This window comes from Podarcis pityusensis, assembly GCF_964106645.2.
Source record: "Podarcis pityusensis genome assembly, chromosome: 6".
Lineage (NCBI taxonomy): Eukaryota > Metazoa > Chordata > Lepidosauria > Squamata > Lacertidae > Podarcis > Podarcis pityusensis.
In genome coordinates, this window is record NC_138030.1 from 76,381,456 (window position 1) to 76,499,325 (window position 117,870).

The following is a 117,870-nucleotide window of genomic DNA, read 5'->3' on the forward strand; positions in this document are numbered from 1 at the left end:
CTCCTTTCCCTTCCTCCTCCACAACAAACACTCTGTGAGGTGAGTGGGGCTGAGAGACTTCAAAGAAGTGTGACTAGCCCAAGGTCACCCAGCAGCTGCATGTGGACACCAGATTACGAGTTTACCGCTCTTAACCACTACACCACACTGGCTGGGAGACCCCCAAAGGTTACCCAAGAAATCTTCTAAGCTCTTTGACCTTTGTCCTGATCTTTTCTTCAGATACTGGTTTTAAAAATGTAAGGGCTTAGGTTGTTCTCTTTCTTGAGAACAGACAGAGGGCAAAAATATGAATCATTACACCAGCTTTCAGGCTCCTTCACAAAGGTAGTCGCTGAGCTAAAAACCATCAGTTAGCACAGGGACGTGTCCAGGCAAAGTTCTTGCCAAACCGATTCCTGCACTCTTCCTAACCCTGAACCTTTCATGCTCAAAATCTCTGGCTTACAAGACATCCTGAAAGGCCACTCAGACCCACCCTCAAACCCAGAGCAATAGTTTGAATCCAAACCAGAATTGCAAATTCACTTCAAACAGCAGCTTGGATGTAAACTGTAGCATGTGGAAACTATAGTTTGCCCAATCTGGATGTAACAGCAAACTATGGTTAGCACAAACTAGGCAGTGAGAGGGGGAATTGGAGCAGGGAAGAGAAAGAGGTTGGAAGGAAGAAGCAGGCAAGTCCAAAGCAGATTCATAACAGCAGGTTGAAATCCCCCTCCACCACGCATAATATAAGCTATGGCATTTATTCCATAAATGGGACTGAATTACACAATATTTCCATATTTTTTCTGGGGGGCATAATTTGAGTCTTGAAGTATGATGAAAGGATGCACACAATTAGGCAGAGGGAGGTAGCCACTTCAGGCAGATTTTTGGTATCATGAAAAGGTAGCTAAAAAGAATATTTATTCATTTCAAAAAATTCACACTACTTGATTGTTAAAAGAAAACCTCAAAGTGGTTTACAAAAAGGATACCAACAACAACTGTCAGTAAGGAGGAAAGGTCCTTGTGGCCATATCTAGAATCATAGAATCATAGAATCATAATCTGCCTCAGATGTCAAAACAACTTGACTAGTCTTGGGTGCTGTGCATATTTTCAACTAAGTTTTCCTCAGAGTAGATCCATTAAAATGAATGGACCCAACTTAGGCTTTGTACACATTCCCATTTACATACTACTGATGTCTGAAGTACACATGATGTTAGCCAGAATTCATCTGTATCCTTTGGCTTCTTGAGTAACACTCCTGCTGGATGCACTTTCCCTCAAACCAGCTTCAGTCCATCTGATTAGAAAACAGAAGCTGCAGTATTCAGCGCAGGGATGAAATAATGCGTATCAGGCGAAGACAGCCCTGCACCCTGGTTTGCATAGGAACATAAGAAAGCAACTTGAAATGCAGTTGAGGGAAACGACCTCACTGTATTTCAAGCCACTAACGTGTACATAGTGTTAGTTTTCTGTCACATAACTCTCTGTTCCAGTTCAGAGAAGGTTACACAGCGAACCCAAAGAGGCAACATATCTGCAGCATCTTCTTCTCTCAACGCCTAACCTTTCTCCTATTTTTGCTTGCCCCAAGGATCCCCAGCCAGGCTCCTGACTGTGAGTATTACCTCATCCCTAGTATATGTCTGCTTAGTCTGCTTAGGTAGGATAACTCTTTCTCTACAAATTCCTATTTCCCTTTTTCAAGGGTAGTTTTCCATTAGGGAGAGGAAGCCCTAGCTGTGCAAAACTGGTTAGGAAACAGAACTTTTGAACCTCTATTTTGCTTGATTATTTGTCCTTACACCCCCTTTTCAAAGGAAAATCCCGGGCTATGTGTGTTTTAGGCCTGGTAACCTTGACACACACAGCAAGGTTGTTGTTTTAAAGTTAACAATCCCAGTTCCAATCCAGCAGCACAACTGATTTCCAAGACAGGAAAATGGCTCGGGTTTTGGGATGGGGGGGGGGCTTTCACCACCAGCATCTGCCACTTGAAGCAGTTGCCTCACTCTGCCTGACAGGCCCTGACACAAACCGCTAGCAGGCCATTTCCAGCATGCTACAAATACTCATCTGAGCATGAAGAACAATGGTGAGTCTTCTAGCAGATTTCCTGCCCAACAGGAGACACCAAAGTTCCAGCTGGGGGTGAGATGAGATGACTTAACTGTGTTGTTTTAATGATAGAGCTTTGAGAATATCACCAGGAAACCAAAATGTGTAGCAGCAAAGAGTCATGTTCGTACATGACTGAGGGGGGAGTTCGCCCGGTGGAGGGGCGAACGGGCAACTTCTAACACAATACCTTCGTAAGAAGCACCTCTTTATAATAATTGCAGCCTTAATTTTAATTCTGAAGTGGACTTGCTGATCCAAAGGGTGTTTGAAATGCTGAGGCAGTTGCTTGTGAGAGGGTATCATTACCAAAACATGGTCCTGAGTTGTGTTTCACCCTCAAGCTTCTCTGCAGTATATGATCCAGTGAAACCGTGGGCATGAGCTGCATATTCAAGTCTGAGAGCAGAGTCTGCTCACCACAGACCATGTGAATAGTATCTTTTCAAGTGGCCAGAGTTTTTGTGTGGCAAACAATTTGTCAGGATCGTGGCTAATGGCCCCTGGTTATGGCAGCTCCGCACAATGATTTGAACAAAGTAAGTTTGGGGATTATAAAGTATGAATGGGGTTATTGATGGGCTGTTCGGTGAGTTATTTGATATGGCCTCTGCCTACTTGTAAGCAGAAGCTAAAGTACTCGTTCAGGCTGATCTGGGCTATTGTTGAGGAGGAGCGGGGAACCTCTTGTCTCATTTCAGACTGAAGAGTATGCGTAATGTCTGTGACAGTTTGAGCCCTCAGAGAAGCAACTGGTTAAACAGAGTAGTCTATTCAGATAAAGCGGAGAGATTCATTCAGATGGAAATAGCTTCTGCAAGCTGAATGGTTATGAAGTATAAGTGGAAAGAGCAAACAAAAGGGGAAGCTGCCTCAGATGGATGCAAATTTTCAGCGCCTCAGCTAATGCAGACAGGCAAGTCTCTTTCGCTTTGAGCAGCACTTTGCTGGTTTGTACCTGCCGAGATCTGACCCAGAGGTGTGTTTTTTCCCTGCATCATGACACTACAATTCCACTGGGGTAAGGCTCGGTGCTTCAGGAAGGCATTTTTTAAAGGAGGCAATTAAACAATTGCAAGGCCCTGTTGTGGAGAAAATGAAACTGCCTGCAGTTGAAATTAAGGTGTGCTATTGCTACGAAGGTTGTGCGCCACCCCCAATCTCTGTTGAGTTGTAGCAAAATTCCAGGGAGTTCCAGGCTGTGTATCCATTGGGAATCAAGACGAGCAGGGCAGCATCTAATTCCAAGGCATCTCTGTATCTCTGTCCCAGCCTGCCTTCAGCCAGCCTGCGAAGATGGTTCAGACCTTCAGCTGTCCCATGAAATTCTCCCTACTTTCTCCTTCTTATTCCCAGAACACCTTGCCTTTCTGTCTGCTTGCCCTGCCCCTTTGCTATTCCAAGTCTAGATTTAAAAGGTGACCATTTTCCTGTAACCGTACATCTTCACTCTGCATAACCTTGGCAACCTCCATTGCCACAGACTCAAGGATTTTCCTGTGATGGGATATCAACACTGTTTGTTATGCTTAACAGCTACTATCCCCAAGTGAGACCCTGGACTGAAAAGGGAGTTTAGCCTGTATTTTTCCACTGGCCTGCATCTTCCTTTCAATACACCAAATATTATCTAAATTCTACCATTTTAATAAGTTTTAACACTCACTAACTTTAGCAATTATGGTTGCCCTTGCATCCCCAAACTCTGTTACCCCAAATCTGTAACAATATTGTTAAACTCCACCCCCAGTCTCCACAGCAGTGCAAGATTCCAGACAGTTTCAGGTGCTTACCAAGTTTCCTTTTGGAAAATAATGAGGCACAAAGGAGACTCTGATGTCTTTATAATATATGGTTTATTTACACATATATACAACCTGAGCCTATAATGGAGGGGTTCAGAGCATCAGCCTTCCAATAGGATCTCGAAAGCATGAGATCTTCAAACTTTCTACTGTCAGGGTCCACCTGAGATAGCTGAAGATTACCGACGCCCACCACTTACAAAATGGTGGTGCTGGGGCAAATCTGTCACAAAATGGTGGCACATGGATGTAGTTTGGTATAATCAGCTGGCGATTACTGACATCACTTTCTGCTGATGTCTAATTCATCTTTGAAAACTTTGAAATTATTTGCCATGGCATGTTCCTTGTGGCAAGGAGTTCCATACCTCGGCTTTCCTCAAGCCAAGTACAGATATTTGCATTCCAAGTACAGTGGTGCCCCGCAAGACGAATGCCTCGCAAGACGGAAAACCCGCTAGACGAAAGGGTTTTCCGTTTTTGAGTTGCTTCGCAGGACGAATTTCCCTATGGGCTTGCTTCGCAAGACGAAAATGTCTTGCGAGTCTTGAGATTTTTTTTCGCTTCCCCCCCCCTTTTTCTAAGTGCTAAGCCGCTAATAGCCTTTTAGCAGCTAAGCTGCTAAGCCTTTAATAGCCGCTAAACCGCTAATAGCGCTAATCCGCTAATAGGGTTGCTTCGCAAGGCGAAAAAACCGCTAGACGAAGACACTCGCGGAACGGATTAATTTTGTCTTGCAAGGCACCACTGTATTATGATTCAGCCTCCTAGTTTTAGGCAGAATTTGCTGATCCAAAGGTTCTAAGTAGAGAAGACTTTTTCATTTATATATTTTTCCCCTTCCTACCCCCACATGCTTCTTAAACTATTTTCACCCATCTCCTGTAATTTCTTCTCCCATTCTCCTTTCACATTCAATTTCTACCTTAATCTCAGTTTGACTGTGATTGTGGATGCCCTGCACTTTCTTCTGAGGGAGGCCAAGAAGTGTCTAAACTGATCTTGGGATAAGATAGTGAAGTGTACCAAAGAGGGCACAATCTGCACCTACACGTTGCACTGGAACTTGAAATACAGATCCAGATTCAGTGCAGTTATTGCATCCAGCACATCTGCAGTATGGACAAAGGCATTTTCACAGTTCACCAGACACAAGGAAAGGTCTCAATAATGAACCAAACCCTCCGAGTGCCTTTCACTTCTCTTTGTGGATATAACAACCTGAATGACTAACTCTGCTCCAGGGTCCTTGATTATTCCATTGAAGTTTAAGTTTCAGAAGCCAATTTTTCTCCTTCCATTTTTGGAAGTGCTTCTAATTTAGGGATTTGGCTTCATTACAGCTCTTTTCCCCATTTATAATTATTGTTCCTGCCTAATCAAATCTCTTGTGGAGGGAAGCGGTGCTTTATTTAGAATCTAAAACGTTTCTCACACTGCAGCCTAAAATCTGCTGTCTTTTGCCAAATGTTTCCAAGGCAATTTCTGTAGTGCATTTCGAACAAATTTATAGTCTGGTGTGACGTGTAGGAAGAAAATGCATTGCATGCCTTTGGGTTTATCCATTTGGCAGCAAATGCTGAGCTCTGATGAGTATGATGCTGTCTCAGCTTCAGGGCGTACAGAAACACTTGAAAAATGTCTGTCTAAATCCACTTAGCATGCTTTGCTACTTTATGGCCAGCTTTTGTTTTTTAAAAAAGCTTTTTGGTATGCATGTCCAGGACTAAGGGCATGAAGATATTTTATCCATTTTTCAAATACTTTTTGTATAGAAGAGATATTGAATCTTATTGAATTATATCACGGGCAATATTCTACTCCAGTGATTCTGAAATGTTTTATATTCAGGCACAATTTTATTTTTTTACACTAAAAAATGTGTACATTCTTTCAAGCAGTGTTGTGCCACCACATTTTGAAGAAGTACACATTTTGGAAAGCACATTGCCATCTAAATAATCCCCCCTATTACCTAACTGCATCACTGATCTCAGTCAGCTCTTAGAACTACCATTGCAACTGTGTGATAAACAAGTTATAATTGGGCCAGTTCAGATACAGGGATACTGGTTTCATATGAAGCTGGGAATGACTGTTAGCCTTTCAAGTTCATTTCTCACGCCTTCCCTCTCTCCTTCCTCATATGCTGGTTTTAGCACTTTGATCTCAGTTAAAGCAAATCCATTTCCTAATAAATCCAACACTGGAAACTCTGCCCAGTGGTGGATCTTGGGGTCTCAAATTTCAGCGGTGCCCTGTACAACGCCAAAACCCGGCACCCCTCCACCTCTTGCAAAACTATTGTAAATCATATTTGTGGGGTTCCTGGCATTGCCCCCAAGACTCAGTGCCCAGTGTGACTGCACCAGTCGTGCTCCCCCAAATCCTCTTCTGCTGTGGCTAACCAGGATCTGAAACCAGGATTAAAATGTGATTTCAGACCCTGGTTAGTAAACTGAAAGTAATGCTACAGTTTCTCATTTCAGGCATAACAGGGAAACCGTGGTTTTTTAAAAATATAATAATAATAATAATAATAATAATAATAATAATAATAATTTATTTATACCTCGCCCATTTATTTATACCTCGCAGCCACTCTGGGCGGCTTCCAACAAAACACTAAAATACAATAACCTATTAAACAGGGCTGCCTTCAGATGTCTTCTAAAAGTTTGGTAGGTATTTTTCTCTTTGACATCTGGTGGGAGGGCGTTCCAAAGGGCGGGTGCCACTACCGAGAAGGCCCTCTGCCTGGTTCCCTGCAACTTGGCTTCTCGCAGCGAGGGAACCGCCAGAAGGCCCTCGGCGCTGGACCTCAGTGTCCAGGCGGAACGATGGAGGTGGAGACGCTCCTTCAGGTATGCTGGACTGAGGCCGTTTAGGGCTTTAAAGGTCAGCACCAACACTTTGAATTGTGCTTGGAAACGTACCAGCGTTGAAGCCCTGGAGCCAGTGCATGATGGGTAAAAGTGCATCGGCTCATTGTCTCTTAGTGTTCCACCTTCCCCTTTGCCCAGTGAGTCAAAGCTTGGGTGTTGGTATTGTGCTTTCTCCCCAAGGCTGAGGCTTCTGCATCTCCTCTTATGTGAGCCTGCTGTTGTACAGGTAGCACTAGGGAGTCTGGTGCATTCCTATTCGCTTTCCTTGGATAATATCACTGTCCATACTGGCAGAGGGAATAGGGGCATCCATGGTACCAAGGGCTTAATGGCATGCTTCAGCCCCTCTTCTGGAATGCTGCAGTCTACTGACTGCCAGCAGCTCTTCATGGTCTCCATTAGCAGATCCATCCCTGCATGGCAGGGACTGAGCCTCAGGCCCATGAATGGCAACACATTATTCTGTTATTTAACTGCCTCTCTGCTGGTTATTGGCGCTTAAATGATGCTCATCAATTACAGTGAAAATAACGATCCTTGTGGCAGTTTCTCCCATGAGCTCCCATAAAAAAATGCCTTATCCTATCAGCTGTTGCTCAAAGGCAGAAGCTACAGTATAGCACAGAAGTCAGCAAACTTTTTCAGCAGGGGGCCAGTCCACTGTCTCTCAGACCTTGTGGGGGGCTGGACTATATTGGGGGGAGGGGATGAACGAATTCCTATGCCCCACAAATAATCCAGAGATGCATTTTAAATAAAAGCACACATTCTACTCATGTAAAAACAACAGGCAGGCACCACAAATAACCCAGAGATGCATTTTAAATAAAAGGACACATTCTACTCATGTAAAAACAGGCTGATTCCCAGACCGTCCATGGGCCAGATTTAGAAGGCGACTGGCCTGGATCCGGCCCCCGGGCCTTAGTTTGCCTACCTGTGGTATAGCACAACCAGTTGCTGCTGGAGGTTACCAGTGGAAGAAGGAAAGAGGAATAGGATTGGCTGGATGCTATAAAAACAAAGGAATAAAGTGATCTGTTGTTTATAGTTCACTTAAACAGTATCTTCTCTGCCTTTGGCCCTGAAGATTTTCGGCAATTTGGGTTCTGTCCGCACAACAAATTTAGTGTGACTTCATGGTCACACATGTCAAAGCCTAATGTGGACAGTTTGAATTCCTTTCGGGTGTTTGGGAGAATCAACTGCATAACCTACTTCGTGTTTCTTTTCTTTTAAAGAAATGTCCATGCTGTCTTCACAGCTGAAGCATAGTTATTCAAAACTGCATAAACTGAACTGTGGGCCAAAACGGACATGATGTGGGTGCTCATGTGAACAGGGTCTACCACATTAAAACAAACAAACAAACAAACAAACAATCATAGCAGCAGTGGGCAACGCTGATTCAGACTGAGAGTGTGGCAGTGTGAAGGAAGTTGACCCTATTGGGGTGTCGTGAACCCCTCCACATCATAGCAACAGCAACGACACCCTAATAGGGTCTTGTTTCTCCCATAGCCACAGCTTAGGATTCAACCAGACATCAGACGTCATGTTCTGACCCTCTCTCCAGCTTGCTGCCTTTACCAGACTGCAACCCTTTACCCCTCCAACTCAAACTCTAAACCCTGGCTTTTGTTCTTCTAACCATCTCTCTCACCTTAAGGAGGAGCCCTACCCAACTGCCTTCTGGCACAAAGGCCCCACTCATTCTGCCTTCCTAATGGCTGATTGCCTTCTTTTTGTCTTCCTAATGGCCTCTCACCCAAGGCAAGTTCCTGGTCAGGAAACTGGCCTGGCTTATATTTAAACATTTGTTTTGATTAGATTCTAACACCTACTGGAGCCAGGGAATTTAGGGTGTATAGCACCCACAAACTCATAACAGTTAAATGTGGTTACCCATGTGCTTTGCTTAGCTGAGCTAATAGCAACTCAGAAAATAGAGTGCAGGTGAAGGGGTTAACACATTACCCCATGCTGGTGGGGTCGCATGGTTGCTATTATTTATTTATTCCCCAGGCCACACGTCCTTCTAAGCCACACCCACTCTCTCTAGGCCACATGTGTCCCCAACCTTGAAGTATGATGACATCCTTGAAAATCTGGTAACGCCTCTTGCTTGACTGCATGGAGGATAGAGAGGAGTACATGTGTAGAAACTATCCTACTGTACAAATATAAAATTTATATTCATTTCTCTATCCACAGTTGTCTCTGGTTCACCTCAGAATGAAAAACATTTCCCATTCCCAAAACAGAGGATGCCTTCAATTAGAGGTTTGTTCTCTTACTGCTCTTGAAGTGGAGGATTGTTGTCTGTGAAGTGCAACGAACATGGCCATCCAAATGCATGGAACAGACTGCAAAATGTGAACAGCTAGATCAGCTTGTTTAGTTATAGATAGAAAGAACCTTTATCTGCTCTGGGTATGGAAAGCTGCAAGTGTGGGAAGAAATGCTCCACAGAGCATTGACACGAAACAGTTAAGTATATATAGAAAGCAGAGTTTTGTGAGGCCTAGCCATAGAGCTCTTGTATTTATTAGATTTGCTTTGGGGTTTTCTTTAGCACATTAATAGCAGAGCAAATGCAGCTGGCCCTGGGAGATTAGATAGCTATTGTTTATTATTTCATTCATTGTTCAGTATGTGCTCTTTTCTGTAAATCCTCCAATTCCTTTGGCATTTCTCTTTGTCCCGAGGTTAAAAGTGCAGCAAATCTTTATACAAACTGCAGCAGATCTGCATTGCAAGTGTTTGTCAAGCGTGAGGGTTGCAATCCTCAACACACTAAGAAGGGCAGGTCTCATACTGAATGCCACATACTTAAAAAAAAAAAGCTTTACATTAATAAACCTAAAATACAGTAAAATTCGTTGAATCCAATTGATCTGTACAGGACATTAACATCTTTGGATAAAACAGGAGTGTGTGGGCGGCGGGTAAAATAGTCAGGAGAGGAGGCACAAAACATGTTAATAATTAGGAGCTTTGGAAAACCAAGGTTTTTGGATCAGACACCACATAAGCATTGCAACTGCCTTGCTGGAAGAAACCAAAGTCCACCTAGCCTGGCTTTGCAATTGCAACCAGCAAAATGCTTCTGGAACCTCACAAAGCATCAAGGCATGAGGTCAGGAGAGGGAGGGAGGGGGGGGAGAGAGAGAGAGAGAGAGAGAGAGAGAGAGAGAGAGAGAGAGAGAAAGCGCTGTGGGATATACAGTGCTCAAACAAAATTCATCTGGGCCTGGAGCAACTTTGTAAATACAAGACCCCGTCCCAAAATCCTTTGTCTGCCCTTGAGCTTCTTTGGGTCCTTATTTTTTGTTAAAGCTTCTTACATCTTTGGCAAATAAGGTCAAATGACATTTAGCTGCTCTTCCCTTGCCCCTGGATCAAGGGTCGATTCTCCTATAAACTTAGGAAACTACAGGCCCCAACTCACACATATTCTGGGGAGCTGTAAATGTTATCTCAGTGCCCCTAAATTACTGATGGTGCTGCCTACTGCTGTGTTCTGATGTGGCCTCTACCTGCCCATGCACAGAAAAGACCAGCAGGAACTAAGGAAGTCTGGGACTTGTAGTTCTTGGAGAGCGTGTTGCATATGGAGAGGCACAATAACTCTGTGTAGAGCTTGATGGGTTAATTGCTCACTCTTCAGAATATTGCTTTATTTTGTTCTGAGAATGGGCAAAATGTGATGGGGGGTGCTGAGGATCATTTGGATGGACTTGAACTGCGAATTGAACATGGACTGAACTAGTTTGTTTTGTAAAGGGACGAATCTGAACTGGAATTAGTTCATTTTTGGACACCTTGAACTTGAACTAGAGCTTGTTCCTTTTTGAAATGAGCTCTGCAAGCTCTGGTGATGCCTATCTGTTGGTGCTGCCCTTAGATTCATGCATCTACTACCTCTTTCATTTCATTTTATTTTATTTTACTTGCCTCTTTGCGAACAACTGAGTCAGCAGTACCCCATATACGCACTTGATGAACTTCAAGCATGTCTATAAATGTCTCGCTGGATCAAGGCCCAAATGCTTTAATGATTGAGGTAAAGGTAGACTTTGCAACATGCCTGGAAGGTTTAACTTTTCTGAACTTGGATGAAGCAAAAGGATAAGAGAATTGCAGGGCTTAGTGTGGGTTTCACTGCATAGTAATTTATTTTCAAAATTTGTTTTAATTAAGAGGCTTAAGGGAAGTGATATTTAACGGCTGTGATTTTGACATCATCGTACACCCCTGGCGGGGCAGGCGAGATATATAGATTTGGTTAGGAAGCGTTGGTTAGGACTTCCTTAAGTCCTCCCAGTGAGAAAGATGAATGTGAACTGCTAGAAATTGTTAAATGCAAATGGAAGGGGAGATGAGAAAACAGGGGGAATCAATTGTGCTTGCATCCTAGGACTTCCCTGCTAAATTTTCTTTATGTTATAGGTATATCAGAAGTTGCCTTATTTCAAGTCAGACCAGTGGTCTATTGTAGGTCTGGTTGTAATCCTTGGTGGCTTCCAAAATATTGCTAACAGAGCTGTCATTTTTCTTGCTTGAATGCTTGTTCAACATTTCCAGTAATAAAGGAACCATGTACTTGGAGTAATCTTGAAACTGCTTTATGTCATGCCTTCCTTGAGCTTCCTCCAGCCCTCAAGTCTGTTTAAAAATTGTGATCTCAGCAGTGTGGGCTGTAACGATGTTTTTGACACGTTGCTGACCATATGACATCAGCCTGTGGGCAAATGTGTGTGTAACATATTTAGCATGTAAGCAGGCTAGAACAAGTGGTTTTGATGCCAAGAAGCCATAATTTCCTTAGTTTTCTCTTTTTGCATAACAGGCAGAAAGATTTTTGCTTGGGTAATGGACAAAAGAGGCAAATCTCGAGGCATGAAGCAGAGCAGAATACATTTTCTGTAAGTGGAAGCATGTTTCTTAAAGCCCAGCAGCTCAAGCAACCAGGTTGTGTAAGGAAAATCAAACATTATTCACATGTAAATAGTGGTCAATTCTAGAGTAGGCATTTAAATCAGGATCAGTACATACCGTTATTTCCCCCCAACACCAGATATAATGTAATTCAAATCCTGTAACCCTCCCGTTTGTTTCCCATAAGAAAATCTCTAAACTTTATTAGTGAGTAAATCCAGCTACTGTAGTGTGATGTCTGCCAATGTGCTTGTCCTAGCCATGACACTATTTTTGTGTTTTAGGGCTTGATCTTTTTGCTGTTTGCAGGGAGGGTGTGCTCTCATGCCACTTTCCCTGAGTTCTGGTGGCCCTGCAGCTGATTCAGATGCAATTTGCCGTCTTTAAAATCACAGGAAAGAAGGATTGATTTGAGCAAGAGAGATTTTATCTGCTTTAATCTGTTAAATGGAGTTGATTTATTAACAGCGCTATCTGCCCTGTCCTGTAGAACAGGGACAAGGAGCTTCTGGTTCTCCAGATGTTGCTGGACTCAGCTAGCATAGTCAGTGGTCAGGAATGATGAGACAACATCTGTAGGGACTCAGGTTCCCCACCCCAGCTGTAGAACCTTCCCAGACAGAGAGACAATGGATAGTGCCCATCTGGTGCTGTACATAAACTGGGGATATTTTTATTTGCTTATTTATGTAGCATCATGTATGTACATAAACCTTAGAAAATAATGAGAGGAAGAAGACAGATCCTAACCCCAAGGAGTTTACAATCTAAGAATAGACACAAGGGAAGCAACAGTTGGAGGGGAATGGAAGCAGGTGTAAACAGACGAAGAATATGTGATTGCAATGAAAATAATCACACATTCTTCCCCTGTTTACACCTACTTCCATTCCCCTCTGACTGCTGCTTCCCTTGTGTCTCTGTTCAGATTGCCAACGACTTCTTGGGGAAATGTAGTCTGATAATCTAGACTGATGATTAAAGACAAAATGATTTCAGAGATAGCCTTGAGTCAGTACTAGCTTCTGAAGGGTGGGACACACACACTCTTCTTCTTCTTCTTCTTCTTCTTCTTCTTCTTCTTCGATTACTCATAGGCGAGTAAGATTGTCTTCCATAAACATGGTTTTAACAATGAGTCCATAAGTGACTGTGGAGGCCAATTCTGGAACCACATGTCCTTCCGTGTGCCTTCCTCTTAGCACATTTCTCCCTTGCGTCCTGGGTTCGAGTGTCTTCAAAGCCCATGACACCTTTGGTAAAGGCTGTTCTCCAACTGGATCACTCGCAGGCCAGTGTTTCTCAGTTGTTGGTGTTTATACTACATTTTTAAAGATTTGCCTTGAGACAGTCTTTAAACCTCTTTTGTTGACCACCAGCATTACGCTTTCCATTTTTAAGTTCGGAATAGAGTAGTTGCTTTGGAAGACGGTAATCAGGCATCTGCACAACATGACCAGTCCAACGAAGTTGATGTTGAAGAGCCATTGCTTTAACACTGGTGATCTTTGCTTCTTCCAGTACACTGGTATTAGTTCGCCTGTCTTCCCAAGTGATCCCTCCACACCAGAGAGTTCCATTCTTCAATAGGTAGGCAGTCAACATTGTGCAGCATTGGACTGGAGAATGTTTCTTTCTTTGAGATGCACACAAAAGGCTGCACTATACAATTGAAGAAGAGAAAGATTGAGTTCACACAGACAGCAAACTGGAAGATAATACAGTATGCACAACAGAAGTGCTTTCATAGTTAAATAGACCAGAACCTTTGCCTGAGGGGGTAGGAAGGTAGGAATTAACTGTTCCTCCTTGGTTGACTAGTGTGGCATCCTGGATACAATGGATTTGTTCAGTGCTTGAGGTCATTCTTCTATCTATGAACTATCTTACAGTTTTAGAAGCTGTTTCCTTACTGAGATTGCTCCCAACCCTGTGCCACACGAAGGTTTTATAGTAAAATATAATACTAAATGATTAGACATTTTCAAATGTGCAAGTCTACCATTATGTTCCAGCTTTTTACAGGTCATGGAGGTTAAGAAAATTAAGTGGAGGATGTTTCCTAAATGAATTGGCAGCTCCTTTGTCCAGTCCACCAACTTCTGGGTGGCTGGGTGGGAACAATTAGGTTTTTCAGATCATGGCACAATTTAAAATAGAAATTGCTTGCAGGTGGTTCTTTGCCATACACTGACAGTAATTAAATGGTGTGGTCTGTGTTTTATGGCCCTACAGCTTAGATGCCAGTTCTTGTAAACAAACAAACAAAAATTCTCCCCAATAGACCTGGATGTTAAGAACTCCTTCCTCAAAGTAAATTCCAAAGAATGTGTCTTTTAATGATCCTCAGAGACAAGGCACAGAGAGAGAGAGAAAAGTGAAAAGTGATAATGAACTAAAAGAGTTTCTCACAGTGATTTCAAATGGTTAGGAGGGTGGTACAAATAAGTAACAAGAATTAGCTATTGAAAAACAACCTTTCGATAACATTGTATTTTGGCAATACATTCATTTGTTAGGTGTTAATTCTTAGCAGTAACTATGGAAAAATGAGCAGTGTTTGTTATGTTCTGGGATTATGTTCTGGATGCTTTTAATTTATTGTCATAAAATGTTGGATCATTTTTTAAAAAGAATATTATTTCTTAAAAAATGAACAAAGTCAATATTTTCTCATCCATCTTCTTTTTTGTTGGGCTGGTTCCAGGATTTGCTCCACCTGACAAAAGCTGAACTGAAGAAAATGGGAGCTGAGGATCAAATCCTTTCTAACATCTTGCTCCTTAAGGAAACAGAAAGAAAATATGGTAAGAAGTAGGTTCTATCTAAAATTAATTTGTCAGTCTTATTGGTGAATTTAAAACGAACATTTCGTTACTGGCTGCCAATTCATTTGCGTGGTCAGTTCAAGGTACTCACATTTGAACACTAAATGACTCAGGCCCCAAATGTCTGAAAGATCATCTCCTTCCTTACAGACACTCTGGAAAATTAAGATTGGCAGATTGGGGCCTTCTTGGTAGTTCGTTCACCTTCAGAGGTTCAGGTAGGTAGTCGTGTTGGTCTGACGCAGGTGAAATTAAAAAATTGTCCAGTAGCACCTCAGAGACCGACTAAGTATCTGAAGAAGTGTGCATGCACACGAAAGCTTATATCCCAAACAAACTTAGTTGGTCTCTAAGGTGCTACTGGACATTTTTAAAATTTATTTCACCTTCAGAGATGTGTTTTAATGTTGTAACCTTCCCTGAAGAAGAACCAGGATAGATTCCGCAAGGGTAAATCCAGTTTCTCAGATAATCCAGTCATTTTATGGTATATTAACGGTACAATTGTTTTTTTTTTTTTTTTTATAAAAATTTTTATTAGGATTTTCTCATTTTTTAAGACAAACACACACAAAAGAACATCATAAACATCAACATTACACACAAAAAACACATATAATTTCAAAATCTTATTTTCCTAACCACTTTCCCAGACTTCCCCCGCCTCCCCTTCTTGCATCCCCATTCAAAATTTAGCCCAGCAAGTTCTTTATGCCCAAATTAATCCCTTATTAATATTTTATTTAAATCATCTTCATTAACCATTTTCAAACTTCTATACCTCATTTTAATACCCACATCCACCTTTTCTAAGATCGATCCACTTTCCCTTTCACGAAATTCCCAATTATATATATTTACAGAAAATCTTAACAAATAAGAGCATATACTTGTAACCCTTTGGATTCTAACGTTCCTCCCCCCCCTCCCCCGGTTTTGGTCCCCCCAAAAATTGTCTTTCTATCTGACAGTTCTCAGCCTGGATCTATCACGTCCGAGGCCTTTAAATCTCTTTCAGTCCCTTTCAGCCGGTTTTGTTGACAGTCCTTTATGTTGGACATCCAATCTCGGAGCATCTTCGACCCAAAAGGGTCCAAATTTTTTCCAACCAGTCCTTCGTGTTCAAAAGAAGAGTCCAGATCTTGCTTCTTGTTCTTTCCAAGTCCCAATATCCCAAATGCCTCAAACGGTCCGATTTTCACCTTCACCACATTTGTAATCCATAAGTCTTTTGGACTCTCCATGGGAAAAGATCCCCACTCTTCATTCTGAATTTCAATTTCAAACCAAATTTTTGACATACAAACTTTATCTTCCATGCATCCTGACCTTGAAGGCCTCTGGTTGTCCTTTTTCACTTGCATCATTTCTGCTCCTTCTTCACGTTCCTCCAAAACAGCACTTAAATCTTTCTTCCCAGCTGTAGATTCTTCTTGAGTCATGTCCACCACTTCAGCAGAGTTGTTTATTTTTAAATTCAAGATTGTCAGATTCGTAGCCATAACAGAACTCTGCTCTTGCAGCTTTCCCAGAAGTTCAAAGACCCTATTTAACTCTGCTTGTAATTTTCCATCTGCAGCCATTGTAATGTTCCAAATCCCCTCTAGAGGGATTTTTGTTACTAAGTATTCTTTTTCCAACAATCCGGATATTTTGTTATTGTTGCCACTCTAATTTTAAAAGCTTACAGTCCCAATGTTACAAAAGTAACCGACACAAATAACAAAAAAACAGAATTTCTTGACTTTGACAGCTCAGTTGACAGCTGTCAAACTCTGTAAATATCTTCACAGGCTCCCTCTCGGGTCACTCCCGGATCGGGGGGGGGGGTTGCACTTCAACTCCAAAGATCAGTTCAAATCCTCCAGCAATTAACTTATAGGTCCAAATCGTGAAATTAAGAATTGTATCTCAAAAAGAAAAAAACACAGTCTCTCGATCTTAGTTGTTTAATTCTTGCTTTAAATTGCCTGCAAGAGGGGGGGAGGCGGACTTCCTTTTGGCACCTCCCCCGGTCGTACCGAATTCAATTAGAAGAAATTTTTAGTTCCAATTACTCACGGGTTGTTGCATTTTAAGTCCAAATATTCAAGGAAAGAAGTCAGCGCTCTCCAGCCATGGCTTGCGGCTTCACTCCGTGGAGGAAGCGGTCTACTCACAGCACCACGCCGCTCCCCGTATCCTCTCCAAAGCCTTTAAAAAGGCTTCTTTGTGGGTCGGGGGGGCGCAAATGGTGCCCGCCGAGTCACCAGGTCCACAGGCATCCGCGCCTGTGGTTTCTGAGGGTCCCCGCGTCGCCGTCGCGGCAGGACCCCTCCTCCACCGAGCCGATTCCCTCCGGAGCTCGGAGGGAATCCGCCATTAGCTGGTCGCGCCAACCCGGAAGTCCTATTAACGGTACAATTGTTTATCTTTATTGCTTGTAGTTTACTTAGTCCACAGTCTGAAATTCCAACGATCAGCCCATCAGGGAGCATTTCAGAAGTGCTGCACACCTGCCTTCTGAAGCGCCAATGATCAGTTGATCATTGGGAGTTTAAAGCACAGAACAATGCTCTTATGTTCTTAAGGTAAACAGTTAGGATTAAATCACTTTAATCCTCTCTTGTGCTTTTAAAGTAAGTGTCTGACAGCTGATAGTGGGGAAGAGAGGCATTTGTAATGCACATGAACATTCTGATGCATAGGTTTCATATACACGTTACACACTTTATTTTGCATCCTGTTGGAAAGATGATTGTGATTCTGAAAGACACAGCAAATTCATCTCCTAATAGCATTTTGATTGTGCAAACTGTGGATTAACAGTCCCTACCAGCAAATCAGCCTTCTTTTTGCATTACTTCGTCCCTGCCTCTATTTTACTGAAAGGGGCGATTGAAGCTGAGCAGAGGAAAGCACAGAAAAGAGACTTATCATGCAAGAACTGTCCTGAACAAATGTGAATGTTGACATCCTCTGCAGATTCAGTGCCAGCTTAGGATCAACAAACTCAAGAGCTTTCCTCAGGAATGCAGAGGAGAACTTTTAAAAAACAAAACACATAATCACAGAGGAGTCCTGGGCGATAAGAGAAATATGAGAAAATGAATGCCTCTCTGCAATTAAAGCCATTATCAAAAGGGATAGTGTGTGCTTTGTAGGCACTATTTATCCATCAAATTCTTTTTCCATCGATCTGTGGTTTCATATTAATTTTTTTCTTGAAAACTTTGCATATATGTGTGTGTGTGTGAGAGAGAGAGAGAGAGAGAGAGAGAGAGAATGGGCCTCCCTGGTGAATTTTTTAATCCCCCTTCCAGCTTTCAGTAATGTGCTGCCATGCTGCTTTTGAAACTCTTCTTCAGAAGCAATTTGCCTTATATTTTAGTCTTACTAAAACTTTGCTTTGATCGAGTGGTGAGGGTTGGCAGCGTGTGTGGCCTAGATGGCACCATTCGGATTGTGGGCAGTTGCAGGAAGTGTGGCAGTGTGAATTATGTTGGCTTGTTACAGGATAAGGGGGTTAGACATCTGAGAGCTCTACCTCCTTCCAATCAGCTTCGGCCTTGTATACCTGAAGGAGCGTCTCCACCCCCATCATCCAGCCCGGACACTGAGATCCAGCTCTGAGTGCCTTCTGGTGGTTTCCTCATTGCGAGAAGTGAGGTTACAGGGAACCAGGCAGAGGGCCTTTTCAGTAGTCATGCCCACCCTGTGGAAGGCACTTTAGCTGATGTCAAACAGATAAACAGCCATGCGATTTTTTAAAAGACACCTGAAGGCACCCCTGTTTAGAGGAGTTTTTAGTGTGTGGTATTGTGTTTTTACTATTTTTTGTTGGGAGCTGCCCAGAGTGGCTGGGGCAACCCAGTCAGATGGGCATATAAATCAATTATCATCACCATCATCATTTTCCCAACAACATGTCAGTGGGTGCCAAGTGGGCTTCTCTGCAGGACCAGAATGGGAATGGCAAATTCAAGCATCCTTGCTGAGGCCCTCTCGTCTGTTGCAGATCAGGATTTCATGGTCTCCATGACAACAATATCTGTCTCGATTGATATCCGGCCTCTTTCATTTGGCTGGTCATACACTTGATTTGGTGTTATATTCTGAACAGGGTGGTGATCATGGGTGGAGAAGTTTGACATGGTTCCCTTGGCATGGATAGAGCCCTGCCTGGCAGGTTTTTGGCTTACTGAGTGGAGGGCTTATTAGAACAGTCTGCCCTAGAGAAAAATAGATCCAGTCCAGATTAAGTCCTGCTGGCTCTGGGGCAATGTAATGCTGGCAGTCCTATCAAAGCACTTGATAACATCTGGAATGGGGAAACTACATGAGCAGTTGCTATGTTCACTCCAGAGTGATCTCTCTGTTTGGTGAGCCCATGTGGCTCCCTAGTTTTCTGAGCAAAGAAACTTTTCCCTTCCAGCAAAGGAAAATGCATGATGAATTTGACTGAATTTGGGCTAAAGCTCATTTCAGAGCTCATCTCATGACAGCGATGGTGGAAAATAAATCTTGGTTTTCTGGCACCATTTTGTCCGTACAGAGTTGTCTGGCAGAATTGTTCCAAGTGGCTCCTGAGACGTGATGGTTACCTGGTGTGCCCTATTTGCCAAGCACTTTGTAGTCAACATCTCTGATAGACATTTCTGCCTTGACTCCAAATTGAGGGCAGCACCAGATGCAGCTGCTTCTCCTGTTTCTATGGATACTTCTTGGTTTGCATAGCCTGTGGATGTAGACGGAATTATTGAAGTTGGGCGCTTCATCACTTGGCATGCTCAATCCTTGCCCTTCCTGGTTGATTAAGGAAGCCAGCGCTGGGTAGGCTGATTCGGTTGGGGAGCAAAGGCCATCATTCCAACAGTATTGAAGGAAGTGGTGGTAAAACCAGTATGGAAAAAGATCTTCCTGCCCTTTATAATGTTCATCCAGCAGCATCAAACATCTCACTTTCGGGCAAGGCACTCAAGAATATGGTGAGAAATATGTGTGTGAAAAAGGAGGGGCTGGGGAGTTCACAATTCCACATCCTACTCCTCATCTCTTGATCACAGCTAGAGAATAGGATATTATGTCATTGCTGTGCATGCTGAGTCCCTTGTTTGTTGATAAATGTGTGGGAGTTTCCTTAATTGCACATCTTATGTCGCATGTGCAAATGAGAGTGCCTAGTGTTGACTGAGGGAACTCAGAAGCTGGAAGGGTTTCCACCTTGATGAAAAGCAGTAGAATCAATGGCAGGAACAATTTCTGCTCCTGTTTTTTAGACACAAACTGAATTACAGGTTGTAGAACTAAGATCCTGAACTACATCTTTGCCTTGTTTCACAGCATTGCTGGTGAAAGAATAGGTTCATCCTATTCAAAGGGCCTGGGAATCTTGCTTTTAAATAGATCTGTTGTGTCAGTTAACTGTGACTACAGGCTATTGTTTTCATAGTGGGGATGAGAAGCTGTTATCTGGTCTCCAGCCCATTGTGAAGAGTTTTTGTTTTGTGTCTGCTTTGGATAAAGTGCTGTGTCTAGGAGCAAGAGTGCATGATCAGATACTCTGGGAATGCTTGCTTTTAGCACTTGAACTACACTTGAGCATCAAATTATTGTTGCTTTTTATCCTTCTGTTTGCAAAATATATTTATTTAATTTTTTTCTACGTAAAGTTTTCCCAACACTGCAGGATAAAATGAATAGATTTTTAAAAAATCATACTGTTTCTGAACCCAGTTATTTCAGCAAATCCGTACCGAACTGAAATGTAAAATCTCTCAATAAATTTCAGGTAGCTATGCTGATTCATTTGAAACAAATCCAAGAGCAACAGCAACATGCTGCTACAATTGCAGCATTTCAAAAACAATCAAGTAAACATTCATAGCAAAGTAGTGATCACCGTCTGTTCTTCTGATAATGTTTAAAATCCTCACTATCACAGCAAGTGTGTGTTTGATTGGCTCTGATTTGCAGATTGCAGACTGGAGCCAAGCCCTCTAGTAGCTTTGCCAGCCAACAGAACATTCCACTTCAAACTCTTCCATATTATTATTCATCCAAATATTCTATCAGTACCTGTGTGGTCTTCTGAAGTCACCCTTCACAGCTATCAGAACTGGAGACTTCTAGACCATCTTGTTACCTTTTTTTTAGAAGAGCTGAATGCGTAGACCTAGTTGCCAAAAATGTAAACAAACAGATCTGGCTTTTGTATGTCGTTAAGGAAGTTCTATTTGGGGTGGGGTGGGGAGACAAATTACTATCCTATCCTTTGAAGATTCCAGCTGTATCCTTATTTTTTTCTGTTTAGAACCCTACTGAGCCACATCTTTGTGGACATCACAAACTGAGTCAAAAATATCACTGACATCTTCACACACAAAGATAAGCTATTGCTCATTTTGTATTACAGTGGTACCTCGGGTTACATACGCTTCAGGTTACATACGCTTCAGGTTACAGACTCTGCTAACCCAGAAATAGTACCTCAGGTTAAGAATTTTGCTTCAGGATGAGAACAGAAATTGTGCAGCAGCGGCAGCAGGAGGCCCCATTAGCTAAAGTGGTGCTTCAGGTTAAGAACAGTTTCAGGTTAAAAACGGAATGGACCTCCAGAAGGAATTAAGTATGTAACCAGAGGTACCACTGTATTGCTGGGAGAAACTGAAGCAATTTCTATCCTTGCAAGATATCATGTTTCTCATTCGAAGTTCCATACAGTGAGAGAGAGAGAGAGAGAGAGAGAGAGAGAGATATCCAGCCATCCTTCAAATAGTGGGAATATCTATAAGGTGGTCATTATGACACACTGAGCTTCAATCTTGAGTTGCCCTTTTGTGAATGGAAAGAAACTGTGACCCAGAGTCCAATTCCTTTTTTAGATGACGGGGACGGTAGCCCTGAGTTGAAAGCAATAGTCCCATTCTTAACTCTGGAAATGGTGCAAAGTCCTCCTGCATTTCATTATTTTCATTTGCAAGTACTAATCTGAAGAAATGGAAAACTAATAGGAAGTAATGCTGCATGATTTGAAGAATGATATGAGTGATACATGATCACATGACCCGAGTAATTGTCATCATTATGTTGCACTTGGTTGTTTCATGAGGAAGTGTGGTGTTTCTTTTGCTGTACTCATAGTAATGTGACCACTGAAAAATCATATGATATACCAATGTGTGCATTCAACGAACTGGTATTTTGTACCATTTATTAACTGCTTTTAACTAGTGTATTTTTAGACTGTGTTGATGTATTACATTTTCTGAGCCACAGTCTTATGGTCACCAGACCACAAATGCAGAAACACGGAAAGGTGCCTTATATCAGGTCAGATTGTTTGTCCAACTAGCACAATATTGTCTATTCTGGCTGGTAGTGGCCCCTGGAGTCTCAGGTGAGATCTTTTGGGCAAAAGATTCCTGCATTGCAGGGGGTTGGACTAGATGACCCTCGGGATACCTTCTAACTGTACAATTCTCTGTTTCTTTTTAAAGAAAGTTTCTTTTGCTCAATAAGTAAGTTAGCCATGACTCATTTTTTAATTGATGTCAATGGATTGTGGCCTCTGTCTTTTTATCATGTTTGCACCGCATATTAATATAGTTTATTGAATTAATAGAAATTTTCTGCTAAATGTATGTGTTCCACTACAGTTCTGAATTATACCAGCAACTTTCAAAAATGAACTTCTGTATAACAGCTACTGAGTGCCAGATGTCAGAATGTTATACGAACTTACTCTTCTATAAGTGTGCCAAAAACTGTTTTGAATTGAGACATAGGCTCCTGAATTCTTACACAACTCCAAATGTTATTTAAAGCAATTTATCCTAAAGAATCTCCTTTTGCTATGTTGGAACTTTGGAAAGGAGCCATTTCGCTGAGACAACATTAGATATTTCATTATATTAACTTGAATTAACTTTCAGAGTGAGTTTATAAATTGAGCCAGGCACAATTTATGTAAGAAAGTTTTTTTTGGTTGTTTGTTTTTTAAAATAAATGGTTGTTTTTCAGACATTTAAAAAATGAGAACTATTCCATCTTCTTTCTGGGTATCTTCAGATATGCTTCTAGTGAACTCTACCCTGCATGAAATCCACCCACTGGGCATTTCCTTTATATTTGGGGGCTTCTTGTAAGTGCAGATAGGAAAAATCTTGTTCACACAATATGTTCACAGAGATGAGAAACCTCTGCCCCTCCAGATGTTGGAGAACAGTTCCCATCATTGCTGACTATTGGTCATGCTGGCTGGGACTGATGGAAGTTGGAGTCTAACAACCCCCATAAATTCCCCATCCCTGACTATGTGGAACTCACCGTCATAAGATATAGTGAATGTCACTAGCACCGTTGGCTCTTTTAAAAAGGATGTCACAAATTCACACAAATAGGTCTATCAAAGGCTTTAACCATTATAACCAAATGGAGGGGGCCTCTGGGTACTATATGCTGGTAAGTAACCATGAAGGGCTGTTGCCTTCATGTACCAGCACACAACTTGGGACTGGTTTGGAGTCAATCAGACAAGGCTGGGTTTGGGGCCATTTACTTGTGACCCCGGTCTGAATGTTTGATTATTCAGTTTGGTGGGGGGGGGGTGGCACAAAATGTGGCTTTGAAGCACAAAGTGGCACAAAACGAGCACAAAACTTTGACGGAGAGTCACTGTGGTGTAGTGGTTAAGAGGGGTAGACTTGTAATCTGGTGAACCGGGTTCGCGTCCCCGCTCCTCCACATGCAGCTGCTGGGTGACCTTGGGCTAGTCACACTTCTTTGAAGTCTCTCACCCCCACTCACCTCACAGAGTGTTTGTTGTGGGGGAGGAAGGGAAAGGAGAATGTTAGCTGCTTTGAGACTCCTTCGGTTAGTGATAAAGCGGGATATCAAATCCAAACTCTTCTTCACCTGTTTGGAGACAATGGGACAAGGTTGCATTTGCTGTGTCAGTTACGGGGTCACAAATTAATGGAGGGCCTTCATGTCCTGATTCTGTTCTTCCTAGAGCAGTAGTTCTCAAACGTTTTTCCTCTGGGTCACCCTTTCAGAATAAAAATTTGCTCGCGCCCCTCCGGATTTCTTATTGATGAGAAATACATTGCAAAACAAGAAGAAAGAATTCCTAGCAGTGCCTAATTTATATACAGTGGTGCCCCGCAAGACGAATGCCTCGCAAGACGAAAAACCCGCTAGACGAAAGGGTTTTCCGTTTTTCGATGCGCTTCGCAGGATGAATTTCCCTATGGGCTTGCTTCGCAAGACGAAAATGTCTTGCGAGCCTTGAGATTTTTTTCGCTCCCCCCCCTTTTCCTAAGCCGCTAATAGCCTTTTAGCCGCTAAGCCGCTAAGCCTTTAATAGCCGCTAAACCGCTAATAGCGCTAATCCGCTAAGCCGCTAATAGGGTTGCTTCGGAAGACGAAAAAACCGCTAGACGAAGAGACTCGCGGAACGGATTAATTTCGTCTTGCGAGGCACCACTGTAACATAGAGCACAACTACTTTATAATATGATCATGGGACATGCAGAAACTATAAAACAATGCAGCTACATAAGAACACGAATCATTCCTCAAATATAATGTTGATTGTCCTCAAATCTTCCTGCCACACTTGCCACCCTCTCCTGCCACACCAGTGTGGCGCACCACACCCCTTGAGAACCACTGTGCTAGAGACAGCATGCTGACTACCGCTTGAAACAGATTTGGAGGTTGGGGGGGGGATCTCTTTTTTGTGATGTGTGGAAGAGACAGATCCTCCCCTTGAGATGCCCGGCATATGCAGCAGACTTTGGGATTGGTAGGAATGCAGTCCCACACATGGCTCCAGGATTTGCAGAACTAGGGATTATTGCTTTTGTTGAGCACCTCCAAATCCAGGCATGAGGTGAGAGGTTATTCCGTAGGCCCTTCCTCTGGAACTTGGAAAAAGGGGCAATTTTTAAAAAACCATTTTTAAAAAACAAAAAGCAAACAAACACCCTACTATATGTCATCCTTTTAAGGTGATTCAAAGCAACAAGATGTGGGGTTTTTTGCTACTTCCGAACACTTGCAAATATCACTACAAAATTAATAGCTGGCCCTTCCATTCCCTTGAATACTCTCAGTATGCAAGAGGACTCAGGTAGGGTAGGGTTGAGAGAACCGCAAATAATGGCTAGCTACCAAGGCCAGCTAAGATTTGGAGAATCCCCAAAAAACATAACAGAAATGTGTTGCATGGTGGGTGCAAAAGCTCAGCTTACACACTGACATAACTAGGGACTGGCATTCTGCAGTGGAAGGAGCAGGTACAGTCACTTCTCCCCATGGTGCATATAAGACATTACATAAACCGGGCACTCCAGCCATCGTCTTGTACTTATGGAGGTCCAATGCATATGGTTCTTCCTGCTCCCTAAGGGTGGGAGGAAATCGTGCCATTCAAGTCTATGTATGCTTGGGCCTGTGTACGGCACACCTGTGGGAATTACACTCTAGTTCCCATTTAAACTCTAGTTCCCCGGGTCTTTTGACCCTTTAATTAGTTCCTTTTTCCTCGTACAAAAACTATGCAAGGCGCTCTCTTTTAAAGTTTAAACAACAAATACATTTTACTTAGCATACTTGCACTTGCAGAGTAAAATATACAACGCAGATAGGCGTTGCTTATGTTGCCAAGACATCTTACATAGATGTGCATCCAAGATAAATACAGACTAACTCTGAGGCAGGCAGCAGCACAACAGAAACATACCTGCTGCTCAAACTGTTAAAAGACTTTCCGTAACTGCCGTTAACTGTACCAACTGAAATAACTGCCTCAGGCGTATGACATCACACAGTTCTATAGCCCTTGTGAGCATTGACCCTTTTAAACTCGGCATTTGGGATGCTTTCATCCCACAACACCCAGTTTACAAAGTGCCTTATTTATGCCTACACTATCCACCATGGTAATCCTCAAGCCAGTTGAATCTGTGAAGTGGCCCAGTATAGTTCCCATAAAAATAAAAAAAAAAGGGTTGAGTTAACTTCCTAGTTGAACCTGAATGCTGGAAGATTCAGGACAGACAAAAGAATGTACTTCTTCATCCACAGCTAAACTTTGGATTTTGATCCCACAAGTGGTGGGATGACTGTGTTCTGTCTCTGCTGCTGGAGGCACCAGGTTTCCGAAGAGCAGTTGGGCAGAGTGCTGGTGCACTGTGGTCTTGCTTGCGTGCTTCCCATAGGCATTGGGTTGACCACTGAGAACAGGATGGTGGACCTACCTTTGGTCTGATCCAGCAGGCTCTTCTTATGATCTTAGTGATAAGTTTTATTTGCCCTCCTTTCATCCCTTTGTTTCGAAATCCACTGGAGCTTCCTCTTTCCTTTGCAGATGAATGTTTTGAAGGTAATTTCTGTCTACGTTCCATATTTAGTTCAATACTTCTTTGAAATTTACAGTTTATCATCTTCAGCTACTTTGATTTATTTTTTTGATGGAAATATTAAAACAGAGTGTTTGATCCAATTCTAGATCATTTGGGTAAAAAAAAAAAAAGACTTAAGGAAAGACAATAAATATTTTAGGCTAAAGTGCAAAGAAGATGAAAGAATAGTGGAAAGGTGACACCTGAGGTGAATTAAATCTCCTCTCCAGTGGTTTCATCTGTTTTACTGCCCTTGTGAGTGACTGTATTTATAACATTCTTACAGCAGGAATCAGCTGTCAGGATCTTGTTATCTTGAAATAATTGTCCTTGCCTCTCAGCTGCTCTCACTTCTGTGACAAGGTTGATGATGAGGCAGGAGCCTGTTAAAGTGAAAACAATCTACTGTTCAATGACCCTGATAGTCCGAAAGAAAAGACAGCAAAAAGTGGAATTCTAAAATAAGCAAAAAAAGCTTTCCTCCTCAGCACACTGATATTAACCCAAGAAGTCTTCCAGCAGCCATGGGTTTCCTGTTATGTCCAAACTGGGAAACCATGGCTACTAGTTTCAGAACAAAGCAGGATCTTAAGTCAAGTTCAAACTGTGGTTTCAGATTCTGACTGCTTGTGAACCTGGTAACCATGGCTTTCTGGTTCAGATGTAACAGGAAACTGCAGTTAATGGAAGCCATCTGCATTCTGGATGAGTGTGCTTTCCCTTTGCTGGTTTGGTTTTGGTGTTATTTTGATGCTATTTAAAAATGTTTGATTTTATGTCTATGCTGTATCCTATATTTTACGGTTTAAATAAATATAATCTGAGCAGGCTGAGGAGGGAAGAGGCAACATGAGGATGGAGCACACAGGCACAAAGCCAAGATTTGTATGTCTCAGCCAGCTCAGTGTGTGCCTTTCACATACCCTTGACTCTTAAGATTTCTGGTTGACACAATTATTATGTTCACCCACAGTTTGTTTTAAAATAATCATTGTGATCATGGTACCCTTGAGATAGAGTCAACAGATCTACACAGTTTGAATTTGATTGTAGTCATTTAGCTATAGCCTGAGAAGAAAACATTTGTTGGAATAGCTTTCTGCGATGAAGAGAAAGATGAAAACAACAGGTTCTGGAATAGAAGTTGTTAAAAAATATTGTTATCTTAAAAAGCAGTCAAGACTCCTGACAAAAGTTATGGAACAGTATTTGTTTAAAAACCATTGTTTTATTTAGAAATATAAATTGCTGGCTAAGGCAGAATTATTACCAATGTAGTAGCAGGAAAGCCTTTGAGCTCCTGGCTTATGAACTCAGACAAAGGAAAGAAAGTAATAGAACAATGTTAAGAAAAACTTTTGGGGATTACAGAAGACAACACAGCTGCAGAATGTCAACATTCAAGGAAAGAGAGAGGCAACTCTCAGGCAGTGCGGGAGTTTTGAGTAACTGGTAGCAAGAGGACATAACCTTGAATAAGATGAAGCAAATCTGAAAATACAAATTCTTTTAGATTATGAGGTGTATAGAAATGTCCAAAACATATAAAAGAATGGATTATTGATAGGCATTTAGCTTAATCCCAGAAACCAAACACAGAGATTATATCATAGGACTGATTCATATACTCACACGGTGAAAGGAACTGATTCATATATTCACATGGTGAACTCCAGTCCATGGATCTAATTCATGCAGTGTTTTCCTCCCTTTAATGAGGAGGAAGGATCATGCAAATTGGACTTCTGTGCTTAGGCCTAGGCTAGAATAAGGTGCACATGCCTGCCTGCTCCCTCCACCACAGAACAATGATAATTAGCTGGGTAAGTGTGTGAATCATTAGAAATAAAGTCTACAGCTATTTGAATGGAAAATAAGGTCCATGCGGTTGCGGGCTGCATCTAAGTAAGAAGGTGAAGTCCTGTGGGCTAGGTGATGGCAAACCTTTGGTTACTGCAATACATTCATCAAGTAACCTTCCAGTTCATTGGGAGAAGCCATGTTAACTCACAGGACAATATGAACTGGAGTTCCTTGTAATTCTGGGCTGTAGAAGACTGATAGGACACTGCCAAAGCCTCTAGTGAACAACTCAGACACTTTTATTTTGCTTTCTTTCATTCTTTTGTTCCCCTTCCCCGTAATACTTTATTGATTGTCCTCACAATACCCTGTGAGGTAGGTAATAGTCACTATTATGCTCTTTTCAAACAAAGCTGAAAGATACTTACGGTAATTTGCCCAAAGCCACATACTTGAGGTCATGGCAGATGTGTAATTTCAACCCAGAACCAAATTCAGTTCTCTTCCTGCAAGACCACATAGATGAGTGCTATTCCAGGAACTATTTGCAAAAAAGAGCAACACATGAGAAGACAGTAGAACTTTTCTTATCAGAAAGGGCTATTAAAAATTCTAATTTTATCTTATTTTGAATTATATATTAATAGTACATTCCCCATGTAATGTATACTTTACCCTCTGCTTTATCAGAAAGCATGACTATCTGAAAGACTCTTATATCTCTTCCATGCCTTATGAATAAACAAGGCTGTACAGTAATTCCTAGAATTAAAAAGAAAGAAAGTCCTTTTTCTATTTCTGGGTGAGGCTGCCTGTGGCTGTCTTATCTCAAAATTAATGGTTTCTTCTTAGGAAGGTTTTTTTAAAAAGTGTACTCACATAGTTTTGCAAAATAACAAAATATACATATATGGAAAATTATATACTGTATTTAGATACAACACTAAGCCATAGTTTAGTGTTACATACACAAACCTCAGGCCCATATACCCCCCTCCTCCTCCAGTATGGCTTAGAGGAAATTGGAAGCATTTTCTGCTGTTTTTAGCTAACCACAACTTCTCATGCCTAACAAATGATCTGGTTAAGACAAAACACTAAACTACCTCAGTTTCAGGTACTCTCCCTCCACCAGCACATGTATGACAGGGAGTGTGGAAGCAGTTGCTTCCATTTTAAATTAACCATGATTTATCCAAACCGCAAACAATGGTTTAGGAAAAGAAGATCGTGAACTGTCATTTGAAGTTGGCATGTTTCCCTAAATCAAAGTTAAGACTAACCACAGTTTACCTGGGTTTCAACATAGTGAGTAACTGTGGTTAAGTAAACAGACAAGCCAAAGATTCAGATTTCCCCCTCACGTCCATGTGAGGGGAGCTTCTAAGCCCAAAGCCCGCTTACTAAGCACTAAACCATTATTTAGCATTCTGTCCAAACAAGCTCAGACTGTGGCTAGTGTTAACTGTGCCTTATTGAACTAAGCCAATTTCAAACCGTGGCTAAGTATTATGGTTTGTTCTTCAGGTGGCAGACACTGGACATTGTGTATGGATGTTGCCGTCTGGCAATTGCTGCCCTCCTGACCTGATGCTGGTTAGATGCTTGTTTGTTGCTGGCCAGCTGTCTTGCCCAGTTGTATTCTCCCAACAAGTCACAGTTGGTGCTATTGGAAAAGGCACCTGATCAAGCAATCTGGCGGAGGGGCAGCCCGCCCAAGCCCCCAGAGAGCAATGGCCATTGACTTAAGTGGGGCTTATTCCTGGCACCTCGCCAGAAGTGAGAAGGCAAGTGAGGTATTGTCTGAAGTTCCTACCTCTGGCTTGCTAGATTTAGACTGCAGTCCTATGCACCTAGCTTTTTGGGAGTAAACCCCAATGAATTTGATGAGTAAATATTTATAGGATTGCGTTGTTAAATGCCCAGCTTAAGGGTCATTTGTGATTGTGAATTATGCCATGTGAGATGGGTTTGCACTCATGCCGATACATCTCCTTGCTAAAAGAGCAAGCAAACCCAGGTATGCCTCTAGTCCCAGCTCAGTCCGAATGACAACTAATGATGATAGTTCCTCTTGGCTAAGCCATATACAGTAATCACATTTTCCACATGATTACCAAAACATGACTCGGGCCTGGATCCAAGCAACTAGATTTATAAGCACTTGAATTTTGGAACGGGCAGTTTTTCATGCTGCAAGGCAAACTCCTATTGAAAATGAGGAGACTTTCTGAAGCAGTTTGTGATATGATAGGGGCTGGGGAAGGGATGAGCTGACCAGCTTCTCTACGTAAAAAATCCTCCTGGGTGTGCCAAAGTCCTTGTGTGCTCATAAAGTAGTTATTTAGATCAGAGTCATGCAGAAAATTCAAACGGTGTTTCCGCCATGTTGATACACCTGGGACTCTAAAGGGGGGAGAGGAGACCACAGCCCTCCTCCCCCCAAGATGGGCCAGGGGGATTGAGACCCCCACAACAATGCCTGCTTTTGTGGTCAGGAGGCTAGTTGGTAAAGGAGAGGGAGAGATTTAACTCTAGGACTCAGAAACAGACTGTGATGCCTTGCTTGCTGTGCCTTGGAGCAGAAGTTAGTTGTGAAGGGAATGCATTGAGAGGGAGGGAGAACTGATGTTGACAGTAAAGAGGACAAGCTCCAAACAGCGATCTTCTAGTTATTCTACAGATTTCTAGTATTCCTAAACTGTATTTTCAGTATAGTTGGGATCTCTTTTCAATTAACCTTGGGCCTCCTCGAAGAAGAAGAAGAAGAGTTTGGATTTGATATCCCGCCTTTCACTCCCTTTAAGGAGTCTCAAAGCGGCTAACATTCTCCTTTCCCTTCCTCCCCCACAACAAACACTCTGTGAGGTGAGTGGGGCTGGGAGACTTCAAAGAAGTGTGACTGGCCCAAGGTCACCCAGCAGCTGCATGTGGAGGAGTGGAGACTCGAACCCGGTTCCCCAGATTACGAGACTACCGCTCTTAACCACTACACCACACTGGCTCTCCTTGAACCACCTACACCTTGCCTTAAATATACTTCTGTGGTTCCTGTGATAAATATTTTAATTAATAATGATGATGATGATGTATAAATATATAATAATAATAAATGCTGCTCTAAATCTAATTATTATTATTATTTATTTATACCCCGCCTATCTGGCTGCGTTTCCCCAGCCACTCTGGGCGGCTTCCAACAAAAGATTAAAAATACATTAAAACATCAGTCATTAAAAACTTCCCTAAACAGGGCTGCCTTCGGATGTCTTCTAAAAGACAGATAGTTGTTTATTTCCTTGACATCTGATGGGAGGGCATTCCACAGGGTGGGCGCCACTACCAAGAAGACCGTCTGCCTGGTTCCCTGTAACTTCGCTTCTCACAGTGAGGGAACCAGAAGGCCCTCGGAGCTGGACCTCAGCTGAACAATGGGGGTGGAGACACTCCTTCAGGTATATGCGCTGTTATAGATGGACCACTTGAATCCTGCCCAATGTTAGGGCCGGCTTTGCTTCGAACCATGGCAATAATATGACCATTCGGAGGCAGCCAGTATTGCGGCTCAGTTTGACCCGTCGGATATCCACATTTGGTGGGCGGTGGTATAAATTTCTCTTCTCCTTAAGCCTGGCAAAGGAAGAAATCGCACAGGGGTGAGAGGCTGTCTTGTTTATTGCTTTCCTCACCTGCTGTTTTAATTAAGCGTGCTTATTTGCTGGTATGCGGGCCCCTTTGGCTGACACGGTGAATAGTTTTTGACAAGAAGACCAAAAAGAAGAAAGAAAAAAAAACACCCACCACAAACTATGGCTGGGAAGATTGGATGCCAGTCAAGGGAGGGGCTCAAGGCTAATGAAATCAGCTGCGCTTAACAGCCTGGCCTGACCTAGCGGCAAAAAAATAAAAAAAAGGTTGCCTTTAGGAAGTAGTAAATCATGACTTTTCCAGGGAGCTGATTTTAAAGGGAAGAATTATGGGGAGGACTAAAGGAAAAGTTCTCGGCGCGGCAAAGGGCAACGGGAGGTCACCGTATGTAAATAGCTCCTCTGGAGGGGGCTCCGGCGGCGCAGGGGTGTGGCTGCGGAGCGGCTCTCAATCACTCCGGGAGCGCCGGCGCTGCCTCGTGTGGGGCTTGGCCGTCGTGCCTGCAGCTGCCTGAGTTTGCAGCGCGCGCCGCCCGGGGTTGGTTGGCGGCTTGCTTGCTTGCCTGCCTGAGCTGCGAAACTCTCGCCTCGCAGCAGCACTACCGCCGGCTCAGCGGTCGGGGAACCATGCAGCGCTCTTGTCCCGGCCAAGCCGCTTGAAGGTGAACGACGGAGCCCGAAGAGACCCTGCGGAGGATCCGCGCCCGACGAGCGGGGCGGCGTTCTAAGTCTCACCGGCTGCCCAAATTGGGGCGAGGAGTGCGCGGCTGCCGAGTTTTCCCCTTCCAGCGCCGCGAACCAGCATCCCCTGAGGTAAGAGTGGCGCCTTTTTGGTTTTGTGGAGCGATGAAAGAAAACTTGAGCAGGGTGGTTGGTTTCCAAAATAATAATAATAATAATAAATACACCCCGGTGTATTCCTTTGAGGAAAGTTCCGTTCGATGCAACAGCAAAAAGAACGCCGGGTTGATTTAAGGTTTGCGGAGCTCGACCATGCTGCTGGAGTTTTTATTACTTTATTATTATTATTATTATTATTATTATTATTATTGACGGGAGTAAATTGTGGTGGGAGGGGAAAGAAGGCTGTGTGTAGTCCGGGCCCATGTTGCATGTTTACTCAGAAGTAAGCCCTACCGGATCCAAGAGACTTGCCTACTCGCCATTGAAGTGCGCACAGGGTTTCTGGCTAATACAGGGGTCAGCAACCTTTTTCAGCCGTGGGCGGGTCCACCGTCCCTCAGACCATGTGGGGGGGGCGCGGACTATATTTTTTTGGGGGGGAGGGAAATGAACGAATTCCTGTGCCCCACAAATAACCCAGAGAAGCATTTTAAATAAAAGCACACATTCTACTTATGCAAAAACACGCTGATTCCCATACCGTCTGCGGGCCGGATTGAGAAGGCGATTGGGCCTCATCCGGCCCACGGGCCTTAGGTTGCCTACCCCTGGGCTACTACATCAAGAGGAATGCTGGTTGGTTTGTACAGTGGTACCTCGGGTTACATACGCTTCAGGTTACAGACGCTTCAGGTTACAGACTCTGCTAACCCAGAAAGATTACCGCGGGTTAAGAACTTTGCTTCAGGATGAGAACAGAAATTGTGCTCCGGCGGCGCGGCAGCAACGGGAGGCCCCATTAGCTAAAGCAGTGCTTCAGGTTAAGAACAGTTTCAGGTTAAGAACAGACCTCCAGAATGAATTAAGTTCTTAACCCGAGGTACCACTGTAGTTAGGAGGAATAGCTTCCATTCTGAAATTGCCTACTTAGGTTTTAGAAGAGAATGCTTTTGGGGAACGAAATTGATTTCTATGGAAAGGCTACACAAGATTGTTGAATGCAGATCCCTTCATAACCTCAGTAGGGAGAGCGAAAGGTTGGGTTTTTCATCACACGTTAGAGTCATGTTGATGGGGCATTAAAGTGGAGAGCATGATCAATGGTTTAGTTCTTGTGAATACAGGTTGATACATGTATATAGATATGGCATGTTTATTTCTCCCCTTTCCCCCCAAAAAAGATTAATAGAAAGACCCTTGAACGGAGCTAACTTAAATGTACAAAGTCAAATAACTGGTAAATACCAAAACGTCTAAGATTGATTATTGACTTACATTTGGCAAATAGCACACATGATGTGGTTTACCAATTGTGTTAGAGTTGGAGATGGTTGTCTGAAGATGTAAAGAAGGGGTGTGTGTGTGTCTGGAATGATTGTCTAATATGTCTTAAAAAATTCAGTTGTCAAAGATTATCCTGGATAATATGGTAAAATATTCATACCTGATTCCCCCCCCCCCCCCAATCCACTTGTCTTATTATTGTAACATTCTGCATTGTGAGAGTCAAAGTTCGTGGGTTATCTTCCCTTGGCATAGGAGGTTGGAGATGGTCTTTTAAGGCTTTTAAATTTCTTTCTGTTATTCATCAGTGTATAGGTATATAATACTGTACTTCCTGTGTCTTACGGGACCACCTGTGTACTGTTCTTATGTCCCAAAGAATCCTGGAAACTGTAGTTTAGCTCCACACAGAGCTACAATGTTGATCACGCATAACAAACTACAGTTCCCAAGCTGTGTTTTGTTCTGGGGTGTGTGTGGATGTGCTTTAAAAGTATGGTGTGTTTGCAGCCTAAGCCTATATATGTGTAACAGCAGCAAGCACATCTCCCTCACCTCCACTTCACTTTCCTTTCTCTGTCTTCATGTGTTGAATTTTTGATTGCAAACTCATTGTGGGTGAGGACCTGCCCTTCTGTATTTTGTAAAGTACCATGAAGTGCTTCAGGAAATAATAATCATAATTATCACCAGTTTTGTTGTAGTTTTCAGTGCCAACCTGTGTCACTTGTCTCTCCAGTATACAAGATTCTAATGTTTCCAGTGTATACGGTATTCTGCAAGGGTTAAGCTGCTTATTCAGATGCCTTTAAGATGTTTACTAAACCTTGTGCTCTCCACTATGTTGGCTTTGCTTAATTTGACCAGGGATTCCTTTGGACTAGAAAGATGTTAATAATAGAGAGCTTTTATTAAAGAGTTGCCAGCAATTGCGTATTTTGAGTTGTAAAAGGCAAGTGTGTCTGTTTAAACAACAGGTTACTATGGTAGTAAGAATGTGATGGAATTTGCCCATTATACATCCCAGCTGATTTTCTCTCAGCAGACACAACTGGCATTGAAGTACAAAACATTCCTCTTAAAGTAAGTTTATAAAATGTGCTGGCCTTTTTTTTAAAAATTACCTCTTTAGTTAGGAGTCCTATCAAATAGAATTTTATTCTTAGAGTTGGGAATTGACTAAATTTATGTTGCTTTTCTCCCCCTAACCTAACCCCTTTCACTCGTTTTACTGATTTGCACCCAAACTACCTTACTGTTGAACTGCCCTGGAAGCCTTGGTGGTGTTATATGGGCAAGGCTTAAGTGAAGGCAGGACTTTAAGATGGGGCTGGCTTCCTAACTAATTTGTTTTGGAAAGTTAGTAAAGAGTGAGAAGTGGGCTGCCTGTGTAACTCTGCTGACAACATTGTTCTCCTGCTTTGTTTGGCCAAAGAATGAATAGCTGGTTGTGTTTGTCCCTGAGAGGAGGAAGGGAGACGAGAAAAGCCCACTTCTCTGGATATGACTCACCCTGAACTCTCTCTTTGTGAAGAACTGATGTGAATCTTAAGCTACTAAGAGACAGAGAGGCTGTGGAGCCGATAGGCAAGGAAATGGCTTGAGATTGGTAAAGAGGGAGAGAGAGAAAAGATGAGAAAAGATTCCACTCAATTTTTAGTATTTTTTTCAAAGCAAAAACTGAAACTGCATTTGATGCAGTAATCAAGAGGATCTCTGGGTCTCGCAGCCTAGCCTACATTGCAAGGGTGGCATGAGAAGGTATAATAGAGGATTAGGGGATGGGGCAGGGAATGAGAAAAATGACAATGGTGTGTCCAATCTAGTCAAAATTAAGTGTTTTAAAGTTCTTGTATTCCATTGGGAGACATTTAAGGATGTCCATAACTCTGGATTGTACCTGAAATACATTCCACTTTTGCTAACTACATAGTTAGGCTGTTTTAATTGGATGAGTAAATAAAAACATACTTTGATTACATCAATAAACCACTTTGGGCTGGAATCATTCTCTCTCATTTTCTTTATTTCCCTAGAAGTCCATTATTTCAAAAAAGGGTGTTTAGGTTTACTCTTAGGAAAGTTATTTGTCTGGGAAAGTTCACATGCATATCCATGACAACTCTCAGAAATCATGGTAACGGAACGGTGGGAGGACAATGGATGGACTCGACATGCAGAAGAAAAGAAAAAAGTCTGCCTAGTTGCAAAAGAGAGGCAGAAGACTTTTTCTTTCTTTTTTTAGTTGGTCACTAGCTTTAAATTTTTTTAGGTCCAATGTGAGTCCTTACTAAGGTTGCAATCTTAACTATGCATACTTGGATGTAAAAATGGCAAAGTCTTGTGGCACCTTAAAGACTTAGCACATTTTGCCGTAGTCTTTAATGGGCTAGAGCAGTGTTTCTCATACTTGTGTCCCCAGCTGTTGTTGGACTACAACTACCATCATCCCTAGCTGTCAGGGATGATGGGAGTTGTAGTCCAACAACAGCTGGGGACCCAAGTTTGAGAAACATTGGGGTAGAAGGTCACTAACATGTGCCCCTCCAGACAGCTGATGTTCAGGGATGGTGGGAACTGTATTCCAATAACATCCTGAAGCCTATAAGTTAGCCACCCCTGGACTAGAGCTTGGTTAGCCTGTGTCTAGGCTGTATCTTGCCATATTTCCTGCTGGAGACTCACATGGCAAATTTTCCCCTTTGACCACCTTAGTGAGAATGAAGCTAGTGAAGATTGTTGATGTATGACTGTTTGGCCTGGTTAGCACATAACTGTAAACTTTGTTTTTTTAGCTATAGCTTATTAAATCATGGGTTAGTGTTACGTGAGAATCCTGCCCAGAAGCTTACCACAATTGCCACCAGCAAACCACAGTGTGAAGCCATGGTTTATGGTTTGCTTATGTGTTTATTGTTTGCTTATGTGTTTGCCTTATTGCTTGGCATTATGCAGGAACCCAGCACCGTTAACTATGGTTTGTTGGCCACTCAACTCCAGAGGCTCAACAAGTAATAAAAGGCAAAAGTTGAGAATGACTGGAAAACAAAAGAAGCCTTGGAGAAACAAGCTAGAATATAATCATGTGGAGTAATTTGTGGTTTGTTAAACAAACCACGACTTAAATCAAGAGTGAGGAACCTGTGGCCCTCCATATTTTGTTGAGTGCCAGCTCCCATCAGCCCTAGTCAACTTGGTGAATGGTCAAGGGTTATGGGAACTGCAGTCCAGCAACATCTAGAAAACTACACTTTAGCAATCCCTGGCTTAAACAAACCATGACGTAGTGTTATGTGCAAACCAGGCTTCTGTTTTGTCTGCTTAGTATTTCCATGATCTCTCTCATGCATCTGACAAGGCAGATAATAGCTTATATCACAGTAAATTAGTTAAGTCTTTCAAGGTGCCACTGGGCTGTTCTGTCTGATTTTATTGCAAGAGACTAACATAGCGGTCCTTTTAGAATCTGCCCTTACCTTTAAGTAAATCTGATAATAAACAGCTGAGTAAGCTTGCACTGGACTGGGGAGTTTGCTGCTTGTTAACTGGTAAGAATTACAGAGCTCTCACTGTAAACCAGAGATGACCAACCTTTCAGCAATAGGGATCCTGTACTTTCATAGTTGTATAAAAGAGGATATTTTGGAAGGTGCGGCTTTTTAAGCTGTTCAGCCCTGTGGCGTGACTGAAGTTCATCTGTCCAAAATTCATTTTTCTCTACATAGGAATTAAGGGTTTTGGAGCTCTGATGTTGAAAGGTTGATCATCCCTGCTGTAAAATATCTTGACATGTTACTGAGTGACGTGCTATTTGAGAAGGTTAAATGTAGTTCCCTTCCTTCAATATGGAGGGAACCTTTCACAAAGAGTCATATAATATGATCAAAAGAGCTAAATCATGAATTGCATTCCTCTCTGAAATCTGCTTATTAGCTCTTATTTGAGCTGTCAGCAGAACGTATTAAGTTAAGGGCCTGTTTTTAAGCAATCAATGGATTAAAAATAAATGATAGTATTTCAGTAAAAGTGGCAGGAAGCTTTTTAAATAGTATTAGTTGCTTTTTGACTGTATAATATTATTTGTAGTGTATTTTAAATTCACTCTCAAAAGAGATGCGTATGGTTTAATGTGACAGTCGTATAGAATCCCATTGACAGGAATAATTCATATTAAGAATATGTAGGTCCAGTAATTTGCCTGGGAGCTCCAATTGCTCTAGTGTTGATGGACCATGTAATTTGATCAGCAACCTGCATGGTAGCCTCACATCAAAGTAGTATAATAGTAAAAACAATTATTTAAAACAATCAAGATATGAATAAAATTGTCACTTTAGCTGGCAGTTAATAGATTCAGGGATCTTAACACCCATATGAATGAGCAAAAGGTGCTTAGGCTTGTAGGGAGAGGGGTTGCTGATTTTGTGTGCTGACGGAAGCTTTTGCATGTTGAATCCCACTCTGGATGGTCTCCTGACTTTAGAAGCAACTGCAGGAGGCATACGGAGATACCAGTGGAAAAGGCCTTTGCACCATGCTGTGTTAAGAACTGTGATTCTAAAACTTGATCTTACCAAGTTCTCTCCAAGACAAGAAAAGGCTTCACTTCAGGGTACAGAATTGGTCAAAGCAGTTTTTGGCATACCCTCATTACCTGGGAGGGCTGTGGTGTGATTTCATCAGGTATTTTGTTCTGCCTCACTTAAGGTCTGTTCTTCAAGAGGAATATTTCCCCAGGATGCTTTAGTCGGTGGATGGGAAAAGCTGAAATGCCAATTGAGCAATTGTAGCCAATAACAGCACAAAACAGGAGAACCCGTCATTGATCTATTAGAGGTTCCCCAGAGATCTATTGTATAGTTCCCAAGAAAAGAGCCTACCCCAAAATAAAAGTGGGATTAAAAGTGTATTCTTTGTTGGTTATTCTTTGTTGGTATTCTTTCTCTGGTCGGGGACAGAGGGTGGCGCTTGGGGGGGAATTGTCATCCCGCCACTCCTTGGTGTGTGGAGTGCCTCAGGGTGCGATACTCTCCCCGATGCTTTTTAACATCTTTATGCGCCCCCTCGCCCAGCTTGTCCGGAGTTTTGGGCTGGGTTGCCATCAGTATGCCGATGACACCCAACTCTATCTGTTGATGGATGGCCATCCTGACTCGGCCCCAGACACACTGACCAGATGTTTGGAAGCTGTGGCTGGATGGTTACGCGGAAGCCGATTGAAGTTAAATCCTTCGAAGACAGAGGTCCTCTGGCTGGGACGGGACGATATGGGATTGGGGGGGCAACTCCCATCTCTTGCGGGGGTGCAATTAGTGCCAGCACCGTCCGTTAAGAGTCTGGGTGTAATCTTCGATACCTCCCTCTCTATGGAGGCGCAGATTACAGCTATAACAAAGGCGGCATTTTTTCATCTCCGCCAAGCTAAGCAGTTGGCCCCTTATCTCTCTCGCCCTGACCTAGCCACTGTGATCCACGCGACGGTCACCTCCAGACTGGATTATTGTAACTCGCTCTACGTGGGGCTGCCCTTGAGACTGACCCAGAAACTCCAGCGGGTGCAGAATGCCGCGGCAAGACTCCTTATGGGGTCTTCGCTGCGAGATCACATTCATCCGGTACTATACCAGCTGCACTGGCTCCCGGTGGAGTACAGGATCAGGTTTAAGGTGCTGGTTTTAACCTTTAAAGCCCTATACGGCCTAGGACCCTCGTACCTACGGGACCGCCTCTCCTGGTATGCCCCACAGAGGAACCTACGGTCTGCAAATAAAAACATCCTGAAGGTCCCAGGCCTCAGAGAGGTTAGGCTGGCCTCAACTAGAGCCAGGGCTTTCTCAGCTGCGGCTCCAATCTGGTGGAACGCTCTGTCACAAGAGACTAGGGCCCTGCGGGACCTGACATCTTTCCGCAAGGCCTGCAAGACAGAGTTGTTCCACCAGGCCTTTGGTCAGGGCCCAGCCTGACTCCCACCTCCGGCAACCTGCACAGAACTTTGCTTAACGGTTGCCATTAATTTGATTTTAATTAATTTTTATAATGAAATGTTTTAGAATGTTGGATTATTTGATTGTTTGATTATTTGTTTGTTGTTAGCCGCCCTGAGCCTGGCTTTGGCTGGGGAGGGCGGGATATAAATAAAATTTATTATTATTATTTATTATTATTATTATTATTATGGTTCTCAGTACTGTTGGTCAGTGCAACACCAGAGAAGATACACAAATTTATTAGCGCCAGAGCTCAATGACAAGGTGTCCTGGGCTTGAGATACTGGCGTTGGAGGAGAATGAAGGGTAGAGGTAGCACAGACAAAAATGTGACTGCGTATGAATGGGAGAGAAGTCTGCTCCTGCCCTAACCTGCCTAGGAAGCCTCACCAAATACATTCATAACCATTACAATAAAAGTTCCCACACTGGGTGACTCAGTTATTTGTATCGTGCTGCTGCTCTGGCTTTTCCTTTTGTAAGATAGATTGCTTTGGGGCTACGCATTGGCTCTAAAATTACTTGGAAAATAAATCATTAATTCTTATGATTTTGGCTGGCTCGGCATGAGTAATGAGTAAAAAAAGGACAGAAAGAAAAAGAGTTCGCTCAGGCAACTAAGAGCTACCCCCACAAATGTGTTCACTTTTGGCTTGGGGTAGAAATTAAGCGGCCATGCTCTGATTCAGAAGAATGCTGTCATCATGGGGAGCTGCTCCAATGTGCTTTCAGATGTTCATAATGTATGTTAAAGATGAGTCAGCATTTTTAATTATAAAAAAGGTGTAGTGCCATAGACTAGTTCTGGGGGGAACTATTGTACTCATGTTATGCTTGTGGGCTTCCCATAGGCATCTGTTGGTCACAGTAATAACAGAATGCTGGACTAGATCTGGGCTGGAAAGGTCCAGGGTTCTTGTGTTCTTTACACAAAGGTGGAACCCTTTGATATCTGGAGTTTTGACAATTGGCAGACACACTTGTTGGTGATGGAATTAAGCAGACTTTTTGCTTTTGGTGTGTTTATTCCCTCCAGATAATCTTTTATCTTTATCAGGCTGTGTGTTCCACAGCCCCTTTGTATTCTTTTTCAAAGGTTCATTTGTCAAAAAAAGGAAGAAGCAAGCCCTGGATTTCTTCATTACTGTGCCTGTGAAAACAGAAATGCAAACCAACTTAGGTTGGATCAGGCTGTTCAGCCTTTTCTGTTGATAGAAATATTAACTGATATTCTTGCACAGGCATCTTCATTAGACCAAAATATGGAAGAGAAGTTGATCTCTAGAGCCTGGGTGTATATAGACCAGAATTTGTTTAGTAAATTTAGACAGTTAATCTGTCCTCACAGGTTATCCAAAAGAGTAATGGCTCAAAAATTTAATGTCATTTATCTGTAGGGAGCTCATGATTTTCAGAATCTATATTTTCATTAAAATTCTGTGATCCTAAACTTTTCACTTGGAGGCTCAGTTGAAATAAATATGTTTAGGATCAGTTTAGAAAGCCATTTGGCTTTACCCTAATAATGGCACAACTGAAGCAGGTCATAGTAGGGACTAGGAGCCAGAGACACCTTAGGCTTCATAGAACAGTTAGATCATGGGTAGGCAGACTAAGGCCCGTGGGTCGGATCAGGCCCAATTGCCTTCTGGATCCGGCCCGTGGATGGTCTGGGAATCGCTGTGTGTATCTCCAGCAGGCGTGCGTTCTTTCCCTCTCCCTCACACGGCGGTGGCGCCTCCTCCCTCCCTCCCTCCTGGGTTCTTCCCGTCCTGCCTAGAGGAGGAAGGGGACTGGGCTTTGTTGGTGCCAGCAACAGCAGTGCTCGAGTGGCCACCATTTTAAGCAGCCCCTCTCCAGAGCCCTTTCGCGTGCCGCTCATTGTCCTGCCGCCAGCCCCTGCCGCTCGCAAGACACAAGTAAGCAGCCACTGGGGCTCGTGGTGCTCTTGCATCATTTCTCTCTCCCCCCCAAAAAAATATAGTCTGGCTCCCCACAAGGTCTGAAGGACAGTAGACTGGCCCCCTGCTGAAAGTTTGCTGACCGCCGAGTGGAAACGTAGCTGATCTTAGCCTAGCCCGTATATGGATGGAAAACTACCTGTGAATTTCATGTAAGCTGCTCTGAACTTTCCAAAGGATGGATGAGGCATATGTTGTAAGTGGTATCCCTAGACTCAAACTGTGTGTGAAAGGAGTTCATCTGGTACCCGAATGTCTTTTAAAATAATTTTAGTCATTCTTCCTCTTATTGATGACAAATTTAATTGCAAATGAGTTACCTTTATTGTGTTTGGCTCCACAACATCATTTCCTTTAATATAGTTATTCCCATATTGCCGGCAGTGGCTCCTCCAATCTACATCTTCAGAAATATCAAGTAGCCCTTAGCATTGTGCCATTTCACAATTCAGGTGTGTGGGATTTGATGTTTTTGGTGATTCCATGTATAAAAACTCTTGGCACAGATTAAAAACAAGCACATCTGGGAGAAGGTTAGGCCAAAACCATGCTCCCTGATGTGGTAGCTTTGTGGGCAAGAAGTTTTAGATGTTTGGAGACAGTGATAATGTGATGTCTACCACAACCCCCAATCTGCATTCTCAAGTTGCAGGGTCCCAGCAGTGCCAGACTATGTTTAGTTTGAATAAGTGGATTGGCTGGCAAATGGATCTGTGGTGGAGATAGATTTCAACCCAAGTCTTCCAGATCTAAGTGTAACTTTCTACCCACAGACTGTAAACTTAACTGCTGGTGTAACAACCTGTTTCTCTGTGAGTTTTGAGGTTTTAACTTCTTTTATCTCTTCCTTGTAGCTTTCTGTCAACAAAACTAGCCTTAGGGTTAATGACCATGCTGCAGATATAATTCTACTGTGACATGTTGAAAAGAAAAGATACAAAAGAAGCAAACTAAAATAATACTTTGTTGTTTTTGGAATCTGTTTTTGTTATGGTTTTAGGCATTCCCCCAGCTAATAAGAGAACATGTTTCTAGAGATGCAATTTAAGTCGTTTCAAGGTTTTGTTTGTTTGTTTGTCCCAGAGCTGAATCCCATTTTTATTTGATCTGGATCCCAGTATTATCCAATTTCATGACCCAGCAGTGTCTGCAAGATGCAAGGCTGAAATAATAAAGATTCACTCTTCCAAACTTTGATCAGGTCAGCTCTGTGTACACTTGTTCAATGATCCTGCATCATTGGACTAGCTACTTGGTTCACACATGTTCTCGGTGGTGGAATTAAGTAATTTTAGATTCTTTACTTCCCTGATGTTGGGAAAGATGGAGGGCACAAGGAGAAGTGGACGACAGAGGACGAGATGGTTGGATAGCGTTCTCGAGGCTACCAGCATGAATTTGACCAAACTGCGGGAGGCAGTGGAAGACAGAAGTGCCTGGCGTGCTCTGGTCCATGGAGTCACGAAGAGTCGGACACTACTAAACGACTAAACAATAACAACAACAAGATTCTTTACTTAATGTTCTTTCTGCGGGGGCGCTCTTTTGATGGCAGCATGTATTAATTTGCTTCAAAATGTGATAAACTAGCTCTTGTACATTTTGGGAGCACCTCTTTCTTCTGTTTGGTGAGGCACTGGCCTTCTGCCCCAAAGTCCTGCCCTGATCACTGTGTGATCAGTAAGTGGGAAGCTCTCATTGGAAGTCTTGCTGTTCATGAGGAAGTAGCACCCCACCCACCCCCAAGATGTTGGCCATCCCTGCCTTGGAATGTTTGAATGTGGAACAGGAAATAAGGTGTATGTCGAATTATTATTTTTTTGCTCCTGAACTGAGGACAAGAGTGAACAAAAAGATAGCCCTAGATACTGGTGTAAAACTTTCAAAAGGGTGTGATGGCATGTTTAACTTCATTTCAAACAACCTTGCCAAGAAGCAGTCAAATCAAAGAAGATAAGTAGGGCAAGGACACTAATGATCTCACTTGAATGTTTGGGACTGTGCTTTGCAAACCTTTAATGAGCGTAGATTGAAACACAGTACTGGCATTCAAGAAGATTTAACAGTCTGCTTCATAACTTTTCTTGTGGTTTGTAGTACCTAAGCAGTGATGTCACTCCAGTCTATCCCTGTGGGTGTGCCCAACAATCAGAGTTTTGATGACTGACATGAGTCTGTAGTACTTCATACCTGCTGGTTTCCTGAATGGACTCGAAACTGATTAACAATGACACACATTAATCATTATCCAACAGGCTCCTTACATTGCATTTATTCTGTTTACTCTAACATTCTAAGGAAAACAGAAAAAAAATACGGTTTCCTAGGGTTATTTTTGTAGTCATTTTCTTGATGAAAATAATAATGTGAAAAGAATGTATAAGCATGTCTACTCAACCAACATTGGTGGGTTTCCCAGTCCACACCTTGATTCATCACCAGGTTGCCAACTCATCAGGAAAAAAAACCTGTGATATCACTTGTGCCTTTTAAATAGCAGCTTAACATGGAGAAATCAGTGTGAACAGTTGTAAAGCATGGAGATAAATGGTCTTATTTTGGAGGCTGGTTCAAAAGTTGGTAGCTTTAACTGGAGACATCATGGAACTCCTAGATAAAAATTGTACCAAGTGACCTTGTTCTCAGAGTTTGAAGCTTTGTAGTTGATCGCACTTCAGCAAAGACATGCAAAACTTGTTTCCATATCTTTTTGTAATAAACCCCTCCAGCATCTTGATCCAACCTTTGAAGCTGGCTGACTGAGCTGACACTGGCAGAGAAAGAAGAAAAGAATATTTCGTAGCAAATCTGCTTTTTCAGCAATACTCAGCTCTGAATTTAATACTATATCCTTTAAGGCATTTTGAGATCTCCCAGCTGTGTAGTGAACAACTTCTACAACTGCTTAGGCTCAGCAAAAAGCCATATCTGTGAACATTTTGTGCTGGTTGCCTGTATTAGTAAGCATGTCTTGGATGTTTTCGTGCTGGGATATTGGTTTGCATGGGGAATTCCCTCCAGGGGAGGAAGATTCCTTCTTGAGCCTCCTGTAAGGGTTACATAAAACCATAGGGCAGGATTCACCTAACAAACCCTGTTGGTAGAAGCCCCATGCAAGGGTTTGGGCTTGCTCAAAGGGGTCCACTCCACACACCCCTGAAATTGGCTTGTTGGGAGGGGGACTCAGGAAAACCCCCAGAAAACCAGGGAAAGGGGGATAATTTCACCTGGCAAGCTAATATGCTTTCACAGGTGGGGTGTTCAACATAGTGTGACATTGAATTCCACCCATGGTGTTTTTAGGATAAAGTGTTGCAGGAGTGTGTACCTTAAGGGGAATAACACAGAATATGAATAACCCTCTTACAGTGTAATTCTGTACATGTGTACCCAGCAGTATGTTCCATTTAGTTCAATGGGGTTTACTCCTAGGTAAGTGCAAATAGAGCGCAGCAGCTACAAATAGTAGAGATAAGGAGACATGTATGAGAAAAGTATACGAGAAGGTAATTTTGTGGCCTATTTGTACAATTTACACTGAGAACACTTAACTTTACCGTGGGATAAATGCTACAGGTTTTTTCCCCCAGCCCAAAACTCAGATTTTAACAGTTGCATAAAGTGGATATTACAGTGGTGCCTCGCAAGACGAAATTAATTCGTTCCGCGAGTTTTTTCGTCTAGCGAATTTTTCGTCTTGCGAAGCACGAAATCCCATAGGAATGCATTGAAATCCAATTAATGCGTTCCTATGGTCAAAAAAAGTCCAAACAAAGCCAAATTTGGTACAACAAGAGTTTATTAACTGCTCCTTAAAGTCACACATACTGTAAAGAGCATTTCAAAAATTGAAGGAACAATAAATTAAGTTTCTAAACATGACAGGAAAAACATTTAAAAATCAACAAAGTGTACATTACATTTTCTAAGACTCTGGGGGACCACTCGAAGAAGGTTCCTCTTCCACTCTTTGCTTCTTGCTTAAGAACCTATCCATGGTCTGCTGCTTCATCCGCCTTTTCAGCACCTCCCTGAAAGACGACATGACCCTTGTATCAAAAGTGTTCGCAAGGTCACGTGTCACGTGCTTGTCAGGGTGGTTCCGCTCTGCAAAAGCCTGCACATCCTTCCACTTCAGGCAAATGTCCCTCAGTTCTTTGGAGGACAGCCGTTCCTCAGTTGCTTCCTCCTCTTCCAGCGAGGCCTGCTCCTGCGCAGCCTCTGCCTGCAGTTCGACCAGCTCCTGGGTGGTCAGCTCGTGGTCGTGCTCCTCCACCAGCTCGCTGACGTCCTCCTCTGTGACCTCCAGGCCCATGGTCCTCCCCAAGGCAACAATGTCCTGCACCACTGTTGACTCTGGTGCATCAGAGTCACTTGGTGCCACACAGTCCGGCCACAGGCTGCGCCAAGCACAATTCAAATTTCTCTGGCTGATCCCTTTCCAGGCCGTGGTGACCATCTTCAAGCAGGTGACGATGTCGAAGTGGTCCTTCCAGAATTCCCGCAGGGTGATGGTGGTGCAATCAGTCACCTCGAAGCATCGCCTGAAAAGCTCCTTGGTGTAGAGTTTTTTGAAATTGGCGATGATCTGCTGATCCATCGGCTGGAGCAGTGGCGTGGTGTTAGGCGGCAGGAACATGATGTTGATGAAGCTGAACTCCTCCAACAAGTCCTCCTCAAGGCCTTTAGGATGAGCAGGAGCATTGTCCATCAGAAGCAAAGCCTTCAGCGGCAGGTCGTTGTCCAGCAGGTACTGTTTGACAGCAGGGCCAAAAGCAAGATTGACCCAGTCCACAAACAGCACACGTGTGACCCAAGCCTTACTGTTGGATCACCACATGACACTCAGCTGCTTCTTGTCGACCTTGTGTTTCTTGAAGGCCCATGGGTTCTCCGAGTGGTACACCAGCAGGGGCTTGATCTTCAGGTCGCCGCTTGCGTTGGCACAGAAGAGCAGGGTCAGACGGTCCTTCATGGGCTTGTGGCCAGGCAACTTGGCCTCCTCCTGAGTGATGAAAGTCCTTTTGGGCATCCTCTTCCAAAACAGCCTGGTCTCGTCGCAGTTGAAGACCTGCTGTGGAACGTAGCCCTCCGTCTTCACAACCTCCAGGAACTCCAAGGCAAAGTCTTCAGCCACAGGAACATCAGAACTGGCAGCCTCTCCATGCCTGACCACGCTGTGGATTCCAGATCTCGTCTTGAACCGGTCAAACCAGCCTCTGCTTACCTTGAAGACTTCTGGCTCGCCTGAGGTTCCTGGCTGTTCCCGGATGAGGTCTGCGTGCAAGGCTTTGGCCTTCTCACAAATCACGGCCTCAGTCACTGTGTCCCCTGCACGCTGCTTCTCTTCTATCCAGATGAGGAGCAACTTCTCGACCTCCTCCAGAACAGCTGGGCGGTTCTTCACGATCCTGGTGACTCCCTTGGCTGCATCAGTTGCAAGGATCTTCTCCCTCATCTTCAGGATGGTCCCGATGGTCGATGGGTTCCTGCCGTACACCCTGGCGAGGTCCATCACACGCATTCCACCGTCGTGCTTCCGGATGATCTCCTTCTTCATTTCCAGCGTCACCTTCTCCTTCTTCCTCTCACCCGCCTCTGCAGCAGCAGTCTTCCTGGGTCCCATGGCAGCACAGCTCCTAGCTTCGTAAACTCAGAAAAAAAATAATAATCAGTGATTCAGACCCCAAAAATTCAAAAGCACCCAGCCACCCACCACACAGGAATTCAAACCCTGAACCAAGTCCTTGAATTCCAAGCACCCAACCCAAAATCCAAAAACCCCCAAAAAAGTTTTAAAAGTTTAACTTAACTTACGAAATGGCTGCAAATCACCAAAGTCTTCAAAATCCTCAAATGGCTGCAAAAGAAGTTTTGGAAAAGCTTTAAAAATCACCAAAGTCTTCAAAAACCTCAACTGTTCCCCCAGCCACCCACCCACCACACAGAAATTGCAAACCCCTCCCCAACTGTTGCAAACCCCTCCCCAACTGTTGCAAACCCCTCCTCAACTGTCCCCCCAGCCACCCACCACACAGAAATTCAAACCCAGGTTTTTTTTTTTGAAAAAAAACATGGCCCAATGGTCACAGAAAATCATAAAAATGCAGGAAAAAACCACACAAGCTCCCAGATTCTTGCAAACCTCTCCCCAACACCAAGTCCTTGAATTCCAAACACCCCAACCCAAAATCCAAAAAAAAACCCCAAAAAGTTTTAAAAGTTTAACTTACCAAACAGCTGCAAAAGAAGTTTTGGAAAAGCTTCAAAAATCAGCAAAGTCCTCAAAAACCTCAGAAAAGGCTACCACACCGCGTGCAATGTGTTGCTCCTCGAAGTCAAGTTGCAACTGCACCTCTTCCAGCAATGCACCCTGGGTATTAACGGTTTTACGAAAAAGGAAACAAACTTGCAAGACGTTTTCGTCTTGCGAAGCAAGCCCATAGGGAAATTCGTCTTGCGAAGTGCATCGAAAAATGGAAAACCCTTTCGTCTAGCGAGTTTTCCGTCTTGCGAGGCATTCGTCTTGCGGGGCACCACTGTATTTCTTTTGATGTGGTCCACAACTATCCCTGCCCTCCATTCATTTCACTCAGATGTTTTGATTTGTGTTGGCATTTGGATGCTTGCAACTGACACCTCTGTTATGTCCTTGCTTACTTGTGGACCCTATTTATATCTATTGTAAGACTGCAATTCCTTGGCTGCAGGTTTTTGAGAAAGTCTCATTCCATTTGTCAAAGGTCTTTTGATCCACCATAGACTCCTACAGGTAGACGACAGGGACACTCTTTTTGCCAGTTCCTCCTTTCCTTGCATTCCCACTTCATTGTTCTGGAAGGGCCCCTACAGATTTTCAAGGGGATAGAGAATCTGAAAATTGCCTCCCCCGCTTACGCTGGAGGGAACGTCCCATGAGCAGAGTTTTGCTCACAGGAACTCAAGATCCAAGCATGTGTGTGCATTTTTTGTTGGCAGGCATTTAGATACATGAGCGTACCTTTGCTTCTCAAGCTGCTTTCTTGCAGCACTAAAGATATTTTTTTCAAATGGCACCCCTTGCTGAGCTTAGATTTTTAATCTCTTAAATTGAGGATAGTCTGTACAATATCAGTCTTTTCTGACAGCTTAGCTGTAGTTAATGATTCTTGGCTGATGTTTGACCTGCTTAAAAACTTGGGGGTTAAAAAACAATTAGAAAGATAAATGTTGTCGGTAATAACAGCCTAACCTCCAGAAATCCTTCCGAACAATCACGTGTATGTTTTGAGTCACCAGCCGTGGGTCTTGTCATGCATATTGAGCCAACCCTATAAACCACTGTACTGGCAAAGCAGTGTGTGAGATATTGTGCCAGTGGATGAGACCAGTATACAATTGCAATTTGGTGAGCTGAGCTGCTCTTGCATTGGGTATCAGAGCAATAGTAGCCATCGACACTACTATTGCAGATTTTCCTCTTGTTTTACAGAATTTTCAGTTACCTTTATAAATAACCGCTCACTCATCCCTGATAGCTATCAGCAGCTACCCATGCTGTTCCTATTCCAACTACACTCTTCCATCTAAATTTTTTCAAAGTCTTGCCAGTGCAATGTTGACTTGGAAGTCACAGTAGCTACTGTGGTGAAAGCCAGGACACTAGAATCTAAAACTGGGTATATTTGTGGCAGCCTTTCTTGCTTTCAGAGCTCTCAGTTGCCAACCCTTAATTGTAGGGATATACGCTTTCTTTTTTCCTTTATGCATCTAATATACATGAGCAACTTGAATAGAAACAAGTGATCCATGATTTAGCCTACCGTGATCCAAGAAGTTAGCTTTGGTGTTTCTTTAACTTCCGTCATGCACAACTTTTGTTTTCTAGAATTAAGAATGATAGCAGCTGGGAAATTTGCAAGTCTCCCAAGAAATATGCAGATGAGCCATGAGTTCTCGCTGGCATCTTCTATGGACCTTTTGAGCAGCAAACCATCTCTGGCAGACCATCGCTCCCATACCTGTCAAGATGTTTCCATTCATGGCACCCTTCCGAGGAAGAAAAAAGGGACCATTCCTGTTGGACCCTGTGATGTTTTTAGCCACATGGGGACTTCGCCTTACTCCAAAGCACATCGACCCCAAGAACCTTTGATGCAAGGTGTTATAGGGGAGTATTTCCAGAAAAACCACAAGAGTGAGAACTTCCACCACAGGTAAATCATGTTACATTTTAAACCTGCTGTGGGTGCTACCTAAGTTTATTGGTATTTCTAGTGATGCTTAAAATATTGCAATGCATAGGTGAACACATATTTGTTTATGCTCATCATAAGTAAATATGCTGTCCTTTTACAGATGTTGCTTTATTTGCTTGCTTATAGCAGCCATTCATATGTAAATAACTTGAACTTTTTTTTTTAAAGTGAGTAGCAGGCACAGTGGCAGAATAAAAGTAAACCATCTTGCTTACCCTGCCCATGCCTAAAACGACCATATCTATTGGCTCTCTTTTTCCCCTCTATGCATAGCCCTGAGAGGAACCAATATTACATTTGATGCTCACCCAGCAGTAACTGTAGCAATGTGCTCCTTTTGCAGTGCCCAGTTGTTCGTTCTTATGCATTGCGGTTAACAAGGGAAATGATTTTTAGCCTTTAAAAAAAAAAAGACTAGCAGATGTGGCCGTCTTTCATCTCTCAAACAAAAGCAGCAGGCATCTGTCACATAAATTGCTTCTTTGTCTGTTTTGGCCTCCGTTTGCAACAGCATGTCTTGTTTGGTTAAACATCTTTAGTTTTGATTTGACACATTGGGAGCTCTGTCTCATTAGAGATACTGCTAGGTCTCTGTGCGTTGGGGGACAGGAAAGTGAAGTTGGCATAAAAAGACTGGGTTGTGTGCAATGTTAGTTATACTCTGAGTAAAAAAAGTAAAGGTAAAGGACCTCTGACAGTTAAGTCCAGTCATGAATGACTCTGGGGTTGTGGCGTTCATCTTGCTTTACTGGCCGAGGGAGCCGATGTTTGCCCGCAGTTTTTCCAGGTCATGTGGCCAGCATGACTAAGCCGCTTCTGGCAAAACCAGAGCAGCGCATGGAAATGCCGTTTACCTTCCCGCCAGAGCGGTACCTATTTATCTACTTGCACTTGATGTTCTTTCGAACTGCTAGGTTTGCAGGAGCTGGGACCGAACAACGGGAGCTCACCCCATCGTGGGGATTCAAACCGCCGACCTTCCGATTGGCAAGCCCTAGGCTCAGTGGTTTAGACCACAGCGCCACCTGCGCCCTGAGTAGACCCATTGAGTAGACCCATACTCTGAGTAGACCCATTGAAATGAATGGATGCGGCCAGTTTAGACCCATTAATTTCTGTGGATCTATTCTGACTAAAGCATAGTTAGAAGAATTCATTGACATCACCATGTTGCAAATATTTATTCCAAAACTTAGCAGCAAAAGGCACAATCCACAAAACTTTCTCCCTTGCCATGCACCAACGGAGGCAGTTGAGTCCTGGCAAACCGCTGGCGTACCTGGCATTGGAAGCACATGGGGTTCAGCTGCTGTGCAGCAGCTGCTCCTATTGCTGTGACTGGCTACAGCAGCTGCTCTTGGACTGTCCAGGAGCTAAGATGCTACAGGCTGAAGACTGCCGCCTGAGAGCTTTTGTAACTGAGTTGTACAGTCTCTGAATACCTGAAGTCTGACTAGGTTAGGTGTGTCATCACTTCACCCTACAGCAAGGTCTAGGCAAGGTCGGAAAAGATGGGTACATTCCACAAGGGCTTGGGCCCAGCCCAGGCTGCAACCCGTCACTGTGAGGAAAAACTCTAAGGCTGTGCTTTATCATGCTTGAGGATATTTATGCAGATGTGTGTATCATTGTGGGATAATGTATAGATAATCTTGTGGGGTTTGCAGAAAGCAGCATTCAGACAGAACAAACAACTTTATGAATGGTTTGCTGCTCATCTAGGCCCTTCTCTAGAACAGAGAGTGAACCATGGAAACTCTAGGGGTAGTAATCTGATATACAGAGGGATGTGTGCCTCCCTACGTTATACTTTGAACTGGACAGGAAACAGGCTGATGACCAATCTTTTTTAAAAAAAAAGAAAAGGGAGAATTCAGCAGATTACAGGCTGGTCAATCTGACTTCATTACCAAGGAAGATGCTAGAACAGTGGTTCCCAATTAGGGGTCCAGGGACCCCTGGGGATCTGCGGAACACACCCAGGGGGTCCGGGGCCCCATCCCTTGCCTCTCCCCCAACTAATTTTTTCTCATTTTTGCATGGTAATATCACGAATTTTATGGTCTGTGTTTTTTTTAAGTATACCTAAAATCCTTTGCTACCCCACATTTTGTTTAAAAAAAATGCTTTGCAGAGCTAACTACCATAGAGTTATCAAAATTTTCAAAAGTAGGGGGGCTGTGGCTTGGCTTTTGAAAAATAGGGGGTCCTCAGTAATTATCTAATTGGGAACCACTGTGCTAGAACATGAAGTCCCAATAAGCATTTTGTTGTAAGCATCTTCATAACAATGCAGTGATTAGCAGAAAGCCTAGCATGGATTTGTTGAGTGTAATTTCTGCCTGATACCCCTGCCTCTCTTTGGGTTAGTAGTGTAGTTGATTATGGAAATGTGGTGGATGTAATTTACCTTGATTTCAGCAAAGTTGGTTGGAAAACTATACTCGGGGATCACCAATGGTTCCCCATCAAACTGAAGGGTGGTTTCAAACTGAGTACTGCAGAGCTCTGTTCTAGACCTGGTTCCCTTTGACATTTTTACCAGCTACTCAGATGAAAGCGATGGAGGGGATCTTTATTCAATTTTGCAAATGACGAAAAACTTCGAGGTATCTTTTCTTAGTCTAAAATGTTTTAGTTTGCTCAACTTGGTACTTGGATTGTTAATGCCAAGTATCTGTTCACCATGGAACTCATTATTCAACTTTTCCTTAAAAGCCACAAAGTACTATAATGTGGGACAGTGGTGGGTGATGTGTTCCTCAGTAATATTGCTTACCACAGCCCAACAGCTATTGAGTCACCAAGGGAAGGTTGTGGAATCCTTAGCTCTGGAAGCTTTTATAAAGTAGCTGTGTATAATCATCTCTTGAGTGGTTTGTGTTAATCCTATTTTCCATGCAGGTGGATAGACTTCAGATGATGAATGTTGGAGAGAGAGAAGGGTGTGGGAATTGGATGACTTCTAGAGACCTATTTGGACAATAGTTCTATAAATCTGTGATAATACATCTTTTAAAATACGGTGTTACATTTACTGCACTGTAAAGAAGAAAGAATGGCTTGCTATTATAAGTGAGGTACTATTTCTCCCTGAACTTTATAATTTGGCTTTGAAAAGGGCTTGAAGAACAGGCAGTCCAGATACTAGAATTCACAATGTTAACAGTAAATATATGGAAGTTTTTTGTTGTTGAATGTCAACTTACATACATAAACTTTGATTGAGTTCAGACACATTTTGTAAACATCCAAGTGTGACTCAAATTGGGTCTACCAGACCCCAAATTTTTAAGCAATGTAGACTAAAGTCGCTTCTGGGGCTCCTCCTAGATTAGGGCCCCTGAAGCTTAAGCTTCATTAATTTCATAGTAGACCCACCCCTGTGTTTCCCTCCATGTGATCTCAGTTGCGTAGGGACAGCAGATTAGCACATGCTCACCCTGTGTGTGCTATTGTCTGTGCCCCCGCCCTCACACTTGTCAACCTGTCAGGGGAAGATCTGAAAGGGGGAAATCCAGCTGAATGGATTGTAAGCCGTCTCCATGAGCTGTATGTGTAAGATAGAGCCTACACATGTCATTAGATATATCCTCTTCAGACCGTCCTCTACCATGTCAACGGTTTTTGGGAGGAGCTGTCATGAAGTACAATTGTGTGGTGCAGAGGGTGCATGGCCCTGCTGTGCGAGTCTTCTTGATTGAGATCACATGGAAAGAAATGCCCTAAGGAGGAGGCTTATTGTTGTTGTAGAGCAACCTTATCAGAAGGTTGCTGCTTGTTTGAGCTGGTTTATGAACTTATTGCCTTGTCTAATTTTTGCTATTTTACTGGATGGTACAAATAGGCAGAGATACTATCAGAAGAAGAATGCTCTGCTGCTGGATTTCACAGGCCTTTCACGTAAGCAATCTAGTGTGTTGATATAGTGGGGTAAAGATTGCACTTATGTCCCCAAGCAAGCAAGAATGTATCTGTTTAAGCATGTTATTTATTATAAATGCAGGTGACTGTTTAGCTTGTACATAAACAGTGGTGTTTTATGCAGCCTTGGCAGTTGGAAATTGGGAAGAGCGCAGGCATAGGTTTTGCCTAACCCAGTATAATAATTCCAAACTCTTCCTAGGCACAATAGTGTGCCCTAAGTTTAGTGTGTCTTAAAATTTAATTCACAAACGCCTAGGATGCCCCCCCCCCAAAAAACCTTGCCTGCCAACACAAAATACTGTTTGAGTCACTGTTTTAGCCATGTCTCCTCTTTAAAGAAAGAAATATATGAAGTAATAAAGAACAGTCCCAAGTATCTTGCATTTTCAAGCTTATATGGTGAACATTATGCTGGTGCTACATGCTTTTCCACTTTCACCATCAGTATAAGCAAAGCAATCTTGTAGTTTTAGAAAGTTTGAGATGCAGAGAAACAAAAAAAATCCTTCCGGTAGCACCTTAGAGACCAAGGTGCTACTGGAAGGAATTTTTTTGTTTGTTTAGACTATGGCAGACCAACACGGCTTCCTACCTGTAATGAGATGCAGAGGTTTGCCTTGAGTTGTCTTTATTGACACATTGGGCCAAATCTCCCTTTTGCTGCCAGTGCTCAGATACATGCCTTTTATATATTTTTGTATTACCACTCTGAGGCCTTTATGGAAAAGGGTGGTATATAAAATTATTTTACATAGTAAATGTAAAATGCCTTATCGGTAGTGGGCACCCTCCCTGTGGAACACCCTCCCTTCAGATGTCAAGGAGATAAAGAACTATACAACTTTTAGAAGACACCTGAAGGCAGCCCTGTATTGGGAAGTTTTTAATGTTTGATGCTTTATTAAGTTTTATATATTCTGTAAGCCGCCTGGAGTGAATGGGGAAACCCAGCCAAATGGGCAGGGTATAAACAATAAAATTATAAATAAATAAGACACGCACACACTTGTCCCTTCCAAAATATATTTGAAATGGGGACATGATAGCTTCCTCATTGTTGCTCTCATATGTTTTCCTTTTTGATGCTCTGTAAAATACATATCCAAGCACGTGAAGCAGACATGCACGTTCTGTTCAGGGATGTGTCCCGGGCTGCAGAATGTAAAATCAGTCCTGAGAGAAGCTTTTGTTACTGGCATATCTTAGAGCACATATGGTTTGTGAGCTATGGCAGAGTATTATAACTTGTGTACATTACAGTTTTATTGAAATCTACCTCTGAGCACGTTCCTGAGGAGGCTTGACCAAACCAAGTGTCCTGATTTCAACTGTTGTTGTTTGGCTCTGTAACTCTCACAGGAAACCTGTAGAGTTGATTGTGTAGTGCAAAAATTCAATTTGGCTATAATGCAGGAATGCTCTGGTTGCAAAATCATGATACATATTTTTAAATGCAAATATACACTGGCACTCTAGAGCGAAAGTAAAGCAAAGCAGAACTTAACTCGCATTACAAAGACATTAAAAATGAGAGAGAAGCAGGGAAGAAAAATGCAAGTAGGTCTCTGGAATGCGCAGTGCTCTTCAGGCAACTTATGCATACGGATTTCAATTTTTTTTTAACTTTATTTAAAAATTCCTTTCTTATCTCATGATGCTCAGTCAAGTCATCATTCAGTATCAGCTACTCAAGTATTTAAAAGTATTTCAAAAGTGCATAGCGAAGAACGGCTGCTGTAAGAATGCAGAGGCATAAACTTGTTAATAATTTTGTCCTGGAAAGATTTATGGCTATTTAAAAGGAGCAAGCATGCTTGTTAAAGGAGGGGGTATAAGCATTTGAAACACACAGGGCTTGTTTAATTCTGAGAGCACTGATGTGCACATTGCTTGGCAAATGTCCATCAGCTACATGGATAATTGAAGCACCAGCTATATTGCTGTTATGGCTTAGGAAGCTCTGTCACAGCTGCAAGTGAATGGTAGAAATTATTTTGAGATCAGCTGGGAGTTCTACTGCTTTGGACCTCAACAAAATAGAAGGCAGGCTCATTAGGTGACTGAAGACTGCTTGGTAGGCTTTGTCTCCTGGCTCTTTGACTTCATGCCAAGCTTCCCTAAGCCTCATCTGACTTGGAAACTTGGAGTTGGAAGGTAACTCAAAGGTCATTTATTCCCACTCCCTGCAAATACAGGAAATTACTGTTGCAGCACCATTTGGTAACGCTACGTCCATTGCTGATTGTAAAAGAGGAGCAAAATGGGGAGGGGTTGAGGGAGAGGATGACTTGGATCCTGCAGGCATGAATAACTTCCATTCTGACCTCTTGGCATTTGAGATCACTTCTTTGCATTTGAGCTAAAAAGAAAAGAAAAGTGAATTTTCAGAGAACTGGAAGCCACAAACAGTTTCCTATGAGCACAGTGTGGTCTGTTGCAATGTTGGTATATAGAGTTCACATACCAGCATTCTTCTTTGGTAGATGGATAAGATACCCTGTTGACCTTGTTGGGATTTGCTTTGGCGTTTGAATCCTAATGTATTCCTGAAGTCTTGGTTGCACATACAGGTATAGTTTGGCAAATGCTCAAGTCGGGCCATATACCGGTAAGTCCAGTCAAGGTCCTTCTGCACCTTAACTGCAAACATCCTAACACCTGCTGTTCCCCACACCTGCTGTTTCCCACACCACCCCTGACATGCAGATTGTGTACAGGGGGAGTAGAGCTGCATGCTGGGAGCTTGGGAAAAATAAGCACAGTGACACCAAGGAACGATTTGTAATGGCCTGCCCCAGAACTGCAGTAAGTTCAGAAGCTGCTGGCAGCGAATGCTGTACTGAAGCTCTATAGGAGTTCTGTTTGCACAGTTCAGGTTTGAATGGTATTTTAAGGAACTTAATGAACAATATAGTTGTCCCCCAACCACTTGGTTCTTCTGTTTTAAAAAGGCTTCCGAGATCCAGCTTCACTGCAATGCTCTGTGTCTTAGCTTTCACATTTTGCTCTGGTGATTTGGGTAGGGGAAGCCTTTCAAATTTGTTTTACACTTACACGCTTACTCAGTTTCAAATCTCCTGAACTAGTGACTGACACACACACGGACAACTCTTTACTTGTGAAATGAGCACATGCCATGTACTCGAGGAGTGGTACGTGTTGGTTAACTTAATTGACAAATACCAAAATGCCAAAGAATGCATTCTCATCTCAAGAGATTTATGCATCTAAGAGCCATCAGAATGAGCATTGATAATGAATTGGAGTCCAGCTGTGAAGTGCTTGGTAGATGACAGAAGTGGAGCTATTTGAAACTGCTTTTTAGCTTTTATTTTTGGTGTGAAAATGCTGTTCAAAGACTGTATTCAAATATCGTGTGCAAAATGCAGTGCTAAAATGCTATTGATTATTGTAACCAGTAGAAATGTGAACTCAATTTACTTGATGCAAAGTTTTAGAGGACAATTTTTTTTTTCTTAGATCAGTCTTGTGATGAGCCACTTGCATATGTAATGTTATGTAACTCTTTATGCATGATACTGATGAAGTTAAGGAGTTCTGAAATTCCACTGACACGTGGTGGTTATGTGCCCTAGTTGTTTACAGTTCTCTGTTTGAATGGTTGTGTGGTTCAAGTTGATAAAGAACCGTAAGAAGGGAGAGCAGGGTTCTTGGAGCTGTGCATTGACATTCTGCACCTTGACAGCAGACCGAACAGTTGTACAGGTCACCAGGTCAGTCATCTCCAATTGGTCCTGAGAAGGACGTAAAAATAATACATTTAACCAGTGCTTTTTTCTGGGGGGACGTGCAGGGGGACGCATACCCCTAAACATTTTGTGAATCTAAGTTTGACCTCATTGAGGAGCAGTATTTCAATATGAGTAGGAAAACGAGAGTACCCTTAAACATTTTTTAAAGAAAAAAGCACTGCATTTAACCAAGATCAGTTTTCCATAGGTTACCATGCATTTAAGGTGGTGCAAAATGGTTTTCCCTTTTTACATGCAAATTCAATAAAAGGATATTGTAGTTTTCCAAATTTGTTTCATTAATTTCATTTTATTAATGCTCTCATCTTGTACATTAACAATATAAATTATGAACACAAATAAACTGGGCTGCCATCTATGGGACATATGTCTCAAGAAAGGCTCACTTTAGTGTGTGTGTATTTTTCATTTTTGCAGTCACATCAAAACTTTGTCAACTCAGATAGGGACATGGAGTGAAAATTGTTAATCAATTTTTGTATGTATGGAAGGCGAATATCTCTTCTTCCAGCACTGAAGCACCACACCAAGACTTCACCCTAAAAAGGGCTTACAACTGAGTTGTTCTCTGGATCCAGCACAACTGCAGTATGCTATCATACTAACAGTAATGTCTTTGCTGCTTTGAATAGAAATATCTCACTTAGTAGCAGGATTTGCAAGTCAGAGGTATGTGTGTGAGAGAGAGATGCTTAAAACTGGAGGGAAATGTTGATGCCTCCAAAAGGTTAGCACTCTAAAGCATGGGTAGGCAAACTAAGGCCCAGGGGCCGCATCCAGCCCAGTCGCCTTCTAAATCCGGCCCGCGGACGGTCCTGGAATCAGCGTGTTTTTACATGAGTAGAATGTGTCCTTTTATTTAAAATGCATCTCTGGATTATTTGTGGGGCATAGGAATTCAGTCCCCCCCCAAAAAAAAATATAGTCCAGCCCACCCCCACAAGATCTGAGGGACAGTGGACTGGCCCCCTGCTGAAAGTTTGCTGACCCCTGCTCTAAAGGCAAGCAGCATTGGGTTGTTTTGCCTCTAGTGTGCAGTTTCTGAGTGTCTGTGATGTCACCCCAAATAGTTCCTAAATTGATGCTATTCTTCAATTGAGAAGCTGCTTTTTGTTATAATTGTTCTCTTATCTTCTAAAGAACAAAACATCTTTTCCTTTCCAATGCTAATGAGCTACTCTCTACATCAAATGCTCTTTTGTTGACATGGAAATAAGACTTATCTGATGACTGGGAAGCCAAACATACAGTGCAAACTCTACACTTGTGTGAGCCCCACGGCTTACTTGATTTCATCATATATGCAAGTAGAAAGCAGCCTGTAAGCAAACAGCTAAAGAAACCCCAGGGAGGTAGTGATGTAGGTGGGTTCTTACAGAAAGTTAAGATCCCTTTCAACTAGGAACTTTTTATAATGGCAGATGAAAGATGGCTTATTAAGGCAGCGAAACAAGCTTTCAACTGCAACTGATACTCAAGGTCTCAATGAGCAGCTGTGTTTGAGCACAGTTGTAATCCTGTTGATTTATCTCCGGTGACCCCATAAACATGGCTAATTAGAATTGGTGGTAAGAGACTGTAACAGTGGCGGTTTGTTTTCTTTATTGGTCTCTTTAATATGTTGCTTGCAGAGAAATAAATTGGGGGGAATTGTAGCTGATAACCTTAAGAGGCACTGCTCTGGGAATGTTTTCACATACATATGCAAGCCTGTAGCCAGCTGTGTTTGGTTTGTGGGGTGGGGAGATAGATGGCAAGTCAATATGAAAAAGCTTATTATCAGGCTTCCTAAACTTGGCCTTCCAGATGTTTGGAGACTACAATTCCCATCATCCTGCTACCTAGGGATAATGGGAGTTGTAGGCCAAAAACATCTGGAGGGCCGAGTTTGAGGAAGCCTGGCTTATATAGGTAGGTAGGTAGGTAGGTAGGTAGGCATCTATCTGTCCTCTGTCTGTCCTGAGAGACAATGGAGGAGTGTGCCTTTGTGAGGTCAAACCGTTGGAAGATTACAGCGTCTTCTGAAGCTGTAGAGCTTCAGAATGGGAGAGACATGTTTCTTTGCAGCTGGGGCTGATGAAGGCATTCAGTTGTGCAGATGCAGATGCACCATGGCATTTCTTCTCTCTGCGCTCCTCCCAGTGGTCATTCCTCCTCTGGTCACTGCTGTGGATACGCAACCTGACTGATCATCTCCAGGCACTGTGGTCATCTTCAAGGGCTTCCTGCATGGCAGGGTTGACGTTGCCAGCCCTCATGTCACATTCGCAGACATCTTTGTAACGCAGAGTTGGTCTGCCAAAGGGTCTGGTGCCTGAAGCCATCTCCCTGTAGAGCACGTCCTTGTGGATTCGGCCATCTTCAATTCTGATACACACACACATGCATGAATTCCTCTCAATGGGAAAAATGTCAGGGGACAGCTCAAAATAGAGCTTCGTTACAAGAAATCATTTCATTAAAACATTGCAACAATAAATGGTACTGTAAATTAGTAACTTAAAGGAGTTTATTGGAGGATAGCCTTATCCTCCATGAAACCATCAATGGCTACTCATCATGATGGTCATGCTCTGCCTCCAAAGTTTGAAGTAGCAATGCTTCAGAATACAGTGGTACCTCGGTTTAAGAACAGTCTGGTTTAAGAACAATTTGGTTTACAAACTCCGCAAAACCGGAAATAGTGTCCCGGTTTGAGAACTGTACCTCGGTCTAAGAACGGAATTCGAACTGTGGAAGGGCACCGGCTGTGGGAGGTCTCATTAGGGAAAATGCGCCTCGCTTTAAGAACAGTTTCGGTTTAAGAACGGACTTCCGGAACGGATTAAGTTCGTAAACTGAGATACCACTGTACCAGTTCTGCAGGAGGAGAGAACTCTCCTGTGCTCAAGTTTTGCTTATGGGTTTCCCACAGGTATCCAGCTGGCCATTGCGAGGGCAGGATGCTGGACTAGATGGGTAATTGGCCTGATCCAGTAGGTTCTCTTTATTTTCTTGAATAAGACTTGCATACAATCCAGTGACATCCAGGAACAACAAAGATGGGTCAGGTGCACTGGGTGGACAGCAGCGGTGGAGGAACCCTCTCCGGCTCCCGGGGCGGTGCAGCCTGTATGCACTGCGCATGTTTGGCATCCCTTACGGTTGCCGTGCGAGAGGCACTCATACTGACTGTGGGCGTCCTTGGTCGCTCTACAGCTGGGGGGAGGCAGGCGCCATCTTGTCACCCCTCCCAGAGTGGCACCTGGGGCGGATCGCCCCCTCCACCCCCCCCTACATCACTGGTGGACAGGGAGCTAAAACATGCTCTTGCTCCCCAGTATGGGCCCACACATGGGGCAAATGGGAGACATCTGTATTTAATCTGGTCCAGTCTTCGATTCTACTCTGAACTGGTACCTTACTCTACTCTGCTGCTACCTTAGTTTTGTATCCTAGCCAGGACAGAAGCTGTGCACATGTCGTTTAACTCAGATGAGCATGAATATTGGACCTCAGTTTATAGACTTCTGGATTTTGGAGAGCTTAAAATAATCTTTTCTGAAACAATGCAGAGACTGGAAAACAGAATTCCTTATCAAATTGGCTCCAGAGAAAGTAAATTGCAGCCCATTAATTTTTTTTGAACTTGGATATCAAGTTACAAGCAGAAGATCAACTTAACAGACGTCTTCTAAGAAGATGCTTGTCATACAGCACAATCTGTCCTAAATGTGTTTACCGCAAAGTAAGGCCCTCAGATTTCAGTGGGATTTACTTTCATTGCCGCCTTAGACAAACAAACACATTCACAGCTGGCCCTCTTCATTTTTACTCCAGAATAGATTAATTTGAACATCCAAATGAAACTTTCACAACACAAGATGTTGTGGTGTGGCGCACTGAGTTGCCGTTGGAAGGGTGTGTTATAATACTTTTGTTACTGTTTGGCAGGATGACTGTAGTAAGCCAAGCTTCCTTTGGACAACCTATCCTTGAAGTAGCTTGATCATCTGTATCTCAATGCCATGAGTTAAGAATGATTTTATTGCTCTTCCAAGTGCAGATATGTGATAAAATGTGTGGTAGAAAATGCAGTAAAATGATAGCCTGTGTATACAATTAATTTCTAGTTCTTGTGGTTCTGAAGAATTAAGACCATGGGTACAGTCCACATCTCATTTGTAACTTTTGGCATAGCTCACTGTTTGTTTGAATAGAACTAATACCATCCCATGCTTTGTATAAAACCCATAGTCAACACAGTAAGTTGAAAGCAAATATAGAATTCGTTCTATATTTCTGAAGAAGTGTGCATGCATACGAAAGCTCATATGAATAACAAACTTAGTTGGTCTCTAAGGTGCTACTGGAAGGAATTTTTTTTTATTTTGTTTCGACTACGGCAGACCAACACGGCTACCTACCTGTAAATAGAATTCGTTATTGCATCGTTTCCAGGCCTACCTCATGTGTATCTCAGGAGTTTCTTATTTCGAGTTAAGAAATCCATAGAAAGGGCTTCAGTTACTTTTGTGTGTTTATTTTCAATATGTGTTGACATTTTGACAATACAAACTGAATGTGTGCCAAAACTGTGATTTCTATTTCACTTGGGGAAGAGCTTGATCATCAGACACATTTAAAGGCCCTTTTGGATATATTCAACTTAAATGGCCCCTTCCCCAAAGTGAGAGAGACTACTTCTGTGATGGTTTCCCTTTATTATTACAACACAGTACAGTCCTGTATTTTTCTGATGTGTGCCTTTGATACGTATGCGTTCATTTACTTGAGTAGTTTCACATCTCCTTGCATCTGGTTTTTAAAGAGAGATAAATGAGAGACATGCAGTCTTCAGTATTTTTTTTCTATTTGGCCATGGCATCCTCATATAATCATCTCTCTAAAAGGTGAGCATGAATTGTAAACAATCATTATAAAGTGGTTGTGTAAACTGGTTCTAATTCTGCCTTTGAATACGATAAGATGAACATGATCATGATGTATGTGAATTATAACAATGGCAGATAAATAAACAGATGCTCTACGGTTCCTAAGCTTTCAACTTGTGTGTGTAGTGTGTTGCATTATTCATGCCACTTGATCCAAAAAGCAAATAAAATGTTGATTTTGTTCTAAATCAGACAAAACCTTTGTACTCATTGTGTACTTCTCCTTTGCAGAGATCAGAATGCTATGGACCCAGCTATGGAGTATGTAAAGGTATGAAATATTACTTAATTACTTCCAAGTCCCTGTAAAAAAAAAAAGGCTAAAATTCATTATCTTATTAGTAAATGCCAATAATTGCAAGTGTATCTCTTCTCTGGTTCATTGTTCCACAGTATTATGGTGATTTGATTCCTAAAGAAAAAAGGGGTAGCTAATTAGAGCGCTTGTATCAAACAAGAAGAAAGTAGGTAAGGTCACTTTGTGACCTTGGTAATTAATCAGCACTGTCACTAAGGGCTTTTTCATTTTCTTTTGATTATATTCCAGTATTCATGGTCTTGCATCTGCAATTTGATCCCTGGTGCCACAAACTGCATTGGGAACAGGGCACTTTGAGTAGAGTCGAATACTGACCTATGTAGGAAAAGGGAACATTTTATTTTTATGTTTATACTTTTTAAAAATACATTTTGTTTATATGTTTATATAAACAAGCTTTATATGCCATTTGATGGCTTTACAAAAATTTAAAATAAAACATTAAAATTATTGATAAAAACAGTTTATTTGAAAGCAGTCAAAAGATTATTAAAAACAACAGTAGCTAAAAACACACATAAGCTTCTACATGTCTGGGATGGCTTGCTTGAAACAAAACATTTTAAGCAGGCACCAAAAAGAATACAGGAAGGATACCTGCCTGATGTCAATAGGCAAGGGGTTCCAAAGTTGCAGATGCTGCCACACTAAAAGATTGACTTACAGGTGTGGAACAGGTGTTATGAGGCATCTGTAATAGTGCCAGTTCCACAGATAGATAGCACTGGGGATTGAGTAGTTCACAGCCACACCACATAACATTTCGACCGGGGGTCAAAAAGCACTCTCCAGTTAACGCTTTCTGGACTTGGTCCTGTAGACAGGACTGGAGCCACTGTAACACAGCGCTCTAATTCCCTTCCTGCAGAGCCAGTCCAGGAAGATACCATGGTCAATGGCAGCAGTTTTCAACCAGTGAGCCGTATCACCCTGGGGTGCCTTGAATGACGGTCAGGGGTGCCACAGGCAACACTGACCTGGCCCTCTTTCCTTCTCCGATGCCCTATTGCGTCTCTGCCTCCCAAAGGCGTGCATCTGTTCGTTGCAGCAGCCCTGGCTACAAGCTCCCCAGGCAAATGAAGCCTCTGGTGCTAGCCAGGGAGGAGGCACCTCTCTTTGGGGTGGGGGCAGCTCAGAGACTGGGTTGGTAGCCGCCCGGAGGACTCCCAAGGAGAGAGGAGAGGAGGCTAAGGGAACACTCCGCAAGGGAGGGTGTTAAAAAAGGGGTGAGGGGCTGCTGGCTCTACAGGCAAGGGCTTCTGGGGCTCAGAGCATGTTTCCGCACAGAAAGAATGTAGTTGGTCAAGGGAGCCATGGACTCAAAAAGGTTGAAAACCTCTGGTCAATGATATTGAAAGCTGCAGAAAGATTGAGAAGCAGGAGCAAGATTGCACTCATTCCCCTTGGCCCTACTCTCTGTAAAGGTCATCCATCAGAGTGACCATGGCCAGAACTGAACTCATATTGAAATTGATGTAAATACTGATTTAATTCTGCTGAACATTAATAGTGTATAGTTTTGATATTTTATAGGGTTTCAAATTACTTGCCTGTTTTAAGCCACTGTGGGATATATTTTATTTCTATAAATAAAATACTAGAAGGTGCAATTCTAGAAGGGAGTAATTTTTCGTATGTTGTGAGGCCATCATGTAAAAGGCCTTTAAAAAATGTCCTAGGCCTTACAGGCTGATAAGTTACTGCATCACGCTTGGAACCTGCTGCAACAACATTATTACCGTATTTTTCGTCCCATAGGACGCACCTAATTTATTTGGGGGGGGGGGATAAAGGAAAAATTTTTTTCCTTTATTTCCCCCCCCCAAACCAGGTCGGGGAACAGCGGGATGGCGGCGCTGCGCCTCCCTGCTGTCCCCTGAGCTTGTGGGGTTGGCCGATGTCTGCCCAGCGCACTCTGCTTCAGGGCACCCTGCGCGCCGGGCGGCAGGCTGCTATCCGCAGCGTGGGGAGCCCCACAGGAACTCTCGCAGGGCTCCCCACGCTGCGGGTGTCTGCCTGGCGTGCGGGGCGCTCTGCTTCAGGGCACCCTGCGCGCCGGGCGGCAGGCTGCTATCCGCAGGTGGGGAGCCCTTCGGGAACTCCCGCAGGGCTCCCCACGCTGCGGATGTTTGCCCGGCGCGCGGGGTGCCCTGAAGCAGAGCGCCCCGCGCGGCAGGCTGCTATCCGCAGCCTAGGGAGCCCCGCGGAAACTCCCGCGGGCTCACCAGGCTTGATGATAGCTTCCTGAAGCCTGGAGAGCGAGAGGGGTCGGTGCGCACGGACCCCTCTCGCTCTCCAAGCTTCAGCGAAAGCCTGTATAAGCCCCATAGGACGCACACAGATTTCCCCTTCAATTTTGGAGGGGAAAAAGTGCGTCCTATAGGGCGAAAAATACGGTAAATGTTTCTCCAATTGAAACATCTGGCATGGGGTATGTGTTTAAACGACTGCAGATAGCTGCTTTTTTCCGCTCATAGCAAACATCTCCATTATGTGCTAGTTTTCTAACTGCAGGGAGAGTTTGCATATTTTAATATAATGGAAAGTGGAGCGTGACGCATTCTTGTCATTCTCGTGATTTGTGTATTTGAGATACAGAGCATCAACTTACTTCAACTCTGAATTAGTTTTGCATACACTCAGTCATAGGCTTGTGTGTGCGCTCTCTCATATATATATATGTCAGGGAACTGCCATCGGAAGGAAGGGAAGTGAAAGGGCTCACACAGGTTGGGAGAGACTCAGCAGCTGAAGAGGGAACCAGTAGGGGGAGAGGAGCTGAGCTGAGGGAAAGGGAGCTGGAGGGATGGCTCAGAGACACTTCCAGCGAAAACAGTGGGGAGGTTTCAGGACCTCCTGTAGGGACACCCACTCCTCGCCGGAAACTGTCACGCAGAGAGTCCAGAAGACGTGTTTCCGTTAAGGAGCTTTTATGTTGGAAGCGATTCCGAAAGCAACCACTGTCGGAATCTGCCAGCGACTGACGGAGCCATGTTTAAGGGGCTCCGTTACAGACAGAGGTTTGCAAACTTGACCAAACTCTGAGGGACTAGGATTTTACACACAAGCAGCTCATCGTCCCATCACAGCATTCCGACAGTCTTCGTGAGCAGCTTGTGCAGGAGAAGGCATCATGAGCAACCCAGCCGGAACCGGAGAAGCAGGAGCTGGAGCGGGTCCAAGCCTGGAAGAAAGGTACCGGGTGTTGGAGGTCCAGCTAGCGCTGCAGACGGCGAGGCTTGAGGAGAGGAGGGCTCAGGATGCAGACAAAAAGGGGAAAGACACCCAGCTCGTCAGAAAGGTACCAGGATTGGTGCAGAAGTTTGGGGGGGAGCCCAAAGACTATCATGGCTTTCGGACAGAGATGCAATATGCCCTCAATCTGCAGTTTGATGAATTCCCTGACGAGGAATCACGAGTGGCTTTCGTGATTGGGCATCTTGAAAAGGGGGCGAGAGACTGGGTTAGACCCCTGATGGCAGCGAATAGTGACGTCCTAAAGGACACGATGAAGTTCTTTCGCGCCATGGATCTGATGTTTTCCAGCGATATTGAACAGGGAGTGGTCCGCAGACAGTTAATGGCTTGCAAACAGGGGAGCCGATCTGTCCGTGAGTACTGGACTGAGTTCACCATGTTGATCCATAAATTGGGGTGGGATCTATCGGCGGAACCCATTCAAATGCTCTTTGAAGAAGGGCTTTCTTCGGCTGTGAAAGACGAACTTTCCCGGGCGCCCAGGGCGGAGTCTATGGACCAGCTGACCAAATCAGCGCTGACCATAGGAGCGCGCCAGGAGGCGAGAGCATTGGAGAGGCGGGAAGGGAAGGGGGAACGTTGGAAGGAGTTCCGCATTCCAGACATTCCAGAGCCAACTTTCCCGCCGGCAGAGCCGATGGAAATCGGAACAGCGCGCGCGCGCGCAGTTTCAAAGCCCAGTGAGGGGGGAAAGAAGGAGGGAAAAGGCGCCCGGAAATGCTATCTCTGCCAACAGCCAGGTCACTTTGCCAGAGTCTGCCCCCAGAGGAAGGAATGGCAAGGGATGGTAGGAGCTGTGGAGGGAAGAGAGGAAGAAATACCGAAGCAAGTAAAAGCCAACGCCTGGCTGCCACCGTCGGGGCACAGCAGCCAGGCCAAAGAGCAGTGAAAGTGCCCACGCCAGAACCTCCTAAACCCGCCCTAGTGATAGAAGTGGCGCTAGAGCTGCCAAACGGACACCCTCTAAAGATAAAGGCGCTGTTGGACTCAGGCAGCTCCTGCAATTTCATGAGCAAAGAGTTTGCAGCTGAACACCAGATACAGACGATCCCTTTAAGCAACCCCCTGCAGGTGACCACGATCGATGGCAGGGAGCTGTTGGGAGGAGAAGTCAGCTTGCAGACCGTCCCAATGATAATGAAGGTGGCAAGGCACACCGAACTGATAGCGTTTAATGTGGCCACCTTGGGAGGAGCTCCCATTATATTGGGGATGAGCTGGCTAGCGTTACATGATCCGCTGGTGGGCTGGCATCAGAGAGTGGTTTCTTTTGGTTCAGCACATTGCTTAGAACACTGCAAAGAGGGAAAGGGTTTGGCAGGGGCCCAAGCCACCCTAGCAGGGACTGAAGTAACGGAGAACGTGAAGGTACCACGACAATACGCAGATCTCCGCGACGTCTTCAGCGAAAGGGAAGCTGACCAACTACCCCCGCATAGACCCTTTGACTGTCAAATCAATTTACTCCCTGGGGCACAGCTCCCTGTAGGCAAGCTGTACGCCATGTCAGACAGAGAGATGCAGGAGCTAAGAGAGTTCATTGACAAGAACCTGAAGAGAGGGTTCATCAGAGAGTCCAGGGCGGTGGGGGGCAGCCCAGTGTTTTTCGTGGATAAAAAAAACACGAACAAGCCGAGGCTTGTGTGTGACTTCAGGGCCTTAAATGCAGTGTCAGAACCAGTGGCTTTCCCTATGCCCAGGATTGACGACATTTTGACAAGGGTCAGGAAGGGAAAGATTTTTACTAAACTGGACCTAAGGGGGGCGTACAACCTGATACGAATAAGGAAGGGGGATGAATGGAAAACCACCATGTTCACCCCTTTGGGGGCATTTGAATATTTAGTTATGCCCTTCGGCCTACAAGGAGGCTCCGCGTGCTTTCAATCGTTTATGAACCATGTCCTGGGGCCTTTGCTTTACAAGAATTGTGTGGCCTTCTTAGACGACGTGTTGGTGTATTCTGAGAATGAGGAGCAGCATGTGAGAGACGTCAGAGAAGTGTTGAGCAGGCTGCAAGCCAACCAGCTGTGGGTGAAACTGGAGAAGTGTCAGTTTCATACCAAGGAGGTGGAATTCCTGGGGTATCGCCTGTCAGACAAGGGATTGGCCATGGATCCCGGCAAGGTCCAGGCGGTGCTGGAATGGAAAACACCCAAAACAAGGAAGGATGTGCAGAGGTTCCTAGGATTTGGGAACTTCTATCGTAAGTTCATCCGAAACTTTGCCCACCTGACGGCGCCCATTACGGACTGTCTCAGCAGTAAGAAGAAGTTCGTTTGGACTGAGGAGGCGGAGCGAGCATTTGAGGAACTAAAAAGGGCCTTGCCTCGGAACAACAACTCCTGCATGTGGATTTACAAAAACCGATGAGAGTGGAAACTGACGCATCAGACAGAGCTATTGGGGCGGTGCTTCTGCAGCCAGGGAAGGAGGAGTCAGAGTGGAGACCGTGTGCCTTTTTTTCGCGAAAGCTGAACAAATCCGAGAGGAACTACACGGTGTATGACCGAGAACTACTAGCCATTCATGAGGCGTTCCGGAGATGGAGGCACCTGCTAATTGGCGCACAACATAAGGTGCAAGTGTGCACTGACCACAAGAACCTAGAGTATTGGAGGACGGCACGAGTGCTCAACCAACGGCAAGTGAGATGGGCCCAGGAGTTCTCCAAATTTAACTTTGAGATTTGTTACGTGCCAGGCCCAGAGAACATTAGGGCGGACGCTCTCTCACGCAAACCTGAATATTTGGAGGGGGAGGGAGCACCCGAAGAGAGACATGTCATTCCAGAGGACCGCTGGGTGTGTGGGGCGGCATTGGTGGGACAAAGAGAACTGGTAGAGGAAACAGAGAATGATGAATACGCCCAGAATAAGCTCAGAGGTCTTAGGGGTGAGGGAGAGGAACCAGGGGGTTTCGAGGAAAGAAATGGAGCTTTGTATTACAAAGGGGCACTGTATATCCCTGAAGGGGACTCTGAGGAGGAGGAGTACTTCGAGACCAGGAACCGCAACAGGTGGAGAGAAGTGTTCGGGACATCGGAAGATGAAGGAAGTTCATTCCGGGGTTTTGCCTCCTCACCGCCCGTAGAGGAGGGGGCGAGAGGGGATGAAGGGGGCCCTGGAGGGGAGGTGGATGTCAGGGAACTGCCATCGGAAGGAAGGGAAGTGAAAGGGCTCACACAGGTTGGGAGAGACTCAGCAGCTGAAGAGGGAACCAGTAGGGGGAGAGGAGCTGAGCTGAGGGAAAGGGAGCTGGAGGGATGGCTCAGAGACACTTCCAGCGAAAACAGTGGGGAGGTTTCAGGACCTCCTGTAGGGACACCCACTCCTCGCCGGAAACTGTCACGCAGAGAGTCCAGAAGACGTGTTTCCGTTAAGGAGCTTTTATGTTGGAAGCGATTCCGAAAGCAACCACTGTCGGAATCTGCCAGCGACTGACGGAGCCATGTTTAAGGGGCTCCGTTACAGACAGAGGTTTGCAAACTTGACCAAACTCTGAGGGACTAGGATTTTACACACAAGCAGCTCATCGTCCCATCACAATATATATATATATATATATATATATATATATATATATATATATATGTGGTAGTCATTAACAGAGTTCTGAAAGCAGACAAACATTGGCTTAGGGAATGTTGCTGAAACATGGGATGGAGAAAATTATTTCAGTCAGTATTTTAAATTATTCAGTTCCACTTTTATATGTACATAGCTATTAAGCCAGAGCACAAACTTCTTCAGATTTTGCAATGCACTTTCGATTACCCCCCAAAAAAGTGTGAGAATGAATATTCTCCAGGAAAAAAGATTAAAAACCATGCATTTTAGGGGAATGTTCACCATTTACATATAAATTTCATAGTATTGTGTGTGTGTGTGTGTGTGTGTGTGTGTGTAATTCATAGATAGATAGATAGATAGCCCAATAATGATAAAAAGGTTCCATATGTTATTTGAACTCCCTTTCTGAATTAGTGTTGACAGTCAAACAATAGCACGGTCAGATCCTGAGGGTGCTCAGGTGTTTTTTTAAAGTAACTAACTTTTATTCTCCCTTCGTTTTGTGTTAAAGTTGCACAAGAAGTGCAGTTACAACTGATGCACAAAGTCTGCTTGTTTTCCATGAGCTCAGAGTTAAATCGCATTCTGGGCTGTCTGTTGGTTATCTCACCTCTTCCTTTCCGGTAATCTTTTTATAGAAATAAACAACTTCGATAAGAAGCTAGTCATAAAAATAGGCCTTCAGCTGTAGCTCTGTGTACTTACTTGGGAGTAAGCACCACTCATTCCAAGTAATCATGAACAGATCAGACTGTTAGACAAAAGTCCTGCTTGGTTGCAGAAAAGTATCACTGCAGCAATTTGTGTCTCTTACACACGGCAGATTACGTTCATGGGTGTTGAAGGATGTGGTTTGGACCGATTCCAAATACATTAAGATGGGATGGGTTCCCTTCCAGCCCGCTGGTGTCCCAAAAATGTTCTGTAGAGCTTCCCTCGGCAGGAACCATAGCATGGATGAATGATGTCTTCATGACACATCAAGGGCGTGAGAGGATGTGCACGGGCTTATAGTCGCATATGTGCAATCAATGGATTTCACAGACGTCTGGGTAAATTATTCATTTGCTTAAAGCTATAGGTCAGAGGGTCTCAGACTTTGACCCACCAGGCCAAACCCAAGTTTGGAAGTTAGCTATTGAAGCCTTCTCAAGTGTAACTAATGGGATATCTATGCAATAGTTCCTCCTAGTTTGACCCACTTTGGGACTAATTCTCTGCATGTGACAGGAAGAGTAAAAGCTCTTGCAGTGATAAACCTTGGGACAGGCACTTGGCAAGCTTTGCAGCATCTGCTATGGTGTGGATCCTATAGCTGTATCATACGTGTGCAAAAATTAGGAGTAGGTACAGTGCTGTCACTTGTATCTCAACTTACTTTTTAATTTATTTATTTTTAAATTAAAAGCAAGGTTTCCCTGCTCTTAGATCTGTTCAGAAGTTTGAAGGCAATAGCTAGTGGAATGGGGAGAACTTCCCTGAGTAGGATTCCTAGTGTTTGTAGGGCCGGCCTAGAAAAGCGCTTTCCTCTTTCCCATAACTAGCAGAGTGAGAATAAAAAATGCAAAGCAAAGGAATATTTGCAAATTTCTACTGCAAGCTTAAGAACCCAACTTCGTCATTTTCAATGTTTTTTACTTATAAAAATTAAATTTCTCATCAGTTCAACTCTTGCATTGGCCAGTCTCAGTCTTCTTTATATTTCAAAACATAGGAAGATGTCCTGTAGTACAGATTCTCTAGGTCTCAGCTCATTGCAACCCAGTCAGATGAGTGGGGTATAAACAATAATATTCTCTGTCTCAGTTTTCTCTGACTATGGTTCCTGTTTCCATAAATGAGGAAATTCAGTATTTTTTGTTGTGGTGGAACAATGGCAGAAGAGTCAAAACAACTAGTACCAAGCAACTTTTTCACCACCGATCTGATATAGGATCACATAGTAGCATTTAATAGGATTAAGCCGCTTTAGAAGCTAGTGTTGTCCTGCCAAATGCCTAGGAATCTTGCCACCACTACTGGCCCACTTCCAGGTTGCTTATCGGCAGCAGAAATATGGGTAAGATTCACTTCCACATCTTGGCGGGACAATGCAACGACTTGCTGGTCCGATGTTACTACTAAGCAAATGGTCATGGCATCTGCCTTCAGTGGATAAAGTGTGAGCTTGCCAGACTTATTTGAGTGAAGATAAAGGTTTCTCCAGTTTTTAAGAAAATAATTACAGCCTGCATGTGTCTATGCAATAAACAGAACTGAGCTATGATGGCCATTTAAACTCTATTTATAGTCTCTATTTATAGTCTCATTTTGAACAATACCTTTCATCATCTGTGCTTTCCTCTAGTTTGACAAACGCTTCTCTGTGTCTCCGAAGCAAATTATTAGTCTTGCTTTTTGGATGTAAATTAAGAGCTCTGCCTTGGATACAGCAGTGGAGAGTGAAAGCAGAAGGAATTAATGTTGCTCAGGGACATGTGGGGAGGGATATTTTTAGCCTACTCATTTTTTTCCCTGTTGTTGCATAGATTCTTGGGGAGGAGGCATTCTTAATGGTTCTTTAGGTCGTATGTGTTAGCGTTAATAGCTGAATGCAAATGAATGCATTTTATAACCTCTAAAGTATTGATGCATTAGGTCATTCTGTGGATTAAAAAAGGAGGCTGCTAATTATACAAAAACCAGTCTCGGGAACAAGCGAATGTACTGATCTGCTGGAGTCTCAGTACTGAGAAGTGGCCATATGACGGGGGCTTTTCCTTTGTTCTGTGAGCTCTGATGAAACTGGTCACAGTTAAATGGCTCTTTTAGAGTTGGGCTTTTATTCCCCAAGTGAAAACAGGCCAATCTTCTTTGGGATGGCTGCTTGCAAGGAGCTGTGAAAGAAATTCTGTATTTCCTCATGAAAGAGAAATGCTTTTTAATAAGGCAGAATAATAGCAATAGTCAGATGCACCTTAGAGGTTTTGTTTTTTATAATATGGAAAGACAAACTGGCTTCTAGAGGATTTCCTCACCCGTCTGCCTTTGCCTGAGACTGCACATGAGCAGCTTAAATGCCTTCTCTCTGTGGGGGAGAGTAGCTAAGACAGTGCCAGCTGTGAGTGCAGAAGAGAACAGTACTGGAGCATTTGCAATAAAATTTGCAGAAGCGCTCTGGCATGGCCTCCCTCCTCACCCACTGTCAGCACTGAAAATCTGTTTTGCATAGAAGAAGGTTTGTTTCTGCTGTGCACGGATCTGGAGAAAGGAAGGTGGAAGAATGAATCCCATCACTGCCTTAAAAGGAAATATTGCTGTTGAATACTGATGTTGGGCGCAAGCTTTGAAGAATAGTTCTTTATAGATGACTTGGCGGAGGGTTGTCTGATGGGATAGAACTGCAGAATTTATTACAGTTTCCCCAGTGATTACAGTCAGAAGGCATGTTCTTAGTTTTCCCACTGGCATCGCTGAGAGCACCTGTAGGGATGTAACTCTTCGAATTGCCAGTTGTTGTGGAATCACAAGCAGGGGAATGCTATTGCCCTTGTTTCCTGTGTGCAGGATTCCCAGAAGCACCTGGTTAACCACTCTGGGAAACAGAAAATCCTGGACTAGATAGGCCTTTGGTTTTGTCTAGCATCTGCTCCCTGTAAAGTGATCATAACAGGTTTCTTTTTCTGAAATCTAAAGATCTCTAGTGCACATGCAAGGAACATTTTAAAAAGTCACTCCCACAAAATGTTCCCCCAACAGCAAAACAGGGACAATGATACTACCAAGGAAAGACTTAAGTGAGGACTGCAAATTTACTGTCCACAGCTTGGAAAAGTTGTGTTAAGCCCTTGCAACATGATACAGTTCTGAATTCACTTTCAACTGTATGCAGAGAGGAACCAGTTATGAAGTTCATATGGTCCCTTGTGATAATACCCAAGACACCCACTGGTAGAATTCTGTATCTTGTTGAAGAAGAACCACATGCTAGTCTTGCCCTCTTCCTCAGATGGAACCTTCCGTTCTAAGCTTTTCTTTCACACATTGATTCTGGACAGAGATAGCTGGGCCCCTGTGATTTCGGTATTGGTGCTCTCAAGACTGGATTATGCAGTTGCTCTGTGTGGGACTTCTCTGCAGTTTAACTTGGAAGCTGCAGCTGGTTCAGAATGCAGCAAGCTAGGTTGTGTTGACTGTGGTGCTCCATTGACACCATATTTACTCATTCCTCTGCTAAAGGAGCTGCACTGGCTGCAAACATGCTACGGGGAGCAGTTCAAGTTTCTGCTTTTAGCATTTGAAACCCTAAACAACTTGGGACCATGATATGTAAGGGGCCACCTTGCCTACTCTGTCTCTGGCCAGCGACTGCACTCCTCATATGGACCGCTGCTGAGAGTACCGTATTCTCCATAGGTGCACTTGGCCTATACTAGAAACTGAGCTTTTAGGTTTGCAGCTCCAGCTCTCTGGAATCTGTTACCAGCTGTAATCAGACAGTAATGTTTAGGTGCCTGCTGAAGTCAAACCCATTCATTATGGAAGATCAGTTTAATATCTGATGAAATTGTTCAGCTGGGCAGCATTCACCTAAGGAGCCCCACCATGGAGGCCTTCTACAAGACCTTCTGCTTGAACAGGGGGCTTCCTTTCTCCACCCTGTGCCCCCAAACCCAAAATGGCTTGGAGGGGGGAGTTCACAAGACAAAACAGCATATGTGTATGTGTGGGGATTGTTCAGTATGTCACATTCTGTTTAGCTGAAACGCTTGGGCAGATGGAATAATCACAGTAACGTGACATTGTATTCCACCCATTGTGGTTTTTTTTTGAGTTTGTATGGAAAGTTTTATTGTTTCGAAGTTTGCTGAACTGATTTTATTGTTCTTAGAGCTTGTGTACTCTTGTTTTTACCGTGGACATCACTTTGATGGCTTTATGCTGTGAAGCGGTCTCTAAATTTGTATAAGAATAATAAAAATAAGAATTGTCCCTGATGCCCATTGACCACCCACCCTCAGCCTCGTAACCCACCCACCCAGTTCCCGCCACTCATTGTTGGTTCTGCCCTTGCATTTCCTTTGGGAAACATTGATCCGCATGGCTTTGCAGCCCAGGCTGGTGTTTTATAGAGCCGACCTCCCCTGTAGGAAACATTGGTACTCATCTAGTGACATTTATTGGGTGGTAAATCAAGAGAGAACTGAGAGCAATTGCTTTTATTACTTTTGCCAAATTAAAGCTAAGCACATTTTTGCAACTCATTGGTTCTTTGGACAAAGATTGCACTCGTGACCGGTTACCGGCACTAATCTTCTTGCCATTGTGGGTCACACACCCACATGTCAGATTAATGTTTGTGCCAAAAAAGATAAACTGAAACAGTTTCTCTGTTGGACACGGAAGGTTGGCTTTTTCTGAAGCTCGTCTCTTTGGCATTACTAGATTTTTAAAGAGGGTCATATGAAATCTATTAAGAATGGTACTTCGTATGAATCACGAATAGCTTTGAAAACTAAGTAGAGAACATCTTGTTTACTGTTTCAAATTATTTGTAGTTTATATTTTGGTCTTCTAGAGTAAGTACTCAGAGCAGTTTGGGAATTGTAGCTCTGTAAAGGTTCTCACACCCTTTACAAACTTCAGTTCCCATGAATTTTTGGAGAAAGCCATGGCTGTTAAAGTGTTATAAGAGTGCTTTGAATGTGTGATATGGATGTGACCTTAGAAAATAAAGAAATAACCAATTACATAAATACATGAACATGACCAAGCACTGTTTTATTTTTAAAACCAAATATAGGAACATCACATTCTTGTAATAAGGATAGCCTATCCAAATTTCATTTTATCAAACTTTAGAGTAACGCATGCCTGTTCTGGAATCTGCACATCATCCACAGTTGCACCATTTAGATTCCCTACACATATTTAAAGTGCATGAAGGTAACCGATGATGGAAACTAGGAGGCAACAACTTTAAACAAGCATGGGTATATAAAATGAGAGTTGTCATAGTGATCCATAGTTAAAACTAGAAGTCTACAAATGTGTCCTCTTTTTTTGGTCTTCAGAATATGGCAACCCTACTTGGCTGGCATGACAATGCTTCTGCTTCTATCTGCCCTTTCCTTGTGATGCTGGTAGTCTTAAGCACTGCTATGGTTGTCCATCCCACTTGTCCAGGGTGCAAGCCTGGACAGTGTGTATGAAGGTCCTGGGCTGCCCAGATGACAAGACCCCCCCTCTGTCTCGGTGTGGTCCAAAGAAAAACAGAGCAAAATGTTTGGCACCAGCTTGGCTGCAGAAGTTGCTAGGAGGCAGCATACAAGGCACCATCCAACTGCCTTAGGGACATCACTCCAGGTTTGTGTAGGGTTTACTCCTTAGCCTTTTCTTCTCCCAAAGATGTCCCACAAGGCAGTGGGTTCAGGTTTTTCCTCGGCCTTTACTCCCGAAGCCTTTCTCACAAATAAGTATAGCCACAAGGCAGTACAGGTTTAGAACCAGAATTTTCCTTCTCCTAGATGGGGCTACCTTCCCAAGTTGATGAGCCCCATCTGCCCCTCAGTCCCTCGTTAATCTAAAAAGGGATATGTATATGCCCACAAACGTTCAACGTGTGTGTGTGTTTTAATTTTCAGTTTAACTGCTCAGTCTTATTTAAACTTCTGAAAATGGCAGACCAAGGCAGTAATTGACAGGTGACTTATATTGAAATGGTTGAACATAAATCACTGTGCTTTAGCTGTTGCTAGATCCACTTATGCAATGTTCCTTGTGGTAATACACTGCCCTCTAGTGTGATAAGTAGAATGATGTTCCCCACACCACCACCGTTGATACAAAAGAGAAAACAGTTATCTGGTGTTAAAATGTGAGATACTCTGTTTGAACTTCACTTTGGACTTGGACAGATTCTCTGGAAAAGGATAATTATAAAATAACTGCTTTAACAATAATTGTTATCCAGCCCATAATGATAATACTAATACTGAAATGTTTAAATATTTCTTTGATTGTCATTGAATCTTCCCGTTTCACTTTCTATCTTCTCCTACCACACCCTTGAGAAACGCAACTCTTGGGCCTCAGTAATTGATTGCCCTTACTAGCTCACAGGGTTATTTAAATTGTACATCTGATATGGGTTAGAACTCCAAAATTTAGTATGTGTACGGTTCGTTGGTTCAAGATTATATTTAGTCAGTTCTCTCTCAATACAGGTTGGTAGGTTGGTTTTTAAATAGACACAGGTTCACAGATCTGCATATCCTTCTGTTAGGGCAGATGCCCAAGAAGTAGTGGATAAGAAACCTAGGAAAGGAACAGGGATAAGAACTGCACTCCTAAGTGGCAAAGGTATTTCTAGGCAATTCGGAAAGCTAACATTTGGGGCACCCTGGTTACTAAAAAGTTCTGAAAATAGAATGGGACATTTTTGCACCTCACTCAAAACCATTTTGCTGGAGATTCAACCTTGGCAAGTTTCTCAGCTGCTGCTCAAAAGAAGGAAAATAAAGGAGCTGCACTGCAGTGTTTCGTTTTTAAAACAAACTCTCCCAACATATTATTGTTATCCATAGGGGGGTGCCAGAGTGTAATTTCTTGCCATGTGGATACTAGATTCAGACTCTTAACACAAAAGAGGTGCATTGTGTTCCTCCATGCAGCAGGGCCATTTAGTTAGCAGTAGCATGCATAAAATAAGCTTTGTCAAAACATTTTTACATGTATTGTCCAGATTATATGCACCCTATTTCGTAGAAGAACAATTGCTTCCTAGAGCATGGGCAACACCCATTTGTTTCTTGTCCTTTAATAGAAAACAATAGCTGTAGTTGCAGTTGCCTTCGGGGAGGACAATATTGCTTCTTGAGAATGAAAACTTCCTTTGCGACCTTATGACACAAAGATATATATAGCTTAGAATTTAGGGATTGTCCTTGTACCATTTATTCATCTAGCTCAGTGGTGTTGCTTATCGGAGATGGAAATGGTTCTGCAGCAGTTGTGGGGAACCTGCAGCCCATGTGCCTAACCATGCCTTCCAGGTTTCTGAATTTGATCCATATGGCCATTTGGGGCAGAGACAAACATGTGCTGCTGCCTTTTACTCTCAAAGAGCATGAAGAGGCTGATCTCCATCTTAGCAGAGATAAGGCTTTGCCTGCACCCAGGGTATGACTCCGCTGGTGTCATACAATGTCAGGTAAGCGGCCCTGCCCACCTGTCAGAATGGCCTGTGAAGGGTCAGCCAGTTCTAGATTTGGCCTCCTGGCCCTGTTTCTGAAGGTATTTCTCACAACGTACTACCAGATCCTTTTAACTGGAGATGCCATTGATTTAATTTAGGACCTCCTACGTGCAAAGGATGTTTCTTACAGCTGAGCTGTGGTCTCTAACTAAAAATATTTCTCTGGGCTGTCACTATTTTGGAAATGGCTGAGGCACAGAGATGAAACTCATGCTTTGCATCTTCAAGGTTCCTAGTTAAATCCTTGGCATCTCCATTTAAATGATCCAATGAACAAGGGTGGGAGATACTGCTAGTCAGAGCAAACAGGATTGAGCTAGAGAAAATGATGATTTGACCCTGTGAAAGGCTGCAGATAGACATAAGTTGACCCATTTGTGATGCGAGTCCTTACAAAGTCAGAGGACACTGATTGAGCAGTATGTTACAGAGTGTGTATTGTGTTGTGTTGTTCCACAAGGTAGGGAGAGTTGGGAGGGCAACCAGTGGAAATTGGCAACCCCACATGTCGCGAGCTGGAAGCGGCATCCATTTGCACCAGGAACCTTCTATTTGGTAGCAGTGAGACAAAAGAATATTCATGTACAATGCACCATGAGCAGAAAAGCTTCTCATACCACCATTATTGTAACTCGCTCTACGTGGGGCTGCCCTTGAGACTGACCCAGAAACTCCAGCGGGTGCAGAATGCTGCAGCGAGACTCCTTACGGGGTCTTCGCTGCGAGATCACATTCACCCGGTGCTATACTAGCTGCACTGGCTCCCGGTGGAGTACAGGATCAGGTTTAAGGTGCTGGTTTTAACCTTTAAAGCCCTATACGGCCTAGGACCCTCGTACCTACGGGACCGCCTCTCCTGGTATGCCCCACAGAGAAACTTACGGTCTTCAAATAAAAACATCTTGAAGGTCCCAGGCCACAGAGAAGTTAGGCTGGCCTCAACTAGAGCCAGGGCTTTTTCGGCCGTGGCTCCGATCTGGTGGAACACTCTGTCACAAGAGACCAGGGCCCTGCGGGACTTGACATCTTTCCGCAGGGCCTGCAAGACAGAGCTGTTCCACCAGGCCTTTAGCCAGGGCACAGCCTGACTCCCTCCCTCGGCAATCTTCGTGGAGCTCTGGCCCAATGGTTGCCAGTGGCTTGAATTAATTAATTTTATAATGAATGATTTTAGAGTGTTGTTTGTGCTGTACTTTTGTACTGTTTTATTGTTGTTAGCCGCCCTGAGCCCGGCTTCGGCTGGGGAGGGCGGGATATAAATAAAATTATTTATTATTATTATTATTATTAATAATAATAATAATAAGTCACTTAAAAACTGCTGTCTGTGTTGAGCTTCACTGTGGAAAGCTTTGTTTTCTGCTGACCTATAAGCAGTGGCAGCAGTTTTTTAGAGGAGTGGTGCAAGACTTCAGTGGTGGAGTCATATCATTTATGTAATGTGCAGAAATGCCATGTGAATGCTACAAAAACAGGGCACATGCAAAAGACTATATGTTAGTGCATGCATACATGCATGCATGGAATAGCACATTGCTGCCTTCCAACCTGCCAAGATGCAATTTAGATTTTGCTGAAGCAGATCTCAGTGGAAGCATGTTTTTTAATTTGAAACCAGTGGGATTTAGAGGTCCTTTGTGTTCATCTTCTGACTTACTTTACATGCCAGTCACTTGGCTTTGACTGTACAGTCATACCTCGGGTTACAGCTGCTTCAGGTTGCGTTTTTTTGGGTTACGGACCGCCGAAACCTGGAAGTACCGGAATGGGTTACTTCCGGGTTTTGGCGGTCGTGCATGCGCAGAAGCGCTAAATCGTGCTTTGTTCATGCGCAGAAGTGCTGAATTGCAACCAGCGCGTGCGCAGACACGGGTTGCGAAAGCTGCGGGTTGCGAACGTGCATCCCGCACGGATCACGTTCGCAACCCAAGCGTCCACTGTATTTAAAATAACAGTAGCTTGATTTTTGCAGCTATGTAAGTGCTGTTTTAATTCTGAATGGTCACGTTAATATGAGGTGTGTTGTTAGAATAGTTTCTAGTGTTCACCCACTGTGAGCTCGAATCTACGAACAGATGCTTTCCTCTGACTGTTACATCCGTATTCTGGCAGATTATAATTGAGTGCTGACTAGAGCTTTTCTGTTGGGTAGATCTGATGCTGTAATTTCATGCAATACACTTTCAGTTTATTTTTATGTGTAGAGACAACAAACCTCCTACACCAATTGCTTGCCAGACGAATCTCAGTAACCAGCTATATCATCACAATTAGTAGGCTTAGGGAATATATGACAACTGCTGCTTTGTTATTTTGCTCATGACCTTAAAATTGACCTTTGAACCTCCCTGGCAGTTTGTTCCCATCTGTGTATATTGTTCCCATGGGATAAAAAGCAGGGGACCTACTTTTAAATCGAATACAAAGTGACTTATCCTAGGTTGGTTCTACATTCACATTAAAGGGACAGGAAATGCAGAGATACACTTTCAGTGTTGTGCGCCAAATGCCCTCAGTGGATTTCGTCTGATGCAGAAGCCCAATCCATTTTGTGTGAAATTGGATCAATAAAGTAGGCACTAAGTGGAAACAGTTGAGATGTAGAATGGTCATGTGTTCAGCTTTGCAGAGGACAGTCCTATTTGAAAGGTTGTCCTGGTCCAAGTCAGTTTTAAAGATGAAAAACCATAAAAATGGGCCCGTATTTGAAGAGCAAACTGAGTAGAATAGAATTGATCGATTTTATTTGCGTTTGTCACAATGACAATTACAAAACAGAGGAATAGTACAGATACCAACCATCACAAATTAGTAGCAGATTAGAACTCCAGCTAAGAGAGACACCAGAGAAACAGGGACAGAAAATAGCACTCATAATATATGACACTAATAATTATCAATACAAACTGAGATTAACAAGAACATCAAGCATACTATTGTGAGTGGTCCTGTTTGCTGTTCACAGCAGAAGTCTTTAGGAAATTATAGTGATTTTTTTTTGAGCTGCTATTGAAAAAAATAGCCACCTTGTTTGTAATGGCTTTATTGTGGCCTGCCAAAAGATCACAATTGGGATGAGTGAGGGTCCAACCAGCTGTTGCTCTCAAAAGGTTTCCCAAAAAACAAGCTCTGAGATCTCTATATAAGGTCATAGTCTTTTCCACAATGGCGAGATGCATTGTATTTCTGTTTAAATTAAAACAGTTATTTTTAATTTTGCATCTGTCCATATAACTTAAGAGGTGTACATTTATGCAAATCTGTGACCTCTTTCTTTCTTTCTTTTACAATGCATAAGTGACCATCCTATTGAATTATTGTCATTTTTAGCTGTTCTGAAAAACACTTTTTGTTTTGTAAGCTATTGCAGGACTCTCTTGAGCTGAGCACTGATGGAATATGAATATACCAAAAAAAGATGTGTGTTTCCTATACTTGCAAAGAAATGTCCCTGCAAGCATCAGCAAAACTTTTATCACATCACCAGTAGGCCTATAATCAAAATCTGCTTTCCTGAGCATTTGTTTGCTGACACAGCAGGTTTAGGGATTATAATAAATCACTATCCAACTAGATCGTCTCAGTTTTGTTGCAGTGTTTCTTATTTTGGATTAGTTCAGGCTTCCTCAAACTCAGCCCTCCAGATGTTTTGAGACTACAGTTCCCATCATCCCTGACCACTGGTCCTGCTAGCTAGGATCATGGGAGTTGTAGGCAAAAACATCTGGAGGGCTGAGTTTGAGGAAGCCTGGATTAGTTAATCTAGCATAGCTCTTCTACCCTGTCTGCACTTAGAATTTCCATCAGATACAGTCAGAACAACAGGAAAAAAATATTCTTTACCGAAACTATGGAACAAGGCTGTTAGGAAGAGAGCTGTTCCCATAATCCAGCCCCTGTCTGGCTGCTCTGTGAACACATTATGGACAAGTTATGCATCTGTTTGGCAAGGGATTTCTGGTTCCATCTAAAATTAAACACCTAAAATTAAACATTTGGATGTTTTCAAAACTATATATGGCTGGTCATGTACTTGAAACTATTTAAATGCTTGCCTCATAATAAACATATTGTGGTGGAGAATTCCAGTAACTTTTTATAATGTCAAGTGGGAGGGGGAGATGACTTCTTTCATATTGCCTGCATTGTGGAACTTTCATGTTCAAAAAAATATTTTCTGGCCTGTACTCTGTTTCAGATGTTTGGTTAGAAATCACAAGTTGGAATGTTCCCACCACATTTAAAAACAACCCTGTCACATGTATCTAAGCACAGAAAACTGGAATTGATACAGGACGCTATGCAAGAACTCTTTTATTTACAGCATGCTAACTTTCTACGGGCAAAGGTTTTTGACATGGGAGTGTATTCAAACATGCAAATCCTTGCTCCACTCTGAAATGGTAAGAGTCCAGAAAGGACTGGACCACATGTTGTTGTTTTTAATGCATAGATAGCTCTGTTACCTTTTAGGCTGCAGTCTTGTAGCCACTTAACCTGAGGGCGGGATTTGCTTCTGAATAGAAATGTATGAGGTTACGATGTTAATGTTTCTTAGTTATATTGGAGGATTCCTATCTACTACAGTGGTACCTCGGGTTAAGAACTTATGGTAATTCGTTCTGGAGGTCTGTTCTTAACCTGAAACTGTTCTTAGCCTGAAGACCACTTTAGCTAATGGGGCCTCCCGCTGCTGCCGTGCTGCTGCTGCCCGATTTCTGTTCTCATCCTGAAGCCAAGTTCTTAACCCGAGGTACTATTTCTGGGTTAGCGGAGTCTGTAACCTGAAGCATCTGTAACCTGAAGCGTCTGTAACCTGAGGTACCACTGTAGTTCTATATTAACTGCCTCAGCATTGGGACAGGATTTTAGATGGTGTGAAATTGCACCAAAATGTCATTTGACATGACTTGGTAGGTGAGTTTTGCTTAGAGGTCTGACCATTGTATTGCAGATTTGGAGTGGCTTTTCTTCCAGCTGAGAATCCACCGTGTGCTTTTTATATGAACCGGTATGTTGTTTGTTCTTTGAAGTATATGGCTTGGATCACTAACTTGACACATTTGGGACCCTTTACTCTGCAAGTTCCTTTCTACAGGCCTTCCACTTTCTGCTCACGGCGCATTGTGGTCTGGATTCTGCAATGCAACCTATAATTAAAGGAAAGCATTGAAAGGGATATGTTTTAAAAGTGCATAGTGCCTTACATAATCCTTATTTGTGTTGAGCTTTTTATGTCCAGAACCATAGGGTATAGACTGACCTTTATTTCTGGTCTGCCAGCGACAAAGTTTGGCTTAACTTGTCTTTTCAAAGGAACTTGCCCCCACCCACCCCAGAAGCTGAAATCTCCTGTTTCAATTGAAATCAATGGCAGCAATCCCATGGTTTTTCAGTTGCCTCCTACCCAAAGGCTGCTCAGAGAGCTGTAGTAAGTGCTTCTTTCCAGAAAGCTGCATAATTGTGTGCACCAGATCTTGCAATTGACCGACTTATCTTCTAATTAAATAGAGGAAGGCTGCGTTTGCTTCTATGACGCTAGCAGCTGCTGTGATGATGCTACTGGCTGCGCTCTGTTGTTGCTGCATGACAGGTTGTCAGCAGCTTCCTATTTCAAGACAAACAGTCTCGACTTTTTTCCCTTGGTTACCTGTGCGCTAGGATGTAACAGTGTAGATGATGAGTAACAGAGACATGCAACCCCCTAGGCAACCAACTGTTCTCCCCCCACCCCTGAACCCTGCTTATCAGTCGTGTACGTAGCAATGTTACTGATGCAAGCATGGGCATTGCTTTGTGTGTGTGTGTGTGTGGCTGCAGAGGTATAACTGGACTTGGAAACCTTTCTGGGCCCAATGACTCAATATATTACGTGCTGAAGAACAAGGTGATGATTTTTTTGCTGGATTGGGGATTTGTGGTTTGTAATCTGGGGGATTCCCAAACAGAGATTCGCTCCCTCCTCTCCCTCTCTTTGAGGGTTAGGATTTCACTGGCAAGCTGAATGAAGTCCCATGATGATTCTGATCCATTGCTGGAAGCAAGCGGGAGATGACCTTCTTAGATGACAGGATCAGCTTTCACTGAGGAAATGGCCTGGGATTAAAATATGAGGTTGGGGAGGGCGGGGGGAAGTGTAGAAGACCCAGCAAAGCAGGAGCTAAACTCAGTGGGAGCTCTTGAAAGTAGCTGGGAGGGACCATTCTTCTTGTGTGCCAAGGGAGGTTGTTGGTCTACGGGACAAAAGATCTGAAAATGCCGAAAGATTCCAATGTTCTTCAAACGCTCATAGCATCTCTCTGCTGTTTTTATCACCGCAAGGCCATTATTGGTGTCAAGGTAGGTGGTCTGTAATGTTAAGGAAGTGTGTGTGACTGATATCACTATTGTACTTACACGTATAGTCTATCTACAGATCAAGAAAAGGTCACATTTTTATGTTGTTACACACTGTTGTCCAGGCATAGTTGTGGTGTAGTGGATAAAATGTTGGGAGTCTGCCACAGAGACCTGTGTTCAAAATCCTGCTCAGCCGCATAGCTCGCTGAGTGATCTTAGCCAAGTCTCTCCCACCCTACCTCACAAGATTTTGTGCAGATAAAATGTGGAAAATCCCCAGGTATGCCACTCTGAACTGCTTGTGGATAGAAATGGTATAAGGACTACTAGTAGCTGAAAAGATAAATAAGAAAAAATAGTCTTATTTTCAGTCTGGGTAATTTTTGCATTCTTTTACCCACAAGTCCTTTCCATGCCATTTCCACAATTAATCTGCAATTTTGTTTTAAAATCTGCATGAAAACTCATGCGTATAACATTTATATGCATCCTTTCTTTCCAGATATACTCTTCTAAACATACTTCCTTTTAAAAGATGCCTTTAAAAACATATTTTGATATGTGGTCTTGATCTTTGAAACATTTGGGAAGGGTGAATAAATATTTTCTGATCCATGCTTTTTTCTTTGTGCTGCTTTTATTGTAATTATTGGTATGTTTTCAACCAATTTTCTATATCTACATAGTTTTAATTCTATTAATGTTTAATTGTATTTTAATGATTTTTTGTTTTTATCTGTAATCCACCTTGAGTTCCATCAGGGAAAAAGATGAGGTCTGAATAAATAAATAAGTAAGTAAGTAAGTAAGTAAGTAAGTAGTATTAATAATAATAACAATAGTCTAGATTAGAAGATGCATGCAGATCAGGTCAACTTCCATTGAAATTTACTAAGACTGAATTATTCAATAATCCCTGTTTTAAACTTTAGGCTGCCTGCTAAGCTGAAGTTGTAAACAGACAGAAGGTTGCATCATAAAGAAAATGTGAAGTCAGTAGTTGCAAAAAGGATTTGTTTACAAATTGGATATCAGATTACATAAAGCATTCAAAACATCTCTGCTTTTCTTTACGGGAAACTGAAAGTGATATGCTATATGACTAAAAATAATACACAGGCACTTAATATAGAAATTGATAACACAATGTACTTTCTTTTATCAGATACCTTTTACTGAGTTTCATGAAAAGGGTCTAGCAAAATATATTTATATACATTTTTTTTAAAGCGCTGTGTTACCAAAATCTCAGATCTTGTTAAGTATGCAACTCTAAGGATAATTTTATTATTAATAATAATCACTGTCAAAAGATGACGCTCATAAACAACAGTGACTCCATCCCTCAGTTAGGAGGTCAGAAACATGCCATAGATTCATATATTCCGTTTGTGAATTTTGCCCTCCTATTGTGGTTTTAATTGTTTGTGATCTATTCATTATGTGATCGATTCATTATGACCAGGGTTTACATAACTATCTTCAAATCCTGGTTCCAAACTCTGGTTATGAGCGAAATCCTGGTTATGATTCAGCGTCGTTTAGTCTGGGTACAGACTTGCATTGGGGGATATAGGAGCCAACTCCTAGGGAATCAAGGGTCCTTTGCCCGTGCCCCATAAAATATTTTGAGGGGGCCAGGCCTCCACAAAGTTGATGGCCATTGCCATTCAAATGGTGTGTGTACACTGCGTTTTGTGATGTGGGGCGGGGTTTACCTGGGCCCCTGACTGGGGAATGGTGATAGGGCAAGCAGGAGTATTTCATGACCCAATACATTTTGCTGCCTGAGGCAAAAGGCAAGATAGTGTCCCTCTTCTGTTCCAAGGTACAGAAGGTGACCAGAGTGGAAGCAGAATTTTACTTCAACACTGGTAATGGGGCAGAATCTTAGACCACACCTCAGTGCAGCTGGCTAGTTTAGGGGGTGCAGGGCAAACCACCCAGCATATTATTATCTCACCACTGTTTGCTGCCCCTGCTATCAGCTGCCCCCCCCAAATCAATCATAATCAATCCAAATACATAGCTAACTGAGGTTCTGCCTCCCCCACAAAGGCTTGCCCTTCCCAACAAAAATCCTGGCTATGCCCATGCAAGCTACTATATTTTGATGTTGAGGAAAACATGTTGAGTTTTTGCTATGCATGCAGCTGTTAAAGCCAGTATGTCAACATGTCTTGGAAGGTATTTACTCACAAGGAGTCCCCTATGCTTCTCTTTGTGGAGTAGACTGCAATTCGCAGAAGAGCAACTTAGGAATTTACTGCGGGGTGATGTAAGAACAAATGGAAAGAAAGCTGCTGGTTCAAACACGCCGCTTAAGAAGGGGTTTTAAGGTCATGATTAAGGTTGTAAAAGCCATTATTTTAGTCTGGCTGGTATAAAAACTTCCATGTGAATTTTGAGGCTTAGTGTTCATTATCAAAGTAGAATTAGAGCTACAGTTCTTGACTACGTTGTTTATCTTGGCACAATGGCCTAATACCTAAAAGCATGCAGCATGTTGTCATGGTAACATTCCATTGACCCAATCCACATGTCCTCTGGGGAAACAGGATGGGGGGGCATTATTTTTATATAGAAATCCATCTGGCCCTGTTCAGAAATAAGATTCTATTTGAGAGGCTCCCAGCTCTTCAAAATAGGCTGGTTATGCACTGCAGAACTTTTGAGATCTCTGCTGCTTCATGTTCAGTAAAGTTCTATTTTAAAGCATTTGTAAGCATAGAAAAAGAGGGCCAGAGATGACAACTTAACTTTTGCTCTCGGGGGCTACTGTTAATGAGGATATAAGTTGAAATGGATAATAGAATCATAGAGTTGGAAGGGACCCAAGGGTCATCTAGTCCAAGCCCCTGCAATGCAGGAATCTCAGCTAGATCTGTGCTGACAAGATTGTAAGGCAGGATCTTAGCTCTGACCAGAGCCAGTACATTAGTTTAAATAGAAACACGCTAAGAATATAGTTGTGAAGCTTGATGGATGCTATGGAGCTTAAATAGTTTTGTATATTGTTATTGGTTGTGAGCCCTAGAAGACCTGATCCCTGCCCTGCAGGCCTTTTCTGCCTTGGAAGTATAAACTTTGATGCTAAGGAAATAAGATTGCAAGGGATAACTTTTTATTTTCTACAGGCCTAATCAATATTGCTAGGCCCTATTGCATGGTAGCAGGAGATTTTGAAAGCATATGGAATAGCCATGCACCTCAGATGAGCGATACCCAACATGCCTTTCAGGTGTTGTGGCCTGCAACTCTCATCAGCCCACCCCTGTTCGCTAGTGGTCAGGGATGTTTGGAGCTATAATCCCGTAACTCCTAGAACAGGGGTCTCCAACCTTTTAGACAAAAAGAGCCACTTGGACCCGTTTCCGAAGAAAAAAAACTGGGAGCCGCAAGACTCTTCATTATAAAAATAACTTTTTTGTCACTTTTTTATTATTTCTTTGTTTGACCCCTCAGAATTACTCCTCCTCATAGAAATAAACGTTAAATTAACAAGTTACCTTTTTTTGTGTGTGTGTTCTTCACTCCCCTTCAAAACAGTGACCAGCGTACATGCCCCTTACAATGTAGCGGGCGGGCGGGCGGGAAGGTGACGTCGGGACGGTGCGTGACTAACGCACGCACCGCCCCCATGCGACGTCACAGCCAGTACAGCGCCTGCCACAGTGGGGAGTGTCGGGGCGCACAATGCGCCTCCTCCCCTCGCTAGTATCCGCCCCGGAGCCGCGGCAAAGGTGTAAAAGAGCCACATGTGGCTCCGGAGCCGTGGGTTGCAGACCCCTGTCCTAGAAGGTGCCACATTGGCTGCTCTCTGCCTTAGATGAGCATCGTGTTTGTACCGTGAGCTCTACCCCTTTACCCTCCCAAAGCTTTGTCTTTAATCCTCTAAGGTCTTGCTCTTGATCTCATGAGCCTCTACCACAAATTCTTTCCCCTCTCTCTTAGAAATTGGCAGCACAACAGTCAGGGTGGATTCCAAATGAATATTCATAATTATGTGACATCATTTTATATTCTTGTCTGTGCAGAGACAGTGCAGCAGTTATGGTACAAAGGGGAATGACCTGTAGTAAGGAGGTTGCTGTTTGTGTCTCTTGTGGGCATAAGCTGTCATTTGGACTACCCTTATTTGGGGTTGGTTGGGGGTTTTTTTGCTGCTTATTTATGAAAACATTTCTGTACCGCCTCACACATTAATCATGAGATAGTGTACATCAATTGTAAAATACATATCTAACACTAAAATAACAGCAGCTAAAAAAGCCTTGGAACTCAGGGAAGAGTTTAAAAGTATGGTGACTTGCTAGAGTGAAGCAACAACAAATGCTTGGGAGGACAGAGGTGTGTTTCGAAGGTGCATAAACATCATCATTGCGGGCAATTGCTTAAGCTCTAAGGGGAGATGTTTCCTCAACAAGGGAGACACCACAGAAAAGGCCCTTCTGCTTGGTTGATGTCAATCACACTTCCACAGACAGCAGTACAGGAAAGCCTTATCAGCTGATTGTATCAATCATGGGAGGCAGTGAGGGAGAAGATACTCTTTCAGATATTCTGGTCTCAGGTTGTTTAGGACTTTATAGGACAAGACTGAAACCATGTGTGTTAGTTTACTAACAGCCAATACAACTGCTTTAAGAGCACGATAAGATGAGCACAATAGGCTCATGCTTCAGCTTCTGGAGCAGCTTTTAGGGCAGCCCCCACAACCTTATAGTATGCTCAGTTTCTTCTTGTATTTTGCTATTTAAATTATAATAGGCTCCTTGGCCTACTTGCCTTGTGCATTTTGCTACTTTTTACTGCAAGCCGTTCCTAACTGGGCATCTGTAGGATCTGTAGTTTAGGAAGATTCAGAGTATTCTAAATATGCTGCATTCTGTCTCATCATAAATGTGAAATCTGCTCACGGAGGTCTTTCCTGTCATAAGTGAGAAGCCCTTGACTGGCAGCTCCTGGGGTTAATTTCAGTGTATCCTGGCAGGGCTCTATGCATAGCAGCAGGAAAGGCTGATAGCCTACTAGGAAGGCAGAGGACATCAAAATGTTGCACAAACAGCTTACTCAAAATCTCATCAGGGTTTCAGGTTTCCTTTTTTTTTTTTTTAATTATAGAGAGCAGGAAGCCACACTAATTTTTTAGGTACGCTAGATGTAAATAATACTTTACGAAAGAGATGGAGAAGATTGCTAATGCATTCCCCTAATGAGGAGAGAGAGACTAGAGATTATGTACAAAAAAATTGAAGTCACTGTCTTGTTTTCTTTTATTTCACCAGGCGCTTTGTTGTTGTTGTTGTGAGAAAAAACAAACCCAAAATAAAATGAGATTATTTTCAGTGAAGGGTTCCTCCAGATGACCTGTTTATTCCTAATTTGCTTGCACAAAGCTTACACAATGGTTGTACAATGGCTGGTCTTTATTGAGCATTTGTTCTGTTTTGTTTACAGAGTGATCATACATCAGTGGCCGTTCATTCTGCATTTGTCCTGATTTGCTTACAGGGCATTTACACAGGTTCTGATTACTCATCCACCCACCCCACAGTGCATTTCCTTGTCACTTTCATAACACTTTCACCACCACCATCATTTATACCCTGCACATCTGGCTGGGTTGCTTGTTTTGTCGTTGTTGTTTTTTTAAGTGGATTTGTTGGGGTAGGCCACTGGAGTGCTTTAATGCACTTAAATTGTGCAACCCTTTGTTCATGTTTTGGTATCTGTGTGAATCCCTCCTGAAAAATAATGGCAATCTGGAGACTTTCTAAATCTGGGAGGCGCAATTCATAATTTGGGGGTGGGGTGAAGAAACTTGTTGTGAGATTGGAGTATTTGTTATGTGATTGGAGTGTTATGAGATTGGAGTGTTTTATTTAAAAAGCGAGAGGTGCCTGGGTTTAAGCTGCCTTGGGGGCTACAGCCTCTGGCATGGGAACCTGCCATACTTTACACATGTACAGGAGCACTTTCCCATCATTTCAGATGTTCCAAGGCTGAGCTCTGACATTTAGAGCAGGTTCAGTTGCTGGTTCAAGGCTGATTCAATTGCTTACCTGGCTGCTTCCTTTCTTGAGGGTAAAACTTGTACACGCAATGTAATGTGAATGCATGTAATGTACAGTAATGTGTAATACGGGCATGATTTACACAAGACTGAAAAGGGAGCGGAGAGAGGAAAAGAAGGGAACTGTTGAGAATTGTACCTTCAGCTTTATTGTCTCTGCACCACAGATTATAATGTGAATGTTGGAGAGGAAACATTATCAGCTCGATATGATGTGAACTTTCAGCTTTTCAACCTCTGCTGTTTTTTACAGCTGCCACTTTCCTCTCAGTGCCTCTCCACCCCTGCTTTACTCAAACTTCTGCCTTGTTCAAAACAGCCACTTTTCTCCCTTTCAGTGTCTTTCCCTTCTCACTTTACCCAAGCTTCTCCTTCTTACGTTCCTTAGCTGCCTTATGTGTGAGAGAAGGATGCAAAGCACTCAAATATTCCATAGCACTTATCCACCATTTTCCTCTGTCCTTTTTTTTTACTGATAATTTTTATTTGGTTTTACAAGTATGAAATTATAACAATACAAAATGCATATCCATATTTAGAGATTCATCCAAATCTCTGGATTTCCCACGTTCCCCTCCATGGGTCCTATTGTCAACCCTTTCAACTGCATATTATTCAGTAATCCATATTTTATTTCACTCCATTTTGTCCATAATATTTGCAACGTTACAAGTGTTGTTGTAATCCTGCTAATGTTTTCATCTGCTTACAGTGGTCTTCCAGATAATTTTTCCCATTCTTTATAAAAGTTTTGGTATTTTTGGTTCCTGAGCTTTCCAGTCAGTTTTGCCATTTCGGCATAGTATAATAATAATAATAATAATAATAATAATAATAATAATAATAATAATAATAATAAATTACTTATACACCACCCATCTGGCCAGGCCTCCCCAGTTTGCCATTCTTCTCTGGTAGGGACTTTGTTTTCTTTCCATCTCTGGGCTAGTAACATCCGTGTGGCCGTTGTCTCCATTTTCCTCTCAGTTCTTTCCATCTCTGCTTTACTCAAACTTCTGCTGATGTTTTAACCATCACTTCCCCCATTTCAGTGTCCCTTCCCTCTTGTTCCTATACCATGGCAACTGCTCTTGTGGAACCAGCCTTCTCTTGTGCTCTTTTTTACTGTCCTGACTTCATGCAAATCCAGGATTGTGATGAGGCAGTACATTCTTACTATGTAGAGAGAAATACTAATGCTTTTTTACAACAAAATGGTGCAAATAAATGTGTTTACCATCATGTCAGTAAAAGGAAGACCCATTTTATTTCTGCAGCCATGATGGCACTATGACTTAAGTCAGGGACGGCCAACTTCCAAGAGACTGCAATCTACTCACACAATTAAAAACTGGCAGTGATCTACCCCTTTTGAGGGAGTTCAGGTCAAAGTTAACTTGGTAGAAATAAATATCCAGTGATGTGAAATAGCATTTCTAAATTCTGGTGGGCTCCTAACCTGCATCATACATGTATATAAACTGCTATCATTTGGTGATGCTCTCCCTGACCCCTGACTTTAAAGCATTGCTCTTTGAAAGTGAAACACAAGAGGAAAATCAACAATAGAGCCAGCCTTGACTCCCATCGCATTAAAAAGGTCAGCTAAGAACAGCAGTCTTTCTTCTTGGCAATGTTCCACTTAGAACAATGCTCTCTTAACGGTATGGCCAATTACTGGTAGTTTAATAGACTAGCGCACAAGGGAGCAGCACAACGAGGAAGTCTGTAGCAAATGCCTCCTACAGTGCATACAATGGAGGATGAGCTCTCAAGATCAGAGCATTCATAGTAAAACCTAGATTGGAGGATGAGTACTTGCATCCTTTGGTCTTTCTCAAGTACTGCAGAGATGCAGTCACATCACTTTGAGGCCTTGGGGTTCATCCAAGTTACTAAGAAGAAATGCACAGCCATTTGTGAGGGGAATGTTTCTGCTGTTGTTGTTGCATGGTAACGCTCTACAGTCAATGGGGTCCCCAACTCTGCATCGCTTTATTTGTGCTGCTGTTTTTGGAAGGAGCAAGCAAGGATTTATTTAGCAACCAGCAAGCTGCTGCAGATACCCAGATTTATAGATACAGATATAGGTGTGTGTGTATAGACAAGTGATAGACACTGTGAAAGTACCTTTTAAGGCTAGAGACAGGCAATATTTTCTTTTTAGAAAAGAGGACCAGGCTGGGGGAGGGGAGTGAGTGCACATGGCCTTTTGTTAAATTGATGGCCATTAAAAAAAATATTTTTAAATGTTGCTTGTGCAAATGGCTTTAGGGATCAGACCATGTGATAATAATGCTGTAGCGTGCCCAGGAATTTACTGTTATTTACTGTGTGTGACTAGCAGAGTCTTGGGAAACACAGGACCAGTTTCTTGCATCAGTCACTGATTTGATGAGAGAGTTTCTTCAGTTTTTGGCTGTGTTGTGGGACCAGGTCACAGCATACAAAGCAAAATGTAAACAGTCCAGATTGAAAAGAAAGCAAATATGTCTGGGTGGGGGACAAATCATTGTAACGGATACCTTATTTTTGAAACAAAATCTGCAATAATAGCAGCAAGAGAGCCAGCTGGGCTTAATTAAAATGCCGCTTGAAGCCTTGTGAGCTGTCTGTTTGAACTAAGGGAGCAGGCATAGACTGGAGGGGAGAGAACAAAGATGAGGGATTAAGCTCAGCTCCCACATCTTTTAATTTAACCCTGCATCTCCTAATTCAGTGTTCGTGAAGAACAAAGCAGCTGATCCTTAATCAGAGTGCCAGAGATGAGAATCTCTCATTGGACAGGTCACTGACATCATGCCAAGAAGAATTGTGGGGATATTTCAGCCAGAGCCCTGTCAAAAGGGAAGATGATGACGAGAGAGAGAGAGAGAGAGAGAGAGAGAGAGAGAGAGAGAGTAAGCATGCGCTACTTGACACAGTGAGGGTGGTGTGTTGAGAATGTGAATGAGAACAGTCTCATCTAAGTTGTGTACTGAATGAACTGGCATTGTGTGATTGCTCCACTTTCAGCACATCTCCCAGTGTTGTCCCAACAACTGTGGCTCAGGGACATATTTTCTTTGTGGCAACAAATTTTGTGAGTGAATTATGGGTTGTCTGTGTGTTCTTGAGTCCATTCTGAATATTCTGCCAATCATTTTCATTGGATGACCCCCCAGAGAGGGGGAGAAACATCTTTGTGCCCACACCACAAATAGTTTTATATATCTGTACAGTCGTACCTCCGTTTACGTAACCCTCTGGTTACATAAACTTCAGGATGTGTGCGCGGCAAACCCGGAAATATTTTACCGGGTTTTGCCGCGCATGCATGCACAGAAGCGGTCCTCAGGTTGCGGAAACCTTGGGATCCGACCAGACCTCTGGAATGGATCCTGTCCACAACTGGAGGTACCACTGTATCTTTTATCTCTGTAGTTTTGTTTTGTTTTATATATTAAAAATAAAATAAAATCCCTAAACATGGTAGCGTTGGGTTGCCATTTGCTCTGCACTGTTTTTATAAAAAAATATGTCGTGACTAGAAATGTATACAATAAGCGAAATGTGTTTTCTTTCCTAATAATCCCTAATATTGAACACTGCTACACTTAGGACAGAATATAGGTGATAGGAGGCTGCATTATTGTGGAGGGGGGAGAGAGAGAGAACTGTAACCCCCTCTGGCTTTTATTTGTTCCCCCCTTTCTTTTAAAAAAGGGGGCACTTTGGAGTGAGCTCTAGGGATGGACCATAGCTCAGTAGTGTAGGTAAAGGACAAGGTAAAGGACTACTGGACAGTTAAGTCCCATCAAAGTAGACTATGGGGTGTGGCACTCATCTTACTTTTCAGGTTGAGGGTGCCAGCATTTGTCCACAGACAGCTTTCTGGGTCGTATGGCCAGCATGACTAAACCTCTTCTGGCGCAATGGAACACCGTGAAGGAAGCCAGAGCACATGGAAACACTTTTACCTTCCCGCCTCAGTGGTACCTATTTACCTTCAGTAATGTAAAGTGTGTTATTTGTACAATTCCCAGATTCAGTCTCCAGAATTGCCAGATAAAGAAGCCCAAGACTCTAGAGTCAAGGTAGACAGTTTTGGGGTAGACACACACGTAGTATGACTGGGTATAAGGCAGTTTCCTTTGCTGGAAAATTGAGCTTTATCCGTTTGGCTTCTGCAATCCAAAGTGGGAAAGTGAAATTGACAAGGCTCAGTTTCACAGGAAGAAGTAAAACTGATAAGGATCATCCACAAATAAGCCAAAACACAAATACCTTGTGCTATACATGACTTTAAGCTTTGTAACAGAAATATACCCAAGCCCATTTATTATTTTATATGCAGATGGGGTCCAAACCAGCCGTAAGTGATTAGGAGAGATAGCTAAATGGTTGCTGAAGGAATTGTAGGAAGTGTCACAAAGGAAAACAATGTGATTATGGTGTACCTTTTTCTTCTTTTTTGGCAATAATCATTAAGGTGTAATGTGTAACTTGTGTAAAACATGGAATTTTGTGCTGGAGCTGCCTTATACTGTTCAGTGACAGACATCAGCTCTCCAGTGGTTTCAGACAGGAACTCTCTTCCAGCCCTCCTGTAGAGATGCCAGGGATTGAACCTGGGGGACCTCTTGCATGCAAAGCACATAGCTGATGACTGAGCAATTATGGCTCTCCCAAATTGGGATCTTCTTTTTATTCCTTTCTCCATAAAGCGTTATTATTGCAAAGGTACAGAAATGACTCAGCAGGCACGCCAGTTATTATCACAAGCATCCAGGTGGGACATTTTACAATATCACCTTGCAGCATGTAATCATTACCTAGCTTCTCACCTGGCAGGAGCTTCCACAAATACTGCTTAGGGATCAAAGGCTCGTAAAACGTGGCGTGCGGATTTCATTGGCTTGTTGCGAGTCTCATGGCACATGGGGCAGAATGAAAGTTTTGAGCAAGATAAGGCGTTCCGTCAGGCCTGGGGTGATCAAGTCTCCTTTCTCTTTCCCTCTTGCAGTTTTCCAAGGAAAAGCATGTTATGGACAGGCTGGGTATGGAGAGTTCCCCAGAAAAACTCAAGAAAGAGCTGGAAGAGGAGCTCCAGTTGAGCAGTGAAGATCTGCGCAGCCATGCCTGGTATCATGGACGTATTCCACGACAGGTGTGTCCCTTTTTGGTCTCTCTGTTGGGTAATTCTGCCAGCTTGTTTTCTTTTCCTGTTCTTTCTTCCTTGCTTGCTAAATCCAGGTACTTCACAATTCTATCTCAAGTCTTTCACCACCACCACTGGTTTTCTTCTTCTTCTGCAAATCGGTTCAAATTTATAATGAACGCGCTTGTGCTCAATAGTTCAGTATTTATGGAGCATGGAAAAGAAAAGCGAAAACCTGAGGATGTTATTATGAGAGGAGGAATTGCATATATAGAGGGAAGTGCAGAAACCTATCCCCGTCCTGACTCTGAGCCTCGATCCAGTTCAGTCACACCTGCTACCCACTTAGAGCGGTCGCAAATGATACGGAGGAAACCTGCAAGACCCCAATTTTACTCTCCCTGTAATTATCCCTCAGCTTGTTTATTTAATATAAAGATTATCTTAAAGAGACTCGCAGGAACTGTCATTTAGTTAGTTTTTGAACCCAATTATATCACCAGAGGTTCAGTGCTAAAATACACTCCCAGGTGACGCCTTAAGCATAGCTGGGAATATAGCTGTGAGAGTTGGTCACACAACCGCTAAATCTCCTTTCTGGCACAGAAATTGACACTCCAATCTATTCTGAGAATCTTTACTATAAAAAACAACAAGCAAGGTGATAGCTTTCACAGCTTTGATAATTTTGCTGTTCTTTTCTTGCTCCCTGTCAGCCCTATCCTGGAGAAAAGGGATCCATGTTACTGGAAAATGTGACTAAATTTATGTAAAAATCAGCCAGATATATCTAATTTATTTCATTTATCCCTGACTGCAGGAATCGGATTTTCTAGTTAGCAAGATTTTGAGCACATAATATATGCTCTAGCTACAGAAATCGCTTGATCCTTACTGGAAACTGAATAATGTTATGATGATGATAATTTGGGAATCAGGACATGTGAGGCCATTTTAAAGCATTAAGCAACAAATTGCTTTTTCTTGCTTTAAACTATATTTACATGCATCTCCACATCTGTCTGAAAGCAGACATTATTATTTTAATCTAATGCAACTGAAACAGCATGAGCTAGTCATCAAAGTGCAGACCTCTGGAGTTATGAGCCTCCCTGTGGATATCAGCCCTGGAAACCATTCAGAGATAGCAGAATCTGGTGGCCATGTGAAGTACATGCTTATTGGCTAAAGCTTGTCTGATGAAAAAGACGAGAGCCCTAAAAAAATTAGAGTTATGAGTAATTGTGCCAGATAACGCTAAAGAAAGCCAGTATATTGAACCCACTGAAGAAAGGCATTGATGAGGTCACTTTTAGGGCCAATTTAAATAAAAAGTTCTACCTTGATGGTAGCTGAGCCCAGCTACGGTTTTGGTTGTGTGGAGGATACTTTATGACAATGGGCACAATCTAGAGAAAACAGAGTGAATCGGATTGTATTTGCGAGTTTTTTAAAGTTGTGCTTACCAGAAAAATTTCCCACCATAGTAAAATACATATAAAATGCCATCATTTGCACATTTTTTCATGGGGTGAAAACCTGATCATTACCGTAGTTGCCATTCTAACTATCTCTTACTTTTTATTTTTATTTCTATTTTTCATTTTTGTAATTGGAAAAAGAGGGAGTGTCAGAATTATTTTGTGGGTGCGGAGGAAGCTGCATTTATGTGATTGTAAGATTAGGAATAATTAATAATAATAATTTTATTATTTGTATCCCACACAATTGACTGGACAGCTTCCAACAAAATACAGAAACACAGTGAGACATCAAACATTTAAAAACTTCTTCAGATGTCTTCTAAAAGTTGTTTATCTCCTTGACATCTGATGAGAGGATGTTCCACAGGGTGGGCACCACTACCGAGAAGGCCCTGTTCCAGCAAGCCATTTTGAGAAGGTGGTGAAATGCAGCCTGCCACAGTTGGTGCTTTTGGCCATTATGTCTAGTTTCGCCCTCTGCTGGGGACAAGCAACAGCAGGACTCACTCAGATTCAGAATGCATTTATTCTGACACAGCCACTTGCTATTGTGCTGGTTTGGCTATGTCAGGGGTAGTCAACCTTTTTATAGCTACCGCCCACTAATGCATCTTTCTTGATGGTAACATTTCCTTACCGCCCACCAGTGCTCGAGGGAAGGAGGATTCAGCTTGTGGCGTAGAACCCCCTACCACCCACCTAGAATCCTGAAACGGCCACTAGTGAGCGGTAGGGACCAGGTTGACAAGCCCTGGGCTATACAGTCATACCCTGGTTGTCGAACGCCCTGTAACTTGTACGTTTTGGGTCCCGAACGCCACAAACCCGGAAGTGATTGTTCTGGTTTGCAAACGTTCTTTTGGAAATCGAACGTCCAACGGGGCTTCTGCGGCTTCCTGCAGCCAATCAGAAGCCGCGATTTGGTTTTTGAGCATTTTGGAAGTCAAACGGACTTCCGGAACGGATTTCGTTTGACTTCCAAGTTACGACTGTATAGCAAAGAAACAAATCTTGCACGTACAATTAAGATTTCAGAAATTGTTTCAAGGGGGAAAAACATTTCAAATATCAAATATTGATGCCACAAGGAAGTCAAGCATCTCTGTTGTAATCAATAGCATTTCCATTAATATTTTAGTATTAATGCACTTAAGCAGTATGCAAGCAGGAAACCTCACTGTCCTGGATGCAGAATACTTATCCATGTCTTTTAGAAAGAACAGGAATTTATCCCAGGAAGATAATCCCATCTTTGAAGCTAGGAACAGATAGATGTATTTAGTGCAAAGTTCTTCACACACCAGTAGCAGTTTTGGAGTGGGCACCACCGCAAAGGGGAAAAGGATTAAACTTTCCTTCACTATACCAGTGTTCCTTCTGCTGCTTGAGTTCTTTTAAATAATTGTATATGGTTCTTTTAAATAATTGTATATTAATTTATATTCACACAATTAACGTCACACCTATTTTGTCCCTGACATGCAGTATGTTGGGAATATAGGAGACTAGCTGGAAAGAGAGAGCCACTGTAAGCTCTGTTGGCCTTGACTGCATTGTGTAGTCACACAACTCTGCATCTTTTTAGCTTTGGGATACTGAAAGTTCTTTGTGTTCTGATCACGTCATGATTTTTATTATTATTTTGCCTTTGCAAATTACAGTTTGGTGTGCCCGTAAAAATCCCAGAAGCGTATTTTATGTTTGTTTTGTAGCAGCTTTAAAAAAGGCTTTGTTTTGTTGTGTGGAATCTTAAACTGTTTTTGGTTTATTGTGGTTTGGGCTCCTGCAGGCTACGGCCTTCATAATTAGCTGTGTTAGGTGGATTGAAAACACAGCAGGTATCCTCATCTGAGCTGAAAACAAAGTGAATCAGTGGGATGCTAAGGCTAATGAGACACTCTCTGACTACTTAAGCAGTACACAGTTGAGTACAGTACATGACCACATTGGCACTCAACTGTTCTTATTGAGAGAGCCATGCACAGTGCTTATTCAGGCTGCATGCACACTTATCTTTACTCTGCATCCAGTGTGCTCCCACCACTGGTATAGGAAGCAGTGTGCACATGATGCTACCCACAACCCACGTCTATCCTGTCTTTCCTTATGGAATACCGCAGTTTTATGCATTTCTCCATTTCTTCCATCCTAATTGAGAAAAGGAAAAACCTAGCTGTGTTTTAAGCCTGTAATGTGTCCATAGCCTCGGTGTTAGCAAGAAGGAATGGAGGTGTCTTGGCTTACAGTCCAGATCTCAGTGTGCCCAGTAATTCAGAGTTGTGAATGAGGAACCCCTTTCCTAATGTTGGGGTGCCAGGTGCCTACCAGAGCTTCCTTTTGCTACAAAGGATTCCATGGCCTTGTTTCCAGATGTAAACAAGAGTAGGAATTTAACTTCACTGTGACAACGTATCCTATGGATTCTACTTATATTCCTAGGCTAATCAGAATTTGGGCTGCGAAGCTGATCTTAGTCTTTTGCAAAGTCCAAATGTAAAAGTAGCAGTTTGAACTATCTTTGTCAGGGGCTGGAGCCTAAGCACAATACCAGAAGACAAGAGTGCCAGGTTGAAGTCTTCCGTATCACTGAGATGGAAAAACTGTATGGGAAGCTCAGAAAAGGGGAAGGGCCTGTGGCTTAGCTATGTTGAATAGTGGTATAGTCCTATTCCAGAACTATAGCTGGACTACAACTCACACCAGCCTCAGAGTGAATTGTCAGGGATGATGAACATCTGGAGGAGACCAGGTTGTGGGAATGGTTACTCTAGGACAGAGTTTCCCAAACTTGGGTCTCCAGCTGTTTTTGGACTACAACTCCCATTATTTCTAGCTGGCCAAAACACTGGTCAGGGATGATGGGAATTGTAGTCCAAAAACAGCTGGAGACCCACGTTTGGGAAACACTGCTCTAGGATATATCTTAAATGTTTTGCCATTTTATTTAAATGCAACAACTTTTGTGATAGATTACAACGAAGCATTGTAACTTTAAACAATATATATATATATATATATATATATATATATATATATATATATATATATATATATATATATACACGCTGAGGTTTTCAGTAAAAGAAAGTAAGGGTACACTTGTCCAATAGTGGCTAATCTCATTCTGATTTTCTCTTAAAGGTGTCTGAAAGCCTTGTTCAGAGAGATGGCGATTTCTTGATCAGGGACTCTCTCTCTAGCCCTGGGAATTTTGTCCTTACCTGTCAATGGAAAAACGCCTCTCAACACTTCAAGATCAACAAAACCATCTTGAGGCTCAACGAAGCCTACTGCCGTGTTCAGTACCAATTTGAGGACGAAAGTTTTGACAGCATCCCTGGCCTGGTCCGGTGCTATGTGGGGAACCGCCGGCCAATCTCAAAGCAGAGCGGAGCAATTATATTTCAGCCCATCAACAGGACTGTCCCATTGAGGTGTCTGGAAGAAAAATATGGCACTTCCCCAGCCCTGCAAAGGGAGGGCAGCATTCCGGAAGGAAAAGTGGAAACTCCAAAGAGACTGAGTCTTAATATGTGCACTCGCCAGGCCAGAGAGCAGAATTCAGTCCGAGGAAACCTTCTAAGGTACGACTATCATGCGCCATCTGTGAGAGTTTGAGATGAACGCCCTACACAGGAGATCAGAATGTGGCTCTAATTATACAAGGGAGGAGAGGAGAGTATACATGATCAAGGAAGCTCTATCCCTTCCCATCACACTCCATGTTGAAGAGCAATTGTCTGCCAAGAGGAACCCATCTGCTCTCATGGATCCGTGTGGAAGATCGATGATTGGGTTTCTTGACTTCTTTTTTTAAAAAAGCCTAAAAACAGCTTAGGTTTGTCTGAAATGGCTGGGGGAAGCCTTACTTTTTAATACTGTAATTTTATGTTGTGAACTGCCCTGAGATCTACAGGTATAGGCCGGTATGCAAATGTAATAAATGCTACTACTACTTGGGAAGGGCTCTTTAACCCTTTCTCCCTGCCTGGTTCTCTTTTAAAATCTATCAACCCTTTGCTCTTAAAAAATCTATTAGCCCTACTTTGGGGAAAAGGCTGGTGCCTGTGTTTTTAACTCCTCTCCCCCCCCCCCCGCCACCCAAATGAGCCTATTAGTAGCTTTGTGGCAGTGATTTCTGTTGCTGGGAGAAAGGTTAGGCACCCCCACACCCAGTGCTGCTGCTACAAGCCCATCTCCCTGTTTCCCCCCATCCTCCAGCTGTTTAAGGTTCTAGAGATCCATACATCCTTATTCCTAACACTGCTTTTAAGTAGCATTGCAAATCAACTAAATCCACATTCATTAATATCACTCCTTTTGCTCACAAAGTTCAAGCAAGTGTACATTGTTCTCTCCCCACCCCATTTTATCCTGATAACAATCCTGTGAGGGTGGCTTGGGTTCAGAGTGAGAATTGTGTCTATAGACATGGTGCTAGGGACAGACTTTTTTGTGGTTTTGTGCTTTGGGATCATCAGTCAAGAGAGTCAAATGCCTGGTGGCCTGGCAATGAAGAGATCAAGCAGGGATGTGCAGCCTACGGCTCAAAGAGTATGGTCTGTGTGCAGAGGCGTAAAGGAGAACTTAAAAAAAATTAATTAACATTGTGGCGTTCCTCCCCTTTACAGAAACAAGGAAAAAAGTGGTAGCCATCCAGCCTGCTTGGACCATGTTCAGGAGAAGAGATTCCCCCTGAAGGCTCACCAGTCGGAAAGCTACCTGCCCATCAGTATGTGTCAACTGAGCTATGTGTGTGGAGCAAAACGGAGGGTGTTGTGGCGATGGGCTGCTGTTCACTGAACTTCTGTTTTAAACATGTCCTTGGGGAATTGTACACTTTTTATTGTCTGGGCACAAGAAAACAACAAACACATTGTGTGTGCATAAAGTACATGCCACCCATTCATTGCATAATCCCTGCCTTTCTCTTCTATCCCCCAATTTTGAAGAACCAAACAAAGAGGTGGAAGTGTTGGCTGGACTTGCCTCACAAGACTTTGGAGAGTGTGGGACATTGCCCCCCTCTTGCCCACCTGCTTTTTCCATCTAGCAAAAGTTGCCCTCAGCAAAATCTCACATGCCACTTGGAGCTTTGCATCTACAATGACGGGATTTGCATGTGCCTTAAGGTCTTTGTAGGTATTTTCCTGCATTCTGGAAACAATTAGCTTTACATGAGCTATGCTCTGAAATCCATTCCTGTCATAACTCCTTGTGCACTCAGGTTCCCTTTTCGGAAAATGTTCTTTCCGTGCAAAATGTGGGGCTATTTATTGTGAGTCACAAGCTCTCATTTCTGCTCTTACCCATCAGATTCGGTTACAAACCAGTTCCTATTCCAAGCCCTGGAGATTTCCCACTTCTGACTGTACAGCCCGGAACATTATCATACTCACTGCAGAATAATGTGACAGTGCAGCTGCTCTGTATATCTCTGATTTTTTGGGGGGGAGGAGGACCTGTATATTGGTGGAGCTTTACGCTTCACTGTCTCTAAACTATGCATCTTAAGTATGTGGCATTAGGAAGAATGCAAGGCATCCCAGATATATTGTTTGGTTTGTAACTATGGTATGTGTATTTGTGTTAACTGCCCTGAAATCCTCAGATGAAGGGTAGGATAGAAAAACAAACAAACAAACAAAAACAAACAAACAAACACAAACACTTTAACCAAGGAAATAATGAGTTGACAAAATTAGCTCCAGGGGTGACATATTCATTATGTTCAGATATGAAAAGTCCAGCATGGAAATGATGCCTCTGTGCAAGAGTGCAACACTTGCCTGAAGAGCAAGGCCTGCTTGGCTTGACAGAACCCAGTTTTTTTCTCTCTGAACCCTCCTGCCTCTCCAGACAAGGGTGTACCTAGGGTTTGGCCCAGTTGCCAAGGGCACAGGCCCAGAGGGGTGCAAAAATTATGCCTCTCCACTCTGGCTCAGCTTCTCTAGTAAGGGCACAAGGGAGCCTAGTACTCCTTTCTTGTTCAGCTCCAGGACATTACAGAGAATGACTGGTTTGTGCATCCCTCCCTCCTCTGTGCTCTTCAGGGGACTCCAGATCTCGGATGTGAGTGCACAGCACACAGAAGAGGAGGCAGTATGGGCCTGGGGGCTGCATGTTGCCTGCATGCCCCACCCTTCAAAAACCAGCCAGTAACTTGTTGACTGAAAACTTTCACAAGGCCACTTCAGAGTGTGAAAACCTGATAGGGGTAGATTGCTTTGTGATACCCTTTTGTGTGAGTGAATCCTGAGGTCAGCCACACTTGTGGCCTTTCAACACCTTGCTCACCCATCACCTGTGCAATGACTGGGATGGGAAGGAAAGCCTGCCATTTCTTGCCAAGGCATGTGACTCTAGATTTTGGAAGTCTTCTTCCTTCTCTGTCTCGCTGACAAGCGCTGCTCCCTTGCCGTTTGATACCTCCTAACCTGCCTCCTCCTTTTAACTTCCAGGTTCAAGGTACCCATCTCAGGGAACTGAAGTTGAAACCAGCCCTTGTCCAAAGTCGCCAGCATTCAGGACAGGCAGTGAGCCCGCACTGAGCCCTCAGATGTTCCGGAGAGCTGCCTCTGAGTTGCAGCTCATCGATGCTCTCAGGGGTTCTGACAGCCAGCTGTACCCCAGGCCTCCGCCCAAGCCCAGCAAAGTCCCCTTTCTGAGGCCACCGCATGGTTCGGAGGCACTGTATTGTGAATTGAACGCAGCGTTTCCCACAGACTGCGGGGTGACAAAGCAACCTTTATGCCAGAAGGACAGCTTTGTAGAGCATCTGGCAACGAGGGAGAATGGGACACATTCATCCAGGCATTCCAAAAGGAGCTACTTGATCCTGGGCGACAATGATTCTTTGCTGAGCGCTGCGGACCCACTCGTGGCCCAGACGGAGATGTGCAAAGAGAGCAGCGCCTTTGTCGCGCCTGTTCTTGAGATGTTCTCCAGTTTCAGACCTAACGATTTCGAGTCCAAGCTCCTTCCCTTGGAAAACAAACCATTGGAGACAGCCATGCTGAAAAGGGTGAAGGAGCTGTTCACAAACAACAGTGCAAAGAGAATCGCTCTGCATATGCTTAAAATGGACTGCAAGGTAAACTGTCTGTCTCTTTTTAAAAAAGTAGTAGTAGTGTATTGGCCCAAATATAAGCCACACTTTCCCCCCAAATTTGGGCCGTAAAAAGTTAAAGTGCAGCTTTTATTTGCGACCTTAATACGCAGCTCCCCCAGCCCCAGGAAGCAGCACGCTGACTGCCCGCCACTCCCAAGCCTTCCCCAGCCACCTAAGGAAGGGGGAAGGCTACTGGCAAAGCTGCACGGCTCCCTCCCCCCCCCCCCAGAGCAGCCCTGGAGCGCAGGGCTTGCCGCCTACCCGCCACTCCCCAGCCTCTCCCAGCGCTGGCTTGGGGAGTTAGTGCCAGGAGGCGGGCCGCACCCGCAAATAAGCCTTGAATTTTAAATGTGCGGCTTATTTGCGGGTACGTCTTATATTCTGGCCAATACAGTAAATAAGGCTAAAGGGAAGTATCCTTTCAAGAGTAATAGCCATTTTAGATCAGACCAGGAGTTTGTCTAAACTAGTAACCTAGGAAAAGGGCATTTCGTTGTGGTGGATCCGTCTTAATGACAAGGAGCCAATTCGCACCATACATTTAAAGTACATCCAGTGCACATGTCTCCCCCCCCCCCAAAAAAAGAAAGAATCATGGGAACTGTAGTATAAGGGTGCTGGGAAGTAATAGCTCTATGGGGGAAACTACAGTTCCCAGGGTTCTCTTGTGCTTTACATGTGTACGGTATGTTCTTTAAAATTATTGTGTTGGTGGTTCCACCGCTTGGTGCCGCATTTCGGACCAGTGGCAGGTTTTCAAATGCTGTTCAAAAGCAGCCTCGCATAACACGTGCATTGCAGTAATTCAACACGGACCCTAACACAAGCAGGATAGTGTGGCAGGTGAGGATTCATGCAGCCTGTGCACCAACTCATCTGTGGTGAAAGGCATTTTTTGAGCCACAGAATACATGGTGCTTGATTTCTGCTTCTGCACGCTCAATGCAGAACAGCGTAATGCAGCACATTTGACTCCAGGTCCGACTTAGCAGCCAGAACAGCGTAACCTCAGTCAAATCATAGCAGTTAGAGGGGCAGAAGGGAGCTGAATTTAGACCTGCCTCCTCTGAGCTCAGCTGGTTGGTGCCGTTGCTGATTTGACTGTGGCTGCATTCATATATATTCATATATGGACAGATCAAGGCTAGTGGTTTCTGGCACGTTACTTGCCAGGAGGAATTGTGACTGTCGGGAAGTGGATGCACTATATAAAAACTCTTCCTTCTGGGCAAGTAACTGACTGCAAGTCTGCACAAGAAGAGCGCTACCATATTGTTTGCTTGGGGTGAGGTGGTGGGAATCTCAATATTGTCTGATGAAACTTAAAGGATTTCTGGTCTTGAGAGAAGGCGCTGGGCTAGGTGGCTGTGTTTCTGTGAAAGACATAATGGCTCAGGAGACAGCAGTCGTGCTAATCAGCAGAGCTCCAGGAAATAGTTTTGTGCATTGTAGCGGCAGAAGAGGCTGCAAGAGCTAGAGAGGAATGCTCATTTATTGTAGGAGTATTGATCTCACTTTAGTTTTGGTAAAAGCCAAATCACTTTCAATTCCCCATGTAGCTGTCCCAGGATGCAGTCAGCCAGCAAGGTAGCTAATAACTACATAGACGCCACAGCAGCTGGATCCAAGATTCCTGGCATGCCAACTCTGCCCTCTAGCGGAGCTGTCTTTGAAATAAGTGAAGCTATCTGTGTTTGTAGCAACAAAGAATTTAGATCCTCCTGGCAATTATACTTGGGAGTAGGCTCTCGAGTTTGCCAATTTAAGCAGCAGGTTTTTGCAGAGGACAGGATTCCTTGTGATAGATACCACTAGGAATGCCACAGGGAGTCTAGGAATTTTTATTTTTTTTAATGAGATGATATGATAGCCATCTTCAAATATCTAAAGGGCTGTTACATGGAGGATGGACCAGGCTTGCTTTCTCCTGCTCTGGAGGGTACTGCCTGAACCAATGGATTCAAGTTACAAGAAAGGAGATTATAACAGGAGATGGTGGACTTCCTTGGAGGAGATTTTTAAGCAGAGGTTGGATGGCCATCTGTCATGGGTGCTTTAGTTGATATACCTGCATTGCAGGGGGTTGGACTAGATGATCCTTGGGATCTCTCTCAACTCTACAATTCTGTGATTCTATGGGCTGGTCATGTTGCATACTGCAAGAGCCATGCTGACGTGCTTACCCAAATGTCCTGGCAGGGTGGGAAGACATGGCAACAGCTGTATACAAACCCGCAGTGGTCACTTCAAGCTACTGTGATCACAAGTACCTCTTCTAGGTTTTATTTCATGTTTAAAGGCAACTGTTGGCTGGTGAGCTTGCTATATGGAAACACCCTGTTACTGGCATAAGCTTTGTTTTTATTTGGGAGATGGGGATTAAAAGCAGTCTTTTGTGCTGCAGCACATCTTCCCCACTCACTTTCTGTGAGAATGACCCAGTACTTCCAATCCCTGCTTGACACCACCCAGGTGTCAAATGCCATTATCTACACACAGCTTCACAGCGTTATCTCCCCTCTTGCTGTCATCGGTCCAGTGACACACCTTTGAATGCTTCCCCCTAAAGCTATTACAGGCTTGTTAGAATCAACAGCTTCTTTGAGGATTCGGTAAATCAAGTTGGCATCAGCTGCAGTCCATTGCACCAAGAGGGACGGTGAGGACCTTTCCGGCACTCTCCTCATTACTTAGAGCACTCCACTCTTGAGAGCTTAATCTATATTTATGTTCAGTTTAAACCGGGCACTAGAGGAATTGCCTGTCTCCTGACATTGCATTTGCCCCGGTCACGGGAGGGTCTCCAGATGAGATTGGTTAAGCCAAGTAGCATTTGGGGCCCGTTATTAGAGAGAGTGAGGATAATATTACTAATGACACTTAGTGCCACCTGCCTGCAGCCCAGAGGGGCTAGAGGTCCCTAATGATGATGATGCTGGATACTTCGACGATGCTGTAAAATATGACGGCCATTATGACTCATCAGAGATTTCTGGCGGATGTTGTAAAATGTGCCAGATGCTTCTCTTGTCTGTTGGTGATAAAGCTGGGAATGCTGTCACAGGCCTGCTGCTGTAACACATCTCCTAGTGATGATCTTGGGAAGGGGGTGAATGGCTAACCCAGATGATCTCACACAGGGCCTCCCGTATGCACAAGTGACTTAAGTGTTTGGGCAAATCACAGTAACATGGTGGTCACAATTGTGCATACACCTCTTTACAGTCGTACCTTGGGTTAAGAACTTAATTCGTTCTGGTCCATTCTTAACCTGAAACTGTTCTTAACCTGAGGTACCACTTTAGCTAATGGGGCCTCCCGCTGCCACCGCCGCGCGATTCCTGTTCTCATCCTGAAGCAAAGTTCTTATTTCTGGGTTAGTGGAGTCTGTAACCTGAAGCATCTTTTGTAACCCGAGGTACCACTGTATTTCACCGGCATGCCCCTTTTGTTAGCAGCGAGGGTCATGTCACATCCAACTGATGCGGGTTGAATGGGTGGGGTTGCATTTGTGTATAATATGGCTACTATTAGCAGAAACCCTCTGCCTTGCGGGACATCTTTGTGAGAAGAAAAGGCTAAGGAGTAAACCCTAAACAAATCCAGAGTGGAGTCCCTCAAGTGGTTGGGTGGCACCTTGTACACCTCCTTCTGGCAACTCCTGCAGTCAAGCTGGTGCCAAACATATTGCTCTGCTTTCCTTTGGACCACATCAGCGTGGCTGAGAGGGAGGACGTGTTCAGGCAGCCCAGGACTTCCATATGCATTGCCCAGGCTTATGCCCTGGAGAGGTCACTTTGGTGCTGCTAATGCAGCAGTTATGAGTTAGAGGTCTCTGCAGCCACAGTGATTCTCTAGTGGTTTGACTTTACCCCTGGAGGTGCACTCCATTGTCTCTTGAGACCAGTGGATGGCAACAACTAGCAGAAGGGTTACAAAAATGCTGGAAGGAGGTGAATTTGAAGCAGTTTATTGAAAGGCCCAAGTGCTTTTCAGAGTGGTTGACTTGTGGGCAACAGTTTAATCAAGACAGCCGCCAGCAGCCAAACCCAATTCCTTAGGGGTTCGTTTAGCCCTGAAGAAGAGCTGTCTGACTTAAAACACTCCAGGCCTTAATAAACTGCTTTAAATTCACCTTTTGAGGTGCATTTGCTTTGCTTCATGTCATTTAGTGCAACAAATGTGCTGTGTTCCTGTGCGGGAGGTTAAACAAATCAAACGTAGATTGATCTCTTGATTGGTTCACCTTTCCACTGGCAAGCCTAGAGATTGCTGCCTTTCTGTTTGGGCTTTTTCTCTGTCTCCCTCTCCACCTGTAGTTAGGGTAAATGAGAAGGCCATGCCACTGTTTCTTATGCTTGTAACCTACCTTCCATGATGAAACTTAGGATCTCACACAGAGGGCTCTCTGGTAGTACCTCTGTAGCTTCAACAAGGCCAGCCCTTGGGATGTTTGACAACACCCCATTGTGTGTGCCTTTTCTATACCATGTCCTGGGACTGCCTGCTAGGATTAAGCTGTGCTCAAATGGACAATTTTTGTTGATTACTGTTTCCCAACACAGCTGAAACAAACCTATAGCTTAAACTGTATGCAGCAGAAATCTAAAAAACTTGATTATATTTGCTTGGCTTTTTAAAAAGTTTCTAATTCAACTAGAGAAACAGTCTTATTGAGATGCTAAAATTCGTTGCAAAAAGAATTAAGTGTTAAGATGCGAAAGGAACTGTGAGCTTGGTAACAGTTCCACCCAAGCAAGGACCATGGAAGGAAACCTCAGTGGAATTTTGTCTATGGGGAACAGCTCTTGAGGTTCATGATGGGCTGCAGTGGTATGAGGAACGGCAAGGAAAGGGGAGCTTGGGGGTTTGCCAGCTGACTGGGGGTGGGGAGGAGCAGGGAAACTGACCTGCTCTTTTGTCGCTTTAAAAGTACCTATGTGTAGAAATCAACAGGTGAACCCTTTTACAGTGTGGAGACAAGCGTCACCATCTGATAAAAAGCAGCTATTAAAAGCACAGCTGCAGTTGCAGGCTGAAAAGTTGGCAACCCTAGCAGGAGCTCTGTATAACCAACACTGGATCCCCATGAAGCATTTGAACGGAACAATCGTGTGTCCCTTGGAGAGAGAAGCTGCTTTACGTTTTATGAATTGCTTGAGCAAGCTGGCAGCCTTTGGATGGTAGCTGCTCTGGCATGTAAAGCAGCAAGGAGCAATTGGGGCTGCTGAGGGTTTTCAGCATAAATGTTGGTTAATGTTCAGGCTGCTTTGTCTCTACCCTGACTCATTCCGTACGCACTCTTGCTGCACTTGACAGGTTGCTAGGATACTGGAGGTCTCCGAAGAGATGAGGAGAATCATGGGAGTGAATTCAGGCCTGGAACTTATTACGTTGCCGTATGGACACCAACTGCGCCTCGACATAATTGAAAGGTAAACGCTGTTATTGCTACCTTACAAGTTTCCTTCCCCTTGTAGGCTCTGCGGAAAATATCAGGCTGCTGAGGAAAATTGTCAGGGGTTCATTGTTGTTCTCTGTAAAAAAAGTATTTGTCAGTTCTGCCTTTCCTCCCACTATTTATCTATTATGGCATAGATTCCTAATGGATGACATACTAATAGATTCCCAGTGATAGGGTGTGATTTTGGTGGGCTGTTGAGAGGCTAAGCACCTTTTACAAAATGACTATCCAAGGAAAAATTTGAACCTATTATTATTATTTTATTATATTTTTAAAGGCTTTTGAGCACGTTTACATGGACACCAACATTGCAGGGGTGGCTTGGGAAGCATTTAATCATGAACTGTGAGCAGGTTTTTGTAAATAAACCATGATATAAAGGGAAGTAATTTTTTTTTTTAATGGAAGATATTCTTAAGCAGGAAATAAGTCCAAAAAGATCTGTAGCACGAGCTGAAAAACTAAATGCCTTATGTTCCCACATGTCGCCAGCAGAGATAATCCCAGAATCTTAAGTGCAAAACATCTCTTCAGGGACTCTGAAGCCTCCTTTGAGGCCTACAAAATAATACCTTGTATGCATTCAAAGCCACCAGGCCGCCCCTCCTCTTCAAAAAGTTGCATGCAGTGGTTTAGAGCGTTTAGCCAACCATGCGGTTGCCATGGTTTCCTGCTCCAGATCAGAGAGAGACCCATTGCACGGAATGGTCTGACTGGCAAATAGCTCCTCCTGCTCCTCTTACCAAGCAACGAGACGACCCACTCTTGTGCTTTTGTCACAGACATCTTCAAATTGCTTTGCCAGTCTTGGCACCTCTGCTGCCAGCATGGGGGCTGGCAAGTTCTTTCCTCCCAGGCCCTTCCAACTGGGCTGGCATTCTTTTGTTGGCCTGTCATGCCTGGTCACAGGCATTACTGTCTCTCCATCCCCTTTCTTCTTCCTTGAAAGGGAGGGTAGCTACGATGAGAGTATTGTCAAAATGATCGTTAGGCGTTGAGAGAATTCACTCTGAATGTTCTCAAACTCACTGCTGGAGCTTGCTTAAATAGCCCCAAAGATTTTGAAAAGCTGCCAATTAGGTTGATGATTGGCTAGTTTTCATACTGAAACAATGGCTATGTTCCCACATCATGGTTAACCATAGATAATGGCTTATTGTAAACATGGAAAGGGCTCCCACTGCACTCCTTTCCTAGTGCAAGCAAGAGTTAACAAACCATTATTCCTGGATTGGCATGCTTCAAACAAACCATAGAGTAAAGCCAATCTTGGTTTGATTGAGCGGAACAGATGACAATTCCGATTTTGGATGTAAATCTAAGCCCAGGGATCATGGTTTGCTGCATGCACAAAGAAATGAGCTAAGAGGGAGCCATCTCCACATTTATAATAAACCATTAATTAAGCCAATGAAAGCTGGGAGATTGATTATTCTGGTGTGATCCTTCTAAATGAATATTTTCCTCTTACATAGAGATTTGTCACGCTGTGGCAGATTGATAGAAATGTATTGTAACAATACTTGCAATTTTTATTCACTTAATTGACTTAAATATTTTGATCGGCAAAATGATTAATTGGACAATTTATTTTGGGGACCAGTAAGAAGAAAAGCATTTTTAAAGCCATAAAAACAATAATTTTAAAAATTCATCCTATATCCACTTTCAGAACGTTCCTCCAGGAAAGAAGGAACTTTCTAAGAAAGTGCCTGCTTGCGAGTGTGCTGTGCAACCTCTAAGAACAGAGAGCACTTGTTTTCTTCAGACCTCCTGCTTTATTATAAATAAATGCATGCTGCATGACGTCACCACAGTACTTTAAGGTCATATTCGTGCTTGGATTCAGTTCCACGGGCAGCTTGAAATCTCATGGCTCTCCTGATATCTTAAGACTGTTTCTGATTTCTTTCCCCCTTTAGACACAACACCATGGCAATAGGGATAGCAGTTGATATTCTCGGCTGCACAGGAAACTTAGAAGAACGAGTTGCAACGTTAAACAGGATCATCCAGGTCGCTGTGGAACTCAAAGACTCCATGGGGGATCTGTATGCATTTTCAGCTATAATGAAAGCTCTGGAAATGCCTCAGGTAAAAGGAATTCCCCACATTAAACTATTAACATGCAATCTTAAGGTGTGGGGAAAGAGGAACTGCCTTTTGTGCTGAGCAAGGCATTGGATAAGGTTCTGGCATTCTTCTGTTCATTTCCTGTTCTGGAATACCCGACTCTCCTCCTCCCAACACCCTGGCTTGACCAGAGGTGTCTCCAACATTGGCTCTTCCTCTCTGATATTGGATGGGTGGATCCAATCTATCCTATGACTCCTGGGACACCTTGCAGACAGTAAGATTGCACCCACGTGAGGGGTTCACACACAAAACTAAGTCATTGTTTATTAAATCACAGCTTACCATTATGTCTGAACCCATCGCAGCAACTTAACTATCGTCTACTAACTGTGGTTTAAGTTCACTCATTAACCAAGGTTCATAGTTGGCTTACTAACCTTAATAAATAGCATGTAAGCCTGGATTTCCTCAACTATAATTAAGTAGCCTTTTGTAGTATAAAGAATTAACTTGTAGGCAAAGAGCTACAGACCTGTGAGTGAAGAGCAGCAAAGAATCCAAACTGATTTCAGTGCTACTCTCACTGGCAGGTAAAAATGATCCACAGGGCTGGGTAAAAAACACACCACCTTACTGTCAGGAATGGTTCTCCAGATTTAGTCCCATCTTCCCTGATCATTGAGTGGGGTTGGCCAGTGTTTGCAGTCCTGTGGCATTTCTGTATTTGTGGCTGTCCTCCTTACCGCTCACGTTTCTATCTTTACTAAAATATGGGGAGTAAACCTAGTGCTAGAGGTTGAGCCCGTGACGAGTAGACGTCTTTCCCATCCTTGTGCACAGTGCTTCTTATTCCGGCACCGCAGAATAGCATTTACAATTGTAGTTCAAGATGCACAAGGATTCCTAACAGGCGCTAAGAAATATGCTGGGTGATCAGCGATCCGCTTCCAGATTTGCAAATTCATCATTTATACAGGAATTAGCTTTAGTGTAGCCAGGCTCATTAGATCTTACGGGTAATGCCCATCCACAAGTAAAATGACAGGCTGGAGGGTTTGTTGAGTTGAACTGCTGACTTGGGAGGGCCCAAGCCTACTGCTAAGAAACAAGTCCTTCCAAAGTGTGGCAGATTTTCTACACCCCTTTGTTGGGATCAGATCTGATACCTGGCAAGAACTGTTTTTACAGGGTTTTCCAAACTTGGCTCCCCAGCTGTTTCTGGACTACAATTCCCATCATCCCTGACCACTGGTCCTGCTAGCTAGGCATGATGGGAGCTGTAGTCCAAAAACAGCTGGAGACCAAAATTTGGGAAATCCTGATGATCTGATGAGTAGAACAGGTTGGAGGGCCCAACCAAGCTTACTGCTAAAAGGGAGTCCTTTCAAGGAAGCAGATTTGCTGCAGCCCTTTGCTTGGATGAGCTCTTTTTAAACACCTAGCAGGGCTGGTGGCTGGGACGGCTTCAGCTAACAAGCAAATGTTCTAGTCTGCCACTTCATACAGCATGTTAGCGCAGTTTCCCACAGGCAGCTTCTGCTTTCTGAGGATGCAAACTGCACACTTGATGGTACAGCAGCAAAATGTTGCTGATTTGTATGAAATACCCCTTCTTTTAAGTTGCACCATGTTCATTTTGTGTTGTTCAGGGACTGCTTGACAGTTTAGCTATTCTTCCTCTGCAGGTCACAAGGTTAGAGCAAACGTGGACCGCTCTGAGACACTGCTACACACAAACAGCCATTATATATGAGAAGCAGCTAAAGCCGTTCAGCAAAGCCTTGCATGAAGGAAGAGGTAAGTTAGGGCAGCTGCATCACATTTATCATTGTCATCATCAATGGAGTCTAATCAAGTCCATAGGCCACATCTGTTATTGCATTAATGGAGAGTGCGGGAGAAAGCCCAAGTCCTAAAAGTGATGGTAACGGACAAAATGCATTAGATGTAACCACATCCTGCCTTACTCATGGTTCATTCCTGTTGTGTGGGAAAAATAACTAAGGAAGGAGGGGTAGTCTATCATTCCCTGTCACTGAAATGCTTTGAACAAAATAATCCATGTGCAATGCATGAATTAGATTTTCAGGAACAGTGAATAATTTCCACTGAACATCTAATTTGCTTCTCTGGTGATGCAACAAGAAGAAACCTATGGCCAGGTCAACTTTTTTTATCCACTTGCCAAACAAAGAACACAAGTCATGGTTAGGGAGAGGAGGAGGAACCAACGAAAGGGGTTGTATTTTCATCAGCCAGCATTTTGCTTGGGTGGTCATATTACAGAACTGCATAGCCAGCAAATTAATGAAATCCTGCTTGTGTATGACTTGAGATAGGCTGGTTCCTCTAGCTAGCAAGGGGACAAAATGTAAATGTTTGTTTGTTACCTCCTTTTCAGAGGCAACCTGCGTTCCACAGAATGTGGTCACTGTACCCCTGCTGATGCCTCTTGTTATGCTTCTGGAGCGCCAGGTTGTCGTGTTTGATGGAATGGACGTGTGGGAGAACACGGACCAAAGCTGCGAAATAATGCTGAAACACTTGGCGACTGCTCGCTTGATAGCGCAGAATGCTGACCTGTACAGCACAAATGCGGAAAGGATGTTAGCAGGTAGGAGCGGAATGTACTGCTGTACAGTTCAATTCCACAGAAATGAGGGGGGAGGGAATCACATCCAGGGCTGTTGAAAACAGGTCTTGTTTCTTAGATCTTCCCTTGCAGAGTGATGTTGCAGGATGGATGTGCATCAAATGCACCACCTGGTATTTGCAGTCTGCATAAAGTAGCAGCTTTGGTGTACACTGTGCTTGTTGCCCATGTCTATACAGTGTTGTAAGCTGGAACCAGCTAAGTCTTGCAAGTAGATTCAACTGAGGAACAAAATACCTGCCCTTTTTAGGTACTTGCCATGACTAGTTATATAACACAACAACTTCTAATTGGGCCTAAGATACTGATGTTTAGGCTTTGTTGTAGGTGATACATCTATGAGAAACATTTCTCATTACCAGGTTTAAAGTATGGTTGAATGAATAGGTTTTTAAGATGGCAAAAGCATTATGGGATGAGATTGGCAGGTCCAGAACTAGTTTCCTTGTTTATCCAGTTTGGTCACTGGGGGGGGGGGGGGGGGATGGGAGGCAGCCCTCCACTTTGGGTACCTTCCCCAAAGTGGCTAGTTTTTTATATGAAGAGCATCCCCTAGGGATGCAGTCATGTGGAAGAATGATAATTTGACCCAGTGGCGTAGCAGTGGTGGCTCCTTTGCCTTATGGGAAGACTGCAACAGCAGCTTCACTCAAGTGGTATATCGTGGGTGAAACCGCCACTGCTCCTGAGTCCAGGTCCACCCGTGATATACCACTGAGTGAAACTGCCCTCACACCAGTAAAGACAGAGGAATAAGCTGCTTTGGCGAGGCGCCCACCTCTTTAAACTGCTCTGCTGAGGAGCATGGCTGTCCTTGCCTTAGCCAAGCAGTTTTACGGAGCCACCAGCTTGCACAAGGTGGCAGCTCTGTGAAACTGCTCTGCTGAAAGGTGTGTGGTTGCTGCTTCCCTTAGTTAAGCAGTCAAAGGAGCCCTGTGCAAGCCAGTGGAGAAGCAGGAGAAGGATTGGGTTGCGAAGCTGCTTCCTCACTGGGGTGAAACCGCCTCAGCGATGTCACTCTGACACCTTGCAGCGCTGTGGGAGGAAAGCAGCGTAAATAACGTGCTTTATCACCAGATCACGATGTTTGCTTCTACAGATGCTCCTGCATAGAAGAAGCATTGCCAGACTTCTGAGCTGGCCTTTTCAGTCTGTTGCAGTAAAAGGTGCTTGTCTTGGATGCCTTCATGGTGAGAAGGCTATTTAATTTATTTTCCATTTCCTCCCATCAGGTTTTCAGCCAGATGACGAGATGAATGAGATCTTCAAAACAGAATTTCAGATGAGATTGCTCTGGGGCAGCAAAGGAGCACAAGTTAACCAAAGTGAAAGATATGAGAAATTCAACCAGATCTTAACTGCACTCTCCCGAAAATTAGAACCCCCTTTAGCAAAGCAGATTGAGCAGTGAAATGCTCAATGGACACTCAACTATATAGTTGGTTCAGTTACTTAACTTAAAGAAAATACACTGTAAAACAGGCCTGCATCAAATGTTTGCCTTTCCCTATCCCCTCAGAGTAAGAAGAGGGTGCCTTTTGGGGGGTGGGGAGGAAGTACTTCCTGAAAAGTATTTTCCAGGAATATTTGCATTCCCTGACAGACTTTTTGTTTGGCACATTCTTAAAAACTGTTTCTCCTTACTGGCAGTAGTGATTTCAGCCAAAACAGGGAATGCACGGCCCCTTGAGAAAAAGGGTAGCGCTTTCTGGATCATAATCAAAGATGAATTGCTGAAGGGGGTGTGAGAGTACTTGTTGCCACTGCCAATCGTGTTTGCATACTTTTGCTGTATGCAGTTTCATTTGCAGCACCTTCGGGATTTGTAAATTGCACCATGTGCATTTTTTTTTTATTTAGTTGCCTAATAAGATTTGACTACTGATTTACAAATGAATCATTATTTATTTATTATGGATATCTTTAATTATCTCTCGCTCAACAAAGACACTGTCCTGTTACGTAAAGTATTGCTGACACAGTGGTTTTATTAGAGTATTTTTAGTCTTGCATCAAATAATGTTATTAATAAACTGTAATGTAAGTAAGACTAGAAGTTACAGGAATGGCTTTGCAGAAGGTATCAGTTGTATGATATCCCTTAAAATGGATAGGGAAACTTGTACATGTGCTTGTGAATTAAAGCATCTCATGGTGGAAGTATTTTGTTTTGTTTTTTGCCTCAGTGAAATGGGAGTGGATAAACTGAGGGGCCCAAGCTGAACTGACCTCATCTTTCCTCCTGAACTTTCTTCTCTCTCCAACTTCCATCAGCCCCAAGCAGCAAGGGTAGTGATAAAGGATGATGGAATTGCTCTCAGCAGCCAGAAACATAACTAGACACTGCAAGGACCTATCAGGAATGAACACAGACCACTGGTACAAAAAAGTATGGCAAACTGCCCTATTAGAAAAGTTGAGTGACAAACTTAACATTAGCACAGGGACAAGGGTGCCTTCACCCCAGTATGGTTTCCCTTAATCACATACACAGGACAATGACCTACCCCCCCCCCAAATCATACAAATCAATATGGCTGACCTGACCCCCCACATCAACACTGCAACCAAGCAAGCTCAGGACCCCCCCCCCCAATCTCTCACAGTATCAATGAAAAATTAATACATAAACAAAGAACCTACCCACATGATGCTGACACAAAACCCTACACTAGGCAACAGAACGAAAGAACAGTACCTCCCCCCCCAACACTTTTTTTCCCTCCCAGCCACAAGATGTCTGCAACAAAAGTATCACTAAATGTAAATGAAGTGGCAATGATAAATGTACCCCTGTCTGTTTTGTAACACGAAATCCTTCAAAACTAATTACAAAATAAAGGGTGCTGGAAGTTGCATCCCACAGCATCTGGAAGTTCACCACGTCATACAGCATTGTAATTCTGGCCCCCTTCCTTGGCTAAAACTGCTTTTATGTTCTGCTCTCCTGCCTTGAGAGCCCTCAGTGCCCTCTGTCCACAATTGTTACCACAAATGTATTTCATTACTTACACCATGTAACATTTTTCAGATCCCCTGATGCCTGAATCAAGCCGTCTGCAGAGTATATGGAGAAAGAGCAGACAAAGGCTTGGGAGGGAAGGTGACTGGATTGTGGTACTTCATAAAGCACCAGCCACACTATTGTTTATTTAAAGTATATACGTTTCCCCCTTGTAAAGTATCAGGGAACTATACAGGCAAAAGCATTCTCTCCCTGCAACCAGTTTGTCCAACAATGGCTCAAAGAAAAAACACCCATCTATCTTTCTGCCTGTATGCTCAAAGGCATGGTGGTGACCATGACAGGAATCCCAAGACAGACCAAACAACCAGGCTTAATTAAAAAAGGCACTCGCTTCTACCATGGCCTGCTGCCCACAGCTTTTTATCAAACTAGCGAAGCTGGGAAATGTGACACTTAAAGCAAAATAACGGCAAGGTTTTTTTGGATACCTTTCACACTCTAGTGCATTCCTCATTGCTTTCAAGCACATGCCCTGCAATAATCACAAGGCATGTCTTAATGTGCAGCTTCCCAGTCAAGAGTCACAAAATTCTGACACAAGTTTCCACTTCTTTGGCATTAGAAAGCTAAGGAATGAGCACACAAAAGGCCCGCTCTGGATTTTGAAGCCAGCAGAAGACGAAGGAGGCAGCTGCCCAAAGGTCTACCAAGGAAAGCAGGGCTCAAATGGAGAATGTAACTGATCTGCAAGCATGCTGGCTGCTACTCCTTGGCACACAGACGGCACTGGTTAAGGGAGAGGGGGCTGGGTAGA

At 43.3% G+C, this 117,870-nt stretch overlaps 1 protein-coding gene and 3 long non-coding RNA genes across 12 annotated transcripts; 2 read left to right on the top strand and 2 right to left on the bottom strand.

Moving 5' to 3' along the window:
* Nucleotides 1–2,067: 2,067 nt before the first annotated feature.
* Nucleotides 2,068–116,248, top strand: BCAR3 (BCAR3 adaptor protein, NSP family member). 8 transcript variants are annotated; one of them, XM_081010868.1, is made up of 15 exons: nucleotides 2,613–2,657; nucleotides 9,023–9,091; nucleotides 14,457–14,563; nucleotides 14,728–14,795; nucleotides 49,357–49,684; nucleotides 62,592–62,631; nucleotides 95,166–95,309; nucleotides 99,926–100,368; nucleotides 101,416–101,516; nucleotides 103,246–103,877; nucleotides 109,215–109,330; nucleotides 111,282–111,453; nucleotides 113,121–113,232; nucleotides 113,837–114,049; nucleotides 115,321–116,248. In XM_081010868.1, exons 1-15 carry the CDS (start codon nucleotides 2,628–2,630, stop codon nucleotides 115,497–115,499), a joined length of 2,754 nt encoding a protein of 917 aa, XP_080866994.1. In that variant the 5' UTR covers nucleotides 2,613–2,627; the 3' UTR covers nucleotides 115,500–116,248. The 8 variants fall into 8 exon arrangements, with proteins under 8 accessions (XP_080866995.1, XP_080866994.1, XP_080866998.1 ...); XM_081010869.1 differs by lacking the exons at nucleotides 2,613–2,657; nucleotides 14,728–14,795 and adding an exon at nucleotides 2,068–2,151 and having other exon boundaries at nucleotides 14,457–14,556; XM_081010872.1 differs by lacking the exons at nucleotides 2,613–2,657; nucleotides 9,023–9,091; nucleotides 14,728–14,795 and having other exon boundaries at nucleotides 14,539–14,563.
* LOC308479892 lies at nucleotides 14,068–25,423 on the bottom strand. 2 transcript variants are annotated; one of them, XR_013987876.1, is made up of 2 exons: nucleotides 25,174–25,423; nucleotides 14,068–14,531 (listed from the first exon to the last, which is right to left on the bottom strand). It is a non-coding gene; the product is annotated as an uncharacterized lncRNA (long non-coding RNA). The 2 variants fall into 2 exon arrangements; XR_013987877.1 differs by lacking the exon at nucleotides 14,068–14,531 and adding an exon at nucleotides 24,046–24,485.
* Nucleotides 14,803–17,703, top strand: LOC308479895. Its single transcript, XR_013987881.1, has 2 exons — nucleotides 14,803–15,064; nucleotides 16,964–17,703. It is a non-coding gene; the product is annotated as an uncharacterized lncRNA (long non-coding RNA).
* On the bottom strand, nucleotides 27,173–28,629 carry LOC308479896. The gene is made up of 3 exons (XR_013987882.1): nucleotides 28,443–28,629; nucleotides 28,196–28,308; nucleotides 27,173–27,455 (listed from the first exon to the last, which is right to left on the bottom strand). It is a non-coding gene; the product is annotated as an uncharacterized lncRNA (long non-coding RNA).
* Nucleotides 116,249–117,870: the final 1,622 nt, after the last annotated feature.

Excerpts from the sequence above, each read along its gene's own strand:
- BCAR3 (XM_081010868.1), top strand. The coding sequence starts at position 2,628 with ATGGCAGCTCCGCACAATGATTTGAACAAA. Across the intron at positions 2,658-9,022 it reads CGCACAATGATTTGAACAAA|TTGTCTCTGGTTCACCTCAG; the intron begins GTAAGTTTGGGG and ends CTCTATCCACAG. Across the intron at positions 103,878-109,214 it reads TGCTTAAAATGGACTGCAAG|GTTGCTAGGATACTGGAGGT; the intron begins GTAAACTGTCTG and ends TGCACTTGACAG.